We start from the raw sequence: 144,179 nt of genomic DNA on the forward strand, positions 1-144,179 counted from the left end.
AGTCTGCTCTTGATGTCCTCCTTGCTCCGTCCGTCATTGGTTATTTTACTGCCTAGGTAGCAGAATTCCTTAACTTCATTGACTTCGTGACCATCAAACCTGATGTTAAGTTTCTCGCTGTTCTCATTTCTACTACTTCTCATTACCTTCGTCTTTCTCCGATTTACTCTCAAACCATACTGTGTACTCATTAGACTGCTCATTCCGTTCAGCATATCATTTAATTCTTCTTCACTTTCACTCAGGATAGCAATGTCATCAGCGATTCGTATCATTGATGTAAGGAATGGCAACTAACTCTAAATATAGATAAATGTAAATTAATGCAGATGAATAGGAAAAAGAATCCTGAACCTTTCTTTTATTTCCATCATTGCTTCCTCGATGTACAGATTGAAGAGTAGGGGCGAAAGGCTACAGCCTTGTCTTACACCCTTCTTAATACGAGCACTTTGTTCTTGATCGTCCACTCTTATTATTCCCTTTTGGTTGTTGTACATATTGTGTATGACCCGTCTCTCCCTATAGCTTACCCCTACTTTTTTCAGAATCTCGAACAGCTCGCACCATTTAATAATGTCGAACGCTTTTTCCAGGTCGACAAATCCTATGAAAGTGTCTTGATTTTTCTTTAGCCTTGCTTCCATTATTAGCCGTAACGTCATAATTGCCTCTCTCGTCCCTTTACTTTTCCTAGAGCCAAACTGATCGTCACATAGCGCCTTCTCAGTTTTCTTTTCCATTCCTCTGTACATTATTCTTGTAAGCAGCTTCGATACATGAGCTGTTAAGCTGATTGCGCGATAATTCTCGCACTTTTCAGCTCTTGCCGTCTTCGGAATTGTGTGGATGATGCTTTTCCGAAAGTCAGATGGTATATCGCCAGACTCATATATTCTACACACCAACGTGAATAGTCGTTTTGTTGCCACTTACCTACCAGTGATAAATCTAGCAGCCCGCCTCTGAATTGCTTCTATGTCCTCCCTCAATTCGACCTGATAGGGATCCCAAACGCTCGAGCAGTACACAAGAATAGGTCGTATCAGTGTTTTATAAGCGGTCTCCTTTACAGATGAACCACATCTTCCCAAAATTCTACCAATGAACCAAAGACGACTATCCGCCTTCCCCACAACTGCCATTACATGCTTGTCCCACTTCATATCGCTCTGCAATGTTAGGCCCAAATATTTAATCGACGTGACTGTGTCAAGCGCTACACAACTAATGGAGTATTCAAACATTAGAGAATTCTTTTTCCTATTCATCTGCAACAATTTACATTTATCTATATTTAGAGTTAGCTGCCATTCTTTACATCAATCACAAATCCTGTCCAAGTCATCTTGTATCCTCGTACAGTCACTCAACGACGACATCTTCCTGTACATCACAGCATCATCAGCAAACAACCGCACATTGCTATCCACCCTATCCAAAAGATCATTTATGTAGATAGAAAACAACAGCGGTCCTACCACACTTCCCAGGGGCACTCCAGATGATACCCTCACCTCCGATGAACACTCACCATCGAGGACAACGTACTGGGTTCTATTACTTAAGAAGTCTTCGAGCCACTCACATACTTGGGAACCAATCCCATATGCTCGTACCTTAGTTATGAGTCTGCAGTGGGGCACCGAGTCAAACGCTTTCCGGAAGTCAAGGAATATAGCATCCGTCTGATACTCTTAATCCATGGTTCGCAAGACATCATGTGAAAAAAGGGCGAGTTGCGTTTTGCAGGAGCGATGCTTTCTAAAGTCGTGCAGACGCATCGACAGCAACTTCTCTGTCTCAAGGAAATTCATTATATTCGAACTGAGAAAACGGCAAGTGACATTTCTAGGGTATGAAGTTTCGGTAGAGGGCATACGCCCGCGAGAGGACAAGGTAGCAGTAATCGACAACATGAGCCGCCCCGAGACTTACCATCAACTCAGAAAATTTTTAGGGGTAGTAAATTTCTATAGACAGCATTTGCCGCGAGCTGCGCTAGTACATGCGCCTTTGACAGACGCTCTCGCAGGTAAAAATGCAAATGGCCAAACGACCGTTGCAAAGGAACGTGGACATGGAGAGAGCATTTCAACACATAAAGGCCGGCTTACGAAAAGCAGTACTCATTACTCATCCTGTACCAAAAGCACCTCCGTCAATAATAGTCGATGCCAGCCAAGACGCGTTGGGAGCCACAGTGCACCAGAAAGTAAACGACAAATGGCAGCCTTTGGGTTTTTTCTCACGAAAACTTACAGACCCACAAAGGAAATGGAGCGCATACGACAGAGAACTATTAGCGATGTATGAAGCTATTCGGTACTTCCGCCCGTATCTAGAAGCAAGAGCATTTACTGTATACACCAACCATAAACCAATAACCTTTGCATTCAGTAAGACCCAGGATAACTGTTCTACACGTCAATTTCGCCACTTAGAATACGTCAGTCAATTTACTACAGATATCAAGCATATCAAGGGAGCCGAGAACATAGTCGCCGATTTCCTGTCGCGGGTCTCGGTTATTTCACAAACCACAGACTACCATAAATTAGCCGCAGCACAAGCTAACGACGCACAATTCCATCAGTACTTACAGGACGTGAGAACCAAACTTCAGTTAAAATTAATCGAGTAGGCGGGCGCGAATGTGAAGATATGGTGCGACATAGCTACGAACTAACCCAGGCCTTTCATCCCAGGGCAACTACGGAAAGAGGTATTCGACAGCATACACGGTCTCAGTCATCCGGTATCAAACTACTCACGGAACGATCTGTCTGGCCGAGTGTAAGGAAGGATTACCGGTTGGGTAACAACATGCTTGCTGTGCCAAAGGAACAAGATTGGACGACATGTTCACAAAGCAGTTGGAGATTTTGCCCCGGTAACAAAGAGGTTCTCCAACTTTCATTTGGACATTGTGGGCCCTCTACCACCTTCGGAAGGCTACATGTATTTGTTGACATCGGTGGACCGGTATACAAGATCTGCAGAAGCTTCTCCACTATCGGACATTTCAGCATACACTTTAGCTTGAGTATTTTTGGCTTCTTGGATCTCCCGTATTGGATGTCCAATGTACGTGACAACTGATCAAGGGCGACATTTTGAATCCACTTTGTCCCAACAATTAGCCAGGCTCTGTGGATTCCGCAATCACCGCACCACCGCTTATCACCCAACGAACAATGGGATGGTTGAGCGGTGACACAGGACATTAAAGACAGTATTGATGTACCATAACGACAGCTGGACTTTAGCGTTGCCAGTGGTGCTGCTAGGCCTCCGAACTGCCCGCAAATCAGACCTAGATGCATCCGTGGCTCAACTGGTTTACGGAGAGAACCTTAGGCTGCTGCCGAATTTTTCGTTGCACCGACGGAAGCGACAGCGGGCGACATGCCTTACGTCTTACAACAAGTTCGCAACCACATGGAACAGCTACTACTGACACCTGGTTCTCGACATGGCACCAACGCGGCATTCGTTCAAAAGTAGCTTTAGGAATTGCCCTGATATGTGTGGCTGAGGACAGGCGCTGTAAGAACACCTCTTCAGCCGCCATATACTGGGCCGTATAAAGTGCTCGCGAGAGGTGAATATACGCTGCAGATATATCATGATGGGAAGCGACAAACAGTTTCCATTAAGAGAATTATACCGGCACTCATGTGGCCACCAGCTGACGAAGAAAATCAAGACAACAGTGAAGAACCGCCGCCTACACAAAATGCCCGCAGAGAGCAACACGCCAAGCCAGAAGCTGGAAACTACACCGGAAGACTCACCGTTCTCAGAGAAGCGCTCTAAGGCGGGCAGAATTATAAAATACAAGCATCCTTATGTTCCCGGAGCTCCGCCCTACAAAGAGGGGGGGGGGGGGGGGGAACGGGCTTGTGACACAATGAAATGTTTTTATGATGGGTATATTCTTTGGTTTTGTTCTAGCGCTATGCCATCTTTTTTTTACGTATCTTGTCTTTGTTGTTGTTCCTGGGTTTACTGATTTGCAAAAAGAGTTTGTTATATTCTTGAACGCATTACTCGGTCTCGAAAATAATTATTAATTAGCCTCAATGGCTTCAGCACTACCTTTTACAGCGTTTAGGTAATAGGAAGGTTGTGTTTGTTCTTGACACTGTTTCTTCACGTTGTTGTCGACTGATGCAGCTGAGTTGTTCTATGTGCTAAACTTAGGCACAAACGCCTAGTGTATTGCTGAGATGTGCCTTTCTATGTTGGAATCTTTAGGATTTCTGGTGAGGGCGTTGTTCGAGGCATTCCATGGTCTTAAGTCTATATTACATGATTTTCGGCTATGCAGATGTGTTCTCAATTGTACGTGAGGTTAGGTCATATAGTTAGGATCGAGGATTTGTCGAATATACTAGGATCAATGACGGGGTCTTAAGAATATTAGAGTTTATGATACTGTTATTGTGAATATATGGTATTTCCATGTGGTCTAATGGAGGACATTTGTATCTGTTGCTTGTGAAATTTCGTGTTGGCCGGTTGGTTAATAGCGAGAATGAACCTTAAATCTATAATAAATTATATTTCCTCCCATAATATTTTCTAAACTTTACATTTATAGTCACCGTGAATGTGCTTATTTATCTTTTGTCCATGTTCGTAGTTGTGCGAGCACAGCTTAATGAAAACAATCTGCCTTTCACGGTATTAACAGAATGACAAACAGCTTTCGGTAAATAGTGTTCATTTCTTCTTTTCATGCAACTTCCAGTGTGCTACCGTCCTGAATGCATCGGGGGTAGTTTCTTTTGTGATTCATGCTTCTTACATCGGGTATTAGGCAATACAAGGTGCAGTTTACATTAGTGTGGGGCACTTAACTCTATAAGGGAACATGCAACTACAATTATTGTCCATGTTAGTATGACTGGTTATCCTGATTACTTTAACACATATTAATGTCCCGTTCTTCATTCCGTAGTGCCAAGAATGTGTGTTTATTACCTAACATTTCACTAATATAAATCTGGTTGTTATTCGTTCATAATATTAAAAATTGAAAGGAAACTGTATACTTTCATGGCTTTATTACGGGAGCCATATGAACTACGAGGGTCGCTCCAAAAGAAATGCACGCTATTTTTTTTTTAAGTTTTACAGTGTGTACATACATCCTTTAGGAACAATATTTTCATTTCTCCACATAATTTCCATCTCTCTCAACTGCCTTACGCCATCCTGGAACCAGCGCCTACATACCCGCATGGTAAAATTCTGGACCAACCTGTTGGAGCCACTGTTTGGCAGCGTGCACAAGGGAATCATCATCTTCAAACCTTGTTCCACGAAGAGAGTTTTCCAGTTTCCCAAAGAGACGATAGTCACATGGAGCCAGGTCAGGACTGTAAGGAGGTTGTTTCAGTGTTGTCCATTCTTTGTGAGCCACTGTCAGCATCCTGGGAACCCACCTGGCACAAACCTTTATTAAAGCCAACACTTACAGTATTTTGCAAACACTTCCTCCCAAAGCCGAACGTAGCGTGACAACTCGTTCACTGGGATGCGTCTATCAGCGGTCACCAATTCGTTAACTCATTGCACATTTTCTCGAGTGTGTGCAGTACGAGCCCTGCCGCTGCGCCGGCCGAGGTGGCCGAGCGGTTCTAGGTGCTACAGTCTGGAACCGCGCGACCGCTACGGTCGCAGGTTCGAGTCCTGCCTCTGTCGTGGATGTATGTGATGTCCTTAGGTTAGTTAGATTGAAGTAGTTCCAAGTTCTAGGGGACTGATGACCTCAGAAGTTAAGTCTCATAGTGCTCAGAGCCATTTGAACCATTTGAACCTGCCGCTGCGAGGACAATCCTCAATCTTGTCGCGCCCGCTTTCATCACGTAAAGAGCTTGCCCACCGACTAACTGTACTGCGATCGACAGCAGCATCTCGATACAACATTTTCAACCTCTTGTGGATGTTTCCCACTGTCTCGTTTTCACAGCACAGGAATTCTATGACAACACGTTGCTTCTGACGAACGTCAACTGTAGAAGCCATCTTGAAGACATGGTGTGACGGCGCCACTCACGGGAACAGGTTGAACTAAGTTTAAAAACAAGCAGGAAAGATGTATCTACACACTGTAAAACTTTCACACGTGCAGAATGAAAACTGTATTTTCACAAAAGTAGTGTCCATTTCTTTTGGAGCGACTCTCGTAGTAGCAGCTGTCATATGGTGATGATTCTATGTCCCCTCCCTCTGGCGGCTCCCCCCTGTACTCGTATAGTGCTGTTTCAAGTGAGTGTTCAGTGTCGCTAGTTTTTTTTTTTCTTTTTATCTCGCGCGAACAGATTGTCGCCGTGTTCTTTAATTCTGCCTATTTACTATGTGTTTTAATCTGATTCGCCGACCGTTTTGTTTTTACATTTTCTTCGTATCTTTTTCTCCATGTTTCAGTTTTTAACAGTCACCGTCTTATCGCCTGCTTTTGTTACTTTTTTATGTTTCCTGAATTTGTTTTTTAACTTTTCTGTAGGCTGCAGAGCGGGGTATTGTGCTGCTGCCAACCCCTCCCCCCCCCCCCTCCACCTCTGGCGGGGAATCAAAATCCCACAAAGAAAAAAAAAACCTGAATGGTGACTTTTTGAGGATAGATTAATGTGAAGTGTCTGATGTGCTTTTTATTCAGTTTAGTTCATATTTTGTAATCATTTTATGTTCACCTTGCCAGTGCATGAATTTCCAACAGACTTCATAGTCTGTTGGAAAAAGTGTGATGCTATTAAGATCACTTATGCTGCAGATAGGCATGTGCTCTTGATATCTTTCGATTATAACTTCGATGACCTGTGGAGCTTTCGAAATATGAAAGTTTTAAATTGGTATAAATTCTCTTCTTGAGATTTACAGGGCTAGATCATGCTGCAGATAGCTTTAAATGGGTGTGTGATTATCTGCTAGTGTTGTATTTAGGTCATTCTTTTTTTGATAGGAATTCCAATTAACAAATGTGAAGACCTTTAATAACTGCCAGCTATATCTCAACCAGATTCAGTGGGACTGCTTGTTTAATTATATTACAGCATGTTTCTTTTCATAGCTGCAATTTCCTTATTGTAATGATATTGATTCCTGTACAAGTGTGATGATTCTACTGATTTATTGCTGTGTTAGCGTGCTCATAGCTGCACCAATTTAAGATCACGCATCATGCATATAATAACAATGCAAATGGTATAGACAATGTGACTTAGTGGTGCCTTTATCTACTCAGCTGTTGTTTGTGAAGTGGAAAACTGATCTGCATCCGTTACTTGGGATTCAAAATAAACCGAAGAAAGACGAAAGTCACGAGAAGTAGCAGAAATGACAACAGCCAGAAACTTTACATCAGGATTGATGGTCAAGAAGAAGATGATGTTAAGGAATTCTGCTACCTAGGCAGCAAAATAACCAATAATGTGGGGAGCAAGGAGGGCATTGAAAGCAGACTAGCGCCGGCAGAAATATAATTCATGACAATGGCAAGTCTGCTAGTCCGAAACATGGGTCTTAATTTGAGGAAGACATTTCTGAGGATATTCGTTTCGAACAAAGCACTGTATGGTAGTGAAACGCGGATTGTGGGAAACTCGAAAAGAAAAGAATAGATACATTGGAGATTTGGTGCTAAAGAAGAATGTCGAAAATTAACCGGACTGATAATGTAAGAAATGAGAACGTTCTCCGCAGAATCGGAGAAGAAAGAAATATATGGAAAACAAGGAAGAAGGAACAGGATGACAGGACATCTGTGAAGATATGAGGGACTGACTTCCTTAGTATTAGAGGGAGCTCGACAGGTTAAAAACTGTAGGGGAAGACAGAGGGCCGGCCGGGGTGGCCGAGCTGTTCTAGGCGCTACAGTAAAATAAAGGGAAAAATATTTCTGGTGTATCCTCTTCTTGGGTTTAGTCCCTCCACCCCAACAGCCCGTGTCCTGTTTACTTCCCATATCAGTAAGATTGCGTTCCTCATTTATGGGTACAATTTCTTAAGAGAAGGGAAATGTTTTAATGCATTAGTACCGGTTTCATATTAGTTACACACTCAGCTTAAAGTCTAACGGGTAGTTGCGAAAATTTAAAGTGAAATACTAATATCGGGAAGTGCACTCTTCGATTTTATATTGCATGAATAGTTACGTGGAGAATGTTCTGAGAATTTGTGGTTATTATAGCTGTTATCTGAATTTCGTGTCACATGTACTTCCGAAGTTTAAGAAGATGAATATTTGACTAGAGTGAAATTTTTTCGGATGTTATGGTAAAACGGTGTAAACAAATTATTATTGCATTAAAACATTATGTGTATTAGGTTTATTATTATTAAAATCCTAGGCATCTGTGGCACGTAAAAGGAAGTGAGATGACGTGTTATGTACCGGGGGAGGGTCGGGGGAGCCGAACAGTTGTAGCAGACTCCGACATCCCGCACCCTCCTTGCCAAGAATCGGATCCACGATCCGTCGCTTGAAGCTACATCATAACCACGGACCGTCATTCTCAGGAACTTACCGAGAGAAACGCTTCTCTGTCGATTGGGTACAGATGTCCAGCGGTGAGCACCAGCGGCTTCCGCGCACGGCTGACGAGGATCCTCATGGCTTGCTTGAAACGCTCGCTCGCCTCCACCCAGGAGCAGCTGTACGCAGCTGCTGACACGGCCTCCGCCTGTCGACATCAAATACCAGTTAGTGTCGCACATTACCCGATGCAGGTATTAGGCAGCAACCTCTAACATGTCAAATCGTGTAACACTGTCTCCGAGTCATACTGTAACATCGAAGTCTTATAACGAGTGAAGGGGTGTTTCCCATTTACATCTCATATCACTTTTTTCGCATATAGCTGTAAACGAGTGCCCAGAGCGTCTCTGAATAGAATCCATACGACCACCGTGGTCAATCATGATAGCTTGTCAGTCGGTGTAGAATTAGATTTATTGTGAATTTTGGGGACCATTTCAAGTGAAAATTTGGACTGCATCTCAGTGCTCGCTCTGTCAAATATTTTATGTCTAAAGTGTGATGTCGTCAGTCATACGACCACACCGCCGCCTGAGAGATCGATCCGCCGGATGCGATTCTCTCGATAAACTGAACAGGAGAACATCTGTGCTAGCCAAAGAGTACACACCCAGTCGCAGTACGTATGCTCACCGCGAGGTGCCGCTAGGCCACTTCACGTATAGCAGGAGTGTACTGCAGTTGCGCCAGTCTACAAATCCAAGAACTATGGGACTGAACATCTGAGGTCATCAGTCCCCTAGGCTTAGAACTACTTAAACCTAACTAATCTAAGGACATCAAACACATCCATGCCAGAGGCAGGATTCGAACTTGCGACCGTAGCAGCAGCGCGGTACCGGACAGAAGCGCCTAGATCCGCTCGGCCACAGCGGCCGGGGCCAGTCTACAGTTCGTCAGCCAGCGCCGATATTAGTCAGTCATCATCTGCCGCTCAGTCATTGCTGCCGTCAAGTCTTTGTAGCCCTGTTGTGAAGTTCCGTAATAGTACTACCGTAAAGTCAACAGTACTAAGTTGGCAGCTATAAACAATTCTGCGTTCCGTCATGTCGACAGCCAAGTTAGTCTTCAAATTCACCGGATTCGACATTCAAGGTTGCGAGAGATTAATTCGTCGTTGCAAGATTTGTGACTTTTAAATTATGTCATTCTACAGACGCTTAGTCTAGTCGCGTCTAGTCTAGTCATGACCAGCAGGTCATGGACTACAACAAAGTTAAGTAATAAATACTTTCTTATTTTGTACTCCTACTAATTAATTGTGTTTTCCTGTTGTAGCTACCCATCAGTCTTGGCATAGTAGAACCCACGTTTCCAACTCCTTGGTTACCTCATGCTAATGGTCTCGGTTACGGTGGAAGATTGAGAGCCATCATCATGTACTTTCTGTCTCTCAATACGTTGCTGTTTACAACTTGCCCAATAATCTAGAAAAAGAGTTCTTTTCCTTGTGTATTTTGCTCTTGCGTTCAAGCAGTTAACATAACGTATGAATTATTTTAAGTATCATGATATCCAACAATTTGACAGTGAAGCAACAGTCATCACTTTATCAAAAACTGTGTTCTTGATACTCATGGAAGACATAAGAGATGAGACAAGCAGTCGCTGTTCTAGAACAGAAGTGAATCAATATTTCCCTCACTGCTCCGCTAATCCGCTACCCAGTAAGTCCTTTTCACTGTTCGAGTAAAGTCCAGACATCGAGAATTCTGGTACATGTTCACGCTAATATCAATGAGTAGGCTCATCTCATGCGACGCAACACACCTTCAAAATGGGACATAATCACGTCCGCCCTGGGCTATATTCTCCAAAGAGTGTGGCTGAAACGCCCCATGGGATCTTAGGTGCAATGGTCGCGTGGCATCACTTGAAATGAGGCAAAAAGGCGATTCGTCAGATCACACTTCACGCCTCCAGTCAGCTGCTGGGCATTTCCTACGTATCTGTCCCAAACAAGATGTGCAGCTATGAGCAATGGATGTCTCACAGGTACCCAAATCCAGATGTCCAATGCACGCCGTTCCCTTCTTCATTCTGAAACTGGATGAGATGAAAGAGCGTTCCCTGCAGAGGAAATCCTTGTCAGGTTAGAAACCATCTGCCATTAACAGGCACATCCAAACATGCAGTTCAGTGAAGTACTCTGTTCCGCTGATTCCAAACAACCGACTGCAACATTTAGCAAGAGACAGCACTATAAAACCGAGTGTGTCAGTCGGACAGAGCAGCTTCAGATTTCCGTGACTATTGCTGCCATCAGTTTGATAACACTCGGGAACTACAAGCAGGGGTCTTTCTTGGAACTGTAAATAACCGCTGTTAGAGGTCAGAAGTTGCTTCCCTTTCTAGATAGTTTATAGTTTTGAATTTTTTGCTGAAATTTTCTTCAATGTTGGTGCTTCCTGAAGCAGTGTGTTGGAGAAACATTACCTTATAAGAAACAGTTAAGTAGCTATTTCGATTAAGCAAAAAAAAAAAAAAAAAAAGGCACTGAGCACTATGGGACTTAAAACCTACGGTCATCAGTCCCCTAGAACTTAAATCTACTTAAGCCTAACTAACCTAAGGACATCACACAACACCCAGTCATCTCGATTAAGCATGTCTTCACTACATGTCAGTGTTCGTTTGATGCCATTACGTGAATGCTAACTTACAGACACCACGTTTTGTTCGGTGTTGCACTGTGTGGTAATATTGGACACATTGTGTGTAACAAAATCATACTGGGGAAAGCTACTAATGCTGAAGCAGGGAATGGGGAGGTTATGGGGGCTCTAGACCAGGGATCCAGGTGGGCGTGGGTTAGAGGATTGGGGCAAGGGCATCCACTGTGATTGATTTCTCTACTGGGTGTCTGGTAAGACTGTCTCATTATGCGAATATTGAAGGGCAGTCTCTTTTAATTATTAGAAACCATTCGAAAGCCAAGATCACACAAAATAATTTATTCAAGACAACTGGTTACAACAGTTTTAGCTGTAATGTTCAGGTCTTACACGCTATTTTTAAGTAAACTATGTTCATTTTACGCTGACCTCATGCAAAAGATGACAAGTGGATGAAACTCACCACATCATAAACGTTTGTCACGCTAAAATATTTGAAATAACATGGCGTCTTGTTCAAATGGCCATGTCCACATATATACCGCTCAAAGATGCTCGTTACATGATACACATACGTACACAATAGCACAGCTGTTTACTCACTCTGGACGCATACTACACATCGCAATTCCACTTTCGCATAACCTTTTGGACAAAATGCTGTGTGATATTAAATTTTTTAGCGACGACAAACGCTTATAATGTTATGAGTTGTATGCACTTGACGTCTTGTGCATGAAGTGAGCGTAAAATGAATCAGGTTTACTACAAAAAAATCTTTAAGACCTGAATATGACAGCTGAGACTGATGGAACCGGTTGCGTTGAATAAAAAATATTTTATGCTATCTTGGCTTATGAATTGTTTTTAGCAATGTCTAATAAGAATCACTCAAGGTGTAATGGTTGTCATAGGATAAAATGTGACCAAAAATATCAAACAAATTTCTATGTTTGTTACATCCACCACCTTAATAAATTAGCGTAAATGAGTTTTGAAAAATAAGATCGAATATAGTGCACGATAATCGTGATTCATATTTTGTCTCTGAACACAAGCGTTCTGCAGTCTCGTGTAGTTACAGAACACCCAGGCCTAATCCAGCGCAAAATTAAGTCACTACACATTTTCACAGTAGGACGTATTCTTTCATGTCAACAAGATCCGTTCGTTTATAAATTCTGTATGCAAGGAGGCTGGTAGAACGTTTTGATCACAACAGTACACGGGTTACATCAAACACTTCCTTGAACTGTGAGAGACTCTCGCCTCGCCCTCCCTTCTTCTCTTCGCTGCTTTTACCGCTTATCTATTGTTGTAGAGCTCAACTGTTAATTCGTGTGTCAGTATTGTTTATAGTGTTGTAATGTACAGTATATATGAAGACTGTCTCTTGTTAGTACCTGCGGTGACATCGCTTGTTCTAAATAGTTAGTATGTAAATCATATTTGAGTTTCATCCTCGTTTTAAGGACCTGAAATGGAATCTCAACGCGTGAGAAAGTTTTACAGTGGTGCCATCAAACCAAAGTCTCAGAAAGCAGCTGCTAAGTCCGTGAAGAAACTGCTGAAAGTGACTTAGTATTTTACGAAGAAAGACTACTCTGTTGATAACGTTAGTGAAGTTTATACTGAACCAGAACCTCGTCTACTTGTGCCTACTTCTTCTAAGAAGTGTTGACGAGTTTCAGTGAATCTGAAATTGTTGTGGAGCAGTATTTTGTAAGAGAGGCGGTGGTGAATGCGATCATGAAACCGAAACCGGTGACGGTACTGACAGTGAAATAGTTAAATATCGAGCATGAGAGGGGGATGCAGCGAAATGGAAAAACGTGAAAAATCTATTCGTGGAAATGTGTTTAGCGAAAGGTTTAGACTACGTTATGAACAATTTAGCAACTGTGAATGTGTCTACAAGTCACGAAAACATACTTATCCAAAAACTTGTTCCTTAGAAAACTTCTAAACGGAGAGAAAAATGAAAGCAGATTGCTGCGATATTCCGAATCACAGGAAATGCACTTTATATTTTCTTTTAATTATTCAGTGAAGGCATGGACTTAGTTAATGTTTATTCTACTTTCAACCTGTGGATTTTCTGACGGGAGGAAGGGGAAAGATAAATTGGTGATTGATGAACACTGCGCTAATTATCGCTAAAATTCAGTGACGTGACTTCTACACCGGAGAACGAGGGAACTGCAGCATATGGTCAAAACAGACGAAAATTATTGGTAAGAAATGTTTCGGCGTTATAGAAATACATAAACATTTCAGTCCTATAAAAATACCAGTAATGTGAGAGGTAAGTATTCAGGTTTAAGTGGAAAGATAAAGGAAATGACTTCATCAGCGTTTCTATGTCCACTGTGTTGCGCTGGTCCAAAACAATGTGGTGAAATTGTTATAATCAGCTGATATTTTTCAAGTTTTGCAACGATTATATGACTTTTTTGTAGCTTCTATTCACCGCTGGCACATTCTTAACAAGAGTAATGTTGGACTTAACACACTACCCGACACTAGATGGTCGTGCCCTGAGAAAGCATTATCACCTGTTCGACAGAATTTCGATGCCATTTATGTGTCACTTGAAGAAGTTGTCGAGAACAAAGAAGAAAAGGCGGCAACAAGAAATGAGGCGGAATCACTTCAGAAAAAAATTTAAAGAACTGGAGGATTAGTTGTTTTCTGAGATGACGTCTTGTCTAGAATGTACAAAACTAACAAATATTTGCAAAATCCTGGGCATGGACAAAACTAACAAATATTTGCAAAATCCTGGGCTGGACTTAATTAGCGGATATTAAGAGTTGCTATCATTGGTTCCGTGTTTCAGCTATTTTAGGGAAAATTTAGATGAATATGAAAACCAAGCTAGCGGATTAAGTGAGCATGTGTGTCGAGATTGTGGCTACGAAAGCAAATGCAAAACAAGGAGATTCCCTGATAGAGAAAAATCAAAAGAATTGAGTAGACTTGATAAATTTCGAGGGGCACTTACTGCAGCTGTTGACTAACTGCAAGCAGAAACGAAAAATCGAGAAGAAAAGTATTGCAAAGCATCAAATATTTTCCTACTTGTAACAAATAATATAGTAAACAATAGGCTAAAGAACGTTTAAAGGAAACGTCAAACCTTTGGGAAAAATATCGAGATGATCTCGATGAAGAAAGTTTTAGATGTGAAATTATTCATTTGAGTGAAATTTGAAGAACAGAAAAGACTGCCAATCAATTCGGCAGTCGAATTATGTGAATTGATGGTTGAAAATTGTCTTTTTACAAATGTAGTATTGCTTACCGATTTTTCGGCTCAATACGATTTGCGAATCATGAAGCTGAGAGAAGATTCTCCAAAATAGCCCTTATCAAGAACAAATTACATGCTACAATGCAAGGAGAAGGAATTTCCGCTCTCGCCCTTTTGTCAGTTGAACATGAGATGACCAGTTCTCTTGACTTCCTGGGTTGATAGAATATTTCACTTGGACGAAAACGAGGAAAAGACATCTTTGAGATACTAATTTGTGTGTGTGTGTGTGTGTGTGTGTGTGTGCGTGTGTGTGTGTGTGTGTGTGTGTGTGTGTGTGCGTGTGAGGGGAGGGGGGGCTCGTTTATGCAATTGGAACGTTCAGTTAGGTATATCATCTAATACATGGAATGGCTGATGTAGAAGTATGTGTATTGACTTACCTTTCCTATTGTACTTTCCCAGAAATGTATTAGGTCTACATGAAGTAAGCAGGCGACACACATTTTTTCTAGCCCTGGGCCTCCACATGGGTTAACCTGGCCGTGCTCAGAAAGATGACTTGGTAGAAAGTGCTAAGAAAATCACAAATTGGAGAAAGAACAACGTAGGAATACTGACCTCTCCACACAACAACGATTTTGAATTTGAAGAAAAAGTCAGAAATGGTAGCAGGAAAAAACTAAAAGGGACAATTTATTTGTAGGGAAGAAACACAAAGCGAAAAGTCAGGAAACGACTGATGGAAAGACTACAACAGCCGAAAAAATTTAAAAAACAACAAAATTATTTGAGTTCATGAGGCGAAGAAGACCCAGACGAAGCATGGATATTTTGTCAAAGCCTATTTTCAGACCCGTTGTCAATGAAGGGATGGAGGCGTTTGTATCTTGTCGTGTCTGCCCTCATCATAAATTTCGCAGTGCCAAGGCAGAAATAACAACTTTCTGATTTTTTGTTATTAATGAAGTGTGTTTCCGGATTTTCATTAAGACCAGTTATTAAGACTTTTTCTTATGTCAGCGAAATATTTCGAAGTCTTCAAATTGAGTTTTGGTAACTCAAAGAAGATATGTCATAACCCTTGTTAGTAGTTTTTGGGATTCCTATGTTTGATGTATTTTTTCCATTAAAATAAAACTTTTTCCTTGTTTTAAAGTTTCTTTCCATTCATTTAAATAGGTACCCTATTTTACCTCACCAGTAGGGAGTGGAAAAGCCGGTTTTTTGTTCCTAGCCAAGTACACGCATATTTTACGCTGCGATGGTTTATTTTAATCTGAAATTTGACTAGTATGATGTTGTTGAATATGTAACATATCTGAATAAGCTTAATTTGCAAACTTATTGATCACCGAAAATAATTTATATGAATTAAAATTTTGGGTATCCTACTTTACACTGTTTTCCCTTACGTACCGTTTCACTGCCTTGACTTTTGTCGACGGATGAAGGTCACATGACTGCCTGGCACCAGTCTTACAACATTTACAGCGCTTCAAAGCGGCCAGTATGTTATATTGTGTCCTATGAACTTATGCAAGTTATTCATATCGACCTCTTCAGTTTCAGAAGTTCACTGCGTGAAAATTACCAGATAGGTAGAAAAATGACACAGATCAGTAAGTAGAGTATCTCTCTAAGTTTTGGTTCGTAATACGCACCCAGGTGCAGAGCAAGCCATTGATGGACAGGCGTGACAAAACACATAGAAAAATCATCCTCTCCGTATTGTCGCCTCCAATTAGATGGCGCATACCGACAGGCAATACGCTTAACAGATTTCCACAGCGGACTAGTAGGATGTTGTTCAATATGTAAGATATCTGAATAAGCTTAATTTGCAAACTTATTGATCACCGAAAATAATTTATATGATTAAAATTTAGGGTATCCTTCTTTACACTGTTTTCCTTTACGTACCGTTTCACTGCCTGCGAACTGTTCGCCGCATCACAAATTGTGTACATAGTGAACACGGATGCAGTGATTTACCTAGCTCTGGCGAACATCTGTTCCTTATCCCGTTTTCTCTCCTTATCTGTGGCTCACTGACTGTTTGAGCGTTTCGACTATAAAACAACAACCTGCACAATTAGTCAATAATTCTCTACACTGCAATTTATCTCTTAGGATTTTTTGTTTCCATTTTCTTTCCTCTATGGAGTGTAAGTTTCCATTACCTCAACTACAACAGTAACAGATCTTGTTAATTCCGCCAGTTGTCGCTAAATGTTTATTGGTTCTCTTATAAATTCTGTCTATATTTGTTAATCATTTATGTCTTAGTTGCGATATAGCCATGTAGTTGCACAATACGGAGCGTCAACTTTCTGCGAAAAGAAAGTATTCGTCCTGTTACCATTCTAGACAACACTACTCTGCGCTATAATTGCTCTTCGACTTTGTTGAGGCATTGAAACATACAATACGTGTGGGAAGATAAGAGCAAAAGTTCTCCCAGTCCTGATTGTACTACACTGTTTGTGCATATCAGGGACGTGAAAATTATTTTCTTGAAGTTAATTCCGTTTCTGCGGTCATGTCCTTTTACCACATCGATACTTTGACATAGAATAGTCGTGTTTGGGTAACATGGCTCATTGCCAGGACCCTTTCAGCATACTGAAAAGCATAAAACTTTACAAGACAAAAAGTAATAGTCAGTACAGAAACATTGGGTATTCTCACAGTCAGAGAGATGAAAGCAATTTATTCTAACTTTTCTCAATTGTTTTCAGTAGAACACATCGCTGAAGAGAAAGGTATCATATCTAGTTCAATCAGTATGAACCTGATTGAAAGCTGTACTTATCTTTCCAGAAATAAAGATATAACACAGCATAAATTCTGATGTCAGTTGTATTTTATACCTACTGTCGTTGGACTATGTGACATTATCTTGCAAGAAAGGAGAATATAACCGGACGTGTACAGAGTCTTTCGTCCTAAAATACAAACTGTGTCCACGGAGACTAGTCTACATTCTACTCTTGATGTTCTTTCATGTTCAGTAGTTAAGTATTCAATATACACTAAAAAAAACGTTAGTCTACTGTTATGGAGTAAACTTGACAGGAATGCAAAACTCAAGAGGACCCTCTAACATCCGATGAATACATTCTCTCTGTGAACGTCGATAGCAAAGATCAGGTTAACGGGAGACGAGTGAATGAGAAACTTCGCACCAGATGTCTAAATGGGTAATAAGCTCGCAGATGTGAGGTGATCTGAGAGGCTGTTGGTAAGTTTCAGTCCAAGTCTAAAACGCAGCTACAAGACTCCGTTTTTCGTTTACTAGACATGTAAAATTGACATCAAACCATGCCCATCGCCTGCTTTTAGCGGCTGTACTGTGTTTTTTTTTCTACCCTGATCAGATCTCCAAATACCAAATATGTCCAAAGTATATGGTAGTCCTTATCACATGTTCTGCCACTTATTTTCCGTAGTTTTTTCCTGTACATAACCCAGGAATGCCGAATGAGCTAATAATAGATGTCTTTGTACACCCTCCACCATTCCTTCTACTGTACTTATGAAAGACATGAATAAATTACCTTCTATGTGTATTCGATATAAAGCTTTATCAGTCCATAATTTTCCTGGAAACATCTAACGAGAAGCAAAGACGTTTCGTTTCTCTTGGTCCGGTACTCACCTGCACCGTGACATTGTTGGCTGCCCAGCAATAAAGAAACACGTGAGCGCACGGAATCGGAAGGAAGGACGCACACTTAAAGACAGCGCTGAAGTCCTCGCTCTGCAACAAGATTGCTTTATCACTAGAGCTTACAGTCCTACGTGATACGAATACCGACGAGGAATAATTTAAGACTTACACTCGAAAATAAAACCTTCACTGAAGTTGAAAAGGAGGGGAAAACAGATGCCGAACAGGCGTTAGATTCTAACAGTCTGTCAACGTTGGCCGGCCGAAGTGGCCGTGCGGTTAAAGGCGCTGCAGTCTGGAACCGCAAGACCGCTACGGTCGCAGGTTCGAATCCTGCCTCGGGCATGGATGTTTGTGATGTCCTTAGGTTAGTTAGGTTTAACTAGTTCTAAGTTCTAGGGGACTGATGACCACAGCAGTTAAGTCCCATAGTGCTCAGAGCCATTTGAACCATTTTTTTGTCAACGTTGAAGTCGATCAAACCTCAAGAAAAAACCAGACATAATAATGCGAGTGAAACATGCAGCGACCTTTTCATAAAAAGAGACATCCATTTTGTGTTTGAACCCGTTGTCCTTGGGTAGCCTCTGTGACCAGTAACCAAAACTCTTTCAGTCCCGTTTTCAATACCAGTCAGTGCTTCAGATGTAAAAAAAATCGTCATTAGTGGTGGCCCAACACTTTGGGTATGAGAAGTCACCTTCTTTCTACCAGCAATGAGGACGGAGGGGAAGACAAAGCTTTAGGGCAAACAACTGGTATCGAAGTCAGAAACTGCCCCTAAAAAAGGCGAAGAATCTGCAATGATGAACGACACGAATAAGCCGAAGGCAATGGGGACCTCGGCGTTAAAGATAGGTAACATGTATCCGCAAGATACGTAGCCCGTAATTGGAAACATGTCATGATAATCTCTCTTTGACAAAGACGCTGGATTAGTCCCGATTTGGGTACATGGGAGGGGGCAGGCAAGGAGGAGGAAACCGTGGAAGGGTGACATTCTACACGTGGGAACGTGGAGTATCAGAACTGCGACATGAAACGAAGCTAGAAAATCGAGAGAGAGAAACTCAAAGGTTCTGTACATGCATTTTCTGGATCAGTTAAGTGAGATGGAGGACCTGCTCGTATAGCGTAACGTGCAACACTGTAACTTGTGAGAGAGTGTGGTAAGCAAAACACGGATCGAATTCGCGCGGATGATCAGTGACCACAAATTGGTTTACCGGTCACACTGTCTGTTGATTTCAGACACACTTCCACGGAAAAAGATGGGGCGGTCTTCAAAAATCGACCTCAAAAAATATGATAAACGGTCAAAACACAATAAGATTAAAATGCGGTGGTCGTGGAAGGTGGACAAAAAATACAACACATTACAATGTCAAATACGATGTGGAATAACGATGGCTTTCGGAACAACTTCCAGTCATCTCGAGAGAGATAAACATAGGTCTTGTATGAATTTCAAGGGAATCTTACTATATTAAATTGGAATCCATCGAATACTGGTGAGCCACAGCGACCGTTGAATAATCAAATTTAAAGGAGGACAGCAGACAGTCTTCAAAATCCAGAATTTATTGCAAAATGGTTCAAATGGCTCTGAGCACCATGGGACTCAACTGCTGAGGTCATTAGTCCCCTAGAACTTAGAACTAGTTAAACCTAACTAACCTAAGGACATCACAAACATCCATGCCCGAGGCAGGATTCGAACCTGCGACCGTAGCGGTCTTGCAGTTCCAGACTGCAGCGCCTTTAACCGCACGGCCACTTCGGCCGGCAGAATTTATAGCAAATTTAGATTTCAGCCATAACACAGTCATCATCGGTGTATTACCAGAAGAATCACACAGGCTCAAGCATGTCAGAGCATTAACTTTTGACAGTTAATACTATCAGTTACATGACAGAATAAACCATTACTGTTAGCGTTAACTGTCACAAGATGATGTTATAACATGTTTGTGCCTGTGTGAGTTCTAATAGTGCACCTATTATGACTATGTTGCAGTCGGAATGTACACTCCTGGAAATTGAATTAAGAACACCGTGAATTCATTGTCCCAGGAAGGGGAGACTTTATTGACACATTCCTGGGGTCAGATACATCACATGATCACACTGACAGAACCACAGGCACATAAACACAGGCAACAGAGCATGCACAATGTCGGCACTAGTACAGTGTATATCCACCTTTCGCAGCAATGCAGGCTGCTATTCTCCCATGGGGACGATCGTAGAGATGCTGGATGTAGTCCTGTGGAACGGCTTGCCATGCCATTTCCACCTGGCGCCTCAGTTGGACCAGCGTTCGTGCTGGACGTGCAGACCGCGTGAGACGACGCTTCATCCAGTCCCAAACATGCTCAATGGGTGACAGATCCGGAGATCTTGCTGGCCAGGGTAGTTGACTTACACCTTCTAGAGCACGTTGGGTGGCACGGGATACATGCGGACGTGCATTGTCCTGTTGGAACAGCAAGTTCCCTTGCCGGTCTAGGAATGGTAGAACGATGGGTTCGATGACGGTTTGGATGTACCGTGCACTATTCAGTGTCCCCTCGACGATCACCAGTGGTGTACGGCCAGTGTAGGAGATCGCTCCCCACACCATGATGCCGGGTGTTGGCCTTGTGTGCCTCGGTCGTATGCAGTCCTGATTGTGGCGCTCACCTGCACGGCGCCAAACACGCATACGACCATCATTGGCACCAAGGCAGAAGCGACTCTCATCGCTGAAGACGACACGTCTCCATTCACGCCTGTCGCGACACCACTGGAGGCGGGCTGCACGATGTTGGGGCGTGAGCGGAAGACGGCCTAACGGTGTGCGGGACCGTAGCCCAGCTTCATGGAGACGGTTGAGAATGGTCCTCGCCGATACCCCAGGAGCAACAGTGTCCCTAATTTGCTGGGAAGTGGCGGTGCGGTCCCCCACGGCACTGCGTAGGATCCTACGGTCTTGGCGTGCATCCGTGCGTCGCTGCGGTCCGGTCCCAGGTCGACGGGCACGTGCACCTTCCGCCGACCACTGGCGACAACATCGATGTACTGTGGAGACCTCACGCCCCACGTGTTGAGCAATTCGGCGGTACGTCCACCCGGCCTCCCGCATGCCCACTATACGCCCTCGCTCAAAGTCCGTCAACTGCGCATACGGTTCACCTCCACGCTGTCGCGGCATGCTACCAGTGTTAAAGACTGCGATGGAGCTCCGTATGCCACGGCAAACTGCCTGACACTGACGGCGGCGGTGCACAAATGCTGCACAGCTAGCGCCATTCGACGGCCAACACCGCGGTTCCTGGTGTGTCCGCTGTGCCGTGCGTGTGATCATTGCTTGTACAGCCCTCTCGCAGTGTCCGGAGCAAGTATGGTGGGTCTGACACACCGGTGTCAATGTGTTCTTTTTTCCATTTCCAGGAGTGTAGATCTGCCATAAATTACGGACTGGCTGCAATCCTTCTTCACATCGGAATATTTTATTATTCTTCTAGCTAGCTAGTAGCAAGTTGAGGCAAGGATGATGGAAATGCGCAGAGGTAGCGCAACTAAGGCTCCAAAGTAGACCACAGAGGTTCAGTGATATTGAAACTTGGTGACTGGTGCCCGGGACAAATGTGACAGTTCATCCCTGCGCTCGCAAAATCAGTCCTATACGATATGAGTAGTGTAAATTAGGGTCCGCTCGCCTTGGAATAATGCATCACCATTGCGGAACAAACACTGTACGATTGGGTTGTCCCGATCAGCCAGACTTGGCACTCGATACTTGATAGTAACGTCTGCCGAGTAACCATGGTGGCCATGGAATACCACGATATTGGTTCCCAGATCATCACCGGATCCCCGTCATGTTTTACCGTTGGGACGTCTTCTTGGCCAGAAGTTGGACACTGTGGATCAAGGCTCATCCCATCAAATGGCATTCTTCCACTTGTTACGTACAAAAATTATTTGGTGTACGTTACTGGCAAACCCGTCGCATCAACACGTTACAGAAATTATTTAATGAAAAAATTCATAGACAAAAATAATATTTCTACTGTAAAATATTCTGTTACATCTATTAATTTCTGTGTATGTACTGCTTTAGAAAAGCGCCAGAGGCGTAAAGGACGCCGCTAGTACCGTTATGATGAATGTTCCAGCCAAAGAGCTTGATGAGTGGCAAAGATCGTATTTAATGCTACAGCTGGCCGCTGTTTATAGTCACGATGGCACACAACAAAAACCTGAAATTATTAAAAGTGCTAATAACGTTGTTCGTTTATTCGTTCTCAATGGTTCCTCAGTGGTTTTGGTGATTGAAATAGTACAGTTTTGAATGGGAAACGGTTTGGGTAAGACGGAGACAGATTATCTGGGCGTGTTTGAACTCGTAATTGGTAGGAGTAAGTCAGCAAGGGTGTTGAACGTTCACAGAATGTCGTTACGATAGAGATAATCTGTGTAAATATTCTGAAGAGTAGCATAGGTTCCGAACGTAAGGTTGTGTTGTTCAGATTCGAATCGATATTAAACGACAGGTGAGATATTGCCAGCCCATTAGTAATTTGAGGATGTAACGAAATAACTGAATCTTTCGGAATTTCATGGTAAACCGGCTTTAGGTTAACGAATTAATTCTTGTTTCAGGATTTGTCTTGATAGAATTATCACTCGTATTTGGTTTGGTGTTCCGACATATTGGAACAGTGGTCTGCCCTGAACAGCTATTGTGAAAAGTGGTACCTGACTGAATTGTGGGGATCTTCTGTGGGGAAAATGCAGTGAGTGCACAGTGACGGCTCATTTTCATTTAATAATAAAGGTCTGCGCTATTCATTACGGTTGCGGAACTACAGATTCATAATACAGCATATCTGGCCTGAAATTTACACCAGGAACTTTAAAAAAAACAACAAAGAACCCGTTTTTTAACAAGGAATAAAATCCAAGGTTACAGATTTAGTCTTTTTACCCAGTAAGGTATTAAAACGACAATTCCGCGTAAGCAGTGAAAAGTGATTGTAACAGGAGAAGAAAATTATTTAAAGGTGTATGAGGAATAGCAACATGTTGGAATGAAATATTATAAATCTTGTAGTGAAAATAATTTCAAGATAACAATCCAAAAATTTCGTAGAGATTGATTTAGTTCATTTTGCATTAGAATAATATTATATACATTACGAAAGAGAAATCAATAGGAAAGTGTAGGAACTATTCCAGTTATGAGAAATAAGTATATTTGGTTTACTAAATACCAATCAGATAAAGAAAAATTGAGATATGTAAGTATTAGTCTACAAGTGACCTTAGTAAATTATTTATGGACGTATAATAAGGGGACTTGCCATGACGTCACAAGCTTGAAGCCGACGTCCAGCATGTTACAAGGGCCAAACTTGAGCGTTTGATGTAAGTGCTTTGATAAAAAAAGTGCCCTTTTGTTTTACTTACAGGTGACTAGTCGTTCAGATTATAGTTTATTTTTATTGGTATCTGGACTCGTTCAAGCGATATTTTCTCTTGTTTACATGAATTTTAGTTGCGCTGTTTACTTTCACTATAGTTGTTTTACGTCTGCAATTTGACTTTAGATTTCCTATCAATACCACTCGAAAAGCTCTGTGGGTGAACGCTCTGAGAAGGAAGTGTTGCAAACAGTCGAGACATAGCACAATACTATCTAAGCATCTTCGTGAAAAGGCGTAGATGGAAGTGTTGCAGACAGTCCAGACATTACACCATTCGTTTGCAGTACCTTCGTGTAGAGGCGTAGATGGAACATCATTTTCGTCATTCCATATTAAGGAAAATGCTGCATTACGAAACCAGCCTTTTCTCATCACAGACCTCTTTTATTCCAAACTTGTAACAAAAAGTAACTTATGTTAACAGGTGATGCATCACTTTTAATGGATCAAATATGCCTTGAAGACCAGAAAAACAAAACAAAACGAAAAGAGACTTCCTCACAAAGTTATTCACGAAGGCACTCTAGTATTTACTATTGAAAGAACTATTGCGTGGACACGACAGAAATTAAGAACAAGGACCAATTGTAAATAGTAGTATAGTGATGTTTAGAGCTTACTAATTTGGCGGTGCCGGCTTCAAAGCGATATACAGCGTGTTTTTAGACAACCTAACGTTATTATACCATCATGGAAATTGTCAGAAGAAGTGTAAATAATGAATTGATGACTATGAGGTAAAATATTTCATTGGTTACTTGTACGCAAAAATGTCAGAATACACTTCCTTGCTTCTAGAAAACGTTACATAAAAAAGACAGTTTTAGTTTGTGACGGAAAACTAAATTACGTTCTAGAAGATAGATTAACTCCCAGCAAAAGACTTTCTCATCAACATCGTTTGGTTGCACTTGACAAGCTACCTGTAGTAATTAACACAAAAGTGTTCCAGAAAATTCATGCACGCCAAGTGTAAAGGTACTTACAAAAAGAAACGATCTATTGTTTGAACTAAAGATGCACATAATTTTATTATAATTTAACAAAAATGTTCACATTACAGAATAAATAAAAACGAAAACCCACTAATGATGGCACAGTGGTGCCGGAACATGTTTGGGTACTGAGACAAAACTGTGTTTTGCGTAACTGGCGGACCTCACATCCAACGAAGATAGTAGTGTTGACAAGTCATCTCAAACCAATATAATTCTATATTTCTAGAGTCATGTAATTAAACTTATGTAGATGCATAAACTAACCGAATAACAACAAAGAATTAGTTGATATTTACTGACTGAAATGATTCACAACCAAAAATGTATTCTTTTCTTAGATTACAATCAAGCTGTGATACGCTGTCCACTCATGTTGTTATGAGCACATGTCAATGGCCTGCGTAACTACCGTTTGCAGTTTAACCACTGCGACACGTGCAGGAAAACAGTCAGTGAGGTACTTGAAGGTACCTCAGAGATGTGGGCCATGCCGACTCCAGAGTCGTGACCAGCTGTGTTACGTTTCTCGGTTGAGATTCCATGGCGCGAACAGCGCGACCGAGATGGTTCCATAGATTCTCGATTGGGTTTATATCCGGGGAGTGGAACATGGTAAACTCATCCCGATGTTCTTCGAGCCTGTCTGACAAGTTGCATTGTCCTGCTGGTAGATTCCATCGTGCCGAGGGAAAGCGAACTGCATACACGGGTGAAACAATTCCCCAGAGACAGATACATATTTCTATTGACCCACTGCACCTTCCAGAATCACAAGAGAACACAAGGAAGCCACGAAAAAGGTTCCCCATACCATAACGCTCTCACCTCACACCAAGACCCTTCCGACGATTGTTGCTGGGAGTTTTGTGTTCAGACGTTTCACGCCGATGAAGCATTAAGCGTGATTCACTTGAAATTTTCACCTGTCGCCACTCACTGGATGTCAAGCTGAGGTACTGGCGTGCAAGTTCCAGCTTTCGTCGATGAACAGTACTTGGAGTGGGTGCATGAATCAGACACCTGCTTTGGATTTCCATACGTAGCAATATTCCCTGTGGTCCCTTGGTACATCTAGGCGGTCAATTGCTCAACAGTTGCATGGCTCAACAGTTTGATGACAATTCGCCCATACAGACCTATGCAGCGGTCGTTCACTACAGTCATCTATGGCCCGTGATGCAACACGGCTGCACCGGAGCCTGTTTAGGAAAGCGGTGTTTTGCCATATACGGTTTACTTTAAACACGACGGCACGAAAACAGTTTACGAACAGCCTTTTGGGGAATGCTCTCGCCTTTGGTCCGAGAGCCAATTTATCACGCCATTTTGGACGTCACATATATCTCTCGCTTTCCGCATTACGACAACGACAGCACGGTTTCTGAACCCCCCCCCCCCCCCCCCCACTCCCCCTCACCCTACCACCGACCCGCTTTATGTATCCTCCACTCCTTGTGTTTCCCCGAGCCCTCTGTGAGTGGTTACTGCACTTTTACGCCGAACATAGGCTGTGATCACGCTAGTGTGACTCGATCGCGTATACGTAGGATGCGCTCACGTTGTAAGATACTCATGAAGGACTAGCTATGTTTAAAGAAGCGTTGTTCTAGCAATCAGTAGCTGTTCAACAAACGAGAAAGCCCAAAATATATTGACCACCTACTACCAATCTTCAAAGCATTAGAACTGGAATTACTGATTACATTATCGCTTTAGACGCATTGTTGCGAGATTGTTTCTGCGAGCATTTAGCAATAATCTGCATTGGTAAGAAGGGACGTACTTCGCTTAGTGGTAGAACATGACTCAAACTGAGTGGAAAATGTAAGTCATGTCTTTAATGAACAAGTATTACCAATATTTTTCGGAAACTCTTAACTCGCTCTGTAGTAACACCGTCACACCAATGCTAGAGAATTAAAGTAATAAAAATTTCCACAGGACTGTCTGGCGTATCTTTGAAAGGCATTTCTACTATCGATTATTTGTTGTAATTAAATAACGCCACACAAAGATATATATGAAAAACTTGATGATTACGTAATTAATCTTGTACGCTAATTAAATCAGCTTGTAAATAACTGAATTCCCTAACTTCTCATACACATCACAAAATCTTAGTGCGTACTGTAATAGACTTACGAATGTTGCTTGAAACAGTCCTAGACATATGACAAGGACACTGAAAGCGAACTGCGTCATGGCGACAGGACTCATTGCGTTCTGCAGATGAGTGACGAAACTGTAACAGAGGAAAATGAAACCGTTGTTTGACTATGAGAGAAATGCTGCTCTCGTTCTTACGTGATAATAAGATAAGTAACAAATATACTTTTGTTCGAAGGTAGCGTATATATGAAAAAAATCGCCACAAACTTTAAGATAATACAGACGACTTGGAACGTTGTAGGTTATTGTTATTGAGGCATCTATTATTTCTGCATATAGTGGTCCCAAAACACAATTTAGCGGTCAACAGCCCATTCATTATTGGGTTCATATTGGAATAGTAAGGTAATAAATTTTCTGGTTGGTTGTATTAGCACTTATCCTATGCGAATTCTTTGGACCTGAAAAAAAGGAGAGTCCCAGACATACTTGTATTGGTAAGCAAAATCCATTCGAATCAGGAAAAAATGACAGAGTATAGTGTAAATTTCCAATGGACTTGGTTCATTCAAGACTAATACGAACGCAGTGGCAGAGGACAAGGGGGGGGTGGGGTGGGAGTGGGGAGGTTGAGGGGGAAAGAAGCAGCAGTTTCGATGCAGGAATGAGCGCATAAATTATCCTCATAGACTTATTGTTTTTATAGGGCCATACGTTCTATAGTGATCTTTTTTAATCCGTTCGCTATGACTCAAAACCCAATTTGCGTTCAAAATAATCCATATTTCATATAAGAGTATCTAACATGTTAAGACGATTCAGGGTGAGCTTTCTGGAAAAACTGTTCCACTGTTTCTCTGTAGGTTATGAACATAGCAAAAGACAAATTTGGTACCTTACCTTGGTAAGTGAAGATGTATCAAATACACTTACTATTATTGCATGTGAGACACAGATGTATCATACACAGCTAAAACCACCTACATTTATTATAGAAAAAAGCACTTGACGTTGTAAATGGTTCGTAGTTGTACATAATTAGTGTACACTCATCAGCTGCATAATAATAAACTATGTGAAATCTCCCCATGATATATTTCCTATATGGACAAAATGTTTAAAATACTAGGATAACATTTCCAACCAATGATACGAAACAGTTTGAAAAACCTGTAAGTATGTTCCAGTGTGTGTTGTGCTGAGAAGTAATCGTTACGAAAATAAATTACAAGTTTTCTGATTGCTGATTTAATCAGCATTGAAATGAGCAAATCAGGTCATTGTGCACGCAAATTCAGCAGCCTACCAGAGACGGTGTTGCCAAATGTGTTCTTCGTTTGGTTTCCTCATACTGAACAACAAAGTGAAGATCAGATTTGGTATCACCGCCTTTGGCAGGCTGCTCGAATTTGTACGTAAAACGGCCTCATTGGCTGACTTCAGTGCTAATGAAGTTGGAAACGACGCAACATATCGAGAGTTTTCTTAAAAAGTGTTTCTTAACCCAACCTACCCCGCAACCTTTTTACAATCGTTTAAGGCTATTTCTGACCATCCTATATATATCAACGCTGTTACAATTTCATTATATGGAATGTTTATTTTCTTTCAGTTAACACCATACGAAAGGTCATCATGAATGCCAATCCGAAATTCTATTCCGTCCATTCGAATTTCATTACATATAAAACATGTCAACTTTCACAAATTAAAAAGTTTTTAAGAACAAAAGCCTTGATACAAGGTGAATGTGAGGTTCAAGGCCTATTTTTGCTTCACCTTGTTGTAAACAATGCCTAACAGCAACCACCAGACCATGTCTCCACTTTTAAGAAATTTATCGCCTAATTTTGGGAAACTCTTGTTCGAAAATCTTGATAAGCATTGTATCAGTGTACTTTTAAGCTTCTTGTTAAAGAACGGTCGTTTAGGTTATGGACGTTTTCGTGAAAAACCAAACATGTTCTTCAGTATCTTGACTGATAAAAACGTACGTGTGTGTGACATACAGGAAAACTATCGTTCGCTTGCGTAATTCATTTTTATGCGGGAACCATTTCTGATGGATACAGTCCGTGAAACGATATGGCTTTCAAAAGTATACGAGGGTTGTTCGGAAAGTAAGGAACGATCGGTCGCGAAATGTAAACCACAGAGAAAATCAAAACTGTTTTCTTTGCAAATTTGGCTAAATCTTCCAGGTACTTCTGTAAACATTTGTCGGAGCGCTTTACCGAATTTCCAACTCCATCGTCATAGAAGGCAGCCGTGTGTGCTTTCCGATAATTCTCTACACTGGTCTATAGCGTGTAGCCTGCGCCCATGTATTGTCTTCGTATCCAGCGTTTCATGTGGACAGAGATGATACTCAGAACGGCCAGTTAGGGCTGTGTTGTGGGTGATCGAACACTTCCCATGGAAAAGGATGCAGGAGCGTCTTCACGGCCCCTGCAGAGTGCGGTTGAGAATTGCCATAAAGAAGGAAGTGCGTGGCAGTTGTGTTAGGTGAGCTGCATTCATTAAGGCGAAGTCTGTTAGCTGGCCCTCCTACTTGGCGGGAGACATTGTTGTTCTAGGCACATTTACTCGCTCACAGGGCGCTCAGAACTGAACAGACTGTCTTGATGCGATCGATTGAAGGCATTTGAAGGTGTTTCACATAGTTATTTGACCCTTGTGCTGGAGTTAATTGGTTTTATGCCTGTGGCTAGTGCAATTCTTTTCCACATGTTTCAGGGAATAGTGGCGAAGATACTTGTTAATGGACAGCTGTCACTACAACAGTATGAGCCCCCGACGCTAATACTGAAAGATGAAAATTGAAGAACGGCACGTAGAGAGAAAGAAAATGCTGAAGTCATAGCAAGAGCAATGAATAAATTTTTGAATTGTGAAGAACCAAAAGAACTCTTAGAAATCGAAGTAAATTCCCCAAGTGAAACCGAACCTAGCAAATTAGAACGCACAACGTACTAAGAAGTAAAAAGAGTTCTCAAAGAAAAAGAAAGTTATAAGAAATGCACAGAAGATCAGGTTTCTGTTGGAGTGTGGAAATATTCGGGTGACACAATCAAGACCTCCTGACACAAGGCTCTAACAAAAATCTCAATAACACACCAATAACCTGAATATTAGATCACGGCCATCATCCTTCCCACTACAAAAGAAGGGGGATAAGAATAATCCAGATAACTACAGACGAATCTCATTTCTGGATTGCACATAGATGATTTTATCTAAGATCTCTATGGAAGAATCAAGGAAGAATACCAGAGATGTTTCAGAAGAAGCTGTGCAGAGCAGATGGAGAAGCTGTGCAGAGCAGATCGTTAGCTTAAAACTGGTTATGGCGTACTACATGAAACGGAACAAATATCTTGCTATAACATTTCCATATTTTAAAAGGGTGTATGACTGCCTCCATAGACCTTCATTACTAAAAATTATAAGGGCAGTGGGACTCCATCCAAAACTAATCACCTTAATAGGCCTCACTCTAACCGGCACTAAATCGAATGTGAAGTTTAGAGGAGACATTTTTGAACTATTCCTTATAAACTCAGGCTTGAGACAAGGTGACTCCCATAATTAAAATGTGTCCTGTTATAGATAGTAAGAATGGTACAAGGATAATTCTAAGAACTTAAGAATTGGAATAGCAAAAAATAACAGAAGTTTCAACTCCTTGGGATTTGCTGATGATCTTGCTCTTCCAGCCAACAATGTTCTGGAAGCGAGACAACAAATTATATCACTACAAGAAATAGAACAGAAAATTGGCCTCCAAATATCATTTGAAAAACCCACCACTTTCAAGGAAAATTGCAACAGAAAAACAAGAAATTAAAATGGTTGATAAATTTAAATATTTATATGGGATTGTAACTTACAATCTAAATGAAAAACCATCATTGTAACACAGATTTTAAAAAAAGTGAACAAAGCAAATTACACCACCAAAAACACACACATACAAAAATGTCTATACTTACATGTAAATTTAAAACATCATAAAACAGTTAGGAAACCAGAAACAACTCACGCAGCTGAAACCATCTTCAACATAACTAAGACAGCAGAAATTGAGAAAATACTAAAGACAGAAAGAAGAACAATCACGACATGCATAAATAAACAGTATCAAGTAAATTGGCGTCGGAGAATAGCTTCAGATGAAACAGTGTACGAGAAAATAGAATCATTAATTAGCGCAGTCAGGTATCTGATTTCTTAGACATCTGATGCGAACAATGGAAAACAGAATTGGTGAGAGAATAATAGAAAAATTGTAAACAGCAAGAGCAACATTAAATTGATCACAGAAATTAAGGAAGACATTAGACAACTTGAAATTACAATAGATTTATTGAAAAACAAAACAGAGAAAGCATACTGCAAGACACACAAACTGGGCTACAAACGAAGATCAATAAAAGGGCTACAGGAAAAGTGATCTCAGATGAAGAAGGAAAGGAAGTATCTGAAAGAATGAAGAATTACTGGGCAGACTGAAGAGAAAAATACCTTGCGTATAATAATAAATCATAATAATCCCGGCATAATCACTGCTCTATTGAATTTCCATGATAAAGTATTATACATCTGCATTGTATTACTGAATAACAACAACCTGTAGAAACATTTGCGTAACTGACTACAGAGCTCCAATAAAGGCCATAAATATAAATAAATATAAAGGTCAGCTAAGGCAGCTGATCGAGATATGTAGGGGTGAACGCCATGGCAGCCCACTTTCGATGTCCATATTTGTTTTATCTCTGGAACCGCTGCTTCGCGGTCTCCCAGGGAGTGACCCTTTCTGGTGCCACTCCCACAGTTCCTGCGTAAGCCGAAAATGTGATTGCTTGTCTCTGACGTAGTGAGAAGTTTGTGGGTTTTGGTGAGTCTGTGGTGCACGCAGGGATGAGGACAAAAGTAAAATTCTTATGCTTCTAGGCTTCGATGATGTTAGTATTTCGTGTAAGGGTAAGGGTAAGTGTTAAGTGTAACTAAAGAAGTCCACCCGGCCTTGAGGAAACTCATCACATTAGGTCGAAGTCGTAAAACGTCTGTTCTCTCTCACATCATGTACCAAATCCTAAGTAATGATTAGAGGTCACACTTCGTTCCTCATCATACACATTAGCACGGAGATCTATAAAACCTCTCACCCATTTGCATACCATTATATTACTCTTAAGAGTCAGTAACTGTGTTTTATGGAATCGTTACAGAACGTTTAAATTTTCTGATGTTATGTTCGTGGCAGATTTGTACGAGGATGGTATTCAAAGCTCGTTGGGCGATACGATACGTACCTAAATATTATTGGGAATTACGTAGAAATGTAGATCAAATTGCAGGCTTTTAGGTAAAAATATAATTGCTACAATAACTCTGCTTCTTCTAATTGGTTCTTAGTTTGAAGAACACGTCTCATATTTTAAATTACTCGGAAGCTAGTATTCAGATTTTTAAGGGTTTTATAACTAGTATAATTGAACTAGAAATTACGGCGGCTCCATTTCAAGTTGGTACTGCCATTTCTGTTATTAATATAGTTATCAATCTAAATTAGACGTCTTCCAGTGAAGAATTCTCGTAATTGAAATCCTTGGATTTAAATAATGTTAAGAGACAGTGGATGAGAAACATAGTTATTGCATGTAAAACATGGTATGTGATGTGCCTTATTCGTATTAATTGATAGTTATACAACAAACCGAGAAATGGCAGGTCTGCCTCTAAATTCAGATTCTCAACAACTTTGTCAGGATGTGTATATGTACCCAGCCGTAAGTGCCAAAATCAGTTGCAGTGTTCATGAGAGGAAAATGCGTTTGTTCGACGATTCGCACTGATCCGAGAGTGATGTGGATAAGTAAAACTCAGATAAAGAACCTTAAAAATGTAAATAATTCTTTAAGAAACTAAACAACGTTAACTTGGGTCTCTTGACATTGTTTAATTGAATTTACATGAGAGCGTGATGGCAGTTATATTGAAAGACGTCCTTCATGTTGTTTATGTGTGGTAGTAAGGCAAGAATAAAATAATTCTTTATTTATTGTGCTGAAGCATAGGTTAATATTTCATAAGGCATTATTTCTAAAATTAATGAAGCAATTCTTAATGCTGTTACACCCAAGGATAGTATCCCTTGTAGACACTAATAATTGGTCCAAGTTCTAACTTGGCAGCTCCCAGAAGGTGAAGAGCCTGTGTCAGTGACAAGAAGACTGTCATCTAAGGCGATATTCTGAGCGAGTTGCGGCAAACACGAACGCTATCGCGAAACTGGGGAACAATCGGACGCCCGAGTCTCCAAGTGAAATGTAATGGTATCATGAAAGCCGAGAGATACCGCCGTACTAGTCACAAAGCAGTTTTGTAACTAGGTACTACGCACCTTTAAGAGTTCAGGTGTCGAGCAAGCAGAATAGAGCCTCTGAATGGGGAAGTTGCAAAAGTGTAAAGTCACTAGGAGAGATGACACTGAGGGAGAACCAGCATACATGATTTCATAGCCATCCTCACCGCCGCAGAGCGCCCGGGAACCGCCAATATACGAGGGCAGTTCAATAAGTAATGCAACACTTTTTTTCTCGGCCAGTTTTGGTTGAAAAAACCGGAAATTTCTTGTGGAATATTTTCAAACATTCCCGCTTCGTCTCATATAGTTTTATTGACTTCCTACAGGTGGCAGCGCTGTACGGAGCTGTTAAAATGGCGTCTGTAACGGATGTGCGTTGCAAACAACGGGCAGTGATCGAGTTTCTTTTGGCGGAAAACCAGAGCATCTCAGATATTCATAGGCGCTTGCAGAATGTCTACGGTGATCTGGCAGTGGACAAAAGCACGTTGAGTCGTTGGGCAAAGCGTGTGTCATCATCGCCGCAAGGTCAAGCAAGACTGATCTCCCGCGTGCGGGCCGGCCGTGCACAGCTGTGACTCCTGCAATGGCGGAGCGTGCGAACATACTCGTTCGAGATGATCGACGGATCACCATCAAACAACTCAGTGCTCAACTTGACATCTCTGTTGGTAGTGCTGTCACAATTGTTCACCAGTTGGGATATTCAAAGGTTTGTTCCCGCTGGGTCCCTCGTTGTCTAACCGAACACCATAAAGAGCAAAGGAGAACCATCTGTGCGGAATTGCTTGCTCGTCATGTGGCTGAGGGTGACAATTCCTTGTCAAAGATTGTTACAGGCGATGAAACATGGGTTCATCACTTCGAACCTGAAACAAAACGGCAATCAATGGAGTGGCACCACACCCACTCCCCTACCAGGAAAAAGTTTAAAGCCATACCCTCAGCCAGTAAAGTCATGGTTAGTCTTCTGGGACGCTGAAGGGGTTATTCTGTTCGATGGCCACCCCATGGTCAAACGATCAACTCTGAAGTGTATTGTGCTACTCTTCAGAAATTGAAGCAACGACTTCAGCGTGTTCGTAGGCATAAAAATCTGAACGAACTTTTCCTTCTTCATGACAACGCAAGACCTCACACAAGTCTTCGCACCCGAGAGGAGCTCACAAAACTTCAGTGGACTGTTCTTCCTCATGCACCCTACAGCCCCGATCTCGCACCGTCGGATTTCCATATGTTTGGTCCAATGAAGGACGCAATCCGTGGGACGCACTACGCGGATGATGAAGAAGTTATTGATGCAGTACGACGTTGGCTCCGACATCGACCAGTGGAATGGTAACGTGTAGGCATACGGGCCCTTATTTCAAGGTGGCGTAAGGCCGTAGCATTGAATGGAGATTACGTTGAAAAATAGTGTTGTGTAGCTAAAAGATTGGGGAATAACCTGGTGTATTTCAATGCTGTATAAAACAACCACTGTTTCACAAAAAAAATGTGTTGCATTACTTATTGAATGCCCTCGTAAATGCCGCACCTCTCTTAATGAATGTCTGACTGAGGACTGCTGGTTGCCGGCTACCCAGAGCGTAGTTTCAGCCCTTGTGCCAATTGCAGCTATCCAGTGACAGGGGAGACTGTGGAGGTCGACATTTGGTATGCCTAGTTGTCTCCGATAGTCTTTGGAACCAAGATTCCAGCTGGATGGACGCTGCTGCTAACAGGTGCACTTGCAATTACAATGACCACACGTATGGGGCGCGGAGGCCGCCATCACCATGCAGGCCTGCAGGAGGTTTTCCCAGCGTGATCTGGACGCTGTCCGTCGCCTGTCTTCGAGAGATGGACCATTGCTGCCGCTCATCCTGTTCCTGTGGCAGGCACCGATGTTTCTGTCTCCTGTGTCTTAAACAGGGGCCGAGAGCCGACCCCTGAGAGCCATAGAGTACTGCAGGAGGACCTTCAGATGGACCAGAGCTGGAGACCGCCGGATTCCGCGGTCGACAGCCATCTGTTACGAAGCAGCCGCCACCTGACATCACAGTGCTGGCGGTATAATAAGACGAGCGCATGCCGCGCTGCTGCTGCTGATGGGACGCAGTTCTGCTGTCCCTGCTGTGTAGTGGCACTTTGGAAAACAGTAAGTGTGTGTAATTGAGAATCACATTATCTTTTTGCTCTCGAGCATAACTAGCATCTCACAATCGCACCCTACCTGGCTCAGTCCTAATGACTGTAGGAGTCTGGGACTGGACCCGTACAGTGTCATAAACTGGTACAATTAGGCCCTTCATAAATTGTGTTTTTAAGTGGTTGGAAATTGATATATCATTAACTTTCCCAGATAGTAAACAATGGCAAGTCACTGATTACTAATATTATGTGCATTCACATTGCAAATAAATGATCTTAAGTACTCACTGATGATTTTCGTTAGAATTTACGATTTTAAGAATATGTAGTTACTCTACAATTATTAGTTATTAACGGCGTATGTGAATAAAGGATCACAATGGATATACTTAACATATTTTAGTTATGAGATTTTGTTGACGCTATACTGTGTATTTTTTTTAAAACAAGTCACTTATACCTTATCCATTGTATACAGCCGAGGTCGTCAATTCATCTGAGTGAAAACAGATTTATTGTGGAAATATCTGAGGTGAACGGCTTATCTTAATCATCCTGTATATTTCCAGTTAATTTATAACAATGCAAAAACTGCTGAGGTAGTGAAATTTGCTCTGTAAGCAAAACCGAAATGCAGTTTCGATTTACAACGAGAAATAACACAGCCAACTGTTGCAAATAATTGTGTAATACGTTGACCTAGGTTTCAACTCCTCGAAGGATGTCTTCATCTGAATTAAATTTTAGAAGGCATATAAAGTTACATTGCAAGAGAGCAATAGTCAAAGTTTAGAGCGGACATGCTTAAGTCAAAAATAAACAAAAGTTATAAACGTTCCATCCTTTGGAATTGGTAAAAGATTCGGCAAAACAGACTAAACGCTCACAGAACAGATGGAAGTAGCACGCTCTCATCTGGGCTTAAGAAGGCAAGAAAATACCTACATCATTACAACTGGAAGAATGGTAGGAGCTGCACATAGCACTGACGCCATAACACATGAAAAGTCTGTAGAAGACGTTTTTCCAACAATGACGGTAAGTGATCAATTATGGTAATTGATTTACATTTTTATACTTCTGTTTTGCACAACGTCTTATTGACAGTGATCGACACTTACTCGCTATTATTAATAGAGGAGAATTATTAGGCACAGTATTAGGTGGAAATTTTCGAAACTGCTATGTCAGTGCATCTGATCGAAGATTGTTGTAATACTAAGAAATGATTCGAATGAAGTGCTTCCTCTGTATGCACTGGTGGCACTGAGAAAATTTGTCTCAATGTAGTACTTTTGGTACAACTAAGAAAGTGAAGTAATGTTCTATTTAGTCTCAATCGTGGGCGTCTTTAATGTGGTATTTGCTGTAAAAGAATTATTATTTTGACATTCTCACCAAATGGGACAACACCGAGACCACACCACGAGGTAAAGGCGGGTTAAAATAGCGAGAGTTCTTCGAGACTGTGCCCGATTTCAACAACGAGACTACCCCAATACGCCGTACCGCTGCGCAGTAACAGCAAGCAGAAACTCCTAACAAGACCGATTACCACATTCTCCTTCTTAGTATTTATTACACCTTCTGCAAACTGGACACGAACTACTTTATCGTTTCAACGTTTACTATCAATCTTTTTCTACCTAACTTGTATCAATATATCCCTCATACCCTATACAATAGGTTCTCCACATCTCATCATAGATAACCGTAAAACTCATCCCACATTAACCCATTATCTCTCCTTTAACACGATATTGATTTTCCTTTCCTTGTTGGAGCTTCCCTTTTCCACACATTTCGACCCTCATTTCCAAAAAGAATCCTCCTCTATATCTTCACATGTTCACAATCTTCTCAGAACACTATCCCACATGAACTGTTATTTCCTCGGTTTCTGTACTCTAAACGATAACTATCTCTGATTTAAAATATGCAGCGTACATCTACATGAAAATTCTGCAATTCACAATTAAGTAATTGTGCAGAGGGTTCATCGAACCACTTTCAAGCTATTTCGATATCGTTCCACTCTCTAACAGCGCGCAGGAAAAACGAACACTCAGTCATTCTCACGCGAGCTTTGATTTATCTTATTTTATGTCGATGATTATTTCTCCCCATGTAGATGGGCGCCAGCTAATTATTTTGGCATTCGGGGGAGAACGTTGGCGATTGAAATTTCGTAAAAACTTCCTGATGCAACGAAAAACGCCTTTGTGTCCATGATTGCCACCCTAAGAAAAGTACGTAGCCGTGACCCCTTTTCCCCTATTTCATTGTAATACAACACGTGCTGTCTTTCTTCAAATTACCTGATGTCCTCTTTCTATCCTATCTTCAGTGTGTCCCACAACGCACAGCAAAACTCCAGAAGAAGATGGATAAGCATAGTATAGGTAGTCTCCATAGTAGACCTTTGGTATCTGCTAACTGTTGTACCAGTGAAACGTAGTCTTTGGTTAGCTTTCCATACAACGGCATCTGTGTGATCGTTACAGTTCAGGTTATTCGTAATTTTGATCTTCAATTATTTAGTTGAACTGACAGCCTTTAGATCTGTGGGGTCTACCGTGTAACCGAATTTGGCGGATCATTTTTAGTATTAACGTGAATGATATCACACCAACCATTATTTACGGTCAGTTGCCATTTTTCACACTATACAAACATTTTGTCAAAATAATTTTGTAATTATTGTTGATTTTCTGTTGACTTTACAAGACGGTAAATGACAGCTTCATCTGCCAACAGTCTAAGAGTGCCGCTCATATTATATCCTAAATCGTTTTTATAATTACTGGCGGAAGAGGGCCTGTAGCACTTTTATGGAAAACGGCAGACACACTTCTGTTTAACTAGATGACTCCAGTCAGTTATTATGACATGTGACTTTTCTCTCAGGAAATCACAAATCCAGTAGCACAACTGAGAAGACAATCCATAGACATGCAATGTAGTTGTTGTATCTGGAAATTGCTGAACAACAAAGACTGGAGGCATGTGTGGAAAAACAAGTTTAATCTCTCAACTGAAGTTCACTCAGCGTCTGAAAACAAACTCTGATAGACGGAACCGTACACTGAATCCCTATCACAATCCTCCAACACTGTCAGTTGGAGTCTGCATATATCCATAGTTAGAAGCGGCAAGGAGCCACGACCGTTACAGAGGAAAGCTGTAGTCACTTTGACACCAGACTTCTCGCTTCTACGTCGCAATGGGGGAACATGGCGGTTTCATGCAATGTGTGCATTAACTCGAATGGAACCAGGGAACTTGATAAATGTTGTTCAAAATATATAAATTGACTCTTGCAGTGACCTGCCCGTCAGGGGCACTTAGCCGCTACTGTCCGCTGGTTCTTCAAGACGGACGTCTGCAATAGCAAGTCTCTCTTGGCAGACATCTTAAGTGCCTGTCAGTTCTGTCGCAGAAGTTACTGATTATGGCTCAGGAACATACTTTCTTTAGATGTCATAGATATGCCATTGAATCTAAATGTTTTTCCAATATCTCGAAACAAAGTATGCACCTCGTGTGATCTCTCTACGAGGGAATACCGTTCTACATCCTCTGAATTTTTTGTTCTATTCTCAAGATTGGTCATGCATCTTACTGGTCGAGTTTCCCAATTGGCTTCCACAATTTCTACCGTCTGCCACGAGTGGTATCTCATGTGTAGTGTGAAATATGAGAGTGTGTAACGTCAGTATGTTGGCGTACTGAGAGACTCTCAGAAAACTGAAAACACGAAGATTTCGTCAACACATGGAGGACTCATTTCTTCAGCAGTAGAATCCCAGACCACACACCAGCACTGCACCTGCAACAATCCGTCGTCTTAGGCCTACTGTCTTTGATCAACCTCCATAGAGTTCCGAATTGGTCCCATCCGATTTTCATTGGTTTCCAGAACTTTAAGAGTACCTTTGAGGACCGCAATTTGACAGTGATGAAGCGGTGCAAGCAGAGGTGAGGTTTGTCTCCGTCAACAATGTCAAACCTCCGACAGTGACCGTATCAACAAACTGATCTCACTTCGTCACCATAATGACTACACTGAAAAATACATATGTAGTCATGAAGAACGAAGACGTAGAATGTTTAAGTTTTCGTGTAACGAAATGGATATTGTAATTTAAGCTGTCACAGGGGTAACAACCACAGTTGGACAGCATCAAGGAATCACTCACCAGATGAATTGCGGTGGAGTCCAGTCAGTAGGTTATATATACAGTCTGCAACAGAATTAAAAGATCGGTGTTTCAAAACCCCGTAATTCCCATACATTGTTAGCTTAAATTTGAAATACTGCTCGAAGGTGTGTACAACCTTCGCCTGTAGTGGTGCAAAAGCTTGGCGCCTCATGATGTCACCCTCAGTCTCGGTGACGCTTCAAACAACAAAATTTCGACACTTGAGAAATAATGGTCACAGGTCAGAAGTTCGTGTGACGTGTAACCTGCGTTAACGATCTTACATTGGCACCAAGTTTAATCATAAATGTGCCCAGTTCAACTGTGGACGTGACACACTATAGGAAGGATCTTCACAAACCCTCTTACCCACACGTCACGACTTCGTTCGATGCCTCCTTTGTTCAGGCCTGTCCTATACAGACAAGACCAGTGACAATGCGCTTGGAGACCAGAAGCCCCTTTGACCCCTTTCGATTCCAGGTGGCCTATTATCAGGCGCAAGAGCAGCACTGTAGCGCCGAAAGAGCAGAGGGGTTTCCTGCCTGCAGGTGCCAGTACCCTCATCACCTGTTCTGTTTGTTGTGGTGAACTTTAAAAATCTGAATAAATCTGGGCTGGTGTCACCAAGAGTTTTGCGATCTGGGGGGCTTAGACAGACCCTTTGCAGTTTTATCAAACACACATGTCACTACCGCATCCCTCTGTGATCACACCACATCAGGACACAAAATAGCAGTACTGTGAAAGTATAGGCACCTTTAGCTGCTTCAGATCACGTTCAAATTTCGTTTAATGGCCGTTAACGATCCTTAGTAGTTCCAGCCTGTACACAACAACAAAAATTGTGGTCGCCTTGCCCTCCAAACGAGTGCGATCACATTCGATGGGGATGAACCGGTACAACGCCCCTGAAGTAGATGTGCCGCCCCCGAGTGTGTCAGCAGGGTGAAAGGTTGAAAGGAACGTCTTCCTGTTGTTCATCACACTGCAAAATATTATTTTTGACCAAAAGTGTGTGAGTATTAAAGCCACAGGCAAAATGGTGGTTCTATAGACATCGTTTATGCCACACTCTGCGGCCATTTAGTGCCACGTTGTAAGTAGGCTGTTTAGGTTTCTATGTTGGTAGCGCCACGTAGCGCTCTATATGAAAATCACTTACTGTGCTGTGTGCAGTCTGTAGTTTGTTTGCATTGTTAGAGTATATGCTATTATAGCGTTGGGCAGTTGGCTGTTAACAGCGCGCAGCCTTGCGCAGTTGGAGGTGAGCCGCCAGCAGTGGTGGATGTGGGGAGAGAGATGGCGGAGTTTTGAGAGCGGATGATCTGGACGTGTGTCCATCAGAGTCAGTAGATTTGTAAGCCTTGATGTCATTAACTGCTATATATATTATGACTTTTGACCACTATTGAGGTACATACATTGTTTGTTCCTTATCAAAATCTTTCATTTGCTAACTACCCCTATCAGTAGTTAGTCCCTTCAGTAGTTTGAAACTTTTATTTAGGTGGCAGTAGTGGCGCTCGCTGTATTGCAGTAGTTCGAGTAACGAAGATTTTTGTGAGGTGAGTGATTGATGAAAGGTATAGGTTAATGTTAGTCAGAGCCCTTCTTTTGTAGGGATTGGTGAAAGTCAGATTGCGTTGCGCTAAAAATATTGTGTGTCAGTTTAGTGTTGATCAGAATAGGCAAAGAGCGAAATGTCTGAGTACGTTCAGTTCTGCTCAGCTGTTTGAAAATCAAATAGCGTAAGAGGTTTATCAACACAGTAATTCATTAATTTTTCTAAGGGGACGTTACAACGTCTGAGCGGCTGTGTGATAAGAAGACAACATGGCATCGTGGTTCTGATCTCCACCGCAGAGGCATCAAATGAATGGGTGAAGTTTGGGTAAGAAGAGAAGGAGATGACGATCTATCGATCGTGTGACACGTCCACGCTGGCATTGGGCAGGATTCCGCTGAAATTAGGTCCATTGTGACGTCATTAATCCACCCTAAACATCACATGAACTTATCTGTGGCATTTTTCATCGCAAGTATAGGCTCTGTACAAAATGTACACTGAAGCGCCGAAGAAACTGGTAAAGGATTGCTTATTAAAATACAGAGACATGTAATTGGGTAGAACACGGCGCTGCGGTCGGCAATGCCTACATAAGACAACAAGAGTCCGGCTCATACGTCAGAGCGGCTACTGATGCTACAATGGCAAGTTATCAACATTTAAGTCTGTTTCAGCGTAGTGTTACAGCAGCTCACAAGCGATGGGAAACAGCATCTCCGAAACAGCGATGGCGTGGGGAATGTGTACCGTGTACCGTGAATATCAGGAAGCCGGTAAAACATCTTGGCAAAGTGCATTTCAAAAGAGATCTCTTCCCCCTCGTACTCTCACTGATTTATGGACAGCTCTGGAGGATTCATGGTGTCAGTTCCCTTCCAGCACTACTTCAGACATTAGTCAAGTCCATGCCATGTCGTGTTGCGGCACTTCTGCGTGCTCGCGTGGGCCCTACACGATATTAGGCATATGTAACAGTTTCTTTGACTCTTCAGTGTATATGCAGTATATATTGGAACAGTGGAATTAGTCATGCGGAGGTATGGAAACTCCTTTGTAGTATGTGACTATCTATTTATTTACATTTGCCAATGATCAGGTGCTGATAGCACAAAGTAGAGGTCGTCAAATTTATAATAAAGAAATTAATGGAAGCATTTGAAAGAGGAGGGCTTAGAATGAAATGGGAGGATTTGGAAGGGATACACAGGGTGGGGAAAATAAAACTGTACTGGATGAGTGGATATGACAGGATGTGAATTTGTGGTAGCATCAAAGAGGAAAAGACCTACAGTTACTTCCAACATGGTTGAACAACTGGTCAAATAGCCGGCTCAAACTTCGAGCACATTTACTCAGTCATGATGCCAGAGAGAGTTGTTAGCAGAGGACAGTCTAGTCGCCGTCTCAGCTTGCCACCTAGTTCACCTGATCTGACAGTATGCGATAACCGTGTGTGAATAGTCCTCAAGTTTAAGGTGTATGGCAACACACCCCATAGCCTTCAAGAACTACAGCAGAATATTTCGGGTGAGATTACAGCAGTTTCAGTAGTACAGCTTCTGTTCATCTTAAGCAACTTGCTGACCAAGACCCAAAGGTGCCTAGTGGACGTAGACATGTGTATCTGTGGTTTTGGGGTAGCTTCTTTCATTACAAATCGCAACGACCTCGGTCGCACACTGATTGAATTTTGAATAAACCAGCATTGGCGGCCGAAGACTTCCGGCATAAGAAGTCACCCTTATTCTACCAACGACTTTGTCTAAGGGGGCGGAGGAGTGGACAGAGGATTAGGGCATTCTCTTGTCCTTGGGGTGTGAAACTGCCCTAAAGGGAAGGGACAGCAGTGATCAGCGGCATGAGTATGCAGAATCTAACGGAAACCACTACATCATAGAAACATAATGCATATCCACAGGACATGTGACCTGTAACTGAAAAAGTGTCATGATGATCGCTCTATTGGCAATAGAGTCTGGAATAGTCCCTAATACCTATCTTCGGGAGGGGACTGCCAAGGGGGAGGTGACCATGAGACAATGATCGAATAACCAGCGAAAGGATAACGTTCTACGCCTTGGGGTGTGAAATGTCAGGAGCTTGAAAGTGGTAGGGAATCTAGAAAATCTGAAAACATCCATAAGGATAGTTCAGTATACATGCCGACGTTGCAAGCTGAAGATGAAGAGATACAGAAATTATTCGAGGAAATTGAAAGGGTAATGTAGTTCGTGAAGGGAAATGAAAACCAAACAGTCATGGAAGACTGGAATTAAGTAGTATGGGAAGGAATTGAAGAACAGGCTACAGAAGAATATGAGCTTGGGACAAACAATTAGAGATGAGAAAGACTATTTGAATTCTGTAATAAATTATAGCTAGTAATATCGAATACTCTGTACAAGAATGACAAGGGGAGGTGCATACTTGGAAAAGGCCGGTCGATACGGTAAAATGTTACATAGACTATGTTATGCTGAGACAAAGATTCCGCAATCAGATACTGGATTGGAAGGCTTACCCAGCAGCAAATATAGACTCAAATCAAAATATAACAATGATGAAGAGTACGTCGAAGTTTAAGTGATTAGTCAAGAAGAATCAATATTTAATGAAGTGGGATAGGAAATTTCTAAGAAATGGAGATATAGTTCCCTGAGGCTATAAATATAGCAACATGGAACTGCTCAGTAGGCACTACAATTGAAGAGGAATAGATTACTCTAAAAAGAACAATCACAGAAGTTGGAAAGAAAAACATAGATACAAAGAAGGTAACTGCGATGAAGCCATGGGTAACAGAAGAAATATTTCAGCAGATCGATGAAAGAAAGATGTACAAAAATGGTATACAGAAACACAAGTCGCTCAGGAATGAAGTAAATGGGAAGTGCAGGGAAGCAAGATGTAAAGGCTGAATGAAAAATGTGAACGAATTGAAAAAAAAAAAAATGATTGTCGGAAGAACTGACACAGCATATAGGAGAGTCAAAAGAACCTTCAGTGAAAGTAAAAGCAAAGATGGTAATAGTAAGAGCGTAACGGTAATTCCGCTGTGAAATGCAAAGGAGACAACGGATATGTGTAATGAATACATCGAAGACCTCTATCAGTGGCAAGATATCTCGCATGTGATAGAGGAAGAAACAGGATTCGATTTAGAAGTGACAGGGGATCTAACATTAGAATCATAATTTAAGAGAGTTTTGAGCACATAAGATCAAATAAGAAAGAAGGGTTAGTTAACATTACATCAGAATTTCTGAAAACTTTGGGGGAAGTGTCAACAAAATAACTATCCACGTTGTCACGTTGAATGTATGAGCCTAGAAACGTACCATCCGACTTTCGGAAAAATATCATCCAGATAATTTCGAAAACTGAGAGATTTTTCGCACAGTCAGTTTAACAGCTCATGGATCCAAATTTCTGACAAGAACTATATACTGAAGAATGAAAAAGAAATTGAGGAGGTGTTAGATGAGCATCAGTTTTCCTTTAGGAAGCGTAAAGGCACATGGGAGGCAATTCTGACGTTGCCGTTGGTAATGGTAGAAAGACTAAGGAAAATCCAGACACGTTTAAAGGATTTGCCGACCTTTAAAAAGCGTCCGACAGTATAAAATGGTGCGAGATGTTCGAAGAAAGAAATGTTCGGTTAAAAAGAGTGTAAGATTGGGACGTAATCTTTCGCCCCTACTGTTCAATCTCTAGATCGAAGAAGCAGTGATGCACAAAAAATGAAGGTTCAGAAGTGGAAATAAAATTCAAGGTGAAGAGATATCAATGATATGATACACGGATGAGTGAAAATGAAGAAGAATTACACGATCATCTGAATGGGATGGATAGTCTAATGAGTAACAGTCTAATGAGTACAGAATACGGATTGAGATTAAATCGAAGAAAGACGAAAGTAGTGAGAAGTAGCAGAAGTGAGAAGAGCAAGAAACTGAACATCAGAATTGATAGTCACGAAGCTGATGAAGCTAAGGAATTCTGCTACCTAGACAGCAAAATAACTAGTGACGGACGGAGCAAGGAGGATATCAAAATCAGACTATCACTGGCCTAAAAGGCATTTCTAGCGAAGAGAAATCTATTACTACCCAATATAGGCTTTAATTTGAGAAAGAAATTTCTGAGAATGTACGTTTGGTGCACCGCATTATACGGCAGTGAAACATGCGCGATGGGAAAACCGGAAGAGAAGAGAATCGAAGCATTTGAGATGTGGTGCTACAGACGAATGTTGACAATTAAGTTGACTGATAAGGAGGTTTCGCACTGATGCGGAGATTATAGATGTGGGAAACACTGACAATGAGCAGGGACAGGATGATACGAGACCAGTTAGGAGATCAGGGATGACTTCCATGGTGCTAGAGGAACCTGTAGAGGGAAAAAACTGTACAGGAAGATTGGGATTGGGATACATCCAACAAATAATTGAGGACATAGATTGCAAGTGCTACTCTGAGATGTACTCTTCCAATCCAGTCAAGAGTGTGAGGACACAGGTTGCAAGTGCTATTCTGAGATGAACTGTTCCAATCCAGTCAGGAGTGTGATGACTCAACAAGAAAAAAGAACAAGTAATCGGATGTTAACTACGTTCGGCAATGACAAAAGTCTACGGCGTGCTGTGTAGCGACGTCGTCAGCGGCACGGTAATGGGCTTCGTGTGGCAGATCTGCAGCTGACTGGTCTGATGGTTGGCGTCTAGAGGATTAGCGTACAACCTGTCCAGGCGGTCCACAGTGGAAATACCAGGTGTTTTGCCCTCTGTTCTCCAAATAAATGTCTTCTTAATGGTCCTCGTTATTGAAGCAGGAGTGGTCGTATCTGCTTAGGCGTTGTGCCTTGCTGTCGTTTGACTGCTGCGGCATAAATCCACGAAATCCGTGTTGCGGAGTCCATTCCTCCTGGCACTGTCGACTGATGGTGGTGAGTGATGCCGAAGACCTACACATGTCTTCTTCTAAATTTTCTATTACCCCCTGATATTTAGCGTGGACTTCATAGCTACTCTCTCTTGAGCACTCTGTCGGATAATTCCGGTTGTCCTAAAAGGCTGAAACTCTTCTCTCATTAGGGTTTATTAAACAAATCTAGATTTTGGTAGTAAGTAGCTATTATCAATGCAGTATTTCAAACTTCTAATACATTCCCTAGTACATCAGTCCCCTGTTGTCTGGGCTCCTGTCACAGTTTGAATATTTAGAATGGGTTATCCATTCCTTGAGAAGCTGTGAAGTAGACGTTGAACGCTGGATCCAGCAGGCAAGAGGAGCAATTGAATGCTAAAAGGAGTTCTCTATAGCAGGGCAACATCAAACATACAACGAAGATGATTCAGCAAACGTTAGTTGAAAGTATACTAACATACAATGGAGAATGATCGATCCTGTGGGACGGTAGAAAAGCAGAATACAGGCAGTTCAGATGAATGGGGCAAGGACGGCAGCCAGGATACCCAGAACAGAACGGAGAAGAAATGAGGGAGGTAATGAATAAGGAGCAACCAGTCATGCAAAGAACAGAGTACAGATCTCTTCAATGATATGGTCATGTACGGCAAGTGCGATGGCCAAACCAATCCTAGCATGGTACCCTCCAGTAAGGAGGTAGTGATGTGGAAGAGGGATCTGAAAGAGACAGAATACCGTCGTCGTCAAAGCTGGGGAATAGGAATACAGTGCCAGTCCTGAAGAATAGAGAAGCCCTTAGAAGGTGATGTAAGGTGTGGACACGTTGCTGTTTAAAGCGCTGTCGAGCCCGAAGGTGACGTCACAGGGCGCCATGTTGTTGTACAATTACGAAGGCAGGTGGCAGACACCTTTGGGCCGCATACGATACTTAAGCGTCGCAATTGAATGAAACTAGTGGTTTTCGAAGAAGTAATCCTTCACTTCTGTTGTTTAATTTATATTAAATTAGCACACTGGCGACAGACACTGGTTGTGATGGGCAAAAGAGTGGCAACGCCTAAGGTTGTTCTGTTACTACTGACATGTAGGAGGCTGTTAAAAGCGAAAGTACATCTTGCATAGCATGTTTTAGCTAGAGGTTGGAAGACTGTCTTGACTTGTTGTTTCTAGAGAATTCGTCCTGTCTACCCGCATTACGCACAGCAAAAAGTAATAAGCCCAATGACCGCTTCCTCTTGATGTTCTTGGTACCTTTCTATCAGTTGTACAGAGAGCAGTTCGTAGGGATCTCGGAATTTGCCACTCCTTGTAGTCGTTCTTCCGGAACAACGTCTTCAGATGCTCAAGTTCTTGGTTGAGATTATCAGCGTCAGAGAGCGTGCGAGGTCTTCGTACCACTCTTTGGAGCACCCCATTACTCTGTGCCAGGTGGTGGCAGCTGTCTGCGGATGGAGTGCTCCCCTTTCTGCATATCCTAGGACAAATAAGAGCGAGCAGCACTCAGAGTACAGCGTAAACCAGAAGAAGACGCACTTCAATCTAACTACACACGGACAGCTACCATCGCCATCTCAGAGCAACGGAATGCTCAAAACACTGGAACATTGGGCTCCCATCCTCTATGCCAATAAAAGTATCAACCATGATATTGAAGCACTTATGACGGTGTTTCGGAAGGCTATAAAGAGTGAAAAAGTCTATACTACCTCTGCAACTGGTGAAAACAGAGAGGTACGCAAGATGCATGTGGCCGTTGCGTTTATTCTTGTTTGTGGAGTATTATCCAGAAAGATATGACGAATTTTCCGATACACAAAGTGAACGCAGCCTTCACCGCCACCTAAAACAGGGGCACTGCTGGGTGGTATCAAAGGAAGACCACGGACTGCTGAAATCCAGGTCCTTTCAGGTACCCTGCCAATATGATAAAAGATGTAAGACATCAGTCGGTGTAACTGTCGAAGATAATGGCCTAGAGCACATCAACGGCATACCAGATTGCAGCAGCGTCACCGTTAGGCAGTAGCGGAACATCCGCTGTCGCTGTTACACGCAGTGGATTACGGCCATACCAATATCTTGAAGCAGACGTGTAAGTTCTTGGACTGTGTTATTAAATGATTTATAGATATTAGAGTAAGGGAACTGCTGTTCAGTTATGATCGTGGCTACATCCTTAGTAAGGCTTGGAGATGACCCACAACAAACTGACTTCAGGGGCAGGTGGAAGAACGGCAGAAGTGACCCCAGCATACGTACCTGACGTAAACTGCTACTGAGCAGTCAGTCGGCGGGAGGAGTTTGGGAGGATATCCTGGGCGCGGACGGCGGATAGAACGGCAGATCTGGGAAGTGGAACTGAGGGAGAAAGAGAAAGAAGTGCCGCGCCGTCTCCTAACTGGTCAGTTCATCACACACTTGATGACGGTAATGCTGAAACGTTATGCCCATTGGAGACGGTCATCTGAGCGTTCACAGTCGACCTATTTCATCATGACGTACGCTGGAAGGAACTGAAGAACCACATCTTTAGGTTTACTGATTTTATTCACTGCGTCTTGTAATAATTTTCGGTTAGCGTCACAATGGAAGAAATAGCTAGGAGCAGAGTGAACTTTGTGAACGACTTACTGATGGCTCTGTCCAAGACCAGACTGAATATACACTCCTGGAAATGGAAAAAAGAACACACTGACACCGGTGTGTCAGACCCACCACACTTGCTCGGGACACTGCGAGAGGGCTGTACAAGCAATGATCACACGCACGGCACAGCGGACACACCAGGAACCGCGGTGCTGGCCGTCGAATGGCGCTAGCTGCGCAGCATTTGTGCACCGCCGCCGTCAGTGTCAGCCAGTTTGCCGTGGCATGCGGAGCTCCATCGCAGTCTTTAACACTGGTAGCATGCCGTGACAGTGTGGACGTGAACCGTATGTGCAGTTGACGGACTTTGAGCGAGGGCGTATAGTGGGCATGCGGGAGGCCGGGTGAACGTACCGCCGAATTGCTCAACACGTGGGGCGTGAGGTCTCCACAGTACATCGATGTTGTCGCCAGTGGTCGGCGGAAGGTGCACGTGCCCGTCGACCTGGGACCGGACCGCAGCGACGCACGGATGCACGCCAAGACCGTAGGATCCTACGCAGTGCCGTAGGGGACCGCACCGCCACTTCCCAACAAATTAGGGACACTGTTGCTCCTGGGGTATCGGCGAGGACCATTCGCAACCGTCTCCATGAAGCTGGGGTACGGTCCCGCACACCGTTAGGCCGTCTTCCGCTCACGCCCCAACATCGTGCAGCCCGCCTCCAGTGGTGTCGCGACAGGCGTGAATGGAGGGACGAATGGAGACGTGTCGTCTTCAGCAATGAGAGTCGCTTCTGCCTTGGTGCCAATGATGGTCGTATGCGTGTTTGGCGCCGTGCTGGTGAGCGCCACAATCAGGACTGCATACGACCGAGGCACACAGGGCCAACACCCGGCATCATGGTGTGGGGAGCGATCTCCTACACTGGCCGTACACCACTGGTGATCGTCGAGGGGACACTGAATAGTGCACGGTACATCCAAACCGTCATCGAACCCATCGTTCTACCATTCCTAGACCGGCAAGGGAACTTGCTGTTCCAGCAGGACAGTGCACGTCCGCATGTATCCCGTGCCACCCAACGTGCTCCAGAAGGTGTAAGTCAACTACCCTGGCCAGCAAGATCTCCGGATCTGTCCCCCATTGAGCATGTTTGGGACTGGATGAAGCGTCGTCTCACGCGGTCTGCACGTCCAGCACGAACGCTGGTCCAATTGAGGCGCCAGGTGGAAATGGCATGGCAAGCCATTCCACAGGACTACATCCAGCATCTCTACGATCGTCTCCATGTGAGAATAGCAGCCTGCATTGCTGCGAAAGGTGGATATACACTGTACTAGTGCCGACATTGTGCATGCTCTGTTGCCTGTGTCTATGTGCCTGTGGTTCTGTCAGTGTGATCATGTGATGTATCTGACCCCAGGAATGTGTCAATAAAGTTTCCCCTTCCTGGGACAATGAATTCACGTTGTTCTTATTTCAATTTCCAGGAGTGTAAATGGAGAATATAAGCAGTACCAACAACCATATTCACACTTTCCTTTTTGATACATATAATCATATAATAGTTTTATTTGTTTAAATTTGAAACAAATGTTATTTGTCTTTTCTCATTTTATAAATATGTAAGGAGATAAAGTTAACAGTGTTTTTCAGTCAAGAATACACTTTTGATCTGGATTTTGTTGGGGTGGGGATGGAGTATTGCTTAAAATCTATCTCGTTCACCTCTGCAACCTTATATCAGAATAGACACTGTTTTAACTACAGTCAGAAGTATGTCTCCTGCGACACCAAGACTGGATACACAGTAGATCTCTGTCGTGGCACGTGATGCCAGTACTCCACCGTTCTTGGTGACTCTAATGAGATCTCTACTTCTGCAATATATATGACGATACATCGTCCAGTTTCTCATGATAATAATAATAATAATAATATGTAATAAATAATAGTAAATAATTCTGAAAAGTATGACTTAGGAATCGTCTCTGTTGCAATGAATAATAGTTATTGGAATAACTAATAGCAATATCGCTGCTTACAGTGTGGCGTGCAAATTAGTGTCGCTGGCTGATCGTCAGCTGCAACCAAAACCTTGCCTACACATGTTCTTTACTTTTTATCACTTCTGGAAGGTTCTCGGTGTATCCTACTTTTTAATGTTCCGATATTATGGATTCGATGGTTGTGTAAATAACATCACTCTCTGTCTAGAAGTTCTGTTCTGTTCTGGATGTACATTATTGTTCGTAATAAACGTACTCTTATAGCTAAGTGGAGGACGCTTCTGCTGGATTTGGATCTAAGTGTGACACTGTTTGGTAGAAACTCTGGGTACATCAAAATATCTTCATCACTGAGGCTCCAATTATGCTGTGTAAAAGCTGTAATTGAAGAAGTACGTAGTTCACAAGCTCTGCACATTCAGGAAACCAATGGATTCCAAAACAGCAATAAGTCATTTGTAAAACAAGCTTCCATCAGTGATACCAGAGACGCTGGTTAAGACGTGACGGAATGGTTGAATGTATTTGATCTAGTCATCAAGTACAACTTGAGATACGACGTGATGTGTTTGGCAAATGTGTGGCTTTACTTAGCAGGCACAGCCCAGCAGTGGTTCGAGAACACCGCAAAAGAGCGCCGCGCGGGGTAGCCCTGCGCTCTGGAGCGTCTCGTCACGGTCCGGGCGGTTCACCCCCGGAGGTTCGAATCCTCCCTCGGGCATGGGTGTGTGTGTGTTGTCCTTAGAGTAAGTTAGATTAAGTAGTGCGTAACCTTAGAGACCGATGACCTTAGTAGTTTTGTCCATAAGACCTTGCCACAGATTTCCAAATTTTTCTGAAGAAGAGCCCTTTAGCTGAGACAAATTCCTAACAAAACTGAAGAAGATATTTGGTGATAATTAGCTGGAAGTCCGCTTAGCTAGAGAATAGGACCCAACATCATGCGGAAACAACATTGTTTGACATATAACCCTAAGATTGTTTTGATCCTAAGCCACATTGTGAACAAAAAAATCCGAGAAGCTGAAAAATCTCACACTTGATGAAAGGAGTCGCTGAAGACATGTAACAAGTTTTTCCGTTAATGAATCACAGAAGAAGAACCGAGGAAGTCAGCAAACCGAGGAAAAGCGACAGAAAAGAGCTGAACGACTGAAGTACAATCAACTCCAAAAAGTGGTCCCTTGGCAGCTGTGGAAGGCCAACATGACATCGCCACACTCATAATCCAGGTAGTGAGAGAAGAAATTCAACCTTTTACGGCAACTAAAATTTTGCGACCGAGTGCTCTAGAGACAATGGCCACGAATGTCAACTATAAAGGTCAGGGGGTAATACAGAATTTCGAAGACGACATGCGTATTAGGTCTTCGGCATCACTCACTACCATCAGTCGATAGTGCCTGGAGGAATGGACTCCGCAACATGGATTTCGTCGATTTATGCTGCAGCAGTCAAACCACAACTCAGCAGAAAGCCTAAGCAGGTACGACCACTACTACAACAATTACGAGGCCCATTAGGAAGATTCACATTTGGAGAGTAGAGGACAAAACACCGGAGTATTTCCACTGTGGTCCGCCTGGACAGATTTTACGCTAATTCAAAGGAAAAAGATGCCTCTAGACGTCAAACGTCAGACCAATAAGGTGCAGATCTGCTACACGAAGCCCACTGTCGTGCCGCGGACGACCTCGCCACCCAGCACCCACTTTTCCGGTTGCCGTACGTAGTTAACATCCGATTACTTCCTTTTTTCTTTTTTTTTCTTTTTTTTTTTTTTTTTTTTTTTTTTTTTTTTTTTTTTTTTTTTGTCATCAGACTCCTTACTCGATTGGTACGCCACCTCTCAGAATAGCACTTGCAACCTATGTCCTCAATTATTGCTTGGATGTATTCCGATCCCTGTCTTCCTCTACAGTTTTGCCCTCGGCATCTCCCTCGAGTACCATGGGAGTCATTACCTGATGTCTTAACAGATGTCATATCATCCTGACCATTCTCCTTGTCAATGTTTTCCACATATTCCTTTCCTCTGCAATTCTACGCTGAACCTCCTCATTCCCTCCCTTACCAGTCCACCTAATTTTTAACATTCGTCTCTAGCACCACATCTCAGATGCTACAATTCTCTTCTCTTCCGGTTTTCCCACAGTCCATATTTCACTACCATACAATGCTGTGATCCAAACGTACATTCTCAGAAATTTCTTCCTCAAATTAAGACCTATGTTCGATAAAACTAAACTTCTCTTGACCAGGATCGCCCATTCTGCCAGTGTTAGTCTGCTTTTGATGTCCTCCTTGCTCTGTTCGTCATAGGCTGTTTTACTGCATAGGTAGCAGAATTCCTTAACTTCATGTGCTTCGTGACGATCAATCCTGCTGTTAAGTTTCTCGGTGTTCCGATTTCTGCTACTTCTCATTACTTTCGTCTTTCATCTATTTTCTCCCAGTCCATAATCTGTACACCTTAGACTATTCATTCCATTCAATAGGCCATGTAGCTCTTCTTCACTTACACGAAGCATAGCAATGTTATCAGCGAATCGTAACATTGACATGCTTCCGGGCTCCCGATGACTCCATGTGAATGAATCGTGAATATGCTCGTCGTTTTCATTAGACGGGCTTGGCCGGCCACGGCTTTTAAAAAAATTTAGAATAAATTCGTTTTATTCATTTCTGTGCTTACAAACTTGTATGCCTCACACTGCCGGTTTCGGTCAGCTTTCAACAAATTTTTTCTCGGATTGTGACCGCATTTTCAATAAATATAAAACTACCAACGTTTCGGACCCTATTGCAAGCAACCTTCTTCACGCTGTTTGTTTACTATAAAACACCCTGAAGAAGGTCGCTTGCAATGGCGAGCGAAACGTCGGTAGTTTTATATGTATTGACAGTGCGGTCACAAACCTAGAAACATTTTATGGAATGTAGCTATTGCTGATCGAAACCGTTAGTCTGGGAACCTGCAAGTTTGTGACCATAGAGTGAATAAAAGAAATTTATTCTACGACAGCTTCCACTCTCGCAGGCATACGTTGAATCACGTGATGGAAGCTTTCTTGGAGAATGGCAACCCATTCTTTATGGAATGCTGCACTAACGAGGGTTTCAATGTCGACCTGTGAGGCCTCGCACGAAGTCGGCGTTCCAAAACATCCCAAAGGTGTTCTATAGGAACCAGGTCAGGACTCTGTGCAGGCCCGTCCATTACAGGGATGTTATTGTCGTGTAACCACTCGGCCATAGGGCGTACATTATGAACAGGTGCTCCGTCGTGTTGAAAGATGCAATCGCCATCCCCGAATTGCTCTTCAACAGTGGGAAGCAAGAAGGTGCTTAAAACATCATTGTAGGCCTGTGCTGTAATAGTGCCACGCGAAACATCAAGAGGTGCAAGCCCTCTCCATGAAAAACAGGACCTCACCGGAACACCACCGCCTCAGAATTTTACTGTTGGCACCACACGCACTGGCAGATGTCGTTCACCGGTCATTCGCCATACTCACACCTGCTATCGGATCGCCACATTGTGTACCGTGATTCGTCACACCACACGACGTTTTCCACTGTTCAATCGTCCAAAGTTTACGCTCCTAACACCATTGTGGTAATTGCACCATGAATCAGGTCCAGGAGGGCAAAGGTGGTGTACTTGTTTTTCATCAGTTGACTGTCTGTGGAAGAAGGTAGCCCATACTGCCTGCTTTATTTCAACAAATTCTCAGTATTATTTCTAATGGTCATCCCATAATAATGCTGTAGTTCATCAATCATTTTGTCTGTCAGCCGGCCTCTTATGGTTTTACGGTCAGAAAGTTTCTTGTCTCTCAGACTTTGTTTCAACTGCCCCAACCTTGTGCCCATCCTCTTCTGGACATGACGAACACATTCCAGTCTTGTGACAATCTCATCATGAGGCTGAGCGGCTATTACGCTGTTACACTCGTTTACTTTTGAGTATCCATTACCTAATAACTTAGCGTAACACACTTCCCTTTCGTTCACAGATCGACTAAAAATTTCAGTAGCTGCAGAGGCCTCCATACCACCACTTGTTCCTTCATAATTTCTATCACAGATATGCCCTTCCTCGTTCCCTGATTTACACTTATAACAATGTTTGGTTAAAATCTGTTACCTTTTCCGTATCCACACTGTTCACCATAGCAACAGAAATCTGAGAACAGTAGCCGTGCTTCTACCAAGTGCCATCGAAAGCTACTGGTTTATCAGTCATACCACTATTTATTTCAACAGCTTTGTTTGCAGCACCCTTCATTGACTGACATGCAACAGCTTCCACAGCAACTAAAATAAATCCTCCATACCTGTCGATTTTACAAGGTGGGTGTGGTATATTCATCATGGCACACATTGTTTCTGCTTCAGTGTGTCCGTTGCCTATGGCTCAACCCATAAAGAATGGTTCAAATGGCTCTGAGCACTATGGGACTTAACTACTGAGGTCATCAGTCCCCTAGAACTTAGAACTACTTAAACCTAACTAACCTAAGGACATCACACACATCCATGCCCGAGGCAGGATTCGAACCTGCGACAACCCATAAAACCATCTAACATTTACTTCAAAATAATTATCTTTACACTTATCAGAATTCCAAAATGAATGAGTATATTTACAACTGGCACAATTAATGCTAAATTTACTTGATAGTCCTCACTGTCTTCGTGTAAACTAACTGGCCCTCCACATATTTTACAGCACACAGATTCACCTAACACCCTTGTTAGGATGTGTGAATCTATAAGAATATAACCTAACCTACCATTGACATCACTTTCGTTTTGAGAAAACTGAGTAACACAACATTTTAGTTTAATCTTTGAAGCACTAATGGGTGTTTCTCTAGATACTGACGAGTTTGCCTGTATTTCATTGTCTGTAACTTCACACGCCACATATTGAACAAACTGATTCCCTCTATTCGACAATCTACTACCATGAAACCCACGTTTCTTAAAAACATTTCATATTGGCGTCATACTTTAATGTTTGAGAGATTTACCAATCTATTCGTACACTTCGACATACAACGCGTGTTTATACTTTGAAACGATACAATACTGCTTTTGACAGTGCTACCAATACAAACACGTAGTTTAACCTTTATAACACAGTAATCCACAGCATTCTATATAAAAAAATTCCCTATTTTATTAGATCTTGAAGTAATGGACGTAGAATTTTTAAAATTTTCATCCATTGTATATTATATTTAAAAAATAAAATAAAATACTTCCCATAAGAGATTATAAGATATTATATCATTTTATTCGGAAATTCGCAAATTTTGTAATAGTTACAAATCTGAAAAGTTGACTTCGTAGCAGCTGAGGAGAGCTCCGCCTACCATCCTAAGTGAGCCATGGGTCTGATGATGGTTATGTAAAAATAACCGAAACCGGTTACCTATATCATTGAAACATAAATGGTGTGATCAAGACTGAACTTTAGTCAAAATATAGCTGTGAATAATGACCTTCTGCTGCCTGTCGTTTAAGTAAGAGGTGAACCAATTGTGAGCTATTATGTCAAAAATCCGCTTCAGTTGCGAAATGTTACTGGTCTTTACCCAGGTTTCAGCTAGAGTAATTTAGCTAGAAGAAGACTAGATTAATCTAGCCGAAACCTGCGTAGTGACCATTAACATTTCGGAACTGAGGTGGATTTTTGACATAGTAGTTTATCACGGTCGCTGACCGGGCTGCAGCATATTAAAAATTTTTAATTGTGAGCTACCGCCCGTATTCCTTAATGGTCCAACTTCTGGAGCAATATTTTGTGACTGACGTAATCAAACACCTTAGCCAAATCAAAAAGTATGCCTAACGCTCGAAACATTTTGTTTAGCCCATCCAGTACCCCACAGAGAAAATAGTATATTGCATTTTCAGTTGTTAAATCACTTCTAAAGCCGAACTGTACTTCTGATAGCAAATTATGTGATGTAAAATGATCAATTATCCTTACAGACACAGCATTTTTAATAACTTTAGTAAACACTGATGAGATATAAATAGGTATAAAATTGCCTACATTAAAGCGACTTTACTACTGATTACCTTAATCGTTCAGGAAGCTGACCATTCTTGAAGGAAAAATTACAATTATGGCTAAGTACAGGGATAACATGTGAGCCCACCGCTTTAATATTCTGCTAGGCACTCCATCATGTCCATGAGAGTCCACAGTCTTCAGTGATTTAATTATTGATCTAGTCTCCCCATCGTCGGTATAACAGAGGAGTCTTTGAGACATCAGTCTCGGAAAGGCATCTTCCTGGAGAATTATACGATTCCCTGTAGAAACTAAGTTTTTATTTAATTCACTAGCAATGCTCAGAAAATGATTGTTAATTACTGTACATGTATCTGGCTTATCAGCAATAGAAATATTTCTACTACTAACTGACTTTATGCAGTCGACTTTGTGCTGCCGACCATTTAGTTTTAATTTTATCCTTTAAATTATTTGCGTAGCACATGCTCTTTGCCTTCCTAATAACATTTTTAAGGACCTTACAATAGTGTTTGTAAGGGGCTACTGTAGCTTGATTGTGACTAATTCTTAATTGCCACTTTGTCTACATGATATCCTTATCCCAGTAACCAGCCACCCAGTCTGCCTTTTGCAGCTATTACTCCGTTTATAACGTTCTAATGGATAGCACCTCTCAAAGAACGTGAAAAATGTGTTAGGGAAAGGATTACATTTGTCATCTGTGTTATTGGCACTAAAACATTTTGCTACTATTGTTCCTTAACGAGGTTTAAAAAACTCTCTATTGCCATTGGATTAGATTTCCTACGTTGTTTATAACTATATGTGACATTTGTTTGCCTACAAATGCCTTTTAGTGTTAAAATTTGTGCATCATGGCCACTCACCCCTTTTACTAACAAAATGCATATCTAGGATGAAGAATGAATAAAAATATAGTCTACAGCTGTGATACTGTTCCCCCACACCCTGGTTAGGAAAAACACAGTCTGCATCAGATCACACGAATTTAGGAGATATACCGACATTCTTTTTCTTGGACAGTCATATACAAAATTAATATTGAAGTATCACACACAACTAATTTTTGATACTTCCTATAAAGTGATCCATAATTCCCGCTAGCTTGAGTAGAAGTACTCTGAAGTTAGAGTCAGGAGACCCATAAACAATGTCAATTATTAGTTTAGTTTCACTAAACTCAACTGCCCACACACAATATTCAAATATCTTTTAGTGCAGTGCCATGATACGACTACAGACTTAAATGGAATACGTTTTTTACGTACATGGCCCTCCCCCACTCTGAAGGAACTCCTTGAAAAACAGCAATCTTTATCCTGGCAAGGAAAGCCTCAGAAATGTCAAGTTATTTAAGTGGAGCTCTGATGTACCAATAATGTCAGAGCCAACGTCTATAAGCATTTCACTAACTTTATCTCCAATACGTCTCATTTTTTGATGGAATATTCCCATTCCTTCTCAACTTAGATCCCTGATCTCCTCTGAAGGTGATTCCTTTGTCAGAGGAACTTCCTTTAAGCAGGTATTTCTATCAGCTGACTTCAATCTAAATAAGTTGCAGCTCTAACGCCAACTACAACAGCAATTTTTCCGTGAGTGATCCCACCACCGCCCACTACACTGTAACATAAAAGCTTTGCCAGCCTCCCCTTCGCATACCTATTGAGGTACAGGCCATGTTTAGTGAAACCGGATCTACTGATAGACTCAACAGGCACCAATGCGATGTGAGCAACGCCACATGCCATCAGTGGTTTCTCCTGCCCCAAATTAACACGCCTAACAGCAGCATTAAGATGAGGCCACTCATGACGTTGAAACAGTTACACGAAGTGCAAATTAATGCCACCAGTTTCAGAAGCTACCTTTACCATGTCACCACCTACATTATATTCCCCGTTCCTGTCAAGACTACTCCCTGTTCTACCCACAATCACTATCCGAGCTTCTTTAGTGAAATTCCCCTGTGCTGTCAGTCACCTGAACCAACCCTGCACTACGCTTCACGATACTGGTGACCTGGTACTCACTCCTCAACACTTTCTGCAACTGCTAGCCCACGCCTCTACCGTCGAACTTCCTAGCAGCAGAACCTCCTTCTTTCTGTTATACTTTGCAACTGCTGACAACTGCTGGATGTTTCCTACATCTACAGCTACAAGAGGCTCCTCTCAGCTCTGACAGTTGATCAAATCTTTTGCATATATTCAGAGTACAACTGTCTAGCTCCCTGCTTGCTAACTGACAGTTCACATTCCCCCAACTCCCTTCAAACTCACCAACCTATCTAGTTCATCCTTTGAAGGTTTTAACTGCACTTGAAGGACGCAGATGTCACACTCCTGCTCCTCTATCAACTTTTTTCTGCTACAGATTCTGCATTCCCAGGAGAGTATCTCTTTAGAATGCCCACTAGCTTCCCCACTGCATTCCCCCCAATGAAAATACTTTGAACAAATCCCACACCATAATCTGCTACTCACAATCCTACGACAGAGCCCACACTTCTCACTCATGGTAACATTTTGCAGTTACGGACAAAACTACACGACTATATTACGTAAGTTCAATTACACCAGTAGAACTATTTATAGAACTAACAACAGTGGTACCTAAATTCTCTCTCTACTACGAAAGCAACAACTTTCATTAATACTACTAAGTCACAACTAATACCAATACCACCAAAACTTCACCGAATTTCTTAGGTAAAACCAAAAGTTCAAGCGGCCATTGAAACACAACGAAGTTAAAACAGTGAATGCAAATATTTCTGAAATGTTTCACTAGAAACAATAACAAACGTCAGCTGAAACTACCGCATGAAATTTACCAAACGACTTCAACACACAGATAACTCTAAAAAGCACAGTGAGCGAACGTTTCCAAAAGTTTATTAAACCGTTATTTCACCACAAACAGCACGACACACCGTGGAAACCTGCTAAATTTAAAAACTTTATAACAGTACATAAACAGCTTTGGCAGAGTTTAAGAACCGCTACAGCTGCAACTGCTCGCCCCAAAATGTAAGCATACTGCTAATATTCGGATGAACGATTGAAAACTACTAAATTTAATATTCGAACACTGTACAAACAACTTTGACAGTACTTAGCTTTAGAAGCGCTACAGCTTCAACCGCAAGCCGCGACATGTAAACACACTGCTGAGACGTGAAACTTCGACGAACGACGTAAGAACACTCACGAATAACAGACCACTCGAGTCAATAACACAGAAAGAAAGACTGAGATGAATGAAAATCCACTAAGAAGTTACCTTTACAGCAAATATAAACACAAATAAACTTTAAAATAAATTACTGAAGACTAAAACTTTATCAAATATTCACGAGCAATTACAACAGCAACCCAGCACACGCAATGTCACGCCAAAGATATATGAAACTAATCAGCCAAAAATCACAGTTACATCATTCAGCAGCAGACGAATAGCTACCAGCTTACAATAAACGAAAGAGGAACGTAGAAAATACGGAAGTAATTACTACAGGTTAAAATGATTATGAATAAATTTCGTTAGGATAACTGATACATAAAACTTGTTTGCGTTTTAATAGAAGTATTCCCTGCTGATGACTCAAAAGTGCTGAAAACAGTCCGTAACTTACAGTAAACGGCTGCTCACGTAATAGGCAGACCTGAATTCACATATTGTAGTCTTAAAACAGGGCTGATGCTAAGTTTCAAAATTATGTTTGTTGCTGGAGATCTTCTCCAAAGATGATCAGGTGTGAATAATGGTAGAAAAGTTCAAGAAACTTTCCCAGAAGTAGACGAAACTGCTGTAGGACGTACAAAAATTAGACTTTTAGTCATAAAGTACGAATCTGAATACGACTTTGAAGTTTATAATACTTCGACACAAAATACTAGAAGACGAATTTCATTTATAAGCAACAGACTCAAAAACTTGCTGGCTTAATTGGTACGAAAATTTTCAAATTAGGTGTCACAAATTATTATACACTCCTGGAAATGGAAAAAAGAACACATTGTCACCGGTGTGTCAGACCCACCATACTTGCTCCGGACACTGCGAGAGGGCTGTACAAGCAATGATCACACGCACGGCACAGCGGACACATCAGGAACCGCGGTGTTGGCCGTCGAATGACGCTAGCTGCGCAGCACTTGTGCACCGCCGCCGTCAGTGTCAGCCAGTTTGACGTGGCATACGGAGCTCCATCGCAGTCTTTAACACTGGTAGCATGCCGCGACAGCGTGGACGTGAACCGTATGTGCAGTTGACGGACTTTGAGCGAGGGCGTATAGTGGGCATGCGGGAGGCCGGGTGGACGTACCGCCGAATTGCTCAACACGTGGGGCGTGAGGTCTCCACAGTACATCGATGTTGTCGCCAGTGGTCGGCGGAAGGTGCACGTGCCCGTCGACCTGGGACCGGACCGCAGCGACGCACGGATGCACGCCAAGACCGTAGGATCCTACGCAGTGCCGTAGGGGACCGCACCGCCACTTCCCAACAAATTAGGGACACTGTTGCTCCTGGGGTATCGGCGAGGACCATTCGCAACCGTCTCCATGAAGCTACGGTCCCGCACACCGTTAGGCCGTCTTCCGCTCACGCCCCAACATCGTGCAGCCCGCCTCCAGTGGTGTCGCGACAGGCGTGAATGGAGGAACGAATGGAGACGTGTCGTCTTCAGCGATGAGAGTCGCTTCTGCCTTGGTGCCAATGATGGTCGTATGCGTGTTTGGCGCCGTGCAGGTGAGCGCCACAATCAGGACTGCGTACGACCGAGGCACACAGGGCCAACACCCGGCATCATGGTGTGTGGAGCGATCTCCTACACTGGCCGTACACCACTGGTGATCGTCGAGGGGACACTGAATAGTGCACGGTACATCCAAACCGTCATCGAACCCATCGTTCTACCATTCCTAGACCGGCAAGGGAACTTGCTGTTCCAACAGGACAATGCACGTCCGCATGCATCCTGTGCCACCCAACGTGCTCTAGAAGGTGTAAATCAACTACCCTGGCCAGCAAGATCTCCGGATCTGTCCCCCATTGAGCATGTTTGGGACTGGATGAAGCATCGTCTCATGCGGTTTGCACGTCCAGCACGAACGCTGGTCCAACTGAGGCGCCAGGTGGAAATGGCATGGCAAGCCGTTCCACAGGACTACATCCAGCATCTCTACGATCGTCTCCATGGGAGAATAGCAGCCTGCATCGCTGCGAAAGGTGGATATACACTGTACTAGTGCCGACATTGTGCATGCTCTGTTGCCTGTGTCTATGTGCCTGTGGTTCTGTCAGTGTGATCATGTGATGTATCTGACCCCAGGAATATGTCTATAAAGTTTCCCCTTCCTGGGACAATGAATTCACGGTGTTCTTATTTCAATTTCCAGGAGTGTAATTCAGTTGAATTTGTTATGCCTTACTTCATATGTGTAGTATTTCAGATAGAAATATTCTTCCCTTTTTGATCGTGCGAAACTAAAGAATATTTATTCGAGGATTAGGTGTTAGCTCAAGAAATGTGGTATTTGAATCCACAACATAGCTTTAAAAAAGCGTAGGACTTATTCGGAGATCTGAGGAGAATTAATCAGCTAATACGAGATATTTATGTGCCCCATATATTTGTACATTAATTATCTAATTTATATTTTAAAAAGACTTCTAGGAAGAATGTTTCAGGAACTAAGAATTCAACCAATAAGTCGTATAACATTTTTAATACTGAGATACCTGAAAATTCAATGCATTATGTGGTACGTATGGGAAACGAAACATCGTAAGCTGCATCGCTGAATTCTTAGCAAAAACAATGAGGTATATGGTGGGAGATATAAAATTATCTTATCTGATAGGTATATTACAAAAATAGATAAAAATTATAGGGGAGACATTTGTGTTTAGAACACAAAAGTGTAAGCAGGTTGTGAAGTTTGGAATGTTTAAGCATAAAACTGAATTATTTAAATAAATTAATTGATTTATCTTTCTGATCTGCAGTAATTTTTAAAGCTTGTTCTTTTACATTGAATATCATTGATTTTATCTTGTAAAATTTCTGTTAGCTTTTGAATTTCGATTACGCGAGAAAATAAATTTGAATATGCCCTGTTTTAAATTTGTGCCATCTTATGTACAATGTTCTTAACCAGGGACGTGTCTGACCGAAAATGGACATAAAAGAAACTGCGCAGTTAACATTCAGTTACCACAACGATTTATCATGGGAATAGCAAAACGAATTTTGGGTTTTAACGAGTTTGAGCAATCACATCATACACCTCAGTGAGCGTAAAAGTGGTAGGCAATTTGTCTTACAGCCATGTGTTGTGCAATGGGAATGTGCTCCCAGATCGATGTAGCGATTCACAAAATAACATACAGAGAAAAAGTAAATTTTCTGTAGAATTTATGTGTCTCAGCAAAATGTATAATTGTCTAGACTTACCTGATGTGGTGAGCATCATTCAAAGAACTGGTTGTACCACATTAATGACAGTGACATTTACCCTATTAACTGCAGCAAAACGTTGTTACATGTTACCAACTCCTCAGGATACGTAGTACACTACGCATCATGCATTCATATACTGACTACTGCGTACATATCACACTACTTTGTTTCAATAGGAAAATGAATGGCAACTTGAAATAAACTAATATTTAAGTTAATGGTAGTTCCTGTGTTTTGTATGTAATAATATTTATTTCATATTTTATTAATTTAAAATTTCCATCACTTTCATAACAGCACATGTGACAAATTTATGTACCAATATGAGATTATTATGCAGGTATGTTTTCTTCTATGATTACAATATTAATTGTTTAGTAGTAAATATAACCTAATGTAGGTTTGCTGCATAACAAAAGACTGTTACAGAATAGAAAAGATGACTGAATTTCATTATCAAAATACACTGTAGTCAAGACTTCTGGGCATGCCTTGGATTTACCGGTTGGTTGTTTGGCTAAGTAAAGCATAGTAAGAATATGAAGCATTCACAAGCTGAAACAAATGTTGAGAAATATTAGAATCTGCAGTAATTACGTAGATCCCAAAAGCATTTAACAATGTACTCTTAATTCAAACAAATCACTGGTTAATTAATTATAACATCAGTCAGCATAAACTCAGTTATGATTAAATTTGTCAGCTAAAGTCTACATCTACATTTACATTTACATCCATACTCCGCAAGCGTAAACTCCGTGTGGCGGAGGGTACCTTGAGTACCTCTATCGGTTCTCCCTTCTTTTCCTGTCTCGTATTGTTCTTGGAAAGAAGGATTGACGGTATGCCTCTGTGTGGGCTCTAATCTCTCTGATTTTATCCTGATGGACTCTTCGCGAAATATACGAAAGAGGGAGCAATATACTGCTTGACTCTTCAGTGATGGTATGTTCTCGAAACTTCAACTGATAGTCCATATGCTCTTACTTTGTTCATTAAACGACTGTGGGGAACTGTATCGAACGCCTTGCGGAAGTCAAGAAACACGGCATCTACCTGGGAACCCGTGTCTATGGTCCTCTGAGTCTCGTGGACGAATAGCGCGAGCTGGGTTTCACACGATCGTCTTTTTCGAAACCCATTCTGATTCCTACAGAGTACATTTCTATTCTCCAGCAAAGTCATTATACTCGAACATAATACGTGTTCCAAAATTCTACAACTGATCGACGTTAGAGATATAGGTCTATAGTTCTGCACATCTGTTCGACATCCCTTCTTGAAAACTGGGATGACCTGTGCCCTTTTCCAATCCTTTGGAACGCTACGCTCTTCTAGAGACCTACGGTACACCGTTGCGAGAAGGGGGGCAAGTTCCTTCGCGTACTCTGTGTAAAAGCGAACTGGTATCCCATCAGGTCCAGCGGCCTTTCCTATTTTGAGCGATTTTCATTGTTTTTCTATCCCTCTGTAAGTGTAGGTTTCTGGTTTGGTAAATCTCAGTAAGGAATAGAAAGAAAATTTTTCTAATTTTCTGTTTCTATTCATAGAACCTGAGGAACGGCAAAAGCTGTTCTTTCGATTCGCAAAATGTCAAACATGTCTAAACTCATGCACTTCTTTATGTTACAAATGGAGTTATAAACCACATTTTTGTGTAATTTCTGGAAGTTATTAATGATGCTGTAGTAGAAATTGTAAATTCATGTGCATACAACGTATTGGCTTGATTTTTGAGTCCAGGAATACCAGTAGTTGTTAAGAGTTCGTTTTGCATTCTTGTAAGATTCGGCAGGAAAAATTTAAATATAACACCTAGTAATGGAAATAAGGAAAATGAGTCTTAAGTGAGTAAATTATTGTTGTAATCTGGTAGTTTACGTGTAGCATAATGAAATAACGCTGAAAGTTGAAAATATATGACAATTTAGTATATAAGTCAAGAAGATTTATTTAGTAACAAATTTCAGTAGATCGTAATTTAGCGGCCAACGGGTACCGCCTACTACTTCAGATCAAAGCGTCTTCGATTCCGTGTCAGTTTCCAGCTAATCCTTAAATTTTGGGTAAAAATCATCGGCAGTGGCAGCGGAAGGCCCCTGATACAAAGAGCCACCTTCGTGTGGCCAACGACCTTGTCAAAAGAGGGCCGAGGAGTACACAGATGTTGGGACATCCTGTTACTCTTGGGTGGGAAACTGCATCTAAAGCGGAAGAATCAGTAATGATCAACTGCATGAAGCTGCAGAAGACAGAAGACAATGAAAGAAAGTGCATTAAAGACCATAACACTTAGTCACAGGATATGTGAGCTGCATATGAAAAAGTCTTATTATCGTGATCTTCCCACTGACAAAAGATTCCGTATTAATTGTGATCTCCAAGAGGGGGCTGTTTAGGGAGAGGAAGCAATGAGAAGAAGGTTAAATAAACAATGAAAGAGTAACGTTCTGAGAGTCTTCGAGTGGAAAGTGAGTCGTTTGAAAGTGGAAGAGAATCTTAAAGGTAAATGCAAAGGCTGGATCTAGGTATAGTCGGAATCGGTAGTGTGAAAAGAAAAGAATATAGAGTAATATCAAAAGTACTAGAAAATATTATAACTCGGATTACAATTCGCTGAGAATACAAAGTAGCTGATAATGTCGCTGCTCTGAGATAAAGAGAATGGCACAGGGGAGCAAATAGTAACGCCCACATCGTGCCAGTGAGAAGACTGATCACCAATAAAAGGAAGGAACGGAGGAAGTTTTCGGTTCCGTTTAACACAGTTCAAGTACGATGACTTCGGCTGACGTATCCTTGTCAGACTCATTGGATACAATCGTCATTCTATATGCTTTTGGTATGAAGTTGTCTTTTCCGAGTTATGATTTTTTATACGACGTTCTCATTTTGCTACAGACGTCTTAGGTGCTCTTCGTGATCCATTTACTGATTTATTTTATGAGTGATTTTATGATATTTGATTCACGGAACCCAAGGGCTCTGTTCTAGAGAAGATTACTTGATAACCCATAACTGAGTGGTACGCTGCGTACAGCATCTGTGTTTCCGGTGGAAAGGTGAAGTCCTTAATCTGATTAGTCTCCTAAGTGATGCAGAAATTACGGCTCTGAATAAGCATTCTGGAGCAATGTGTGTCAATCCCCTTGCTGCTATCTAGACTTGGATTTATCTTGCCTTTCGCTTTGCTTTGGGGAGGCATCCCTCTGGAAATTACATGGGACGCATCCTCAGACATCCTTAATATGCAACGATGTCGACGTACACTGAACATTAAACCATAATCTTCCTTTCTTCCAGCCTGATGTTGTGGGTTAACCATTGTACATGAATATCCATCAGCATATAATTACTAACACCATCAAATAAAGTAAATGGCCCATTTCTAATACAAATCATTCATTTATCGAACTATTTATTCAAAACCAATGAAATATTGTACAAATTTTATAGTCAAGAATTGAGTAAAATGGCCACGTTAACATACAAATTCTTTATTTAGTTTACTTTGCCCAACTTTCATATATTCCACTAAAATGGAAAGTGAAATTCTAGCTATATTCTGTACCTTTTACGGTCAAATCTCTTCCTACAGCGTATAACAAATTTTCTCAGTACCCGACCACACAGACCCGCTAGGTGTCTGGTTATGCGCATATCAACTTCACTTCACTCGCACCGGTGACTTGTTCCTGTCTCGGCACGGCAACGCATGTATCGTCTACTAAAGGACCAGCTGAACGTCAAAGGAGAAACATTGCACATATGACCGAAAATCTATCATATGCAAGGCAATGAACCATGCATTGACCTGACGGTGCTGCTACTAATCTGTTTCATCACTAATCTACAATTAATAGCTACTACAGAGGTTTGGGAGGTAGTTAAGCACATACCGAAAGAAAGGCTTCTTTGTCGATGCGGTAGAGATGCCCGGCGGTGAGAATCAACGGCTTCTGGGCACGACTGATGAGAATCCTCAAGGCGAGCTTGAAACGGGGACTGGTCTCCACCCATGAGGAGCTGTAAGCAGCCAGTGATACTGCCTCCGCCTGTGGACAACAGTAGTCTATCTGCATGACCTGCAAGTGTACGAGCAAGAACTGTACATTATGTAGTCACGGCTGACATACTGAGCCGTATTGAGTTACGAATGATTTGCATAACTTAGGCACACCACACAAAAAATTTGTCATCCACACAAAACAAAACGCTAATACCGATTAACATTATCTCTCGCATTTATAATATCATTATCTGGAGAACGAGATTCCAATGGCCAAGTGAAATTCTAGCTCTACACAACGTGTAGAGGTACCATATTACAGGGATGTTTCTTGAATACTTTCATTCGTTTTTCCAAACAGTGCCAGACGTCGTCTGTGGGATTAAGCTCGGTTGATTTAGCGAACCAGTTTCTGTTGAGCTGTGTACCTGAGCGTTTCTTAAACCATGAACGTATTCGTGCATCCCTATGAACATGGCTGCTGTCATCTTGAAAGATGGGGTGTTGATAGCATAGGCTACTACACATAAAGATTTGGAAGAAAGGGCATCAGTTGGTCACTGAGAAGGTTGAAATAAAAATCTGGGTTCATATACACATCCCAAAAATATCAAGGAACAACCTCTGGTCTTAACTACGTCCTCCGCTCACAGCTGGTGAAACACTTCACTGGGCTGTTGATGCGCTCGACGCCTTGCACCATTTGAAGAGAAGCTAAACTGTGAGTCAACAAATCACTCTACATCCCTCCAGTGAACCACCGTTTAGTTTGCTTGGGCCATTGAATACTTACAGCTCTTGTTACAGTACACCCCACTCCAAATGTCCACTAAATGCCGCTCCTTCCGTAATTCTGGTTGGAAAAACCAACAGATCAAGCGTTATCAGTTGTGTGGTCGCCTGGAAACTGATTTTGCTGAAGATGCATGCACTGTAAGCAACAATTACCGTCGGGTGAAAATCTTCTACAGTCACTCCAGATTATACGCGGCTGAATGTGATGCACAAATCCTTGTAGACACGCTGGCCATTTGTCTCTGCATATCTGACTAGATCTCAAGATTCCGATTTGATAAACCAACAAACAAAGCATTTTCAGTTACGGTGTGGTCATGCGCCCTGCTAGACAGGGCAAATAATTTCTCTCATTTCGCCACGTGCCAACGTCCACCTCACTTTCTTCGAATGTTCCTCACAAACGCATGGTACATAGACTCTTCTCCACTGTCATGACGTTCTTTGGGGATCAGGTACGTCTAGTAGCCGTTGCACACCATCTATTGCTCTACAAAGTGACCTGTTTGCTCATTTAAATTGTTACTAATATTTAGTCAGGTGAATGAATACTCTCTATTAACTAACGTAGTGCTGGGTTCTGTGGCCGAGCGGTTCTAGGTTCTTCAATCTAGAATCGCGCGACCAAGACGGTCGCAGGTTCGAATCCTGCCTCGGGCATGGATGTGTGTTAGGTTTAAGTAGTTCTAGGGGACTGATGACCTCAGATTTTAAGTCCCATTGTGTTCAGAGCCATTTGAACCATTTGTACTAACGTAGTCGGCAGACAACACACCAGTACGATTTTATCTTTTGCTTGAGATTTACGATGTATGAATGTATAAAAACAGTGACATGTTGAAGTAACAGTTGGGAAACTGCGTATTTGCGCTCCTGGGGAAGTTCAAGTGGGAACACTATCACATATTGTTGAGTGCGTCACTAGCCACGGAAGACAACAGTGACTGTTTCGCATCAACAAGATTAACATGTCATTTTTACTTTTCCGTCCTGCTCACATAGCCCGGGTCCGAAGAAACGGCATGCAAGTAAATTAGATGGACCATACAGAAAGAGAAGCACTCTCGGATACGCTTCATTGGCCACTGAATGGAACGTGCACTGAAGTGTCATTATCGTAAGAGAATTAACAATGATTTACGCACAGAATTCAGAAATGATAGGTATGACAGGACTATTAAAACCTTCTTTACAGTGGGTCATTGGAAATACTGCCATTTAAAAGCTAAACTCAATTGTTGGATGTTACAGATAATTCCAGTTTCATTCACATTGACATTCCTTGAATTGTGTTTCCCGTTAGGAGTTGGTAGATTCATATTGTCTGACTCCTTCATTAATTTGAATAAATGATAGTTCCATTATTTAAAGCATGTATTACTGATACTGAAACTGATCTCTACTAACTCTTTTCATGTTGTTTCAGTCATTGCGTTCCTCAGTTTCATTGGTGAAGTCTCCCAGAGAACGTTTTCATGGTAGATGGGTGGGAAGTGGCTAAGAGACTTGGGATAAGAATGCACTGGAGTGACTTTCTTTATTTTATTTCACTATCAGCGACCACTTCCCTTTCTCTACCATCGTGTAAGTAGTTTTTCTAAGTGGGGATGAGTGGAAGAATGGTAGTGAACACGACGGGGGCAGTTAGAGAGACGCATTCCATCTTAGAAGTTGTATCAACGCCCTTTGAGGCCCCGCTACAGATAAGCATCACCACAGCCTCCTATCTTGGCTGTGTTTCCCGTTGTTTCATGTGTACGTTAGCTAAATTCATGAAACGAAAGATTCCCCCACCTTGTGAATACACCGTTAGCCATCTCCAGCAAGCCGCCTTAGGTCAGTCTTGTACCAGCTGCTCAACTACAGGTACGCTCATTCCTCGGAACACAGTCTGAGACAATCTCGGGTGTTCTTTGTGAGGATTAATTTGATCCAAGCTTCCAAAACAGTTCAGCAAGAACCAGTTGTGATTTGTGAATTTGTGATTGAACTTTGTCTTTCATTCGGATCTGACGATGTCTCTTCACAACATCTGTTAGTAGGTACTTAACTTTTTACTCTCAACTCCCTCATTAATGCACATAATTTCGCAAAGTATAAAACCAGTGGAGTAATAAAATTTGTAGTAGTTTTCTGATACCAATGTGTTTCATGATCTGTGAGTGATAGCACTTTGTGCTTTTCTCCATATCTTGTAAAGTCTTGGAGACCCAAAGTGTTCATTAAATCAACGGCCTTCAGAGATTTATCTATAACGTGTGCATGAGCTTTTTTTGTGGTTTCATAGCGCTTTATTCGGTGGACTGAAACGATAAATTATGTGAACATGCAGACATGTGCAGTGAAATCCGCACAACATAAATGCGTATTAGCTCCGTTGGGAGATATAGAGGATTGTTAGAACAAACGATTACAAATATGGTGGGTGTATTCCTGTTAGCCAACTTTCGAGTTCAATTCCTTTTTGTGATGTGACCATCCCTATGTCTGAGGCGGTGCAATTAAATTAAAGATGTGTTAGTGGGAGATACTTGGCTTCAACTCTGCAAGCAATTATGAGTTAAACGAATCTATTTAACCGTAGAGAAATATTAATGCGTAGGTATGTAATGAATTTAACATACTTTGTCAGGGAGACTCTTAACTTAGCAATCATACTGTAACCATCCTTTCAGCTTTATAGCTTTATTACAATGTTGTGTATGAACAGGAACTCCCGTAGGTTTCCCTGTGTGTGTGGTTAATCGAATTCTGATGCTGAACTGTTCGGTTCCTGAAGACTCCCGGAGTCTTGGAATAATTATAGTGTATTTTTAAGGGGCAGTATTTTTTATGGTAATAAATAGCCACACTATTTATGCACATGCTTCAGTTTAATACCCTTCTGTGCACAAGGCGTCTATCCTGATAACACCCCTTACACTTATTCCTGAAAAAAGAAAGACTATTTCCATTTCATAATTGTATCTTAAGTAGAATACTGTAAGAGAATGTATCGTCTCCACAACTGTAGCGAAACCCACTAGTGTTTATCCGTTGCGTGATCTGTCAGAGGGAGTTAACATTGTTTGGCTTCATAATAAGAGAGATTATAAATGGGTGCGTACTACATTGCGACAGCAAAAATAAATGAATTCAGTGATTCGCTCCTTCCTCTTAAGATAAAGATACAGGAAAAGCAAATCCCTGTCGGATGAGCATATATTTTCTCACTTACAGCCCATTGCTATTAATATAAAAGGTTTTGGTCCTTACGCCACTATCATGTGGTAAATTATTTATCAAGAGGAAACGGCGTTACTGCAAAAATCTGCAATTCTCTCAATTAAAGGAAGACTCTGGCCTAAAATATAATTCAGGGGGTTTGGTTTCTAATTAGTGTACTTATTCGCATACAAATTTTACGAATGATGCGATCGTGTCTGAGAGACGATTGGTGGGTAAATATTTTTCCCTGAGTTGACACCTAGCTGTGTTATAAGTTACTAATTATCGCCAAGATGACGTATAGCTTTGAGACAAAGTCATTGTATGAAATTGAAAGCTTTCACATGTGGGGGTCACTTGCAAAATAAAGTCGGCCATAAAAAGAGAACAGAATTTGACATCCCGACGTCCTTGCGTTGTGCTAAAGACACAGGGTGACTTTTAAAATGCCATTTTCTTCTGCCGACTGAGGTGTTTGGGAGCAGACGTTTTAAATTGCGCCCAAGGTGGGCAATGGCTCTGTTTTTCTGGAGCACCTTGGAGAGGTTAGTAAGAACTTTTCGAATAGACAGCTGCACGTCAGCCCCCCTGGACCACCAGGACCTACATAAAGGTGCCATGTGGAAGAATTCTTTCTGGGTTCTGAAGCCTTCGAAGTACTGGGAAGACTGCCTGTTTTCCGTTTTTAAGCATTTTATTCCATAAACTGGTGAAATATTCAGGATATATCTAAATTCCCTTTACAGTCGTTGAGAAATAGTAAGGGGGATATTGTGGTTGCACTTTGAAAGGAAACGTCCCTTTCCTTTCACGGAAAATACAAACCGGGATGGCCTAGTGGGTGGTGGAGCCACCATACATCCGGATGTGAGTCCACTATCTGATCCGACATATTTAAAATTGTGATAATATTAAATTGTCTTTATTCTCATAATTTGCATAATGAGAGCATCACCAAGGACGCTTACATCCTCGATCGGAGAAATGTCAAATGTCGTTTCCAATTACGTACCGGAAAAGCTACGAAACCGTAGCTTAGTGACTGAACTAGGCCTTCGGTTCTTTGCAATACATACATCTAGTACTTTCTTCAGTTTTTAAATCAGGTTGAACACACATGAAATAGAGGCTGCAATTCAAAATTAAAAAGTTGTAAGAAAATCGCAGAAGGTGAGCGCTAAAGTACAACTATGAAACCAAGACAGTTCAGATCCAAGTTATAGCTACGATCACTTTTTTTCAGTCATCGGCCTTCAAGCTCGTTTAATGCAGCCCACCATGAACTCCTCGCCAATGTCTTCGTCCGATTCATCCCAGAGTAGCACTACTTCACCTTCTGTCTTCTTCTACAGATTCTTCTCGGTACAGTTCCCTCAGATACAATGTAAATTATTCCCTGATGTCTTAACACATAGCCTGTCACTCTGATCCATCATCTTTACCGATTCAGCAGACAATCGCCTTAACATGTGAGTCCAACTGTATTTCAACATACCTCTACACCATTACATAGGCAATTTTTTTATACTCTTCTTTTACGATTCACTAACGTAAGTTGTGGAGCTACTAACGTACATTCTCAGACATTTGTTTCTCAAATTAAAATGTGTGCTTGATACTAGTATACATTTTTGCCTGTGATAGTCGGCTTTTTATGTCCTCTTTGTTTCATACGTTATGTTTTATCTTGCTTTTAAGATTGCAGAATTCCTTAACAGTGTCTACTTCCCTGTCACAAATTTGATATTAAGATTCTGGCTGCTCTATTTTCTACCATTCTTCATTACTTTTGTACTTCTATGGCTTATTCTCAATTGATAATATGCACTCATTAGACTATTCATGCCTTTCAAAAGATCCTGCAACCCTCCTCCACTTTAGCAAACCATTGGAATGTCATCAGAGAATTTATCAGTGACAAAAATATCGTAAACAACGTCTAGGAAACGGAGAAAGGAGCTTGTACGCTGCAACGGTGAGACACCAAATGTAGTTAGTGATCCGATAGTCGCATCGGCACATAGGGCATCCGCTAAGCAGCCGGTGAACTAATTCATTACGTTATCTTTTCCAGAAATGTCTTCGGATAAGAGTTTCAGTTCCTTTCTCCTTCTCAAGAAGCTCGTATTCTACTCCTACAAAAATGATTCGGTAAAATCGCTAATGTCACTCACCGATCTTTTTATAATCTGGATGAGACACTCCCTACGCAGCACTATGATGAAGAAATAAGTTCCCTTTTAACTTTAATCCTCAAAACACGAAGGACAAGGTATATGGTCATCATCTTGCAGAGGGAAAATGATATGGTAAACCATAATTAAGAGCACCTCATTAACATCTGAAGCTCTTATGAAGGACAGTACCGTTATCGACAAAGAAGACATGTTTGAGATGCAGATCCGTAAAGAAGAGTCTTTTAACAGAACGCACTTCAACTGTCAAAACGCTGATGTTAGAAACTAGAGTTAAACAAGTAGACTCCCGTTTCGATATATTCCTATTTCTGTAAGTTGTATGATAGCAGATATCTGATGAAGAAAGATGATTAAGGTAGAAACTATATCCTATGAATATAATTATTGGAATATTAGACAGTCCACAAGCAACATTCTACTACTTTGTCGCACAAATTCAGGTAGTTACAATGCATAGACGTTTCACCGAGCTACAGCCATACCGTAATGTATAATAACATACATAGCTTTTTTTAGTGACGTGAGAGATCAGATTAAAAAAGAAGTTCCAAAATACCTGGGGGAGGAAACAACAACAAACGTGAAATGTCCAACTCACTGGACAAATAGGAAATTATACAACAAGGTAAATTTGGTATTCTTGCTTCGACGTGGTACTCACTTGTATAGTTACCTCGTTAGCGGCCCAGCAATAGAGGTAGACTTGTGTACACGGAACGGGGAGAAAAGATGTGCACTTCAGTGCTGAACTGAAGTCCTTGCTCTGAAAAAAAAAGCTCCAGAAATGTTAACAAAATTACTTCAGAGTGTTTGTAGAATACAGAGTATTGAAGAAGCTTGTCTTTTCTCGCACGTCAGATCTCTATCGACTTTTCGTACAAGTCATATGTTGTTGTTGTGGTCTTCAGTCCTGAGACTGGTTGGATGCAGCTCTCCATGCTACTCTATCCTGTGCAAGCTTCTTCATCTCCCAGTACCTACTGCAACCTACATCCTTCTGAATCTGTTTAGTGTACTAATCCCTTGGTCTCCCTCTACGATTTTTACCCTCCACGCTGCCCACCAATACTAAATTGGTGAGCCCTCGATGTCTCAAAACATGTCCTACCAACCGATCCCTTCTTCTAGTCAAGTTGTGCCACAAGCTACTCTTCTTCCCAATTCTATTCAATACCTCCTCATTAGTTATGTTATCAACCCATCTAATCTTCAGCATTCTTCTGTAGCACCACATTTCGAAATCTTCTATTCTCTTCTTGTCTAAACTGTTTATCGTCCACGTTTCACTTCCATACATGGCTACACTCCATACAAATACTTTCAGAAACGAAATCCGGACATTTAAATCTAAATTCGATGTTAACGCTTTCCTTGCCATTGCCAGCCTACATTTTATATCCTCTCTACTTCGACCATCATGAATTATTTTGCTCCCCAAATAGCAAAACTCCTTTACTACTGTAAGTGTCTCATTTCCTAATCTAATTCCGGCAGCATCACCCGATTCAATTCGACTACATTCCATTACCCTCGTTTAGCTTTTGTTGATGTTCATCTTACATCCTTCTTTCAAGACATTGTCCATTGGGTTCAACTGCTCTTCCAGGTCGTTCTGCTGTCTCTGACAGAATAACAATGTCATCGGCGAACCTCAACGTTTTTATTTCTTCTCCATGGATTTTAATACCTACTCCAAGTTTTTCTTTTGTTTCTTTTACTGCTTTCTCATCAGGGATAGGCTACAAACCTGTCTCACTCCCTTCCTAACCACTGCTTCCCTTTGATGCCCCTCGACTCTTATAACTGCTACCTGGTTTCTGTACAAATTGTAAATAGCTTTTCGCCCCCTGTATTTTACCCCTACTACCTTCAGAATTCGAAAGAGAGTATTCCACTCAAAACTGTCAAATGCTAGAAACGTAGGTTTGCCTTTCCTTAATCTATTTTCAAAGATAAGTCGTAGGGTCAGTATTGCCGCACGTGTTCCAACATTTCTGCGGAATACAAACTGATCTTCACCGAGGTCGGCTTCTACCAGTTTTTCCATTCGTTACTTAAAGAAGTCATGTTAGTATTTTGCATCCGTGGCTTATTACACTGATAGTTCGCTAATTTTCACATCTGTAAACACCTGCTTTCTTTGGGATTGGAATTATTATATTCTTCTTGAAGTCTGAGGGTACTTCGCCTGTCTCATACATCTTGCTCAGTAAATGGTAGAGTTTTGTTAGGCCTGGCTCTCCCAAGGCTGTCATTAGTTCTAATGGGAAGTTGTCTACTCCCGGGGCCTTGTTTCGACTTCGATCTTTCAGTGCTCTGTCAAATTCTTCACGCAGTATCATATCTCCCATTTCATCTGCATCTACATTCTCTTCCATTTCTATAATATTGTCATCAAGAACGTAGCCCTTGTATAGACCCTCTATATACTACTTCCACCTTTCTGCTTTCCCTTCTTTGCTCCGTACTGGGTTTCCATCTGTGCTCTTGACATTCATGCAAGTCGTCCTCTTTTCTCCAAAGGTCTCTTTAATTTTCCTGTAGGCAGTATAAATCTTACCCTTAGTGATATGTGCCTCTACATCCTTACATTTGTCCACTAGCCATCCCTGCTTAGCCATTTTCCACCTCCTGTCGATCTCATTTTTGAGACGTTTGTATTCCTTTTTGTCTGCTTCATTTACTGTATTTTTGTATTTTCTCCTTTCATCAATTAAATTCAATATCTCTTCTGTTACTCAAGGATATCTATTAGCCCTCGTCTTTTTACTTACTTGATCCTCTGCTACCTTCACTATTTCATGTCTCAAAGCTACCCATTCTACATCTACTGTATTTCTTTTCCCCATTCTTGTCAATCGTTCCCTAATGTTCTCCCTGAAGCTCTCTACAACCTCTGGTTCTTTCAGTTTATCCAGGTCCCATCTCCTCAATTTCCCAACTTTTTTCAATTTTTTCAGTTTTAATCTATAGTTGATAACCAATAGATTAAGGTCATAAAGAAAAGGGAATTTTCTGAAAGATGCTATTTTATTGGGAAAAGGACATTGCAAGTGCCATCATTTCTCTACGTACGCACTTGGTGCTTTTCTTGGGAATGTTCCCAATGCCGTTCTGAAAGCAACTTTTTATCATCATACACAATCACATTTGCATATTTTATTGATTGGCTATTCTATGGAAAGGTGTGTGCACAGTGACCATATACGTGAAATTAGACGGAAGGTCAGCGTCGGCCGTAATATTGATGGTTTACTGACAGCAAAGTCGATTTTCAATCACATAGTGATCATCTTCAGCGCTGTGGTGTACAAATTAAACTCAGAGGTACTGGTATCAAGTTATTACCAGTAACTAAAGCTAAGAAACGATCAATAAACCATCAATATTACGGCAACGCTGACGTTCCTTCTAACATTTGCAACATCTGCGTCTCGTCATCCGACGGAAACTCGGATCCACACAGGTGTGACCAAACTGATGAAAATGATTTGAAGGTAGGCCAGTACCGAGCGATTGGTGCTACAGCAGCTCTAAACCAAGGTTTTGGATACGCTCTATTGGTTTTCCCAGTACAACGGCGGGGCATTATCCTGAAACAAAAGCACGCCTTTCCAAAGCTTCCATCTCCTCATCGTTTTGATTTTCGGTTCGAACTTCGCAGCATTCACAGTAGCTGTCACTATTACTGTTTGACTTTTAATAATCCAGCCGACCCTCATCTGATCAAGTTTCGTATTACATCTTGGCGTTAGATTTCCCTGCTGTGGTACAAGATATATGCCACCACTCCAAGATCGACTGGTTCGCTTCGTCAAAGGTTACAATGCGGCTGACAAAGTGACCATCGTCTTAGAAATGTCTGAGATGTGACATAGATATCTCCAAATGTTCCCTTTTATTTAGTCTATCAGTTGACGAAGTATCCATCGTGCATACACTCTGCGATAGTTTAGAGATTCGATGTTATTGCAGATGTTGCATTGTGGCAGTCTCATCAATTCTGGCACATCGAAGATCACCAGTTATCCACTGAGCTGTCTGCATGTACCTGTTCGTTTTTCAAAAGGATACCCTAATCGAACGCTCTTCCAGCACTTTTGAAGTGATTTACCCACTCGTAAATTTCATTGCCCTTTATGACAACTGTCACTACATAACAGTTGTATTCTACGAATAATCGCCGCCTAATTTGTTTTTAATTTAGACCAAGTAGGGGATCCAGTATTTCAATCAGAATTTAAGAGAACTTGGGACGATTTACGAACAAACAAGGCAGATGTGGTACCCAACATTCCATCAGAAATTCTATAGTCACTGGGGGAAGTGGCAACAAAACGACTATTCACGTTGGTGTGTAGAATGTATGAGTCTAGCGACATACCATTTGACTTTTGGAAAAAAATCATCCACACAATTCCGAAGACTGCAAGAGCTGGCAAGTCCGAGAATTGCCGCAGAATCAGTTTGTGCATCGAAATTGCTGACAAGTATAATATACAGAAGAATGGAAAAGAAAATTGAGGAAGTGTTAGATGATCAGTTTAGCTTTAGGAAAGACAAAAGGCATCGTAGCGGCAGTTCTGACGTTGCGATTGGTAGTGCAAGCAAGACTACAGGAAAACAAAGACAAGTTCATTAGATTTCTCGACCTGGAAAAAGCGTTCGACAATGTAAAATGGTGTACGATGTTCGAAGTTCTGAGAAAAAATAGCGGTGTTGATTCGAAAAAAGCGTATGGGGCCTGAAGATGGCAAAATTAATTGCCGAGACTGGTTGCGTTCGAAATAAAATAAAATAAACTATAGGTCACGGCTGTTGGTAAAGTTTACTGAACTGAAAAGAAAGAAACCTCTATTAGATGTGATCTGAACGGTTCAGTTACAAACTGAGTTAAGACTAGCTAATACCAGTACAACATGGTTAAGTTATAGAGAAAAACAGTTCGTATCGTAATAACTAAATAAGCTCTGAATACGAACGAAGGTTTGTGATACGCGCCTATTTTCACCAACTTCCGAACTCTGCTCATACCATTACAATAACAGCTTACAAAATAAATTTCTACTTAGAGTAGCACAGCGGGAAGACGGCAGATGAGCAAGACTCCTATAATCCTGCTTGGATTGGGCATAGCTTGGCGTGGATTGGAGTAAGGCAACCTGCCCACGATGCTGCTAACGTGTGGCAGCTTGCCTGCCTGGCCAACAGGCAAGGATGGGCAGAATGAAAGCGCAATGCGTACAGTTGTGCCGTAGTTCCCACGAACTGGTCTCAGTTCAGTTTGTAACTGAACCGTTGTCTATCAAATAAATATTTTTATCATCCGGGTGTAACATCATTATACATTTTCTATAAAAGTCTAACACTAGTCACTGTTGATGGTTCCCAACGTAGAACTGCACATTACAACTTTTTCTCCGTTGTAACACTCAGATGCGTTGAAGATGGCTGTTTATAGTCGAAATCTGGATATGCAAGAACAACAATAAATCAAAGGGATCGCAGCTAATTGCTGTAATAATATCCTTCCTTGTAACAATATACAGTCACTGGGTACAGCGGTGCCATATGGAGTCGAGGTTCGTGAACCTCATCCTTCCATCCGTATTGTCATATACGGTATTTTCGAGATAATGCAGGTAACATAGTGTCATTCCCGACTGCCTGCGTGAAAAGCTCCAGTACTGATGTTAAAAAGAGTTATTACCACTCTTGTCCCGGTTTTTATTATGAAAATTGCATCTTTTGTCGAAGGAATCCACAGTTGCTACCGTATATGAGTAAATGAAAAAATCTACTAGTTTGGTGCTAATTACGCTTACATTTATGTGCTTTTCTCGATAAGTTGATCAATTTATCAACTATAAAACATGTACATGATTTACACTTTGTGTGATGACTTGATCCATTTATGAACTATGAGACATGTCCATGTTATATGCGGAAACTTGCATATGACATTTATGGAACATTTCTGGAAAATAATGGGTAGCTCCTAAGTTTCGGATTCTTTTTGTAAATATAAATGGAGGAACCTATACCACTTGAAACCAGAAGTTACTAGTTTCGTGTTCGAGATTGCTACTGTCTCAGTTACGACAGCATTTTAATTCTCTCTTCACAGATATAGCGTGACTGCATGGATGAAAGCCTTTCTAAACGTTTCAGTGTGTTTGAACGCCCAGACGCACTTTAATACATGTGACCCTGGTCAGTAGATACAGTATGTGACAATTAAACAATTCCTAGAATTGCCCTATCATTTCATATAAACTCGTCTCATTTCTTCTTTCTGTGGGTTACGCGAAGCTCACACTTCACGCGATATCTATCAGTGACGAATTGTCTATTGCTGTGTGAGTTGTGGAAATACGTGAAAATGTACGCTCAAAAATTCGCTTAAATTATTTGGGAGGGTCCGGAACACGCTGTGACAGCAGACTGTCTCCTGTCTTCAGTTGAGAGGTACACGCTACGAACACTTTGTGTGAGATATTCTGAGCAATCCGATAAACACACTGAATGCCACGTGGAATGACCAATGAATTTACAGTAGATATCTTGAGTATTTGTCGCTGACTAACCGTTTGGCAAATGAGGCTGGTTATGATTTCCTTCTTATTTTTGCATGAGAAATTGAGACATTAAGTGCTAAGATCTCTTTTTCCATGCACTCAGTGTAATCTTGGACAACGTTACCAAAACAGCTGTTACGTAGATTCAACAACTGCAGTAAATGTACTACTTTTCCTTTTCACATATCGTGGACCAGTAACATCATGCGCAGCATGCAGAAGATGCTCGCGAAAGCTCTCGCGAAAACATACAGTGTCATTGGAACACTAATTCTAATACACCTAATTACTGTGCTACTAAGGTAGGGTACCACAAAGAACTTACATATGTTGCTTGAAATAATGCAAAGCATATGACAAAAACACTGGCTCCGAATTGCATTATTGCCATGGGACTCATTGTGTTCTGCAGATGAGTGACAAACCTGCAACAAAGGAACAGTTTCTATATTGAGAAGCGTGTTGCTGCGACATGATCTTTACTTGTTTGCTATGAGTACTTGCCAAGTTAGAGAGAAAAAAATGAAGCGCTCTATAACTTTTACAGATACATTTAGCTGCTGTAACAATCTTCTCTTTGTACGTTGCGTCAGTTCATATTTCTCATTATTATATCTAGCTGACAATTGCAATATATAAGCTAAGGTAACGGTGTGTGAGAAGTTAGACGCATTGGTTGGCTAAATGTTAAGAGTAGACAAGAAGGCGATGAATTTTGCTGCATCGAAAGTTGAATAGATAAATAAGGCAGATGCTAGAAGGACTTAGCAACAAGTACTCACAAAGCTTAATGTGGGTTGTATAAAAAAAAGAACTGGTAAAATTAAAAGTATAAAACTACGGATTAAAAAAATATTCAAAAAGTGGTACATAAGGACATCAGCTCTTCACAGGTGTGAAACATACAGAAAGTAGAGATGAACGTAAGGATTATAAGCCTTAAAAACTTAATGGTACGGAAACTGTTGAAATTCAGGTGGGTTGACAGTATAGAGAATAAAGACTTCGTGCAACGTGGTAAGGAGACATGAGCCTAACTAGCGTACAGTGCATGCAAGGCAGAGCGGTCCTAGATAAGAGTCTACAACACAGATTGTTCATGAAACAAGAAGCACTAGTTACGCCAAAGGAAAGAGGGTAGCTGGCAGATGACAGAAGCAGACAACCGCGTCAAAAGGAGGTTACGTCTAGTGGAAGTAACCACGCCTATCCACATCTACATCAACATCTACGTAGATACTCCACAAGCCACCGTACTGTGTGTAGGAGGACACCAAGTGCCACTATCAGTAATTCCCTCCCATGTTCCACTTGCAAAAAGAGCGACCGAAAAGCTATTGTCTATAGGCCTCAGTAAGAACCTTAATTCTTCGTATCTTATCCTCGCCGACATACGCGCATTAGATGTTGGCGGCAGCAGAATCATTCTGCAGTCAGCTTCAGATGACGGTTCTCTGAATTTTCTCAACACCATTCCTCGAAAATAGGATTGCCTAGACTCCAAGGATTCCTATTTGAGTTCCCGAAAGATCGCCGTAACACTTACGTATTTCTCCACCCCACCGGAAACAAATCTAGCAGGCCGCCTCTGAATTGCTTCGATGTCTTTCTTCAGTCCGACCTGGTATAGATCCCAAAGACTTGAGCAATATTCAAGAACAGGTTGCACCAGAGTTCAATATGCGATGTGGTTTACGTGTGAACCATGTTTTCCTAAATTCTCCCAATAAACCAAAGTCGGCCAATCACCTTCCCTACCACAGTTCTTACATGTTCGTTCTATTTCAAATCGTTTTGCAACGTTACGCGCAGATATTAACTGTCTCAAGCTGGACACTGTTAATACTGTATCCGAACCTTAAAGACTTGTTCTTCCAACTCATCCTCATTAAGTTACATTTTTCCACATTTAGAGCTAGCTGCCATTCATCACAGCAACTGAAAATTTTGTCTAAGTCGTCTTGTTTCTTCTTACAGACACTCATCTTCGACACCTTACGGTGTTCGTTAGCTAAGGATTTGTTGTGTTTCCTACAGTGTTTAATGTTATCTCTAATAACTACAAAATGTGTATACTAAGAAGGCTTTACGACAGGATAACATAGCTGCTGGTAAACCTTTAGGGATGTGAGGTCGTTGTCCAAGGATCTCTTCTATTCCTGACGTTTCGTCCAGAACAGCGCTGGACATCCTCAAAGGCGCTCCTCCGTTGAGTCTTGCCGACTGCCCGGTCGGACGTCTAGAGCGACATATATACTGCAGAAAAGGGGGCGTGGTCGAAGTAACACGTGACGAGCAGAGAGAATCCTAAACAAATGTAAAACTTAACTAACGATTGTCGTCTCGTCAAAAATAAAATTGCCTAGCGATTCTTCAGAGCTACTGTCCATACGTCGCTAAGTCTCATTGCCTCCTCTTTCCTATTAAAATTATCCTGATGCTTATAAATTTCAATGATTTCTCTACATAGGCGTAGATAATAATTTAGCGTTATAGATACAATTTCTGCTTCAGAGAGCTTCATTTTGTGGTTTCCTGACTGAAGAACATGCTCTCTCAAAGGTGATTTCTCTATTTTTCCTAGTCGGCAAAGACTTTTGTGTTCTTTTGGCCATGTATTTACGCTCCTCTTGGTAGTTCCAATCTAAGTATTATTTGTACTATTTTCGTTATTTTTATTTATATTCTACCTTAATTTCTCGCATTTGTTGCATTTGCTATTTATCTTAACTTGTAAATGATGTGTGATATTCTATTAACTTTGAAAGGATACCAAAAGCATGGACGCAATGAAACTATTTATAAATAAGAGTATGTTAATGAAGTACATAGCAAGGCTGAGATGAAGAAAACTGACCGTAAGATTTTCTGATGGTCTTCGATGCAAATGCGCAGTGAGTTATACATTTGGTCGGTGCCTTTCGTCAGGAGGTCTTCCTCAAAGTATGCGGTCTTTCCTTTACACGGGATACTGGACCCGACCGCCATCTCCTTGAGGCGCACGGCTAGGATCTGTAGCTGGGCAGCCACAAGGATCATGGCCGACGCGAAGAGGCAGTCGACGCCGAAGCTGATCTGCGTCATGAGCAAGCCGGCCGCGCACTGGGCGAAGTAGGACAGCGCGTAGTGGTGTCTGTTGCCGTCCCAGGGGTGCTGCGCGAACGGCAGCCGGCGCTCTTCCGCGTGCGCCACCAGCGGTATGGGGTACCACACGAAGCACTGCGACAGCATGAAGAGCAGCGTGCCCAGCGTGGCGCGGTGCGCCCGCCTCCGGGAGGCGCGCAGGATGGCCGCCGGCACAGAGCCGCCGCCGCCGCCGCAGACCTCGCTCCGCAGCGACGAGAGGGCGTCCAGCCGGCGCACCAGCGCGCTGAAGCGGCGCCTGGTGTACACGAAGACGACCATTTTGAGGGCGCCGCAGCCCTGAGTAATGGCGGTGAGCAGCGCCAGCGTCGTGTCGTCCATGTCTCCCCAGGAGAAGTACGCGGCCAGCGCACCTTCCACGGCATTCCAGAAGCCTAGCAGGAGGCCGCAGGCGGTGTACAGGTAGAAGGGCCAGAAGTCGTGCAGCGGCCACAGTCCGAACAGCCACAGGTGGCGAATGTTCAGACTGAGGACGGAGCGCCCACTGTCTGCCCACGAGAGGGGTGAATACGTCTGGTCTCTCTGTCCGGTCCGCATCTGATTACAACGACACGGGGAAAAATTCACAGGTGGCAAGTTTAAAAAGTGGAACGTAATGATTTAGAGACCAGTATGCTGTCACCGAAAACTTTTTAGTGTGAAGAGGTTGAAAAAATCCGTCAACAGTTGCAACTGCCTGATTTTTTTCAACCTCTTCAGATTTACGCAGTTGCTCACTCGTAGCCATGTTTAAGATTTCTAGTATGATATATTTTTCGGTCTACCTGTAGGCCATACTGTTGCTGCACAAGTTTAGTTATCGTCTGAAAAAGTACTTTCTCAGTTATTTAATTATTTCATAGGGGTGTGTTGCGCGAAACAGCGATGACATTAGTGTCCTCCCTTGAATTTGCGACGAAATGGTTACTTCTAATTAAATGTGCAATATACTTTAGAACGTTGTATATCAAAGACAAGCCATAGGCTGTACATAGAACACAGCAAAATAACTGAAAACTAAATTCGTACATAGTATAAAAATATTTGTAAGTATATATGTATATGTACGTATATTCCACATCTCTTCCTACCTCGCCGGCCGGGGTAGTCGAGCGGTTCTAGGCACTACAGTCTGGAACCGCGCGAACGCTACGGTCGCAGGTTCGAATCCTGCCTTGGGCATGGATGTGTGTGATGTCCTTAGGTTAGTTAGGTTTAAGTAGTTCTAGGTTCTAGGGGACTGATGACCTCAGAAGTTAAGTCCCATAGTGCTCAGAGCCATTTGAGCCATTCTTCCTACCTCCAATGGACCAATTTTAAAAGAACTTGGTACATTTATCACTTTCTGTTTGGATATCATCGCTGCGGGAATAAGAGCAACCTACCTATCATAAGGGTGCGCGTGGGAATGCAAAAGCAAAGTAGTCCAAGACACACGAATATCCATACTTCAGCCACCCATTATTTGAACATAAGAACACTTAGGGACTTTTGAAAAACTTTACACTTAATTTCAAACTTTTACACTTAGTTTTATCGCTGTCGACCACCCGAAAACGATGACAGGAAAAATGTTTATCGCTTAGAAAAAAGTTTACCGCTCATTACAGTTTCGCCGTTCATGCAGTAAACCTGCTGCTTGAACCATGACGTTTTAACGTATGTAGAAAAAAAATTATACACCCCAACAAAAGTTTGGAATGTCACGAAGTTTACACAATCCACCCACTGAGCTTTCTAAAATACCTTATTAACAAAATAAACATAATTACTTCTGAAAAATAGAACGATTTTGATTAGCTGCAAGAAACATTACAAAAAATGCAGGCTCTCTCCTAAGTGTGCCCACCGAGCGAGGTGGCGCAGTGGTAGCACACTGGACTCGCATTCTGGAGGACGACGGTTCAATCCCGCGTCCGGCCATCCTGATTTAGGTTTTCCGTGATTTCCCTAATTCGCTCCAGGCAAATGTTGGGATGGTTCCTTTCAAAGGGCACGGCCGACTTCCTTCCCCATCCTCCCCTAATCCGATGAGACCGATGACCTCGCTGTTTGGTCTCTTCCCCCAAAACCATCCAATCAATCCAATCCTAAGTGTACCTCTTTAAAACGAAAACAGTGATCTTTATTTCTTGAAGATGATTATCAGTCTTTAATAGTCAATATGTCCTCCCCGCACTCGGGTGAGTTTTTCCACTCTGTAAAGCGTGCTCTGGGTAAGACCATTAGGTTTATCGTGGGGTATGAGATCCCACTTCTCAATGGCAGCTTTCAGTGAGTCAGTTTGCTTCGGACGCTGTGCAGTGGCCACCTCCAACAGGTCAAAGCCATGCTCAGTCGTATTCATACCTGGGGACTGTGCTGGCCAGTGCATTCGGTTGATGTCGCATCTCTGAAGATCCCGAGACATTGTTAGAGTACAATGCGGTCTTGTACTACCATCGACTAGGATGAAGGTGCCACCGACCTCGAGTCTGTAGTGCCTTACAATCGTTTGTAGGGCCTCTTGGAGGTGAAATTTCCGTAGATGGGAATTAGATTCGTCGTGCAATCACTATTGCCACTCAGAATATTGCACTTCTACCTGCAAACAGATCGACGTCCGGAAATTACCGGCGTTCCTGGAGTCATCTAGCGCTTATCTAAATGCTAACACGTCTTGTGTCTGCTCGCACACCAATCCTGGTCTCGTCAGCAAACTCCATTCTGCAATGGTCCAATATTGATGTGCAGGAACCTAGATCTTTGGACTGCATCGGTTCCATTGGCTCAGTACAAAACTTCTGACTGGTCTTCTGGAATGGAGACCACCTTGATGCATTCTTTGGTCTGAGTTGCGAAACTGAGAGGATCTAATAGTGATAATGGACATGCTCGTGGTAGGCTGCTGCTGCAGCGGTATGTTTACATGACCGGAAAAAGTCCTCAGGGTATGGGCTCTAACTGTATAATGCATGCAGTGCCTAGGTCAACGAGACCTCTAGTATCGTATACTACACCTTATGATAGTTTTCCATACTTTTGTTGAGCAGTGTATATTAATCTTCGACATGCAGTTTAGGAAATATGACGTAATAAACACTGAGATGAGTGAAAAATGCCATATCATACATGACGCTTTAATTTAGTGCTTCTTCAGTAACAGCTCTATACACAACACATTTCACAGTTATCATATACTCGTATATTACTGGATGTACACGTGAAATTCCATCACTCGACAGTACATACGTTATAGATATTCAGTTCCGTGAAAATGGAACTGCAGGCATAGCTGAAATATATGTATACATACGCGTGAAATATGTTAAATATATGTGAAATACACTACTTTCCATTAAAATTGCTACACCACGAAGATGACGTGCGACAGACGCAAAATTTAACCGACAGGAAGAAGATGCTGCGATATGCAAATGATTACCTTTTCAGAGAATTTACACAAGGTTGGCGCCGGTGACGGCACCTACAACGTGCTGACATGAGGAAAGTTTCCAACCGATTTCTCATACACAAACAGCAGTTGACCGGTGTTGCCTGGTGAAACGTTGTTGTGATGTCTCGTGTAAGGAAAAGAAATGCGTGCCGTCACGTTTCCGACTTTGATAAAGGTCGGATTGTAGCCTATACCCGATTGCGGTTTATCGTATCGCGACATTGCTGCTCGCGTTGGTTGAGATCCAATGACTGATGGCAGAATATGGAATCGGTGGCTTCAGGAGGGTAATACGGAACGCTGTGCTGGATCCCAACGGCCTCGTATCACTAGCAGTCGAGATGACAGTCATCTTATCCGCATGGCTGTAACGGATCGTGCAGCCACGTCTCGATCCCTGAGTCAATAGATGGGGACGTTTGCAAGACAACAACCATCTGCACGAACAGTTCGACGACGTTTGCAGCAGCATAGACTATCAGCTCGTTGGCCATAGCTGCGGTTACCCTTGACGCTGAATCACAGACAGGAGCGCCTGACATGGTGTACTCAATGACAAGCCTGGGCGCACGAATGGCAAAATGTCATTTTTTCGGATGAATCCAGGTTCAGTTTACAGCATCATGATAGTCGCATCCGTGTTTGGCGACATCACGGTGAACGCACATTGGAAGCGTGTATTCGTCATCGCCATACTGGCGTATCACCCAGCGTGATGGTATGGGGTGCCATTGGTTACACGTCTCGGTCACCTCTTGTTCACATTGAGTGCACTTTGAACAGTGGACGTTACATTTCAGATGTATTACGACCCGTGGCCCCACCCTTCATTCGACCCCTGCGAAACCCTACATTTCAGCAGGATAGTGCACGACCGTATGTTGCATGTCCTGTACGGGCCTTACTGGGTACAGAAAATGTTCGACTGCTGCCCTGACCAGCACATTCTCCAGATCTCTCACCCATTGAAAACGTCTCGTCAATGGTGGCCGAGCAACAGGCTCGACAGAGTACGCCAGTCACTACTCTTGATGAACTATTGTATCGTGTTGGAGCTACATTGGTGGCTGTACCTGTACACGCCATCCAGGCTCTGTTTGGCTAAATGCCCAAGCGATCATGGCCGTTATTACGGCCAGTGGTGGTTGTTCTGGGTACTGAAAATGTAATCACATGTCAGTTCTAGAAAATTTGTCCAATGAATACCCGTTTATCATCTGCATTTCTTCTTGGTGTAGCAATTTTAATGGCCAGCAGTGTACATTCGATAGGCACGTATGCGGCCAAAGCCATGGGTAAAAATATCATTCTAAACCCCTTGAATGATTTCAGGCTAATTCGGTACACACATCAGCTACCTTCTGGAAAGAAATACTGTAGCTTTCTGCTAATGTGATTGAAATAACGTCGAGAGTGAAGGGAAGGAGACGGACAGATAGTGAGATGGCATAGGTAGGAGAAGGAAGAGGAGGAGGAGATGAAGAGAGGTAGCTGAGGGAGGAAACACGGAGAGAGGAGATAGAGAAAGGAAAGAGGAGGCTAAAAGATCGGAGAGGAGGAGATTGCAGACAGAGGGGGAGGAGGAAATTGGCTGAGAAAGAGGAGGACCTGGAAGGAGAAGGGGGCGAGAGGAAGAGTTGGGAGCAGTAAGGATAGAGGGGGACAGGAACAGAGAGAGGTGTCAGGAGGAGATAGGCAGAGAGGGGGGGGGGGGGGGGGGAAGAGATGGACTGATGGACGATCACCGTAAATAAATGCCCGGACAACGCTGGGTTCTCAACTTGTCGGTTACAAAATATCAGTACATGTATATTTAAATTAATATTTTCTCTGCTTGCAGTTAATTGTTTGCAGTACTGGCATTCAGTGAAATTCCAGCGACGCAGCACCATAGCACGCCGCCAGCTGAGCAAACACAGTATTGTAGTCACCTGATACAGTGGAATACTCGTGTGGTTTTTCACTTAGCCGGACGATCTGGCCGAGCAGTTGTAGCCGCTTCAGTCTGGAACCGCGCGGCCGCTACGGTCGCAGGTTCGAATCCTGCCTCGGGCATAGATGTGTGTGATTTCCTTAGGTTACTTAGGTTTAAGTAGTTCTACGTTCAAGGGGACTGATGAGCTCAGATGTTAAGTTCGGTAGCGCTCAGAGCCATTTGAACCATTCTTTGCTTCACTTGCTGCTCTAGATGAGGGACAACGACGCAAAGAGTCAATGGCGAATCCGTAGAAGGGTACGGCAATAAAAAAAATAGTTCAAATGGCTCTGAGCACTATGGGACTTAACATCTGTGGTCATCAGTCCCCTAGAACTTAGAACTATTTAAACCTAACTAAACTAACGACATCACACACATCCATGCCCGAGGCGGGATTCGAACCTGCGACCGTAGCGGTCACGCGGTTCCAGACTGAAGCGCCAAGAACCGCTCGGCCACACCGGCCGGCGCGTACGGCAATATGCAGCATCATAAAACACAGTGGTAGGTTCCACATAGGCTTACAGTGTGGTCAAAAAAGACTGAAGGATGAAGCAAGCTGTAGTGTACTATTTAACAGTACCACGTCCGTCACCGATGTAATAAGTTAACATAATTAAGTCATATATGTAAGTATTGATATAATATTATTATTATTACTATTGTCCATTCTCAAATGTATATTACCTTTCTGTTGTACGTTTTTTTATGTACACGGTGATCATAATCAAAGTTAAACTTTCAAACAGCTGTCCAAATAACACAAATGGTCAGAATGACGTCAAGTTGCAACGGAAAATTGTCGGAGAAGGGGAACACGAATGGCAGAAGAAAAATAAATAGTTAAAAAATGTAGCAATAGCGTTTGACTGCAAATGACACATGAATCAAACAACAATGCTTAAGGTGTACATTTGAAGTCAAACAAACTATACTACACAGAGTGCGTGGGTCTACAGGTTTGATACTGTTAGTTTCGTAAATGTATCGACCACGACAAGGTCACAATGGATGGCAAAATTCGCGTTTTTAATTGTCCTGAGACCAAATATCGCATTAAAAGCATCGGTCAAAATCTCATAGAATTGTTAATTTCCATGTGACTGGGGCAAAACATGTTCTGTATGCTGTCCACCGTTCTATGCAACAAGTGAAATCGAGAAATAGCATGTTCCACAATTGCTCGAAGCGTTTCTGGGGTCACGTTCAGAATGGTTGCGCAATGCGTGCCTTCAGTACAGCTAAGTTTGGAATTGGAAGACTCACCACAATATCTTTCAGATAGCCCCACGGCCAGAAACCAAATGAATTAAGATCAGGTGATCGGGACGGCCAGGCTGTAGAAAAATGGCGGCTGATAGTTCTAGCGTTTCCGAAATTGCGCTTCAGCAGTTGCTTAATTGGATGTTTGGTTTGTGCGGCGCCAAACTGCACGGTCATCAGCGCCTGCAAAAAGTTCTAGTTATTTTAACAGTGAAGTTTTTTTCACACTCCAATCTAGCCACTGTCAGGAATGATGAGCATCATGATGAAATGATGAGGACAACACAGACACTAATTCCCTGGGAAGAGAAAATTCCCAACCCGGCCAGGAATGGAACCCGGGACGCAGTGAACCAGAAGTAGCAACGCCACCCACTATACCACGAGCTGCGGACCTGCTTAACTGGATTTGCAACGTGAGGAGGTGCGCTATCTTGCATAACAATGATCACATCCACACATCCACGCTGTTGGAGAGCTGGAATGACGTGGTTACACAAAGGACACTCAAAGCGCTTACCAGTGACGGTACAGATAACAGGACCGGGAGCACCTGTCTTTTCGAAAAAAATATAGCCCTATGATAAATGATGCCGAAAACCCGCAACACATGCCGGCCGTTGTGGCCGAGCGGTTCTAGGCACTTCAGTCTGGAACCGCGCGACTGCTGCTGTCGCAGGTTCGAATCCTGCCTCGGGCATGGATGTGTGTGATGTCCTTAGGTTAGTTAGGTTTAAGTATTTCTAAGTTCTAGGGGACTGATGACCTCAGATGTTAACTCCCATAGTGCTCATAGCCATTTGAGCCATTTGAGCCCGCAACACACAGTGACCTTTTCGGAATGAATGGTACTGGTTGATTTGCGTGTGGGTTTTCCGTTGCCCGTATTCGATAATTCTGAGTATTAACATATCCTATCAGATGGAAGTGGGCCTCATCTGTTGGCAAAATTTTCCCCGTCCAGTCATTGTTCACTTCCATGCGAGCAAGAAGTTCTAAAGCAAAGGTCTTGCTGGCTGGTCAACAGGAAGGAACTTGTGCACATGGGTAATATTTAATGGATAGCTAAGAAGGATGTTTCGTAGGATTTTACACACTGCGGTTGCGGGTATGGCCACTGTTCGGGCAATTCTCCGTGCACTACACATTTGCACACCACCTCTCATCTCCTCCTGCGTTGCTATGGCTACTGCTTCCACTCACGTCGAGTCAATTCAGTTCCTCCCTCTACCAGGTTGCGCACCAAAAGAATCCATCGTTTCGAATTTCCGAATCATTTTCTCCAGACCCACGGCAATAATCGGACCAATGCCTTTCTTCAAACCGTTTCATTGTACGGAACTTCTGCAGAGCGACGTGTGCACAGTCATCGTTCTTCTAATACTTGTTTCCAAGCAGAGCGCGATCCTGCATTGAGACAGTCATGGCGAACGTCACAGACGCGAAAGGAGGAAAAGTCGTGTACTCGGAGTGTTTATAGTAACTTCAGTGCTCGTGCGCATGAGAGGTGTTTTCATTTACACACATACAGCGCCTTCTATTGATCAATTTTTACTCTATTATTTTCCTTCTGCCATACGTTGTCCCCCTTCTCCGATATTATTCCGTTGCAATTTGACATCATTCTGACCAGTGGTGTTAATTCTACAGCGGTTTGAAAGTTTAACTTTAATTATAATCACCCTGTATATTGCCATTAGATTCGAATGTAAAACATCATAATTTCGATCATTCATGCTTAGGGAATCTGTATTTAGAATCGTAGAGGTTAATAATGGTGGAGGGATGTCACTCTACATCTGTTAGCGCTCCAAAGCAAAGGGGATTGGGGCCCCTAAGCTGTTGCTCCTAGCATACTAAAATCGGTAGATAGCCACAAATATGCCTTCATCATGAAGCGTGAAAGAAATGGGTCTTGTATGGGCTCTACAAGTATATCGCATCGAGGCATGATGTGCACTCGTCTAAGAGGTCTAACACTCTGAAGAAAGTATTTAACAGAGGAATTCGCATTGAGAACCACGACTGTGTAACAACTTCCAGCGTCATCGCCGTAGCTGGCCATCACATTTTCACCAGCAGGATATGTACAGAATGAGTCACTTTATTTTCGCAATTCAACAGACAGATTTTCCCAGGAGGAATGGTCAACACTCAAGGATATGACAGGAACACTCATTTGAAACAAAAATCTTCATATGCACATGTGGACTCTTCCAAATAATTTCCGAGGTAGAGTACATTCAATGTAAATTTGTTTATGGGCTAGTGACGCACACGTATGTGTCTTACCAACCCAACCTCTTGACATTTTATTATAGCCCAACCTACATCGTTCACTTTCATCCTCTTTGCTGGGTGTGGGTGTGTGTGTTTGTCCTTAGGATAATTTAGGTTAAGTAGTGTGTAGGCTTAGGGACTGATTACCTTAGCAGGTAAGTCCCATAAGAATTCACACTCATTTGAACATTTTTGAACTTGAGTCAAATTACTTAATTAGTTTAAAAGAGACTGCAATACAAACGTAGCTCCATGTAATCTAAATTTCAAATCGCTACAGATAACAGCGACTACAGATTCTCTAGTTGGTTTGAAACTACTTTTGCTTAAATAAGTAACACACTCTAACCAAAAAAAAAAAAAAAAAAAAAAAAGACGCATCACGAAGAAATTATGCAAACTGATCATAAACTGATATCTCATAAAAATGTAGGTGAACGATGCAAACTTGTAAACTGTAAATAGATGAAAATGTGACGTTGCAGTGCAGTTTCACAGCGTAGGTGGAAAATATAGTAAGCAGGGCACATGTCGATACCAGGCACAAAGCCTTTGCGAATTTCATTCCAAATACTCAGTTGGACAGTAACTACTCCCCACAGAATGCTTAAAGAAGCCGGTTGGAATAATTGGCGAATCGCTCGAAATTCGAACCGGAGCGATGCCACTGTCCGACAATGTTGGCAGGAAAGGTTGAACCATGGCCGAACACAGAGTGAAGAAGGAAGTGGTCGACCTGAAGAGACGACAGAACGACAAAGCTATCGTCAGAGAGCCTCTGAGAGTCTCGGAGTCATCACTATCAATGATCGGACGTGCAAATGTTCCCAGAGTGACGACATGGATCAACAATAGGCGATTCACAGAATGGGGGTTGAGCCCACGGCGCCCCTTACGTCGACCACCTCTGTATACCGACGAGCCCGTGTGCAGTGACGTCGTGAGCATTTGGCCTGGATCAATGGAGTGGGATTGTCTTTGGAGATGAGCCCCGTTTAAAACTCAGCCCCGATGAGCAGCGAAGGCGCCCCAGTCAGAAGTGGGATACCAACCCGAGTACCCGAGGCCCGAGTACCACGAGTGATGCTCTAGGGTCCATTTCATTTCATAGCAGGACCCGTTTGGTTGGTATTCACGGCACAGAGGCTAGACGACGATATTCTATGCCGTGCTTTGACGCCCTTCTTGGCAAGCCATCCTGGGCTTACACTTCAGCAAGATAATGCCTGCCCGCAAACGACGAGAGTTTCTATTTGTTTTCGTGCTTACCAACCCTACCTACAACAGTAAAGTCACCGGATCACTTCCCCATTGAGGACGTTTGGAGCATTATGGGCAGGGAAATCCAGTCTCAGGATTTCGCCTATCTAAGACGCCAGTTGGCACGATCTCACACAGGAGGACATACGTAACTCTATCAAACAACGCCAAGACGAACAACTACTTGCACAAGGGCCAGAAGTGGACAAATGCGTTAATGATCCTCTCAATTTATGGAACTATTTCTCTTTAATGACTAATTCAAATTTTGTGAAATTATAGAAGTGGGTTTGTCTGTACAAGTACATCATATCTACTGATTTCTGCCTCATGCGGATAATTCCTTCGTGGTACGAAGTTTATTTTTTTCGGCTACAAAGTTTATCTTACATGCTATACGTTCTTATACATAAAAATCTTCCATAATCGTTATCGACTACTATAACGATTCACGAGTAATCGTATTCCAGGAATCGTTTTGAACAGTGGTTAATTAAGTTTCGATAAATGGGTTTTCTCATTATTTAGTTGGTCACTTAGAAAACGCTTTTGTTTGTAAACTTCTGTCACTTCGTTCCTGCATGATAAGGGAAACATTATAGAGGCTGTAAGTGATTGAATATGCTAACACGTTTGACTAATTCCAACAATAAGCTTTTACATTTTTATTTCTGTGTGGTGAACGGATTGCCAAATACTCTGAATTTGTTTTTCAGATTTGGACTGCCGAACGTTTGTTGTATGGTTACATACTATACCTATTGCTAATGAATCTAGTTTCGAATCCTGTTTACAAATTTATTCGTAGTTATTGTTACAATGCTATGTCTCGAAGTTCACTGTCCGATTGCTTTAATCCTCTAGACACAAGATAACAGTCACTTCATCCTATAAAAGAAAGGGATTCTTTGGTGGCCTGGTATTGCCTTTAGTAAAAGAGGAGTGTTAAATTTCCTCTATGAAGTCTTGAAATTCGCAAGAAAAGTGGAAACCTGGTGCTTTAATATGAAATACAATCGAGGCGATAGCAGTAAAAGTGAAAATTATTGATGGCTCAGCCTTCAGCGTTTTTCCCAAGAAGGAGAAGATCTGGGGGTCATCGCCAGACAAACGAGCGAAGCAGGCAGTGGAAACTTGCGAATACTCTAGCACCTATGAAAGTTGAGGAACCAATCATTACAAAGCAAAGTGATGCTGTTCGTTTGTTGCTGTCATGCGAGTAATATGGTGAAATTTGATTACGCTCGTTAAGGGGAAATAGTCACAACAACATACTACTATATAACCCTCTAGTTAATATCTGACCCAAGATAGTGATGATGGCTAACGCCGAAACGAGAAAAATGGATTAGTAGATGAAGAAATGCTGATTTATAGTTCTCTCTGTATTACAAGTGCTTCATCTGCGACCAATTATGCAAACTGCAGACTTCCCAAATTATTCACCGTGGTCGCCTCCTTCCTATGTGCCTTTGTGGTAAAACATCGACCAAATTTTTGAGGCGGCACGTTCCCTCGACGGCAGAATACAAACTCATAGAACCAAGGTCTGCAGAAAGTCACCATCACCAAATTACGTGGTCAGCTTGATTATTTAGAAATGATAAATATAGCTTTATGACTATTCCTTGTAAATCCCTGACACTTCATTCTACTCGTATTTCAAGCAGATCATACTTAATGCAGTAATTCTCTACATTTCAGCTATACAAACAGAATGAAAACTATTGTGATATGACCTGCACATGGGCAAATAGATAATATGTATTCCACCTTATTTCGAAACTGTTACATTTTTCGTTTTGTAAGTGACAATTTCAGATTCCTTTAATATACTCTGTTCTTTTCCTCCTAAATTCTCTCGTCTTTACGCCGTGTCCCTTTTCCCTCTCCGTAAACGGTCTCACCCCAGTTATCGTACAGCTACTATGTTGCAACCATTCTAAGTAGCAGATGAAACTTGTTGCAAGAAATGGCGGTTTTCAATTAACCTTTCTAATGATTTCAACGAGCTTAAAACTGTTGAAACCATGGTAAAGGTTAACTGAAAACCACCATTTATTGCAACTGGTCGGCTGCCTATTTCACCTGCTGTTCTGTAACCATTGCTGAAGTGCAGCCATTTTCAAAATATTCAAGTTCCTGTCCACCAAAATATCTAAGGCTGTTTCTTTTATATGGACATCAAATTTAAACTAGTAAAAACAAGTTCCTTAATGAAAATCACCTGTACCTGTACGATCATGGTATCACAAAAATTCGAGAAGCCGCCAACACCAGACATAGGAGGCCAAAAAAAAAAAATTTTAAGTTGGATTGTAGGTAAGTCGAAACCGGTTAATATAGAAATGTTATTGCGATGTTGACTGTTTCTGAATACTGCAAGTAGTTGGCCGTATATTTCACCTGTTGTTCTGAAACCGTTGATGAAGTGCAGCCATGTTCAAAATATTGTAGACCCTTGTAAGTATTAGACATTTCGTCCCAAAATACCTATTTCTTCTACATCGGGTTTTATGAGGTATTTCTAAATCATTTTTAACTTCACGCATCCACCCTTATGTTAATTCTTTTTGCAGAGATATTTCAAGATATGTTTGTCAGCCTGTTGTCATTCACGGCACGTAACTGTGTATTCATTATCTTAACGTTTTCAGTTAGATATTCTAAAATGTATTTCCTCAGTGCTTCTTAATATTCATGACTCTTTGCTTGTAAGTAAAATCTTTCTAACGATTCTTCTCTCCAGTATTTCGAGTTCATCTACTTTTTAATTCAGTACTAGTCATTTACTTACGCAGAGGTATTCAGTTTTCTCTATACAGTTGTAAAGCATCATTTTTGCATTTCGATACAATAAATGTTTTTCATTACATATGTTCTTTCCCTTTAACGTGTCTTTAATTTGTGGTAAATTTTCTCTAACCAATACTTTTGGACTGTCTCTCTTACGTACTTCAAATATTTGACCGTTGTCAGCCTGAAAAACAATATATTTTTTGGTTGGTTGGTTGTTTCGGGGAAGGAGACCAGACAGCGAGGTCATCGGTCTCATCGGATTAGGAAGGACGGGGAAGGAAGTCGGCCGTTCCCTTTGAAAGGAACCATCCCGGCATTTGCCTGGAGCGATTTAGGGAAATCACGAAAAACCTAAATCAGGATGGCCGGACGCGGGATTGAACCGTCGTCCTCCCGAATGCGAGTCCAGTGTCTAACCACTGCGCCACCTCGCTCGGTATATTTTTTGTAAACAATAGATTTTGTTCTCTCTACATAAATTCTTTGATGTGTTGTTTTTTTGTCTGTCCTTGGGGTTTCACTAGTAACTATGAACGTGCCAGATTTTAGATAGTGCAAAAAAATTGACTGCAATTGCAAGTCAGTTTTTTCAGTACACGGTATCTTTCTTCCCAGTTTTATTTATGACAATGAATTTTAAATCTATTTTCCACTCCAAACTCTAACTTCATAATGAGATTTTCACTCTGCAGCGGAGTGTGCGCTGATATGAAACTTCCTGGAAGATTAAAACTGTGTGCCGGACAGAGACTCGAACTCGGGAACTTTGCCTTTCGCAGCCAAGTGCTCTGCCAGCTACCCAAGCACGACTCACGCCCCCTCCTCACAGCTTTACTTCTGCCAGTGCCTCGTCACCTACCTTCCAAACTTTACAGAAGCTCTCCTGCGAACCTTGCAGAATTAGCACTCCTGAAAGAAAGGATATTGCGGAGACATGGCTTAGCCACACCCTGGGGGATGTTTCCAGAATGAGATTTTCACTCTACATTGCACACTCCGCTAGAGAGGTAGCTAGGCTGTTAAAATGTTTAAGAACATTTGATTATTTGGCAGCTTTAATATTGTAAAAACACGTCCTTTGCAGCTACACGGCTTACCTTGCTCATATAAATGTCCCATGGGCGATTTGTTTACTTCTGCCAATCTTCCACAGGGATCATATATACCAGTTATTTTGTACCTGAAGGTTTTTCATCATTTTTGTGCGTCAGAGATGATCTGCCTGTCTGCATTATTTTACATGTAAAAAGAGAGGCAAGGGGACTGTCCCGTCAATCACTACCTCTCACTCGTAAAAATACAGCCCAGACAACAACACCGATGCTAAAAGAGTACCCAGCAGAATTAGACCTGTGAAGTGCTACAGCATCACGACAGACCTGAAGAAACAGTGGCGTTATAAGCTAAGTCAGACTAAGCTCAAAATAACAAAGAAAACTCTTGATTAGTACAATCAAGAGCGAAATTTATGAAAATACCTCTATCTTCCTTCAGTATGCCATCAAGACGTCTCATTTATTCCTGTACATGGGCAACTAACCTATTTATCCTTAAAGCATTTTTGTACTGTAACACAAAGAATGCAGACTATACGAATTCAGCATAAAATGAATTTGACAAAGAAGTGGACCTACCTCCTTTCTCCCCTGTAGTTTTCCAGTGAGAAACTCTTTGTAGATGATGAGGCGTCAGTTGGACCTGTATCCAGTCTCAGAGTCGGCCCTGTTCTCGAGTAACTGCCGGCCGTTATCCCCTCTGCTCTGCTCAGAGTCGTGCGAAGAAGTCGTGATAGAGTCCCTGAACGCTACTAAAGTGCACTTTCATTCAGAGTCGTATTTATATATTCGTCAAAGAAACTGGTGTAAATTCCATTAGTAACAGTCAGTAAGATATTATAGAGACTTGCTGAATTATTTTGTGATTGAATTATTCACTTCGTTTTCCACGTGGACTCACCTGGAGTTATATAACGTGAACAAACGCAGTACGTCGATGAAAGTGAATAATGGAAAGCTCCAAGGTACCCATGTTGTGTTAAATAACATGGACCGTTGACAAAATTAAAATTACGGCTGGCCATGTTGTGTAACAGCTGCTACGTTTCTTTAGCAGGAAGTAATTAACCAAAGGAAACAACTTTTGTTTTAAATAGTTTTACTGCGGTATAGGTAAAGAGACTTCCTGTGCATGTAGTTTAAAATTTAATAACGGGGTCAATGGTTGCAGAGCTGAGTTACTTTAACGGAGTCAAGAAGGTAGCTCTGAGAATACTTTTTTGTAATTTCCACCGAAGTGTTTATTCGTTGTTAGATTCACGACGACGAATTTTGCTTTTACACTCGGCTAATAAGTTCTTGCGGTCTGCATTAACAGTTCCAGATACCATAGATTAAAATACTTAAATCCTTCTACGTTTGTTAAGTTACTGTCAACTGTGTTAATGAAAGTCTATCGATGCAGTTCTGATAACATGTGATGTAGTCAATTACAATGATGCTACTGTAGCAGGTCACGTTTTACATCCGTTCAGGGATCCTTCAATGCATCATCAGTAGGCGTCACTAGGGAAAAAGGTGAAATGATTTTTGCTTCATTCGTATGAAGAGCGAAATTCCTTGCTGTTGCAATAAAGAAAGAAACGTGTTGTCAAAGTCCATATTGGAATCGCTCTCCAATGTTTCATTCACGATCGGAGTGTCACTCTGGGAAATGCGTGACATATGGTCAATTGTAAACATTGTGTCGCCAAGGCCATTCTGCTGTGGAGCGTCACTATCCTGAACATTTCCCAAATAGATTCAAATTCTAGTTTACCTATGCACAGGTGACTTCAGAACAGCTGAAAAGTTATGCTTAGCTTGGGGATGTGCACATGCACCAACGAAAAAAAATCGCAACACAAATAAAAAATTAATAGTGGTAATGATATGTAGCGAATACATTTGTCTACGTAACATAGTAAAGTGATGGACATTACAAGATCACAGGGTAATTTCAGCATGTCTACGTAACATAGTAAAGTGACGGGCATAACAAGACCACAGAATAATTTCAGCATGAGATAATCCATTGCAAATGTGAAATTCTGATACATTAATAACTGGTGTAATAGCAAGAATGCTGAACGCAAGTATGAAAACGTGCATGCATTGTGTTGTACAAGAGACGGATGTCGGTTTGTGGGATGGAGTTCCATGCCTCTTGCATTTGGAGGGACAATAGAAGGACTTGGTTGAGGTTGACGCTGGAGCTATCGTCAGATTGTGTCACATACGTTCTCGATTGGAAACGGATCTGGTGATCGAGCATGCCTAGGCAACATGTCGACACTCCGTAGATCATGTTGGGTTACTGCAGTGGTGTGTGGGCAAGCGTCATACTGTGGAAATAAACCCCTGGAATGCAGTTCATGAATGGCTTCACAATAGGTCGAATCACCAGGGCAAAGTACGCTTCTGCAGTGATGATGAGTCTGATAACCACGAGAGTGCCCCTGCTGTGGTACGAAATCGCAATCCAGACCTTAACTCCGGACGTAGGTTCAGTTTGGCTAGCACGGTACCGTACATGTTAGTAACAGGCCCTGAACTGGCCTCCTTCAAACAACACAAGGTCATCCGTGGTACCGAGGCACAACCAGCTTGCGTCAGAAAACACAACAAAAATCCACGTTGCCCTCCAGCGAGCTCTCGCTTGACTCCACCGAAGTCACAAGTGGTGGTGGTTTAGGGTCAGTGGAATGCAAGCTACGGGGTGTCTAGCCCGGAGCTGTCCTAGAAGGAACCGATTTTTAATGTTCGTTGTGCCACTGTGCTACCAACTGCAGAAGCAGATGCGGTACGATACTCCATATCCATCCGCCGAACATAGTGGTCTTAACTCTCGATACTGCCAAGTGGCTGTCCGGAGCCCGGTCTTCTTGCGACTAACATTCTCGTTGCCACCCCTGCCATCGCCTATTATAGTGGCTACGTTTCTGCCCACGATTTTCTGCAGTACCGCAAAAGGATTATCCAGCGTCTCGTCGACCTCCTTCAAACACAATAAAGTGCTGATAATGACGTCTTTGTGGCAGAAAAGCATTCCTGACAAACATCAACTCACCTCGTCCGATCTCAAAGGTAACTGATGCTAACGACCGTTACAGTGTATATTTAAAGCAAACTTGGTTTGTGTCCTCAGAGAAGCGCTGCTAGATGCTCTCTTATTCGACTGGCGTGAACTCTGAATAAACATCATCTTCCAGATGTAGAAACATGCCTACCAACTTCCTTTTATATCGCACAACTCCTTCTTGATGTAGCGATTTGTTTCTCCGTCAGTGTATAAGGATCTGATTCGAACAGCCTCACACTGTTTAAAGAGTAATAGTTAACATTAAAGAAGTAACTACATTTTTCTGTGTTAGAACTAATATTATGAACAAAATTTAATTACACAAAATGAAATAAGATGTTACATTGTCATGTGGTTTTCGAGTATTTGTTTTTAATGTGAGCTGTTTGAAATCTGTCTGATAATGCGTAGGGCAGACTCATCACATGTTTGAAACTGGGTGTAAAGGAAATATTTATCCGTAGAACAGGACGGTTTTCGGCGAACAATGATTGCATAGAAACACTCAGTGACGGACATGGCACATAATATGGAAATGTTACATACCACATTTACAGAAAGGCTGGTTCAGTGCTAAAAGGAATGGATAAGCACGGGAAAAACTCTGACGGTATTCTGCTGCAGTGGAAAGGTGTAGTCACAGCAGACTAGTATATTTGACAAATGAACAGTGTGCTGACATGCATATTTCGTGAACGTTAGCTATCGCAAAACGTCTACATCGAGCTGTCGACATTCAAACCATGTGACACGTTTTTGCGTTTCGGAGCGCAGATAAGAAATATGGATACAACTTACGGATAAGATGGCGCTTTTGCTCACAGAAGGATGATCCAATGTTACAAATGTCTGTAAATATTAAAGTGGTAGTTTCTACAAGTGGACATAACGTATGGGAATTAGAGAACAACTTGGAAATGACATCGGCGTTTAACAACAGCATCTATGATCGTAATGCCTGAAAGCATAGAATAAGTTAGTGCTGGAAACTATGCCAATCTTTCCTTTTGTATAGGACGGGTATTCAGGTGCTACACTGAAGCAGCAGCCCACTATGTTAGTCACTCCATGGAATGCCTGCCGTGTGACTTGTTTCTGCACGTTGTAATGCTCCGTCCAGTCCCATTCTTCTACACGAATCATTTAGTATGTAAATGTCCGAAAACACATCAAAGTGTTTTAAAATTGTATCCGTGGTGTATGAGTAGCGTCTTTGACTACTAGTCAGAATATCCTCGGTCCCATGTTCGATTAAATTTTGATTAGGCGGCCTCCGGCACGAGAAGTCGTTCTCGCTCTGCCAACGTCCTTGTCAAAGTCGGCGGGGGAGTGGACAGCGGTTCAAGACATTATTTTGCCCTGTTGGTGGGGAACTGTCCCTAAGAGATTGAATAAGCAGAAATGATCAACAGCATGAGGATTCAGACCACAATGGGAACCACTGTACTAAAAATACACATTGTATATGCACAGGACATTTGGCCTGTAACTGAAAAAGTTTCATGGTTGTCTGTACATTGACAAAAGGTACTGATCTATCCCCCATTCGAACTTCCGGGAGGGGCTGCCAACGGGGAGATGGCCATGAGGAAAAGACCGAATCGCCAACGAAAGAATAAAGTTCCTTCTGAGACGGCGGGTCCAATGTCAGAAGTTTGAACGTGCTATGGAAGCTAGGAAACCTAAAAATTGGAAATGCGGAGGCTCAGTATAGATATAGTGGTCACTGAAGTGAAAAAGAAAGAAGACAACCATTTCTGCCGACCAGAGTGGCCGCGCGGTTAGAGGCGCCATGTCACGAATTGCGTGGCCTCTCCCGCCAGAGGTTCGAGTCCTGCCTCGGGCATGGGTGTGTGTGTTGTTCTTACCAAAAGTTAGTTTAAGGTAGTTTAAGTAGTGGGTAACTCTAGGGACCGATGACCTCAGCAGTTTGAATATTTGAACAACCGTTTCTGGTCAGATGAGTACAGGGTAATATCAGCAGCAGCGGAACATGGAACAACAGGAGTAGAATTCGTTATGAATAGAAAGATAAAGCAGTGAATGAACTATTATGAGTAGTTTAGTGGTAGGGTTGCCCTCATCAGGACCGACAGCAAAACCACACTGACAGCCATAGTACAGGTATACTCGCCGACGTTGCTAGGAGAAAGTGAAGGTGAAGAGATAAAGAATGTATACGAGTATTTTGAACGAGTAATTCGGTACCTAACGGGAGACTCTATTAGTCATGGGAGTTTCGACTGGGGTTGTAAGAGAAGTGGTAGAGGAAAGGATTACTGGAGAACATGGGCTTGCTAGTAGTATTGAGAGAGGAGGAAGTTTAATCATGCCCTGCAATAAATTTAAGTTAATGATAGCGAATACTCTGTTCAAGAATCACATGAGGAAAAGGTATACTTTGGAGGTATATATGGTCAGGCAGAGTTTCCGAAGTCAAATACTGGATTATAAGGCGGATATAGGACCAGATATAGACTCCGATAACAATTTAGCACTGATGAAGAGAAGGATGAAATTTAAGAGTCTAGTCACGAAGAATCCATGCACAAAGAAGTGGGATATGGGAATACTAAAGACTGAAGAAGTGCCCTTGAAGTTCTCTGAGGCTATAGCTACTGCGATAATTAGTAGCTCAGTAGGCAGTTCATTTGAAGAGGAATGGACACGTTAGAAAGAGGAATCACTGAAGCTGGAAGAAAAAATATAGGTACAATGAATGTAAATGTGAGGCAAACATGGGTAACAGATAAAATAGTTAAGCAGACTAACGAATGAAAGCAGTAGAAAGATATTCCCAATAATTCAGAAATACAGAAATAGACGCTACTTAGAAATGAAATAAATATGAAGTCCAGAGAAGGCTAACCTGCTATATGAAAAATGTGGATAAATCGAAAATGAAATGCTTATCGGCAGGACTAACTCAGCATATAGGAAGGTCAAAACTGTAGTCGGTCAGATGAAGAGCAAGGGCGGTAACATTAAAAATTCAATGGGAATTCCACTATTAAATGCAGATGGGCGACCATATTGGTGGGAAGGGTACTTTGAAGACCTCCATGAAGCGACGAACTTGTCTGATATCCATACAGAAGAACAAACAAGGGTCAACAGGGAAGAGGTAGGGGATCCATTACTAGAATCAGAATTTAAGAGAGCTTTGGAGGACTTAAGATCAAATAAGACAGAAGAGATAGATAACAGTCCATTGAACTTTCTAAAACAATTGGGAGAAGAGGCAGAAAAACGACTATTCACGTCCAAATATAGAACATGTGAGACTGACGATATGCCATCAGAGATTCAGGAAAACATCATCCACACAATCCTGATGTTATCAGGGACAGATAAGTGCAAAACCTATAGCACAATCTGCTAGGTAGCTTACGCATCCAAGGTGCCGACGTGAATAAATGCAGATGAATGGAAACAAAAATAGATGGTCTGTTTCGTGACAATGACTATGACTGTGGTATACTGAAAGGAAAGGAAAGGTATGGACACCAGATACGCATTTCTCACGTTGCGCTTGATAATGTACTCAAGATTGAAGAAAAATCAAGATACGCTCATAATATTCTTCGACCAAGAAAAAGTGTTCGACAGTGTAAAATGCTGCAAGATGTTCGAAATTCTGAGATAAAGAGAAGTAAGCTATGGGAAAAGACGGGTGCTATGCGATAAGTACGAGAACCAAGAGTGAAGAATAAGTTTGGAAGAGAAAGAAGTTCTCGGTTTAAAAATGGTGTAAAACAGCCATGCATCCTTTCGTCCCTAATTTTCAGTCTGAGTATAGAAGAAGCAATGACAAAAATAAAAGCAAGATATGAGACAATGGCTAATATTCAGTGGGAGAGGACATCAATGATAAGATTTTCAGACGATATTGCTTTCCTCAGTGAAAGCGAAGAAGAATTAAAGGACCTGTTGATGGGAATGAACTGTGTAACAGTACAGAAAATAGATTGAGATTAACTCGAAGAAAGACGAAAGTAAAGAGAATTTACATAAATGAGAAGAACGAAAAAACATCAGCACTGGTGTTCCCAACCTGGATGAACTTAAGGGATTCTGCCACCTATTCAGCAAAATAACCCTTGACGGACGGAGAATGGTGACCCAAAAAGAACAGACTAGTGTTGGCAAAGACAGAATTCCTAGCGACGAAATGTCTGCAGGCATCAAACAGAGGCCTCAGTTTGAGGAACAAATCTCTGAAAACGTACGTCTGGAGCACAGCATTTCATGGCACGGAAACATGGACTGTGGGAAAACCGGATCAGTAGACAATAGAAATATTTGAATTGTAATGCTACAGGGGGATGTTGAAAATTAGGTGGACTGATCTGGCAGAAAATTAGGAGGTTCTCCGCAATACCGGCGAGGGTAGGAACCTATGGGAGACACTAATAAGAAGAACGGACGGGATGACAAGACAGCTCTCAACGGTATTCAGAGTGGGTTTTTCAATGACAAATATGAATTTTAGGAAAACGCATTTTGTAAATATTTAGAGTCTCCTGTTTAAAACTGTATTTAAAGTACTGATATTAAGTGCACAGTAATATTTTATATTTATTTATTTTTGAATTGCGGCATTCGGTATTCCACAACGCGTTTATAAGACACGGAACATACCTGATACAGCCTGATTTGCTGATGATATAATTGAACAAAAGAGGGTTATCTTTTCCGTTGGCTCATTGAAATACGGTTGACAACCTGATTTACGCATATTTTATTGTTTTCTTTGCGAGTAAATCCATGTGCTTGTTGTGAAATCCGTACATGGTGAAGTCACTGACTTTCCTTAACTTCGACATACCAAGGTATTTAAAAAGCCTGTACATTGGCGCAAGGAAGTAAAGAGTACTCAGAATTCTTCGGATTCATCGTGTCTACATAGGTATCTGACGTCCCAGTAGCATCCAGCTTCTACCCCGGTAGTGATACATTGAATGATCCTGCTGCCACTACATATGAAAGTGGTTCAAAAAGAAAACTAGCTGAAATAGGAGATTAATACAAAAATACCAACTGTGAGGACTATAAAACATGAGATAAATTATTTGTATTATCCGATGTTTCGAAGAATAATGTGCGCTGCAAACAATGTGGAATCTGTGGTGTTTCTCTGAAAGCAGACATACATTTTGGACTTCCTTGTGAATTAGAGTTGATTCGTAACTATTGCAGCACGATGCTTTTATTTTGTTCAGTTGTTCACATGTTGCTGCATACACAGGTGAATTATATGATGTATACATTAGACTGCCTTATGGATTGTGATCTAAAGGTAATTGCAGGTCTGCAGTTGTCATGTTATGTGGTGAGATGAACCTCCCTCTCGACCCTCAGTATTTTGACATGCACGTCATTGCAATAGGCTCTAATGTTAAAAATGTGACACAGGAATGTATAAAGATTCTGATGAGGAAGCAATTGTTGAAAGTAATAATAACCGGCACTTATCCATAGCTTTTGATGGCAGGTGACAGAAGAGAGGCCACACCTCTCTGAAAAATGTAACAGGTAGAACTGTGGACACTTACAAGATAGTTTATGTGCCAATACTTTCAAAGCATTGCATTTCAGATGTACGGATAATATAACAAACAGAAATGAGGAAGATTGCATAACAAATTATTGTGGTTCAGGTGGTGGTATAAAACTTGTAGGATTAAGAGATATTTATCAGTGCTCAGTAAAATGGTACGATATTAGTTACATTAATTATCGTGGAGATTTTGACTCAAAGGAATTCAAAGGAACTAAGAAACTGAGGCCGTATGGGAACCATGAGAACATATGCAGACTAAAGTGTGTTGGCCACCTTCTTAACTCGATGGGACTAAGACTTTGATGGCTCGAGGCTAGCATGAAAGACAAGAATTTTTGAGGGATGTAAATCTTTAGATGGGAAAAAGAGAGTGACATATGCTGCTTTAGACTACATTCAGAAGTGCAATGGTCTAGCTATTAGACATTATACAGAACATTCAGAATTAAAGAGAAGACCGATACAGGCTCTGATTTTTTCACACAGCTTCAAGCAACGAGAATTTCCAACGTAGGCTATGTACAAACAGAGAAGATAGTTGATGCAAGTACAATAGAGGCAAGAAAGCTAAACATTAATACTATCATTCTCATCATTTGCTAACTACAATAACAGGTGAAATAAGTCCAATATCCTGACACCCCGCAGATATTAGTCTACTAAAGAAATGTCTTCATGGCTGGATTAAAAATCCAGATGTGAGTATGAACCATGTGATATGGAACAGACTGCCTGAAACAGTGGTTCCGGATATAAACATTCTTCGCTTTGGGGTTTTGAAAGCGATTCATGACTCAATCAGGGCAATAGAACAGAGTGCAAAGTTTTGCGGATGATGGGGCTCTGCATAGGGTTATGAACAGCAGCAGCCATTCCTTGTTTAGACAAGTAATGGTCCAGGTCTTCAGGTAATGCAGTAAAAATCTGTTCAATGATGCCTAGACAGATTAGGAGAGCCATCAATAGGAAGCTGCGGAACAATTCTGGTGATACTAGCTATTAAGTAGGCATGCATGTAAGTAAAATATCGGAAGTTCATTTCCTGTAATTTTAATTATTTTGTGTATCAGCTATGTATTTCCAGAGTCTGTCTGTAGTAGAAAGACGAAATTTTCACTTTCTCCTTTAGCCTTTGTAATACAGCTGAATTAAAAGACTTTCAAAATTATTTTATATTTAGGTAATTGCATTTTAGAATACTTTTTAAAATGTAATACTTCCTTTGACATTTAGAAAAAATAAAATATCTCAAAAACTAAACTTTCTTTTTTCCCAAAATGATGAACTCATTACAAGAGCAGAACATACGTTCGCGTTCTGTAAATAATCAAAAGTATAGTCCCACTAACTCATGAGATATTGTTTGTAACTTATAAGACATCAGGGAATATCTTCCATGGCAATAGATGGAGCTGTAGAGATTAAAAACTGTAGAGGAAGACCGAAATTGTAATGCATCCAGCAAATAACTGAGGACGTGGGTTGTAAGTGCTACTTTCAGATGAGGACGTTCCGAAGGGAAAGGAACTGGTGGCAGTCCACATCAACCTGTCATAAAAATAATGATTCGAAAAAAATTCGTTCTCTCCGAATGTTAGACAATCTTGTAGTTAAAGACTTTATAAACCTAGATGGTAAGACAATCAAATCATAACTGCCTTAAGACAGAGATCATAATATGAAACAATACTTATTGCTCTTTGTCGAATGATACTCAAGTGGTGAATATCTAGCCCAATAATTTAAGTACAGCGCGTACTGTTCAGTCATGGCGTCCAAGGCAACTCTTTCTTCCACATAGCGCTAAAAATAAAATCCTGAAATTCTTCTGTTGACTGTAGTATTGTGATCAGATTATGCTTCTCCAATGGCTACTTATTAAATTCTGCCCACCTGCTTCCCTACAAGTTCGTCCGTTATGTATCCATCACAGCCACTACATCAGTACAATAATTCTTCAATCCTATTAACCATTACACATCACAACACAGGGACAAGTACGCTCCAAAGGAAATCCGATGCATCTGTTTCGAAATACATGTAATATCAATCTCCACCAGTGAAAACATAATGAATATATATTTCTTCCTATATGTTACACACCCTTAAGACATTTCGTTATCTCTGACGGATATTTGGCTGCCGTCTCCGCCAAATCCACCGTCCAGTGAGGTAGCTTAACCATCTACTCCGAAGGGCAGGGAATGTGGTCTGTGGCTGGTAACGTATGATCTAGCTACATGCCACAGAGCACAGTGTTCGGGGTTGACGCACTATCAGACCTTTGCAAGCCGATGCATTTTCTCATTGACTTCGATAACCGCTACACTACTGAGGGCGCAAAATTCATCGGACACAGCCGGTACCGGTTTGCCTCCGAGCGCCACGTGACATGACACCAGCAAACTTCCCGCTATTACCCCTCCGCACAGCCTCTGTAGGACACCTCCCAACAGCCAGCTAGCCAGTGCCAATCTGGCCTCGACATCGACTTCTGACTTTGGATACGCTGCCAGTATATTTTTCCGAGTGCAGCGTACTGCTACAGAACCATGACCCTCATCAGTGCAAAGTAAGCCGACCATGCACTGTTTATCGATTGTGACAGACTGAGCTCTCAACTTGTTCCTATAAGAACTGTATCGTATTAGTAACTTTTGCGGATCAGGACGATCATAACGTTGCCTTTACTATGAAGCTGTTTCAGTTGCTCATGTTATGTACTTCCCTGTAGTAATAAATTTCCATTGTTCTTGTCTACCTGAGTACCTTTTCCTCCTTCCGCATGGATAACCCACAATATTCATATACAGGATGAGTCACTAACTACTGGCATCTAGAATAACTCCGAAAGTATGATAGTAGCTGAAAAGTTTGCGGGATAAATGTTGCGTGGGACAACGGGGGCCATAATATGACGTTGGTTTCTTGTTGCTAGGTGGGGTCGATTCAGAGGTATGAAGGTCATCTTTGTTTTTTTAAACGGGATGCTATGGTTTGGTACTTATTTTCTGCTAGCGGCTATAGAGACGAATCCAATGATGTGCAACAGTAAGGTCTTTGAAGGTCAACAAAGGTCAAATAGGTGGCATGAACGTCCATTTACAGAAGGTCTTGAAAGCGATGACCATTGGTATCAATGCAGTGCTGCAATCTTCTTCTCATGAATTGATTGATGTTGCTTATCACTTCAGCATTTACCGAAGCTTATGCTCTGACAATTCTCTCTCGTATATCGTGAAAATGGCATATATTCGCCGAATACGGCGAATCCATCTAACGCGTCATTGACATGTAAACACCATTCGACGGTTTCGTAATACAACACCTATGGGAACGATAAGACTAGTATCGTCGAATACCTTAGAAGAACAAGTCAATATGTTTCTCATTTACGGAGAATGTCAACGAAATTCAGTGAAAGCTATCCTCAACGTACTCACCCTACACGTCTTACATTTAAATACGTGTATCACAAATTTAGAGCAAAAGGATTTTTAACGCATCGGTAACATATCCGGCAAAGGAAAGTTACTAACAACGAAACAGAAATTGGTACTCTTGCCACTGTGGTTTGAGATCCTTATGTTAGTTCGCGTCAAATCGCAAGGGAATCTGGCATTAGCTATAGTAGTGTTGTTCGTGTTCTGCATCGCCATATATATCATCCTTACCATATTAGTCTCCACCAAGAATTAAATGGTACGCATTGTATGGGTCGCGCTGAATTCTGCCGATGAGCTCAACTTCAGATTCAGAGGGATGACACATTTATTAATTTGTTTTTCTTTTTACTTGTGAGGCTACATTCACGAACCATGGAAAAGTTAATTTGCGTAACATGTATTATTGGGCAACTGAGGATCCATGTTGGCTGAGGCAAGATAGACACCAAAACCGTGGTCAGTGAATGTATGGTGTGGGATTCTGGAGGACAGAATTATAGGCCGCTATTTCATCGAAGGAAATCTTAATGGTAGGAAGTACACCACATTCATGCAAGAAACGTTAGGTGCGTTATTGGAAGAAATACCTTTAGCAAGAAGGAACAGAATGTGGTATCAACATGAAGGGTGTCCCGCACATTTTTCGATGATGGCTATGAATGAGTTGCAGAGACAATTCCCAACTCGCTGGATTGGACGCGGAAGAGAAAAGTCGTAGATGGCTCGTTAGCCAGATTTGACGCCACTGGATTTTCTCTTGTTGGGATTTGTAAAGGACATTGTTTATAAAGATGTTTCAACTGCATCTGAAGATATGAGAGAGAGAATTGTCAGAGCATGTGTTTCGATAAGTGCCAATGTGCTAAGGAATACCACTCAGTCCATGATAAGAAGATTGCAGCAATGCATTGATACCAATGGTCATCACTTTGATGACCTAGTGTAAATGGACGTTCATGCCACCTTTGTGACCTTCTTTGACCTTCTAACGCCTTACTGTTACACACCATTGGATTCGTCTCGATAGCCGCTATCAGAAAATAAGTACCAAACTGTAGCATCCCATTTGAAAACACAAAGTTCACCTTCATATCTCTGAAGCGATCTCACCTAGCAACAAAAAACCAACGTCATATTATGGCCCCTGTTGTCCCATGCAACTTTTGTCCCACAAACTTTTCAGCTCCTATCATACTCTCGGAGTTATTTTGGTGCCAAAAGTCAGTCACTCACCCTGTATATACACAACAATATTTGAAGATAGTTTTATAAAGCAATAGAGGGAACTTAATTATAGCTGTGATTGTCATTTAAATTGATTAATTCTTCCAAACACAGGTAGATCCGTCTAGTGGACTTTTTCCATGTCTACAGTACTACACTAAGCCATCCGACGTACTTCAAAGTGTTTCCTTTTGGTTTTTTTTTTTTCAGTCATCAGTCTTCTGACTGATTTGATGCTGCCCACCACAAATTTCTCTCCTGTGTCAACCTCTTCATCTCAGAGTAGCACTTGCAACCTACGTCCTCAATTATTTGCTGAATATATTCTAATCACTGTTTTCCTCTACAGCTTTTGCCACCTGCAGCTCCCTCTAGTACCGTGAAAGTCATTCCCTGATCTCATAACAGATGTCCTGTCGTCCTGTCACTTCTCGTAGTCAATGTTTTTCACATATTCCTTGCCTCTCCAATTTTGAGCAGAACTTCCTCATTTCTTACCTCATCAGTCCACCAAATTTTCCGCATTCGTCTATAGCACAACACGTCAAATGCTTATATTCTCTTCTTTTCTGGTTTTCCCACAGTCCATGTTTCACTATCGTACAATGCTGTGCTCCATACGTACATTCTCAGAAATTTCTTCCTCAAATTAAGATCTATGTTTCATACTAGTAGACTTCTCTTGGGCAGGAATGCCCTTTTTGTCGGTGCTAGTCTGCTTTTGATGTCCTCCTTGCTCCGTCCTTCATTGGTTATTTTGCTGCTAGAATTCCTCAACTTCATCGAGACCATCAATCCTGATGTTAAGTTTCTAGCTGTTCTCTTTTCTGCTAACTCGCATTCCTTTCGTCTTTCTTATATTTGCTCTCAGTCCATGCTCTGTACTCGCTAGACCCTTCATTCTATTCAGCAGATCATGAAATTCCTCTTCAGTTTCACTCAGGATATTGATGTCATGAGCGAATCGTACCACTGATATTCTATCACCTTGAATTTTAATTCCATCCCGAACCTGTCTTTTTTCCCGTTACTGCTTCTTCGATGAACAGGTTGAACGGTAGGGGCGAAAGACTACATCCCTGTTATACCTTCTAAATACGAGCAGTTCGTTCTTGGTCGTCCACTCCTATTAATACCTCTTGGCTCTTGTACATGTCGCATATTCACCATGTCTCCCTACAGCTTACTCCTATTTTTCTCAGAATTTCCAACATCTTGCATAGTTTTACACAGTCGAACGCTTTTTCCAGGTCGACAAATCCTATGAAAGTGTTTCGGTTTTTCCTTTAATCTTGCTTCCATTACCAATCGCAACGTCAGGATCGCCCATGTGGTGCCTTTACGTTTAATGAAGCAAAACTGGTCGTCATCTAACACAGCCTCAATTTTCTTTTCCATTCTTATGAGTATTATCCTCGCAAGTAACTTTGATGTACGAGTAAGCTGTTAAGCAGATTGTGCGATAACTCTCGCACTTATCAGCCATTGCAGTCTTCGGAACTGCATGGATGATATTTTTCCAAAAGTCTAATGTATGCCGCGACTCACACATTCTACACACCAATGTGAATAGTCGTTTTGTTACCACTTTCCCCAATGGTTCTAGAAAATTTTATGGAATGTCATCTCTAACTTCAGTCTAATCTGATCTTAAGTCCTCAAAAAACTCTCCTAAATTCCAACACCGGATCCCCAATTTCTTCTAAATCGACTCCTTTATCTTCTTCTATCATATCAGACACATCATCCCCTTCATAGAGGCCTTCAATCTATTCTTTCCACCTATCCGCTTTCTCCAATGCATTTATCAGTGGAATTCCCGTTACACTCTTGACGTTACCACCCTTACTTTTAATTTTACTGTAGCTTGTTTAGACTTTCCTATACGCTGAGCCAGTCTTTATGACAATAATTTCCTTTTAGATTTCTTCATTTTTCATGCACTCATTCCTCAGCGACTTGTATTTCTGTATTTCTGTATTTCCCTCAACATGTTTTTACTTTCTTCTTTTGTCGATTAACTGAAGTATTTCCTCTTTTACCATGTTTTCTTCGCGGTTTTCTTCTTTGTGCCTATGTTTTCTGCTTCCATCTTCTCTGATTGATAATTCCAATATTTTGATCTCCCTTTATATGCTTTAGTACCACTTCAATATCGTCATATACTTTCTCCGTCTTCATATACTTTCTCCGTCTCTTCATCGTTAGCTTAGACACCAACATGTACACCTGAACTATCGTGTTGGTTTGCTGTGGATTTTGGCAATAACAACTGTGTCACTCAACTGTTCACAATAACACACTCTCTGCCCCACCTTCCTCTTCATAACGAATCCTGCTCCACTTATACCATTTTCTGCTGCTGTTGATACTACCTATTACTCATCTGACTAAAAATCCTTGTCTTCTTTCCATTTCATTTCACTGACTTGATTGAGCCTTTGCATTTCCCTTTTGTGATTTACTAGCATGCCCACCAAGTTCCAGCTTCTGACATTCCACGCCCCGACTCTTAGAACGCTATCCTTTCGTTGATTACTGAGTCATTTTATCATGGTCACCTCTCCTTGCAGCGTCTCCCAGAGACCAGAATGTGGGACTATTCCAGAATCTTCTGCCAATGGAGAGATCATTGTGACACTATTTCGATTAAAGGCCATATGTCATTATGTGTCTTCAATGTAGTGGTTTCCATTCCCTTCTGCATCCTCATGCCATTGATAATTGCTGATTCTTTGATTCCTCCGCCTTTAAGTGGAGTTTCCCACAACAAGGGCAAGAAATTGCCCTGAAGTTCTGACCAATCCTCCACCCTCTTTGATAACACCGTTGTCAGAATGGGGATGACTTCTTATGGGGTAAGTCTTCGGCCGCCAATGGTGCTTATTAATCTAAATTTAAGCGGTGGTGGATTTCAAACCCTAAGACCGCGGAGCTTTTAATTATTAATCCTTTTTTTTCCACACAGCTGGGACTAGAACCCGCAAGTGCTGCTTATTAGGCAACATACTAACAATTTCACCTTTTTTTATTACGTGAGTGTCTTGGTACTATCATTAAACTTCAGTAGACCATAGTCAAACAATCATGTAATATAAGCAGCAAATGCGAGGAAAAATTAATTATGATAACAAAGTAATAAATAAAAAGAGAAAGGGAAGAAAACGAGAACATAGCCGAAAAACCACTACCCATGTCTCATGACATGTATCAACAATTTTTATATAGTTTTTTTGTTTTATTAATTTTTCCCTTTTTATTTATTTTTGTATCTTTTTTTTAGTTTTCATGTAGAATCTAAAAGTAGGACAACGAAATGAGATTATGCTCCAAACAGCAAACTAAGAAAAATTCCTATCTGATTGCAAGGATTGTATAGTCTCATGTGTATATATACTTCATCTACACGCATTTTACAATAGAACAGCAGCAGAACGTAAAACAAAGGGAGCAGGGAATCTAGGAAAGAACAAGCCGAAGCAAATCAAATGGGAACATCCATAACAGAGAAAACATCTACCATCAGAAAAATTAATTGAACCAACACCTCGCCGACGGAAAACAGGATTCAGCTTGTTGCCGTAGGCTTCTCGGTATCGAGGCATTCACAAGCATGTCCAATAGGCCGTGATTACGCACTGCATGAAGTTCATGTGATCTTCCCCCTCGCTTTCTACAACATAATGAACAAAGTGTCGTAGCAACCACATAACGGTTTGTGTTTTCTACTGTGAAAAGAAGGAAGAATCTGGCCTCAATATGATGTCCATAATGTATGCAGTTTCAGAAGATCGATTAAGGAAGGAAAATTGTGTCCTAATCCAAGACAAATTTGCCATATGATCTTCGCAAGTAAAACGAGGTCGTATCGTATTTGTAGACTTACAACGGCTACATAAATCCATGTCGTTAGGCCCAACACGGAAAAGTCGCTCTTTCGTTTGAATCAAAATATTTCTGTCTTATTGCAAAAAATGGTTAAAATGGCTCTGAGCACTATGGGACTTAACATCTGAGGTCTTCAGTCCCCTAGAACTTAGAACTACTTAAACCTAACTAACCTAAGGACATCACACACATCTATGCCCGAGGCAGGATTCGAACCTGCGACGTAGCGGCCGCGTGGTTCCAGACTGTAGCGCGTAGAACCGCTCGGCCACCCCGGCTGGCTGTCTTATTCCACGAGGACGCTACGCGGATTGGGAAAATCGGAAGACTGATATGGAACCAAGCTGTTGACCGGGTTGTTTGTGGAGATTCTCTTTCAACGAGGTTCGGACAAGAGACTGTTTCGCAACGAGTCTTTAGGAATTTCATGGTGAGAATGGGTCTCCACAAAATGTCAGCCCCTAAATAACTCATCGCAAGATATAAGTCACGAAAGTGTTTTAACTTATAATTTATGTGACCAACTTCAACAAGGGTTTCAAGACTCGCAGAACAGAAACAGAGATATAAACGAGATGTGAGCTGAGTGTCTTGAGTCATCGTCAAAAAAGTACGTCGCACACATAGCATCTGTATCTTCCTTCGTATGTCAGCCAGGCCCTACCCCGCAAAGAAACGAAGATTCGTCACCACCTAATACCGTAAGCGAAATATAATCTTTCTCATAAGGACCGGCCAGCCAATAGTTGTAGTTTCTTAGCCATGATCGAGGGAAGCGGAAAAACTTGGGCTGCGTAATAAGCTTTGTGTAAGACATATGTATCCGGACTTTCTGGAACAGAGTAAGAGAAGGCCTTTCATGTTCCACGTACACTACTGGCCATTAAAATTACTACACCACGAAGATGACGTGCTGCAGACGCGAAATTTAACCGACAGGAAGAAGATGCTGTGATATGCAAATGATTAGATTTTCAGAGCATTCACACAAGGTTGACGCCGGTGGCGACACCTACAACGTGCTGACATCAGGATAGTTTCCAACCGATTTCTCGCACACAAACAGCAGTTGACCGGCGTTGCCTGGTGAAACGTTGTTGTGATGCCTCGTGTTAGGAGGAGAAATGCGTACCATCACGTTTCCGACTTTGGTAAAGGTCAGATTGTAGCCTATCGCGATTGCGGTTTATCGTATCGCGACATTGCTACTAGCGTTGACTGTTAGCAGAATATGGAATCGGTTCAGGAGGGTAATACGGAACGCCGTGCTGGATCCCAACGGCCTCGTATCACTACCAGTCGAGATGGCTGGCATTTTATCCGCATGGCTGTAACGGATCGTGCAGCCACGTCTCGATTCCTGAGTCAACAGATGGGGACGATTGCAAGACAACAACCATCTGCACCAACAGTTCGACAACGTTTGCAGCAGCATGTACTATCAGCTCAGAGACCATGGCTGCGGTTACCCTTGACGCTGCATCACCGACAGGAGTGCCTGTGATGGTCTACTCAACGACAAACGTGGGTGCAAGAATGGCAAAACGTAATTTTTTCAGATTAATCCAGGTTCTGTTTACAGCAACATGATGGCCGCATCCGTGTTTGGCGACATCGCGGTGAACGCACATTGGAAGCGTGTATTCGTCATCGCCATACTGGCGTATCACCCGTTCACATTAATAGAACTATTGCCATGAGCTTTCCACTGCATTATATCTAGAAAATGGACTGGCGTATGGTGCAGGGTAGATTGTCTCCTCAAACTGAAAAGACTTAAGAAAACACTTTAATTTGAGAAAGCAATGATTTACAGCGTAAGAAGTATTGAAAACTCATCATGGAACATAGCTGTATTACTCTAAAATTTATTACATATCCCTTATCGGTAGTTAACAAACCAATTTCTCGTGCCCATCTGCAATATAAAATAAAATTAACGCATAACACGCCATAACATAGAAATAGTTCAAGTAACTTACATGTACAACTAACAGAGAAAGGTTAATCAGGTGTGGTAAAACTGGTAACCATCATAAATCTCCATGGTACAAGCCAACCTCTCCGTTTAACACTAAGACGAAACGTGTCCTCTGTGTCTTTGGCGACGGCATACATGAATAAAACGTTCTCGATTTTCCAGCTGCGTCAATTCGAATAAAATGCTCGAGCTTTCGATGGCCATCTCCGGCAACGTCGTCAGGAGTTCACTGACTGCCGGGGCTGTCAAGGTCTCTCGCTTCTTTAGCCATGATGACATCATCAGCAGCCAATCAGATCGATCCAATGTGGCGCGCGCGGGTAAGTCGACCCGGGCAGCTAGCTGAGCTATTGCCCGTGGCAGCAAGGGTGACATCAGGTGACGCGAGGGGCTGGCGCCACGTTTGAAACTGCCACACCCGCGTCGCGCATCTGTCTCTGCTTTCTTTCGATGTCCAACGCCCGTCCCCATGCCCTGCTGAGTGTGTACCCCTGGTCTCTGTTGAGATTATTGTTGTTTAAGCGAATCTCGGCCGCTTCCTTTATAACGGAATCCCAATATGAAGACGCCTGAGCCAACACTTTCGTATTTTGGAACTGTATTTTATGCCGTTTTGTAGACAATGCTCCGCTATGGCCGACTTGTCAAGCTCCATTCGTTTTATATGGCGCTTGTGCTCAGTACAACGCCCCGCCACCGTGCGAATTGTCTGTCCAATATACATACTGCCACATTCACAGGGTACACCATACACACCGGACACTCGAAGAGCAATGTCGTCCTTAACAGGGCGCAACGTATCTCGTATCTTGGGGGCGGGTTGGAACGCTGGTCTTAGCCCATGTTTCTGCAGCAGACGTCCTAACATACTGCTCGTTGCTCCACAGTATGGCAGGAATACAGTCCGTTTGGCCTCTTCTTCTGATTCTCAAGGTGTCTTTCGTCGGCGACCCTTGAAAGCGTTTGCGATGTCTCTTTTGCTGCATCCATTTTCCCCGAAAACACGTTTTAAGTTCTACAATTCAGACCGTAGGTGGTCGTCGTCAGACATAATCTTGGCTCTATGAACCAACGTGTTCAGGACAGCTTTCTTGTGTACAGGGTGGTGGAAACTCTTGGCGTTCAAGTACCGATCGGTGTGTGTTGGTTTCCGGTACACTGAATGACCAAGGCCTCCTGCCTTCCGCCTCTCTTCCAGTGTCTGCGACTGAATTTTATTGGGCATTTCAGAGGAACCCGTGTGAAATGTTTCTATCTTCTTTGTATCCTCCCTATTATTACACCATTACAAGGCTCCCAGACCGATGAGCAACACTCAACAATGGCTCGAACTCCTGAAAATTGAAATAAGAACACCGTGGATTCATTGTCCCAGGAAGGGGAAACTTTATTGACACATTCCTGGGGTCAGATACATCACATGATCACACTGACAGAACCACAGGCACATAGACACAGGCAACAGAGCATGCACAATGTCGGCACTAGTACAGTGTATATCCACCTTTCGCAGCAATGCAGGCTGCTATTCTCCCATGGAGACGATCATAGACATGCTGGATGTAGTCCTGTGGAACGGCTTGCCATGCCATTTCCACCTGGCGCCTCAGTTGGACCAGCGTTCGTGCTGGACGTGCAGACCGCGTGAGACGACGCTTCATCCAGTCCCAAACATGCTCAACGGGGGACAGATCCGGAGATCTTGCTGGCCAGGGTAGTTGACTTACACCTTCTAGAGCACGTTGGGTGGCACGGGATACATGCGGACGTGCATTGTCCTGTTGGAACAGCAAGTTCCCTTGCCGGTCTAGGAATGGTAGAACGATGGGTTCGATGACGATTTGGATGTACCGTGCACTATTCAGTGTCCCCTCGACGATCACCAGTGGTGTACGGCCAGTGTAGGAGATCGCTCCCCACACCATGATGCCGGGTGTTGGCCCTGTGTGCCTCGGTCGTATGCAGTTCTGATTGTGGCGCTCACCTGCACGGCGCCAAACACGCATACGACCATCATTGGCACCAAGGCAGAAGCGACTCTCATCGCTGAAGACGACACGTCTCCATTCGTCCCTCCATTCACGCCTGTCGCGACACCACTGGAGGCGGGCTGCACGATGTTGGGGCGTGAGCGGAAGACGGCCTAACGGTGTGCGGGACCGTAGCCCAGCTTCATGGAGACGGTTGCGAATGGTCCTCGCCGATACCCCAGGAGCAACAGTGTCCCTAATTTGCTGGGAAGTGGCGGTGCGGTCCCCTACGGCTCTGCGTAGGATCCTACGGTCTTGGCGTGCATCCGTGCGTCGCTGCGGTCCGGTCCCAGGTCGACGGGCATGTGCACCTTCCGCCGACCACTGGCGACAACATCGATGTACTGTGGAGACCTCACGCCCCACGTGTTGAGCAATTCGGCGGTACGTCCACCCGGCCTCCCGCATGCCCACTATACGCCCTCGCTCAAAGTCCGTCAACTGCACATACGGTTCACGTCCACGCTGTCGCGGCATGCTACCAGTGTTAAAGACTGCGATGGAGCTCCGTATGCCACGGCAAACTGGCTGACACTGACGGCGGCGGTGCACAAATGCTGCGCAGCTAGCGCCATTCGACGGCCAACACCGCGGTTCCTGGTGTGTCCGCTGTGCCGTGCGTGTGATCATTACTTGTACAGCCCTCTCGCAGTGTCCGGAGCAAGTATGGTGGGTCTGACACACCGGTGTCAATGTGTTCTTTTTTCCATTTCCAGGAGTGTATTTATACTTCATTCGTATCGCAAATGATTTACATTTTCTCAAGAATCTTCCAATGAATCTCATCCTGACTTCTGGTTTTAGGGCAGTTACTTTTATGTATCACACCACTTCTACTATTTTACGGTTCTTCATCTTTACATTGATTACCACCAGTAGCATCAGCGCACAGTCGATGAACAGAAGTGCCGGAAGCAAGTCACAGAAATGATTGGCTGTTAATTACGCCATAATGTGTGTTAACGGCTTTTTACAATGTCAGAAATATTATGTATCTTCATTTAGTACTCATAGCCTTGTCTACAAGACAAGGAATATATTTTGTCGACGATGACATGCCACGGACAGCTCAGTCATACACTGAAGGAAAATGAGTCGCAGCACCAAGAAAGAGTTGCGCGAGATAAACGAAAGTTGGTACACGTATTTCTGCATCTGTAATATGTTGTCTGTTCATATTTCGCCCCACTGGCATAAGAGTAGCGCTAGTAGCCCCTTTATGTGGGTGGAAAACAGGTTTTCTTTATATACACACTGTAACTGTTGTCAGCGTTAGTTGCCTATGAGATTGGACGTGGTGAGTTGACGTTGGTCAAGAATGCCTTTACGGTGACAAAGACGCTATTATCAACACCTCAATTTGAATTCGATCGTGTAATAGCCCTACGGAAAGCTTGATGTTCCTTCTGCGATGCTGCAAGAAAGACTTGGCAGGAATGTAGCCTCAGAGCATGACTGCTGGCAGCAGTCGTCGTGAAAGCGAACGGTCGCAAGACCATCGGGCTCCGGACGGCATCTAGCATTACCGAAAGGAAAGACCTTAGTATTTGGCATTTGGCTCTGGCACATCGTATTGCATCTACAGCGGTAATCTGAGTGGCAGTTGGCACCACAGGGACACAACAACGGTTACTAATTGGTTTCAAGCATAGATACAAGCTAGTAACAAAATCAGTAAATGGGGAGAGAATTTATGAGACGTTTCCCTTCGGGGGGGGGGGGGGGGGGGGGGAGGACGCGCTCCCCATTTTATCCCCTCCAAAGTCAATTTCTGTCATATTTTAAGTTTGCACCCAAAAAGGCTCATTCTACGAAGAGAGTTCTTATTAGGAAATAGATTCCTCACAGAATTGTTCACGAAAAAGGTCTTGTGCATCTTTTCATTTATAGGAATGGTATTTGAGGTATACGAATCGGAATAGAATTCTGTAACAGTAATTATTTGTAGTTTTTGTTGCTTATAAAAGTATTTAAATGAAAAGCATAACTAAGTGTAAGGAAACATTTCGCAACGTATATATATATTCTGCCTGATGATATTTCTTTTGCGACCTGTATTGTTGAAATCAGGAGTACGTGCCAACAATGATAACTTTAAGTTCCCCTTGCCGTTCACTCAGAGCTCCACTATCACTATTGTCGCAGCCGTTTCTTCGTACCCAATGTCCAGTTCATTTGAGTTAATGTTGTGAACTGTCAAAACAGTTTAAAGTGTTATGAAGTCTCGACTGAGAAAACAATAATGCTGGACCCTACTATCTGTTTTATTTGTGGTAAATATGTTTGGAAGGAGATAAATCAATCGTGACGAAGGGCTTGGAAACTGTTACCCGTAGGCAAGTAACGCATGCATGGGGATAATAATTATCTACAGAGCGCTGGACTGATTGAAGTGCATTAGTTATGTCGATGTGAATATAGTAAGGAACGTAATACAACTAAGTAATTAGAAGGCTGCAGAAGCAGATGATAAGACTTTGATATCCTCTTTCTCTTACCCATTCAATTAAAAAAAAAAAGACTGTTTCATATGTTCTGAAAAGTTTGACATAGAGGCGGAAACAATAAAACCACTCCACAAACGCCGTGTAGTGTTTAAAGTTCACTCTTTAACTGAGAAACGTATGCTGCTTGTGAAAGCAGAGAAACGAGATGACGATTTTGGTAGAACGGTTGCCGAACGCTTAACAGTGTTTTGTGTTTAGTAGCTGCTAAAGCCAATTATCATCAAGATTTTTGTACTAAACTAGTGTTGAACGCCTCCTCTCTTCGAAAGAGGCTAACTTGGATGCAGCTTTTGAAGAATTAAGCAAATTTATAGACAGTTCAGAGGAATGTTCATTTTCACTGTTCGATTTGATGCAGAAAGTTAATGAAAGAGAATGACTGTAAAAACTCTGAAAAATAAACTGACTGAGCACTTTGGTGATGGGGTCTTCTTTGCCACAACGCCAAAAAATCCCCCAGTTGTATGTTTTCGTGGCAGTGGCCACAAGCTTTCGAATCAGTGTGGTACAATGAATCAGTTGTTAATGAAAAAGATAAGAGAAAGAGAATAGTAGCAGCAGAAGCAGCTGTCATCCGTGAAGATATAAGAATGTCTTCTTACAGTATTGCCAATTATCCAGATATCAGTGATTTGACAGAGAATGCTGAAGTCGTGGTTCTTGACACTTTACACGAAAATTGACAATAATGAGCTTGTCATGTCCGTCCATGCTCCACACCAATACTTTTCAGAGCGTCAAACTGTGAAGAACCTGTCCTTGTTGAATGTACAGAACTCCTAGGGGTTCATCGTTTCTTTCAGTTTTTCCATGTCCTGTAGGTACAGATGACACGACTTAGCATAAGGAACGTGTCCAGTTGCATGGAATGTTGGAAGCATAGCTCTCACACATTCTATATAGAGCGCCCGATTCCCTATACGCTGTGCGTGGATGAAATGCAATGCCAAGATGACAAGGTGAATGTATTGTATCCTTAAGTGGGAAGTTTTCCCTCTTTGCTTAATATCATCCATCGTGTTGACAAATTTATTTCTCAACTTTTCAATCACTTGATCTTTTTCCAAATCGCAGAATCTTCTTACTCTCTGTGATGGCATAAGTTATAGCAGTGAAAATAGTGCTATAATTTATGGGTGGGTTGTTGATGAATGGAAGCGCTAATACATTTGATTGCGTGTAAGTTTCCCCAGTTGTGATAGTCTCGATAAAGCCTTGCCATGCAGGAATAGAAAGCTGTAAACGCCTTCCCATAATCCAAGTAAAATCGTGATTGTTAGACGCTATCGCTTTAGTGAATGACTGTTCTAAGTAGACATTCTGCAGAAAAGATTCTTCAATTCCAACTCCATTCAGCTTTCGGACTGTTTGCAAATTAATTTTTTGGGCACTTGCTGTTTCAGTAGAACTCGGAATGACAGAATTTCTTTACTCTCTGATGTACTACCGCTCTCCCTAGACTCACACACCTATTTCCACCCACTGCATGGAATGTAATTTTGCCCTTCATTGTTGCAATATTGAAGTCAGCATTATCTAACGTGAACTGTGTGAACGAATCATTTGAAATATCTGGTTTCCAGAACTGAACGGCAGAAGCCTCAAACAAAGCACAGTGCTATATGAAGAGCAGAAACCAATAGTCGAGACAATTTCAACAATGTTTTTTGATCCTACTTTACGATAACAAGTATACTACAAGACCAAGTTGCAGTGGAGGGATAAATGAACGAGGTTTGGTAGCTGACACAGGATACTGCTGTAAATTTTTTAAAAGGGGAAAGTTCACTACCTTTCTTTTTGACAAAAAGTTCTTTATTATAGATGGAGGATTTCTTAACCACCATGTCGTGTGGTTCGAATATGGAACTTTTGGTGACATTTATAAAACCTTAATAGCCTATATTCAGAGACATTATATAGGTGACGTAGCTGTTGTGTTTGACGGATATTCAGAAAGCCTTGCTTGGGAAAGGAAAGATACAAGCTTTCCAACTACTCAACCGGTATCCCCAACTTCATAATATTCCACGGATATTCAGTGATCGTACTTCCTCTCCCGATACCGTTGCAAAAGCAGGAGAGAAATTTAGGCTCTCTCTCAATACAAAAATCGTAGAGTCCTGATGATAACTTAAATGCCATTCGATTTAAATGCTTCAATGTACTTGTGGGTCAGGCAAACAAGGCTGTCATACCCTCTCGTTTGCCACCCACTACTGATGCAGGGTGCCTCCACTCTTTCCGAGTTCACCTACAAGTCCAGCTATGGCTGGGGAACAACTTGGATCCCAGAAACTGGGGCTGGGGGAATCATACTCATCCCCCTCCTCGATTCACAAGAAATGACCACCTGCTCGACAATAAGTACTGCTACTGATTTCATGCAGTTGCACCCAAGGCTGCAGAAGATAGTGTGGATGGGTGAAGGCTGAGCTACATTGCACAACTATGTGCAAACACTATCGTGGACAGAGCTATACTAATGTGCCTCGCAGTGATTTGACAGAAGATTTGGATGATAGTTTTATGTAAGAAAAATATTTACAAGAATTTGTTTGTTTGATAGATATTGTGGTATTTTCATTGTATACATGCTGTACCTATGGCTGAAAATATATTACAACAAAAGTAATTGTCGATTAGTTTTACAGTCATTCTTAATTTTCATGAAAAATGATTTTCATTCCAGTAATTTAGGTTGCATAAATCTAAAGTAAAATACTACAAAGGAAAATTTTTCTTTATAAATAAAACTCTGTTTTACAAGAAATTTCACTTTTTTACCTACAAATTTTATGACTAAAAAAATTATTACCTTGCATAAACAAGGATATGACCATCTCTGAGTAGAATTTCACCAGAAATACTTTCTGTCATATAGATAACTTCGTTAAATGAACCCTTTTTCGTACAGTTTGGGAAAAGGAAAATAAATTACATTAAGGGGCGGGGAAAGGGGAAGCTCCCACGATAGTTGAAGGTACTTTTCTGTGCTTTCCCAGAGTTTCAGAACTGTATAAATTGTTTCCCCCGTTTTTCGTAATTTGCCGGCCGCGGAGGCCGTGCGGTTCTGGCGCTGCAGTCCGGAACTGCGAGACTGCTACGGTCGCAGGTTCGAATCCTGCCTCGGGCATGGGTGTGTGTGATGTCCTTAGGTTAGTCAGGTTTAAGTAGTTCTAAGTTCTAGGGGACTTATGACGTACGATGTTGAGTCCCATAGTGCTCAGAGCCATTTGAACCATTTTTTTTTCGTAATTTGCCTGGACTAGGCGCCTCGTACAGCGTATTCCACTCACCCAAAACGATAGCGACTTCAGTGCCGTCAAGCGAGAGCTAATTGGAGGGAAGGATGCATGTCTGTTGCTTTTTCTGATGGAAGCTTACTTTGCCTCGGAGCCAGTGAGCCATGCTGCGGCTTGTGTTGGTGCTGTTTGTAGGTTTCTACCCTCTGTTGCATGCCGGACGGTATCGTTTAGTTGGCATGGTTGCGGTTGTTTGTCTTCTTCTCGTGTTGACTGGTGCCATTCCGATTCGTAAGCGTTGTCTGTCCACTAGTGGCAGCAGCGGTGCTTATCGATATTTAGTAACTGTTGCCCTATCTTTGGGGTGACGTCGTTGTTTTTCCGGGTCGTGTGAATGGGCCAGTTCGGTTGGGGACTCAGGAGAAGCCAGGTCTGTGCAGTGACAGAACATGCTGGGACCGCTGGCGGTACTCATGGACTGCCAGATGGAATGGCTGTGGTCACGAGGGTATACGACCTCGTAGTAAACCGGATCTAGCAAGCTTTACGATGAGTTCATTTCAATCCAAGTAGAGCGACCTCCGCCATTGTTGTATCTCGCGATTCTCCAGTGACTTGGGTTCGTGTTTCTGGCCATAATGTCTCCAAGGTGAAGACCAGCTAGTGGAGTGTTTTGGGAAGGCTGGTCTGATTAGGTTTCCTTGACTTCTTATTACTATTTACTGCGTTCAACTTCTTACTATTTGTTAAGTTCAACCAGCGGTAATTTTTCTTGCCTGGTGACCGCTAATGCCCCAGTTACCTGCCCTGGGGTTTAGTGTATGTAACGGCAGTGTACATTTCCCTCGCCTTGCCGGTGCTGTCTCGTAAGGCGGGTAGTTTTGACACCTTTCTTGATTGTAGGACGGTTGGTGATATTTCTGTTCTGGTGGTAGTGATTCCTTTCTCGTTGCAGGCACTCTAAACACAGTATTCTGGGGACGTAGTGCAGGCCACCGGTTCCGGCATTGGTGTATTGTTCCACCGTTGCATTTGGTTAATAGGACGTCAGATAGCTTCAGCAAGATTATCATTAGTCATTCGTTAGACTGACACTAGCCTCAGTTACCATATTGTGAAGTAAATGCAACTCTTGGCTTCCTTTCTTATCGCTCGTCAAAGTGTTTGTTGCTGGACCTTCTCAGAGGTCACTTCCTGGAGCACCGTCTGTGCCCCCTTGGCTCTTGCAAGACATATGTGCTCTAAACGGAGGTCTGATTGCCAGTAGTTCAGTGTAACACTCCTTCAGTTCACGCCTTCTGCGGGGATAATCAGCCTCAGCAACCTCTAAGGAACGTATGTATAGGTCATTGTGTTTTATTATTTATTGTTTATTACAATACCTTGTAATGCCTACATTAAAGGTTATATATGCAGAGTTCAGTGGACGTTAAGGGTTGTGTTACAAAGTTCACCATCATCTTATTTCACCTGTTTGGTGATCAGTTGCGTGTTTTTTTAATTAAAGTTTGCTATTGTATTTGCTGTTTTACAGCATGTTTCTAAATTTTTTATATTATTGCCGTTCCTGGCGTGTAAGGCCTTTAGTCGTGATTGTGGGCATTTGCTTTAAAATTGTAATTTGGAATTTATATTTTACCAGTAAGCGTTAAAACCTTATTTACTGCCATTCCTGGCGTCTGGTGCCTTCTGTTGTGTTTGTGGCGACTTACCGTTAATATTGCAATATCTGTAAGATGTAAATTGCATTCGTAAACAATTCTTAATTTATTGCCATTCTTGGCGTGTAAGGCCTTTAGTCGTGATTGTGGTCACTTGCCTTAAAATTTTAATTTGGTATCTGTATTTACGTAGTAAGCCTTTAAAATCTTATTTACTGCTATTTCTGGCGTCTGATGCCTTCTGCTGTGTTCGTGGCGACTTGCCATTAATATTTCAATGCTTGTAATTAGTAAGTTGCAGCGAGTTTTAAGCAATTATTAATTTATTGCCGTTCCTGTCGTGTAAGGCCTTCTGCCCAGACCACAGTGGCTTGCTTTCAAGACATTATCTGCTTTTTCTGTATTTAATGGTGATTTGTTAAATGGTAACTCACTGAATATCATTTACAGAGTTGTTTATTCCTTCATTAATAACATGTGGTATTTTTATTTATTGTTGATTCTGGAATTACGGGTTTAAAATAAATTGTGTGTAACTGTAAAAGGCAACGAGTACTAACTGATGACTGCCCTGCCCACAATCGTAACCGAATCCTGCCTTCCCTTGACTACAAGGTTTCAGCCAGCCATGTGTTGTTTAGAAAGAGGTTCATTGGGGACCTGGAAACAAGCTGTATGTATGTTAGATACACTGGACGAGACACTGGAGCTATGGTCTGGAATGCATTTTCGTACTTCAGCAGGAGCACTCTCGTGGTTTCCCCATGCACCTTCACTTTAAATCTGTACTATAGTGTGGTGATTCGAGCTGCTGTGCTGCAATTCAGGAAGTGCGTTCCGGGGGGTGTTTTCCAACAGGAGAACGCCAGATCACATACCGCTGTTGGTACCCAACATGTTGTGCAGAATGTCGAAATGTCGCTTTGGCCATATCAATCACGAAATCTGTCCCCGATCGAGCACATATGTGACACTATAGGACAACAATTGCAGTGTCGTTGCCAACCAGTATTAACCGTCCCTTTATCGACCGCCCAATTGCAACACGCAAGGTACTCAATCCCAAAAAGTGACATCAGGCACATGTACACTGCAATGCATACGCATTTGCATTCTTGGATTCAATATTCTAACGCTTACACCAGTTATTAGTGTATCAGCTTTTCAAGCTTGCAATGGCTTCTCATGCACTAATATAAACTGTGATCTTTCAATGTGAATCACCTTCACTTTTCACCTAGACGAATTTATTCCTGAAATCTCATTACCCTACATTAGCTGTTTTCTGGGATTATGGTTTTTCCGTCAGTGTATTTTAACAGTTGAGCATGCACTTGAGAATGCAACGAAACACTTCATTATTCTTATTACCATATCCTTCATATAACTATTCATTATTATTTATTATCATTTGCAAAAAATAGACACTTCATTATTCATTATTCATATTACCATTTTCTTCATACAACTATTCATCATCATTCATTATTTCATATATTATAGAGTTTCTTACATCTAGCATAGTTCATCAATAAAATTAACATGTGTAGTTTTGTCCGATAGCCTGCGACAATCGTTCATGTTCTGAAAGAAAAATAATTAGTCAAGACTGCAGTCATATGGTGTGTATAGTATATTCTCGTTAATGCTTGTTAATTCTGATCCATTTACTTTTCATGACAAAGTGTTGCATGTTCTTTCTTTCATTCTGATTGTAAAATGTCCACATCATTTTACAGTAAATACTGTGGTTGTTTAATTTATTTCTTTTACAAGGTATTGCTTTCTGAAAATGATGAATATGGATTATAATGTGGCATTTATATCATATACTCATTGAAGAAACTCATGTTTCTAATGATATAACTAAGCATACAGCATAGCATGACAGGAGATTATTAGGTAAAATCCATAGACAAGAACATTTTCGCCTGGAGAAATGTATACACAATATCGTAATGTAGTAGCATAAAAATGTAGAACAGTCAAGATAGTGGGATATCATAGGGAAAAATGTCAAGGTCAACTGGTATTTGTTACATCTTAAAGACTATATAGTCACTACAGAGTATATTCTACTTTCTATGGGAAAACTATCAGATATATACCATAAGTGGAAAATGTCTCAGGTCTGTGATTATAGTATGTGGATTGTCTTGCTAAGTTCAACTTACTGGGGCTTTCCCAAGAAAATTATGTCATTTAGAAAATGTGCACGATCTGATATATATCAACAAGAAAAGAGACCTGCTAACCTTGCCTTGCTGTACACTTGCCCAGAAAAATACGATCATCATTAGCAATTGGTCATATAAATGCAAATGTAACTGGAGAAAATGGCATTACAGTGTGATAATTTACAAAGTATGTTTCTTCTATAAAGGGTTTAATATTTGAAATGTGGTGGTTACCCTTAGATTTTATGGTTCTCAAAGTTTCAATATGTACTACATTAGGGTGGGAAATGCTGTGAATTCTATATGGACCAGCGTATAGAAGCTCAAAGTTACTGAATCTGCTCTTTCCTCTGTTGGATAAATAGTGTGTGTGTACTAATGTCGTCTGTCCTATGTGCAATTCGCCGCATTTAAAAACCTTTTTTTGCTTTCTCCTGCGGCGCTGTGCAGAACACTTGAATTGCTGAGCGCAATGTCAATTGTTTCATGGTGGCGTAGTCGATGAGTTGTAGGAAAAGATACCAATTCCTTAATGTTGTTGGGTCGTGCAACGTTTTCCAAGATAACAGAAGGAGATAACATAGTAGATTCATTTGATATGGAGTTAATTTCATCCTGGAAAGAGAATATGTGTGTGTCTCAATCAATATGTCTTTTGTGGCAGTATATTCTCCATAGTTTACCAAGTTCCTTCATCAGTCGTTCAGAAGAATTCGAACAAGCGTGATTCTTGGATGTATAGATTGGAGAAATGTTTCTAGCTTGTAACATACGTGTCCATGTCGCAGATAGAAATTGTGGTCCATTGTCGGAAATTACTTTCAATACATGACCTTCATGAGGTATAAAACGTTTTAGAAATGCATTTGAAATAGATTTGGCAGTAGCTTTGCATAGCAAAGTGAAAGTAACAAATTTCGATGTGAGCTCAACAGCAATGAAGATGTGACAAAAACCTCTATTAAATCTGGGAAACGGTCCAAAAATGTTGACAGCGGCCATATGTCTTAATTTAATGTGTACAATGGTATATAACGGTGGAATATGTGAAGTCGTGTCTGATTTAGCTTTCTGACAGATTTTACTCGTGGAATACGTTTCTCCACACTGGCAAAATAAAAATTCTGTCGTAGGATAAGAAATCATTTTCTGGTTCTAAAATGTGCATAGCTTAAATGAGTATACCAAACTAATTTCTTAACCAGCTCGTCAGGTATGCAGAGTAACCAGTTGTTGCTGTCAAGGCAAGAGCTGTGAAACAGAATGTTGTTGTGTACAGTATAGTTGTTTCTAATGTTGACATTATTCCTATCTTGCCAAAGGTATTTCATTTCTTTCCACATGTTGTCTTTGCTCTGTTCTTTCGATATCTTTCTTACTGACGACGAAATAAAATTTTCAGTTGAAACTTGTTGAATATACATGAGGCTAAAATTTGCTTGGCAGATGTCGGTTGCGATGTCTTCCTGATTGTTGCTGAGAGAACGGGGTAGTGCGTCTGCTACAATATTTTTAGTACCGGGAATGTGAACAATTGTAAAATTAAATTCCTGTAAAGTTTCCGTCTGCTCAACCTGTCATGTGTAAATTTAGCAGAAAGTAAAAACTGTATTGCTCTATGATCTGTGTAAATGGTAGTATGTCCCCTCTAAAGAAAATGCGTAAATCTGGTAAATGTCCTTACAACAAATAATGTTTCAAGCTCTGTAACAGAATAATTGCGATCAGCGGATGACAGAATGCGACTTGCAAGGGAGATGTTTTTAAGTACTGTAGTACCGTCTTCTTCAATTTCGTATGTACCCCTAGAGCGGTGTTACAACTGTCAGTATCAATGGAAAAATTTCTTGGTGGATCTGGGTATGATAAAAGTTGTACATTCAACAAGGCATGTTTCAGATTAACCAATTCAGACCGTGCTTGGCTGTCCCAGGACCAAAGAGGGGTGTCTAAAGCAGAGTAATGAATAAATTTATGAAAACATTTAATCACTCCTAGAAAACTGTGTAGTTGTTTCTTGGTTGTTGGAACAGTAATGTCACGTAACGCTTGAAGTTTTTCTGCATCAGGCGCAATGCCTTCTCCTGATATTATGGAGGTTCTGCCAGAGTGCGACTTGCTAAGATTAACTGTGAGTCCTTGTGCAGGAAAAGTTTGTATCAACTATTCTAGAATGAAATTATGTTGTGACCAGTTAGCTTCTGCGATAAGGATGTCGTCTACATACATTGTGACTCTATCTTTAAGTTCTGTCGGAAGTATTGAATTCAGACCAAGAATAAATGCTGCTGAAGAAATTGTTAGACCAAATGGTAATTTGCAAAATTGATAACAATCACCAAAACACAGAAAAGCTGTGTACTTTCTGCAGTTCAGATGGAGTTGAATCTGCCAAAATCCCGATTTTAAATCTAAAGTGGAATAAATAGCAGTACCATGAAATTTCTGTACAAGTTCCTCTAGTGTCTGTGGGCGATCAGTTTCATTAATAATAATGTCGTTGACATGACGGGAATTAAGTACGAGGTGATGTGAGCCATCCTTTTCCGAAACAATATTGAGCGAGTTTATATACGGACTAACTGCCGGTCCCATAATCCCTTGGTCTAGCATAGACTGTAATTCTTTCTTAGCTTGTTCTCTGTTGATATAAGGGAAAGGATAATGTTTGGCTTTGAACGTATCGTGTTGTTTAACTTGAAATTCACACATAAAACTGGACATAGTACCAGGAACGTTGTCAAAAACTGGGGCTTGCTGTATAATAATTGGGCATAGATCTGTACGTTTATCATCTCTATTTGCGTTGCTCTTTCTTGCTTTATCAGCAATCATTTGCATAACGTCGCAATTGACTTCATCTGGTGTATCGTTATTGTGTACATATATATCTGTGAACAATGTGGTAAGCCAATCTACATTACAGGATATAGAAATGACATCTGTTCGAGTAGTTGCTGCTGATCATCTGTGGTGAAATTGCAATGCCAGTTCTACCTTTTTATCCTTTAACATCAGATAGGAACTTTGAAAGTCAATAATTGCATCATGTTGCACCAAAAAATTCGTACCTATAAAAAAGTCTGTTATCAGTAAAGGAACAATAAAAAGGGATAAGTTTGTGACTACGAAGGCTTTCCCAGCGTAATAATTGATAATATTCGGATAAGTATTGTCTTTATTACATTTGTCGAAAGTCTCTTCATTTGTTACTGACATAGGTCATCGAGAATCGATTACTGCTGAAACTGTGGATGAGCCAGTTTTTATCTTAATAACAGGGAGTGAAATATTTTTTGTATAACTGGTTTTTCATGTAAAACTGTGTCTCGGATATCATCAAAAGTAGTAACATTTTCGTGAACAAAAGCCTGTGTGTCTAAAGTATTGTCTATGTTGCTGAACAATGTAACCTGTACTGTATCTAGTCAAGTTTCTTCTGGTGTACTGTTATTTGCAGGAGGACACTGTGGCATTTCGACTATTTGTACTGTTCTATTACTTCGTCCTGACGTATTTGGTTGAGGATGATACCGACTGTCTGGTTCATTCATAATAAACTGTGGTTATAGATGATTCTGCTGCTGATAAAACCTACTGTTATTAAAAGTGGGCTGAAAAAATGGTTCAAATGACTCTGAGCACTATGGGACTTAAGATCTCAGCTCATCAGTCCCCTAGAACTTAGAACTAGTTAAACCTAACTAACTTCAGGACATCACACACAGCCATTCTTCGAATAGTGTGTAGTCATGATATACAGAATTTATTATGAGTGCGCCATTCATATTCAGTGCGATGGCCACATGTTGATCAAAGCTGTTTGGTAAGAAAGAGAATGTGCCTTTGCCAGTGTGTAGTGAACAGTCAGAGATGTGTAAATTACTAATATTCAGATGTGAGTTATCCGTTTCCGTTCCGTAATTTTCAAACAGGAGAATAATTTGCAGTTTATTTGTGAATACTAGAGCTCATAATCAGTCATTGGTGTTACTCGATAAATAAGAATAAATCTACTCGCTTGACAGACCACTCATCTTGCAGGCCTGACTGCTTGATGCCACAGTATGAGCAACGCATGTGGGTGCCTCTCAATGTACAGGGTTATTACCAATGATTGAAGCGATTTCACAGCTCTACAATAACTTTATTATTTGAGATATTTTCACAATGCTTTGCACACACATACAAAAACTCAAAAAGTTTTTTTAGGCATTCACAAATGTTCGATACGTGCCCCTTTAGTGATTCGGCAGACATCAAGCCGATAATCAAGTTCCTCCCACACTCGGCGCAGCATGTCTCCATCAATGAGTTCGAAAGCATCGTTGTGCGAGCTCGCAGTTCTGGCACGTTTCTTGGTAGAGGAGGTTTAAACACTGAATCTCGCACATAACCCCACAGAAACGAATCGCATGGGGTTAAGTTGGGAGAGCGTGGAGGCCATGACATGAATTGCTGATCATGATCTCCACCACGACCGATCCATCGGTTTTCCAATCTCCTGTTTAAGAAATGCCGAACATCATGATGGAGGTTTTCCGTAAGAATTTCCAAACCGTCGGCTGTGGTACGTTTAGCTCCCTGCTTGCTTTATTCGTCGACTTCCGCGGGCTACGCGTGAAACTTGCCCGCACGCGTTCAACCGTTTCTTCGCTCACTGCAGGCCGACCCGTTGATTTCCCCTTACAGAGGCATCCAGAAGCTTTAAACTGCACATACCATCGCCGAATGGAGTTAGCAGTTGGTGGATCTTTGTTGAACTTCGTCCTAAAGTGTCGTTGCACTGTTATGACTGACTGATGTGAGTGCATTTCAAGCACGACATACGCTTTCTCGGCTCCTGTCGCCATTTTGTCTCTCTGCGCTCTCGAGCGCTCTGGCGGCAGAAACCTAAAGTGCGGCTTCAACCGAACAAAACTTTATGAGTTTTTCTACATATCTGTAGTGTGTCGTGACCATGTGTCAATGAATGGAGCTACAGTGAATTTATGAAATCGCTTCAATCATTTATAATAGCCCTGAACATACCAGCTTCCTTGTTGCCGAACGTTATTATTCGGAGGAGCCAATGCTGTGCGTCCAGGCGGCGGAACATTAAAGCCTGCCTGACCTTGTAAACCACATTGTTGGTTAAGTATGACAGATGGTTGGTTTTGTTGCTGTTGTTGGGAAAAGCCTCGATTGTTGTAAAATCTGTTTCCGGTTGTTGACAATTATGAGGATACTGCTGATTAAAATTTTGTCTATATCTTAAAATTATGATGGTAGTTCTTGTCATTTCGGGAGTGTCTAATCAAAACTATCACTTTCAGGTGAAACTTGTCATATCAGGTTTTCTTTATTCATTCCTAATCCTAGATAGCCCGACAGTTGAAGAGTTGTTTTGATAGATACAAAGGATAGTAAAAGAGTAGGCAGCAGTGCAGAAAACTAAACAGGAAATAGCACTACTATGGCTGAGTGCCCTGTGCACCCTACGGCACATATTCATCAAAATGTAATGAATCCCATTAGGTTGAAAGCTGCAAATAAATTTTAGTTTCTGCGTTACAGACCAAGCCAGTGGAAATGCCAAAGTAAAATGTGGTATCCAGTCGATATGGTGAATCTGTGTTCTGTCATTCTGAAATAACTTAAATTTTCTCACGGACAGAAAGTGCTTGTAATCAAAATTATCATCTCTAAATGTCTGACCAAGATCAGGGTTGTATGAGAATCTGCTTATCTGTGTTTGTTGAGATTCTAAGTTATGTACTCTCTGTAATCTGCCTAAGTTGTATTGGCAGTTTGCGTGTGACAAATGTTCGGAATGTGGCGTATGCTGTCATGGGTTACAGGCTGGAACATTTCTTATTTCCGTCACTTCATGCAGTAAAGATGACTTTTCCGATGTAGTATATTATTTGATGTGCACAGCTCCCTGATTTATGCTCTATGTTTTGGAATTTGGGTGTCTGATTGAAGGAAACTGGTGATGTATCATCTGATTTAGTCTCATTATTGTTTTCGATAATGTTAATTCGTCTGGCCAGTTCATCAAATTTTTCAGTCACTGATTTTACCTGATCGTTATTTTTGGTAACACAAGGATCAATTTGTTTTTACATTTTAAGTGTGGTTTTGTTTAATTTCGTAACATCTGCTTTAATTGTATTGGGGTCCTATACTAATTCAAAAGCAGACTTTAATTGGCGACTAAGAAATTTCAAGAACAACTGTTATCAGCATTTTCATCAGTTACAGTAACTCCTAAATCATGAATTGTATTGAAAATAGGATTGTTTAATGATAATTTGGTTAATGAATTATTGGTCCACCACATTCTGCATTTGGTTTGAATGAAGCAATAATATCTGGGAAAATGATCAGTATGCTTTACAAACATTCAGTCAGCAAGACTGACTTTTATATTGATTAATTCAATTATTTTGGGAACATCTTTAGCTACAGATTTTCATGAGGTAAAACAACTTGATTATTTAAACCCAATAAATATTTTATATCCATATATAATTTCACATCACTTTCAATAGTTATTCTGTTTAATATTTCGTCAGCCTTATTATGAATATTAGGTTTTTTTAAATGTATAATTTCTAAAAAAATTTTAAAACTATATTACCTACATGAATTTCTGTTGTTTCTCCATAACCATGAAGTTTATTATTTTTCGATGTAGTGTTTGGAGTTAGGGAAGTTGAATAAAAACCAACTAATGAAACATTCCTAAAACTATGCTGTATAGGTTCCCTAAGTAGAGATGATTTATCACAAATATGAATCAATCTGCTCATTTAGTATTAAAACTTTTTTAATAAATGAACAAAACAGTAAGAAATCCAGAAAAGAAGTCGAAAAACAAACATGGTAAACTTCTACCAAATTCTATTAGATGTGCAATCATTGGACCAAGTGGTTGTGGTAAAACAACATTAATGATTGACAATTATATTTTAGCTCCAGGATGGTTAAATTAGAATAACAATAAACATTTATATATTTATTCAAAAAGTTTAGATCAACCAAAATATCATGAATTCATAAAAAGATGTGAAAAACTGAAGGTAAGCATGATGAATAAAAGCTACATTCATTAGAAATAACGAAGAAATTGTCCCATTACATCAATGCCTAGATTATTCAGTTATTTTAGTTGATGACTTCATAGTAAAATATAAAAATATTGTTAGAGATTATCTCCCTAGAGGAAGACAGAGACGTACAGATTGTTTTTACTTAGCGGAAACGTATTCAAAAGTACCAGAACAGTTAGTTAGAGACAATTTAAATGTTTTAAATGTATTTAGAGAAATATATTTAGGCAAATTCAAATCATATTTATCATGAATTTGTTGGAGGAGATTTGAAGCATGATAATTTTAAAGAAATGTGTAGTAAATGCTGGAATGATGACTTTGGATTTTTCACAATAGATATGTCTAGAAAACAAATAAAGTTGAGTTTAGAAATAAAATACATTTCATAACAACATAAATATTTTAATTAATGTTGTTTATTCTTAAATAAATGTATGCAAAATACGATCCAGAAATCGATAAAAAAGCTAGACAGAATAGGAGAGTCAAAGAACAGTTAAAAGAAGAATTTAATAAATGAGAAAAAACAAAGAACACAAGAAGGATTAGGTGAAAATGTTCTGAAAGCTATTGAAGAAAAATAGAGAAACTGAAAAACAAATGGGTCCTTAATGTTTTGAAGGAATTTAACGATGTTCCAGCAATCAAAAGAGTTTACGCATGAAGTGAATCAAAAATAACAAAGTTGTTAGATAATTATCATGAAGAAAGAAAACAGTTCAAAGACAAACCATCGTCGAAATTCTAAAATAAATAAACGTAAGTGAAAGAATGTTAGAAAACTTCAATCATAGTGGAGATAAATTATTTGGATAGAAAGCCCGTTGGCACAATTAAATTTGTTGGTAGATTACCTATAAAATTTGAAGGTTGTAAGGTAATAGTTGTTGAAAATCATATGAAGGTACAGATGCATTAATGAAACTGAAAAACAAATTACTATGGAAGATTTAAATGTTTGATGCTGTAGATTTATGAAATCATGCAGATATATTATTTATTTCAGGAGCATTATGTTACAATAATAATCCAAATAAAATAAGATAAAGTAGAGGCAATAAATACAATTACTTAATAAACAAATTGTGTATGTTTATTTTCCAAATTTAAGAAAACAAACTATTGATTCTTCAGATAATAGTTCTCCTGAAAACATAGGTGAAGGCTTGGTTAAAAATACACTGAAACAAGAATTGAATATGTCTGGATGTATGATGTTGACACCTAATTGATAGAGTAGCAGTAATCCAGGGTGAAGAACTAGCTGGAAATAAAAATTAACACAATGGAAAAGTTGACAAATAAATTTAGTGATTTTGTCGTCAACAATCCAAAAGGAATTCCATACCTATCAAATATTTTGAATAATCTTCCTCTTACATTTTGGAAGTGTCATAATACATGCAAAAAGATTAGTCAATTGAGTTTTAAATAACGTTCAAATGCCTGAGATGCATCTACTAGGATTTAATTACTGTAGACCATTCACTAAACTTGAAGAACGACTAGCAAGAGGAGATAAAGGTGTATATCCATTAGATGAAGTTTGTAAACAACATGACATGGCTTATCATGTTCATAAGGATTTAGAAAAAACATGAAGCTGATAAAGGACTTCAGTTAGTTGCAAAAGAAAGAATGCATGAAAGGGATGCTTCTTTAGGAGAAAACATGTCAGCACCAGCCGGAATAGTCTATGGAAAACGAAATTTAGGAGAGTGTTTAGGTGTGGATGGCAATGGATGGGGAGTATAAAAGTATTAATTTCGATTACACTTTCAATTGTATGTAAATGAATAACTACTTAGTGGCAAAACTACACAAAAGTAAATTAAATTAAAGTTAAATAATGAAAATTAAATGTAATTGAACCATTTATAACAGATGTTCAAAAAAGGAAAAATGAAAAGAAAGCTGGTGGAAATTTACTTATTACATTAGGTATTCATGTTGTGAAAAAAATTATTGCATATTTAACAAAAAATAAACAAGGCAAAGTCCTAACACAACGTGAAGGTGGATTTTTACCATTATTATTAGGTGTGTTACCATGTTTAGCAACAATTGGTTCTTCAGCTGGTGGTTCTGCAGCAACTGAAAATGCAGTAACAAACAAGAAAAAAGCTGATAAGGAATTAAAGAACAGAAAAGACATAATTTGTATATGGAAAAGAAAGCTGGCAGTAGACTAACGAAAGTAAAATTTTTTTACAAAAATTGATAAATATCCTAATGCATTAAGTAATTTCGATACAGAAAAACTTGCTAAACAATTGAAAAGTAAACACTTTCGTGGTGTATACATGATTCATAAATTACCAAATCATCCAAGAGAATATAAATGTGGAATAGTTCATTTAGATACATCTGATCATGTTGGTACTCATTGGATTTGTTATTATAAAGCTAAAACTTTAACATTTGTTTTTCATTCATTTGGTGGTAATATATCTAAATAGCTAGTTAGTTATTTAGGAAAAAATGAACTACACTACAATACAGAAAGAAAGCAAAATTTTAATGGTAATTTGTTCTTATTTGTTTTAAAACTTATGTGAGAACTTCATTATTTTCATCATGGAGTATTAAATTTCTTTACAAAACCACAATAAACAAGTATTTTAACACAATTTAATAACTACGTCAATAAAGAAGAATATGAGAAGTTTCTTTTAGATTTAAAGGAAAGACATGGTATTATAGATGGTACTATGGCGCATTATAATAAAGAAATAAACGATTTTAAAAGCAATCTTACTCATGCATTAAATAAAACTGATTCAGTAGCAAGTTATGTGAAGTCATTATAATCTGAAATTAAAAAATCCTTGGACAAAAAGTAGAAGAAGATCTAGAAGTATTGAAAAACTTAGATTAATGTTAACTTTATTAAATTTTTTATCTATATCAATGGAACCTCATACTTCACTTGATTATCACATTTATTTCTTGAAGTGTAGAACATTTACTGATACACATAATCCACAAAGAGTAACAACAAAAAATGGGAGACAAAGAATTGAATGGCTCTTACAGTTAAAGATAAAACAGGTAATAGTATAGTTGATGCTTTTCAAAAATATTTAATAGTTAGAAAACAAATAATTGACAAACAGATAATGGTAAAGAATTTTATAACAATGAATTTAAAGAATTAATGAAAAATATAACATAAATCCTTTTTTAACTTTTTCAGAATTAAAAAGAACTGTTATTGAACGATTTAACAGAACACTTAAATAAAAGATGTGGAAAAATTTGCTTTACAAGGAGACTATAAATGGTTATATTTAGTAAAGGATCTAATTGATGAATATAAGAATACAAAATATTCTACAACAAAAATGAAACCAATAGAGGCAAGTGAAAAAAATTTAAAAATAGGTAACATTGTATCTCATGAAAAAGCTCAATTTAAAAAAAGGTGATAAAGTTAGAATAGTAAACTTAAAAATCTTTTTGTAAAAGGATAAACAGCTAAATGGTCAACAGAAATATTTGAAATTTAAGATGTTATTCATTCTAATCCAATAACGTATAAATTAAAAGATATCGTAGCTAATTTTTGTGAACAAGAACTGCAGAATACGAATAACTAGATGTATACTTAGTTGAAAAGTTTTAAGAAAGAAAGCAGATAATGTACATATTAAATAGTTAGGTTTTGTTGATTCACACAATAGTTGGGTAAATAAATGTAAAGTAATAGTCAGGTGACTGCAAATCTATTAAAAAATTTTCTATATAAATATACCAAATTGTAACAACGAGGAGACTCACACTTTTATTCGTTCTATCTCTATGCTATTGTGATGATGTTGAAGAAGATATAAGTTCTACATTCATGAATCAATTAACTGATGAAAGTGTGAATTATTTATATGATCTGAATGAATGAAGTTTAATGAAATTTATAATGTTTATGAATACTTTAAAAAACAGCACTAACTTATATTAATTCAGTTTGAAGATGAAGATTCAAACTACCATTAATCAATTGTGTGTAGTTATTCAAAATATTGAAATAGTTAAGATGACAGACAATCCTTAAAGGTTTTTCCATTCTTTGATACAGATTTGTTGAATGAGGATTATAATTCAATATAAATATTTCTCCACAATTTGGATGTCTACCTTCGATTTTATATAGTTGTTTCTGTAAATTTTTTCGTTGTGTTCTAATGACATAATAGTTATATTGATATTCAGCATCAAATGATTTTAAAAGAATGAATGTTGATCTTATAAATCATCAATTGTTTTAGGAAATACATGTGGCAGTAAACTATTTATTTCCTCATTTCTTTTACATATTATTTCTTAAGCAGTATGAACTGTTTCTATCAAATTTTGAATATCATCATCTTTCATTTTAATTCCATCATTTTTAATTGAATTATTTCTGTTTAATTTATTCAATTCTTGTAGTTGTTATATACAATTATTTTTGTGTTTTGGTCGATCCTTATAAAAAGTTTAAATTTTATATTTGCCATATTTTCTGATTGATGGTAAAACTTCATGAGCAGCCAATTTTTTATAAATGTTTGGCTTCTTTCTTTGGTGATTTTAAAATCAAAGTATAAAGACCTCCCTCACTGATAAATATTGATGATTTTTCAATCACTTTCAAGGTGTCCAAATTGGATGAGTTGAAATTTTGAAATAATTTTTTATCATCATCACCAAAATCTTTAAAAGTTTTGTGTGTCTGATTATATTCTAAAATCTCAGCAACAGCTTTAGTTCTAATCCATGGATTATTTTCTTCATCAATAATTATTAAAACATTTTGGTTGTTATAAAGGAGCTTATTATTGTTGAGATCGTTCACCAATGGTTAACTAAGTCTTTTCTCACAAAAAACGATCAATAAGTGCCTCCATTTATGTAGAATTAATACATTAGTAAATTAAAATTCTACAGCAGTAACAGTTAAAATTTCATCATTAATATTGTTTCTCTCTTCATTTACTTCATCAAGAATATCATTGGATTGGTCAGATAATTTCTAAACAAAGTAAGATAGAGTCTTGAAGTGTGTATAGTATATTTCTTTTCTTATATCTACTACAGGCACACCATGAAAAATATTAAGCATTTGCTCTATTAATTTGTAATCAGTACATTTTTATTATCTAACACAAAAAGTTTTATCATCTTTAGGTCTTTCAGTATTATAGCTCAATAATTTCTTTGAAAGTTGATTTTCAGGTAATATCTAACTAACTTTAAATTAATTTTTTTGGCATACTGCTTGTGTGTGGCAATGTATTTAATTTGTTCTTTCTTTGTCTCTACTACATCAGATATTACTTCTTTTAATTGCAGACATTCTTTTTCCTATTCTTTTAATTCTATGGCTTGCTGTTCAATAATTTTTTGAGATTGAATGGCTTTATATTTTTTTACACAGTCAGCATAATCAGCATACTCATGAAATATTTCTTCAAGAGTAATACAGCAATGTTTAATTTCATTAGCTACTTAAGATCTAAAACTCATTACAAGTTATGTAAAGTTTCTAACTGACAGTAAAATCCATGTTTTTTGGACTGAATTATGAGGAGTACGCGTTTTTGATTCATTTTGAATGTATTCATACTCTAGCGTTAATCGAGCATCATTTTCTATTTCTTTCTGATATATATTATAATTTTTAAAGGATTTAAGAGAATCTCCTTCTAACTGTTTAGTATTTTCAAGGTAGATGCTCGGCAACCTTGCAATACCATAATGAAAAATGCTGTTTGTTATCAAAACATCTTTTTTATTAAACTAAGGAATCTAAATGTCTTTGAACCAACTTCCTAAACTTAAGTCATACTTCCTTTCTTGAATGAATTCGAAATTGTTTAACTCTGAACTAGGACAACTGCTATTTATATACAATGAAAATACATTAGTAAATTAAAATTTTCATAATTATTGAGACAGCTGTAATTTCTTTAAATGTGTCTCACTAAATATAACAATTTCGTTTTTGTGAAATGTGGATTGTACTAAAAACTCACAAATGAAATAAAAAACACATAGTATAAATACTAATAGTAGAAGGAAAATTAAGTGTAAATAGTTTATCTATACAGATATCAAGCCTGCTGCAACATGAAAGAGGAGTCATTTATTAAGGAACAATTTAAATTATTAATGAAAATATTATATCAATAAATGGAAGTACACAAGAAGTGTAAAATATGTGGAGACGTCAATTGATAACAATTACTCAAATAAATATGCAAAGGGTAAGCTTTCATATATGCATAAAGAATGTCATAAAATAATTCCAAAAACGCATATAATAACAAAAAGGACACTTTATATCTCATTATAAGGATACTTTGGCAATGTTTAAGGATATGAAAAATTTTCTTTCTTTTTACAAACAACAACAGAAGCAGTTAAAACATTTAAAAAAATGTATTGACTGTCAAGAAATGAAAGATTTTGGCTGTTTTTACTTAAGTCTTACATCTAGGGATAAGGTTGCAAGTAGATGTAATACTTGGCAACTAGAATAGACACAAAAAAGAAAAATAGTGTGTGAGTTTGGAAAAGAAATAGTTAAAGCGATCTCTAAACACATTTACAGACAAATAGACACATTAAAAATGAAAATTGTCATTCATTCCAAAGCATATGTTTTTTATTCTTTAGTAAATGGAAGCCTCTCTGAGAGATTTCACAGTCGCTTAACTTCGTGATTATTGCTGAAGGAATAATTTGCGAGTACACAAATGATATATAAAAAAAGATTTAATTACTTTAATTGATTTTTTCAAAAGCTAATGATATTTTTCTATAATAAAAGATAGTAAAATGGAAGTCTCTTTGAGAGATTTTACAGTTACTCAACTTCGTGATTATGACAGAAAGAATAATTTACGAGGATACAGTGCACTTAGAGAGGATGACCTTATCAACTTAATTATTTCAAATAATTGGCCTTTTCCCACAAGAACTCTCGAAAAATTAAGAGTAAGTGAACTTAAAGCTAGGGCTAAAAATCTTGGTGTTGAAGGACACAGTACATTAAAGAAAACAGATTAATTAAAGCCATTGTATCACAAGAGTTGAAAAAATTGGATTAAGACGAAGAGCGTACTGACTATAAATTACTTTTACAGATTTGATGATGATATTGTAGAAAAGCCTCATCCACCTGAGAGGAAAAAATAGTAAGGTTAGATCAAATTTACCCATTTTGTAGTAAAGTGTTTGATAAAGAAAATGAAGGTGAGCCATCTGAAAAGCATTTATATGAGATTAAAGAAATTAGATGTAGATTTAATGAAAAATGTAAGGCTTGGTCTGTTGACTATAACATTGTCTTTAACGATGCTAAAATTGCTAAGCTTGATACTGTTGGTGGGAAAACAGAATACATAACAAAAGCACTCAACTCCATGGTAAATGTAGCTAAAAAGAGCACTAATTTTGGAAAAGGAGATAAGCTGAATATAACAGTCAATAATCCAAAAATGTTTTATCCAATTTGCACAGGTTACAGTGCATCGAATAATACTCGAGTGTCTATTGAAGTTTTGTGCAATAAATTTAGGGACTTCTTAACGTCAGATGAAAGTGTTGATAAAGCAGAAACATCATTTAATATTCAGATGTTAGCAATTCCTAGCGTTGGTAAAGAAAAAAATAATGAATCTAGGTGAAGAAAAAAACAAAGATATGCATTACAAGAATTAAAAATGATGATCATCTGTGCTGTCCTAGAGCTGTAATTGTAGTTTTGACATACCAAACAAATAATATGTTAGGAAGAGAACTAACTACAAACGAGATAAAGAAAATTAGAGAAGGAGATAAATACAAGTTACAGAAAGAGTTAGCTGATACATTATATAATCATTTGGGTGAATACAATGAAGAAGGGTTTACTTTAGATGACATTAAAAATGTAGAAGAATTGTTGGATGTACAAATAAATGTTGTATGTACTGAAATTTTTAACACTGTTATGTATAGTGGTCCTGAAAAAGAAATTAAGATTTGTCTGTACAAAGATCACAACCATTTCGATGTAATTAACAGTATGACTGCTTTCTTGGGGTCAATATACTTCTGTAATAACTGCAACAAGCAATATAACAACAAGGATGCTCACAGATGTAAGGTAGACAGGAAAGTGTGCATATTATGTAAAAGTCCAGAACATGAAAGTGAAGAAAATAAGATTTATTGTGATAAATGCAATAGATATTGTTATAATGAAGAATGCTTCAATAATAACCAAGAAGTTTGTCATACAGCTTACAGGTGTGCAGGATGCAAAAAGATTTGTTTCAGACCTAATGAACATATATTTGGCTTCAAACTTTGTAGAAATTGTAAACAAATAGTGGAAATAGGAAATCATAAATCTTATATTCAATGTGTATTGCAAAAAGGTCTAATCTGTGAAAGACAATTTGGTGATGAATTTACAGTGCAAGGTTGCCCATATTGCAATAAATAAGGTTGCTATGTTAATGGAGAATTCAAAGATGTTTATACTTACCAGTGCTTTGTGTGTAATAAAGTAGTTGGTGGTAAAGAGTTTAAATGTTGTAAGAAAGGCTTTCCAAAGAAAGTGACTTGTACCTATATTGAAAGACACATGTGGTTTGATTATGAAGCAGCTCAAGCAACTGAAACCCACTTTTAACTGTCCACAATCTTAAAGGTGAAACTGTTTATAAATTTAAGACAAATGATGAATTCTGTAAGTGAGTGATATCTGAAGAGCACAGTTATTACACATGCATAGCACACTATGCAATAGGTTATGATTCACAATTCATTTTGAAGTACTGTGTTGAAAATACAATAAGACCATATACCATCTGCACAGGAACTAAAGTAATGTTATTAGGGATCAAGCAGTTAGGTATAAAAATTATAGATAGTAGTAACTTTGTACAAAGTCCACTTAGTAGCTTTCCAAAAACTTTTGATTTAAAAGAACTGAAGAAAGGTTGCTTCCCACATTTATTCAATAAACCAGAAAATGAAAACTACATATGATCAATTCTTGATATTGAATATTGACTCTATGAAGCCAAAAGACACAGAAACAATTATCAAATGGCACAGCTCCAGATTTAAAAAAAATTAAGTGTTCAACATGAAGAAAGAAATTATCGAGTACTGTAATTCTGCTGCAGATATATTAAGAAGGGGTTTGTTTGGAATTACTGTTTTGACACTATGAAGCCAAAAGACACAGAAATATATCTCAAATGGCACAGCTCCAGATATAAAGAAAGTTATGTGTTCAATATGAAGAAAGAAATTATCGAGTACTGCAATTCTGCTGTAG

General features: G+C 40.8%; 1 protein-coding gene across 1 annotated transcript; it reads right to left on the reverse strand.

Annotated features, from left to right (window-relative positions):
- Positions 1 to 6,689: 6,689 nt before the first annotated feature.
- Positions 6,690 to 83,467, reverse strand: LOC124545817. Its single transcript, XM_047124769.1, has 5 exons — positions 82,644 to 83,467; positions 80,112 to 80,211; positions 66,899 to 67,084; positions 8,538 to 8,693; positions 6,690 to 6,740 (listed from the first exon to the last, which is right to left on the reverse strand). Exons 1-5 carry the CDS (start codon positions 83,465 to 83,467, stop codon positions 6,690 to 6,692), a joined length of 1,317 nt encoding a protein of 438 aa, XP_046980725.1.
- Positions 83,468 to 144,179: the final 60,712 nt, after the last annotated feature.

The sequence above is a fragment of the Schistocerca americana genome, chromosome 8, assembly GCF_021461395.2.
Source record: "Schistocerca americana isolate TAMUIC-IGC-003095 chromosome 8, iqSchAmer2.1, whole genome shotgun sequence".
In the NCBI taxonomy this organism is placed as follows: domain Eukaryota; kingdom Metazoa; phylum Arthropoda; class Insecta; order Orthoptera; family Acrididae; genus Schistocerca; species Schistocerca americana.

Excerpts from the sequence above, each read along its gene's own strand:
- LOC124545817 (XM_047124769.1), bottom strand. The coding sequence starts at position 83,467 with ATGCGGACCGGACAGAGAGACCAGACGTATTCACCCCTCTCGTGGGCA. Across the intron at positions 80,212-82,643 it reads GACCATCAGAAAATCTTACG|GTTTGTCACTCATCTGCAGA; the intron begins GTCAGTTTTCTT and ends CCTTTGTTGCAG. Across the intron at positions 6,741-8,537 it reads ACAGAGAAGCGTTTCTCTCG|ACTATGAAGTCTGTTGGAAA; the intron begins GTAAGTTCCTGA and ends TTTTTCCAACAG.